This window comes from Argopecten irradians, chromosome 5 (genome assembly GCF_041381155.1).
Source record: "Argopecten irradians isolate NY chromosome 5, Ai_NY, whole genome shotgun sequence".
Lineage (NCBI taxonomy): Eukaryota > Metazoa > Mollusca > Bivalvia > Pectinida > Pectinidae > Argopecten > Argopecten irradians.
Genome location: NC_091138.1, coordinates 10,370,875 through 10,515,053, shown reverse-complemented (window position 1 = coordinate 10,515,053; position 144,179 = coordinate 10,370,875). Strand labels below are relative to the sequence as shown.

The following is a 144,179-nucleotide window of genomic DNA, read 5'->3' as shown; positions in this document are numbered from 1 at the left end:
AAAACCATTCAACTTGGCTACACGAAACTTTCTGTACATGTTAGGCTAGTGCTCTAGTTGTGCCTTTTGCTAATGGGAACCTTTCATTTTCGATACTTTTTCTGTTACTATGGAAACTTATTTAAAAATACCATATTATTAAAGTTTCCTTTCTATTTCAGGCTATAACTCAAAAACCGTTCAACTTGGCTACACGAAACTTTCTGTACATGTTAGGCTAGTGCTCTAGTTGTGCCTTTTGCTAATGGGAATCTTTCATTTTCAATACTTTTTCTGTTACCATGGAAACTTATTCAAAAAAATACCATATTACAGTTTCTATTCTGGGCTATATTATTCAACTCATTTCCAAAAAACTTCTTACGGTAGATAATAATAAGTCACCGTCATGACTGTACTTTGCTTATTGTCAATTTCTTTTTATCCACCGCGTAACATGTTTGCCGCATCCATTTTGACCATACAGTATATTCTGTCTACCAGACACCACATACCTGGATTGATGGTTAGTATTACATTTACTAATATGTATCCATTTCATTCTCATTATTTGTAGTGACATCATTTTTTTTTTAATTCCCTATAATTCCAAATCAAAAACTTATAACAATAATAGTTATTACATTGTATAATAATTACATTGATTTTACCAATCTTCCTTTATCGTCCAGTAGCTTTATAGGTTTGGTGGCAACATTTTTCAGAGTTCTGAGGACAAAAATATGAACAGAGAGGTAATGTTTGGAGAAAAATTTGAAAGAAAAAAATAACAGTATATTTTATTGATTATGAAAAATTTTATTCATTGTACCTCCCATTAAGCTTTAAGCTTTCCTTTAGTAATTTCCATATCAAATCTCTGAAATTTGTTAATCAAGGGCAAATAACTACATCTGTAACACGATGATATCCAAGTTCCATCACCTCTGTAGCCATATCACTAAACAATGTTGTAGTTCTTTGCTTTTGTGCTGGCAGAGCCTCCACGTGGTGCCACTGGTAACAAGGAACACTAGTACAATTTCACATTCAGTCATAAATTCAGCAATTTCCTAACAATTAAGCTGTAAAGAATTCACACATTTTTCATATTTTTCATATATTAAATACTGTCTACATGTAGCAAACAATGCAATTCATCATACCCTAAACAGTCAGTAGTTTTCCATGGCAAAATCTGCCACATTCATTTCATGATAATTATACATGTACATGATTGTGTTCATCTTCTTTTCCACAGGTGAAAGGATGTACCTGGGTAGTGTGTCATCTAAAACACTTGGTAATTCTTTTCAGATACCCTAGATGTGCTGGCTTCTGTATATATATCAGTCTGTAGTTGCATGCTTGTTTCTATACAACTAATAACTGCACCTAGTACTTCAGACCACTTGTGACATATCCTGCATTTACTGGTAGAAAAAGTATGTAGTAGTAGTCCTGGTGTGGCATGTCATGTATGATAATTCCTTTTTTTATTGACAAAGCTCATTGGAAGAGGGAAACTGTTATTGCCTGTTCATTATTCAAATATTGTATGTGTGTACACACCTATAATATAAATGCACTAGATGTATTTAATCCCATGCATACAGTGTATGGTTGTGTTGTTGCATGAGCTTTTTCTATTTCACATCACCATATAGATCTCTCATTGAGTGATTGCACATCCAACATTTATTCTCTTTAGCTTGAAGAAATCACTAAAACAACTTGTTTGCATGTCCTGATTATGTTTTGGAAAAGTTAAAGGAATTGTTTTGGGAGATTATATTATTTGATTTTGAATTTATCAATACTATACATTGATATCTTTGACAGAAAATTAAGTAAGAACTAAGATGTCAAATCCAACTACCCCTACCAAATGTCCTCGCTTAAGTAGAGATGACACAAGTGAGCAGTCCCCTGCAAGGCCAGGAACGCCTGTACCAGGCCAGGAACGCCTGTACCATCTCCTGCAAGGCCAAGAACGCCCGTACCATCTCCTGCAAGGCCAAGAACGCCCGTACCATCTCCTGCAAGGCCAAGAATGCCTTTACCATCTACGAGTGAGACCAGGAACCCTTCACCATCTCCAGCTCAAAGGTTGAGATCTAGAGCTGATGACATCAATTTTTCATATGCTCAGTATGTGGCTGGTGCCAGAACACTGCTAGATCTCCAACAACCACAAACAAAGGTAGCCTCTATGTTGATTGCAAGGGGAGATGCTGTCATAAAACAGCAGATAAGTCAGTTGAAAGACAGCATTAGTAGCATTGAACAAAGTCTCGCTGCCAAAGACCGTACAATTGCCCACCTACGGCAGCAAATCTCCCAGCTGCAAATGGATGTTTTTGATGAGGACATTACATTGTTGGAAGCTTCAGACCAGATAACAGACCAGACAACAGACTAGACAACTGGTGAAGTTCCCCCTACCAGTGACAAGAAGGACAAAAAGTCGGCTTCAACACCTCAGTCATGTGAAAAAAATGGAGACAATTAGACAATTGTTCAGTTTAAAATCAAGTCACAAAATATGTGAAAAAATTTACAGTGCAAATACTTGTACATGTGAAAACAGGAAGACAATTAGACAATTATTCAGTTGACAATCAAGTCACAAAATATGTGAAAAAAAATTCAAATCATTTGGAAAATCATCATAACTGTTTGATTTCTTTGAATTTTCTTCTTCTGAAAGAGTTCTTTGAAATGTTTTGATTATTATAACATGTATTGCCCTATGTATACACACTGATGCGTTTCTGAATACCATTCAAAATATAATTATTTCAGCATCTTGACTGAACAAATATACTTATTCTTCCAAACCTCAAGTAAATAGCAATTTTGATGTAATATGTTAATTTTACTTTTCTGTTCTTAAATTTCAAGAAGAATGTAAATCAGGGAACAGGTTGAAAGATTGGGAGTTCATGTCATGAATGAAAACAATTTTCTGAGGGCATGTTAAGGGTTTGCAGACATTAATGAAAAATCCATGTAAATTTACTGATGGAAACTTAAATGATTTTATTGCTATTTCCTTTCTTTGTAACCATAATCTCAGCATGAATACTGCATACTTATCTTGGTGTATTATCAGTATACTTGTCAGCCATCTATCATCATTTTGGTGCATGCAGCATCCTAGAACTTATCTAAAAACACTAATTTGTTATATTTCATGATAAGAGTTTAGATATGCTCTATTTCATTTTATACTCACTAATGCCAACAAAACATTTCTTCCTGCTTCACAACATTGCAAAACAAACGTGTGAAATGTTGCCGAACCCTTTCAATTTTATAACACACCATGTGTAAATTAGTACAAATATATATGTATATGTAAAATCTAGTTGTTGAATTGATATTGTTATATTTGCCTATGCCTACTACTGTAACTATAATTTTGTGAATCAAAATGTTGTTCATATTGCTATCACACATTTGTCTTCCATCAGTTCCTTGACTTTGTCTAAATGTCTAAAGCCCTTGGTAAAGTAGGTCTTTATTTTGTTGATTATCACCATAAGTTTCAAGCCAATTATTCTGATTGTAATCACCTTTTGTCTACTGTGATCAACTACATCATTCTGTGCAATTCAAAACATTGAACAAATTTCAATTATTATTGTTCATTTCATAAGTTGATGTGTCAGTCAAAGAACTGTTGGAGGGAGTCTGCTTGATATGAATAATGCATTTAAGTTTGTATTTGTCTTCCTTTTGTAATTCTTATTTGAAATAAAGGGTTTTTTTCAGGTTTTCTGAATAGACACTCCGGCATCTGGACCAAAGCATAGTTGGAAAGAAATAGCACCATGCCTTCAAGAGAACGAAAGAACAGGGCAAGGGATCGACAAAGAAAAAGACACAGTGTTCAGTCTTGTACAATGTCTTCTCCTGATACTTTGATGTCATCTTCACATTCTCATCATGTATGTTTTACAACAAGTATTATTTAGTACGATTATATATCATGTTAAATTCTTACTAACTATATATACATGTATATCATTCTGAACTACTTAAGTTAATGTTGATCTAGAGCATATAAAAGTTAATGTTGAGCTGGAGCATATAAAAGTTAATGTTGATCTAGAGCATATCAAAGATAATGTTGAGCTAGAGCAAATGTCATTGAATATATATGTAGTTCATGATCTAAATAAAGACCTTAAGACGTTAAATAATAATAATCCATAATCTACTACATTGCCTTGTGAACGTTGAACATTGCTAATGTGTATTATTTTCATATTCCAGGTTTCTGATAACTATGAAACTAGCAATGTTTCTTCCAGTGCTAACGGGCCACTGAAAAAATCTATTGATGTTCAGCCATATCAAAAGTCTTCTAATCATGCTTTGTCAACATCTTCAAATTTACCAGTGAGTATTAAATATTATGAAGACTCAGAGTGAAATTATTTTTGTCCGTAAAAAAGCAGATAAAGTCTTCAGACCTTTCTAATTGAATATTTTTACTACATGCCTAAAGCTGAATAAGTCTTGTTATTACTTTTCTAGGTTTCTGCCAGTACCTCGACAGTGACAGCCTCGAGTCCTACTTCACTAGATTTGGTGCCATCATCTGCTGTATCTGTTATGGACACACAACCACTTCATGGTCTCCATGTTCAACCAAGTGATGTTCTGGATGAATATGTGGATATAAATATGTTAGATTACATAACTTCTGTTCTTCGTGTTCAATATGACCAGTCTCATGGTCTCCTGGAGCCTTCATACTTACATGCCATGTCCCAGGACAACAGATCTTTACCAAACAGTGACATAATACCTCCTCATCAATTTGCCGTTCAGGTTCATTTCATCAATAGCCATTATGTCGTATCTTCGCAAAGTAATCTTGGTTTTATAACCGTTTTTGACTATCTTCCAAATTCTACTAGACTGGCCCAAATCTTACCTCAGCTCATTATCACCTACAGAACTCTCCAGGAAAACCCGACTCAACAGATTCAATATGTTGTTCCACAACATCAAGGTTCTACTGCAGACTGTGCCTGCTTTGCTGTGTGTAATACCATAATGATATTACAAGGAGTACAGCCATCATCATTTGTGCTAAATCAGCTCGGGCTACGAACCTATCTTCATGAAGGAATATTAGCAGGATTCTTTGCATCATCACTTCCTGTTCTTTCAACTTCAAAGTCTATTTATGGCAATGTCATGAAACAGTCCCAGGAAAAGATGAAAAATTATTTCATATTTCAAAAAAACAAACCAACTTGAGGAGACAAAATACTTTCATTAATAAACAGTCTTGCGCGAACGTATCTGCTGAAAATATGATGAATAAAGATAAAAAAGAACTTACAACAATGAGGTCAAGTCATTTAGCTAAACAGCAACTTGAGAATTGGGACAAAGATAAGAAAAGAAAGCAATCTGCTCGAGCAAACAGATCAGAAAAGGAAGTGTTACATGATAGAGACAAAGATAAAAAAGGCAAAAATCAACTCGTGCAAATAGGTCAGATCAAGATGTGTTACATGAAAGAGACAAAGATAAAAAAAGGAAAAAATCAACTCGTACAAACAGATCAGATCAAGATGTGTTACATGAAAGAGACAAAGATAAAAATAGGAAAAAATCAACTCGTACAAACAGATCAGATCAAGATGTGTTACATGAAAGAGACAAAGATAAAAAAGGAAAAAATCAACTCGTACAAACAGATCAGATCAAGATGTGTTACATGATAGAGACAAAGATAAAAATAGGAAAAAATCAACTCGTACAAACAGATCAGATCAAGATGTGTTACATGAAAGAGACAAAGATAAAATAGGAAAAAATCAACTCGTACAAACAGATCAGATCAAGATGTGTTACATGATAGAGACAAAGATAAAAATAGGAAAACATCAACTCGTACAAACAGATCGGATCAGGATGTATCTACACACAAACAAATTGACAAAACAAGAAAAACGTTGTCAAGGATGGAAAAGAGAACAAATTTCAACAAGTCTATTTCTGATCCACCAGAAGCTGGCAACCCTGTGTATTTAACTCCTGGTATACAGAAAATATTACAAACATTCAATGAAGCTATAAAAAAGGGCCCAACTTTTGCATGTGCATGCTGTTGTCGATGGATGTTTCGTGAAAATGTTGTTCATTTCTGCATTGACACATACAAAAAGATGAAAACCTCCATAAAGAAACAGTTTTCTTCACCTGAAATGAAGTTGACACACTGGATTTGTAAAAAGTGTCATGTAACGTTGCAGAAGGGAAAGGTTCCTCCACAGAGTCAGGTGAATAACCTTACACTCACTGCTATTCCACCTGAACTGAATTCTTTAAACATTCTTGAACACCATCTAGTTTCGCGCATCATACCGTTCATGAAAATTATTGCTAAACCTAGAGGAGCCCAACATGGCATAAATGGTCCTGTAGTACTTGTACCTTCAGACTTGACTAAGGTGACTAGTATGTTACCCAGAGTGGTATCGGAATCACAAATCATAATGCTTGCCTTGAAAAGACGACTTACAGATAAAACGTCAGTGCATCAACAGTACATTCGCCCATCATTTGTAAATAAAGCTCTGGATTTCTTGATTGCCAACAATTCTGCATATAAAGATGTTGCAGTGAGTTCAAATTGGTGTACAGAAAGTGAAGAAAGTGACAAGGAACTATGGCAAGCTGTTACACCATCCGAAAGTTCACCCGAACTACATGAGCCAGTCACTTCATATGAAGAGCTCGCATCCTCAGAAAGGAAAACACTTCATCAGCATCTGCCATGTACAAAAAACTGTGAAAATTCATTATCAGACAGTGAGGATGAAATTGAGAAAGACAATCCTGAAGAGTTCCAACAAGAACTAAAACAAAAACGGTCTGTCAATACACGGACTTGTTTACTTCCGGAGGAGGGCCCTACGGTACAAATGAGTGATGTTGTGAATCTTGCTCCAGGTGAGGGCCAGCGCCCTATATCTATGTACAAGCAACCAAACTGGGAAGAAATGGCATTTCCCCATCTGTACCCAACTGGAGAAAACACATTTAATGCAGCGCATCCAGTTAAGATATCTCCTAAAGCTTTTGTTAATCAGAGATTGTTGAACTCTGACGGCAGGTTCGCAGAAAGCACAGAGTATATATTTCAATCCTTACACTGGCTTGAATCAAACCAGCTTCAAAATTGCATCAGTATTACACAAAGAAAAACACATCAGGTTGATTTAACTGTTCGCCATTTAAAGGACCCCTCTACTGTTAGAGGATTGTTATCAAATAATGAACTATTTGCTACCTTTAAGACTTTGCGAGGAACTCCCCAGTATTGGCAGCAAATGCAAATCGACATGCTTGCAAAACTGAGGCAGTTAGGTCCATACACTTTCTTCATCACTGCATCGGCGGCTGAGTTCCATTAGACAGAAGTGATCTCTGTTATTGCGATACAATATGGACAAAAGCTTACTGATGATGAAATCAATGCAATGGATTGGAATACAAAAAGAGGTTGGCTAGAGAGAAATCCTGTGACAGCAGCACGTCAAATTAATTACATATTTGACAAGTTGTGGAGTCATGTTATATTAAGTGGCGCACACCCTATTGGCCAAGTTCTAAATTATGACCGACGTAAAGAAATGCAGGGGAGAGGAACAGAACATTTCCATGCTGCAGTACATGTGAAGGATGCTCCTAAATTAGATGTACATGATGATAAAGAAGTTATCAAATTCATTGAAAAGCATATCAGTTGTGAAATTCCAGACAAGGAGGTAGATCCAATTCTACATGAACTTGTAAAATCAAGACAAATACATCATCATACAAGGTTTGTATACCATTAATATGAAATATGACAAAAATTATCACACTGTAATGCGGCTGAAAAATTCCATTCTATAAAAAAACAAATGACAAAAATGATAATTTTGAAGGGTTATAAACGCTTTGCTTTAGTTTGGGCTCATCAGAATACAAAAGATATATAAAATTGTTAAAATTAATCGCCCTTTCATAAGGGAACTGTTCTCTAGTGTTTTCTGGTGAGGTATAGTCCCCAAGTCAAAGCCGACAGGACTATACCTCACCAGACAACACTATAGGAGAACAGTTCCCAAAGAAAACGGCCATAATAGATTTAGTACATCACAAGACATGTTACTTGTAACAACTTACATTCTGTTTAGCTTTTGAAAACATATCAAAGTTGTCTTTTGCAAACTGGCTAGGTCTAACCACTTTGATCGGAAGGTGATCCTGACAAGTGAGAGTTTCACAATGAAAAGGATAACGTCAAAAAGGGGCATGTGCACTTTTGTGGCAGACTATGCCTGGTATAGTTCCCTTAGTCAATGAAGACATAGAACTGTCACTAAATAGACCGTGGCTAATATCCAAGTAATTATCATGTGATGTACTAAGAATTGAAAAGGGGTCAGATTATCTGTAAAGCACTGTGTTGGATGGTAATATTTCTATCACCTGCATGAAATTTACATTATTTGTAGTTTGTTAGAATAAATAATATGCTAAGGGACTGGATGTTGTGTATCGATCATAATACTTAAAAGTGCTACACCTTGAAAGAAAGGCCATTACTTGAATGTTCTAAAACACACTACATATTTCATTTATTTGCTAGAATATATAATCAGGTCAAAAGTTAAAAGTCATGTTTTACATTTATTTTCATTCTTTGACAGGACATGTAAGAAGAAGAAAGGTTCCTCATGCCGCTTTTCTTTTCCAAGACCCCCATCTACATCAACACTGATTGCGAGACCACCTGAAGGAGAACTGGCAGGCCAACAGAAAAAGGAAGCTGCTGTAATTCTCCAAAAGGTCTATGGAGCTCTAGCCAACATGAATGCTTCTGAGCCATTATCACTTGAAGCTCTTCTCCAAAATGCCGGTTGCATCTCCCTGGAAGCATACACTGCCGCTCTCGAAATATCACAGCACAGAATAAATATTGCTCTTAAGCGTGATGTTGGTGAAATTAATGTGAATAACTATAATCCAGTTATTTTGCGAGCAATTAAATCAAACATGGACATTCAATATATCACAAACATTTGGGCCTGCATAGCATATTTAACATCATACATGTGCAAACCAGAGCGAACCATGAGTGATTTGATGAAGAAAACTAGTAAGGAAGCATCCAATAAATGTATTAGAGATAAACTCTTTGACATAGGCAATTTGTTTCTTAAAGCTCGAGAAGTATCTGAACATGAAGCGATTTCTAGGCTGTTGTCAATTCCAATGAGGAGATCAAACGTCAATGTCACTTTCATTCCAACAGACCTCAAAGAAAACAGAACCCGAATGCTTAAGCCTCCATCTGTAATTCAGAACATGGATGATGATGATGAGGATATATATATGTCCAATATACTGGACAAGTATGCAGCCCGTCCTAAATCTCTGGAAACACGTTCTCTTGCTTTCTTTGTTGCAAACTACACTTATCACAGAAAAGCAAAAATTGATGAGGATGAAGTGCAGGACGATGAAGTGGAGTCAAATGAGACAAATAGCTATATTACACTTTCGAATGGTTTAGGAAGGATGTGTAAGAGGAAATATCCTTGTGTTATAAGATATCATTATGTTTCAAAGGAGAAGGATTCAGAGATGTATTATCATCGGCTACTGCTGTTGTACTACCACTGGAGATCTGAAGATGAACTGAAGCTTAATAACTCATATCAGCTGAAATTTAAACAGGAAATGTCAGAACTTGTGCCTATTATCAAGCAGTTTGAACCTTTCTATGAAGAAGTTGAAAATGTGCTAGAAACATTTGATCCAAACGATTGTGAACCAGAGATGTGGAATCAAGTCGCTTCAGAAGTTGAGCATGATTTGCACCATGATGAAAACCAAATACCAGATCCAACTTATGAATTCCTCAACCCTCAGCATCTACCTTCAGATATCACTCATGAGCAACAACCTGAACAATCTCGCCCTTCTTACACAGTTGGTTTAGCAATCATGTACATTTCTGATGACTTATTCCTGTCGTTGGTAAGATCGCTAAACTTAGAACAAAGAAGAATTTTCGACTTCATATATGAGTGGTCAACGAAAACAAGACTATCTCAGGCAGATGAATCTCCCGAACCATTCTACATTTTCCTGAGTGGTGGAGCTGGAGTAGGGAAAAGTCATACGATAAACGCAGTATATCAAGGTGCCATACGTGCACTTCGAAAACCTGGTGTAGGAACTGACGCTATTCTAGTACTACTAACTGCTTCCACTGGAAAAGCTGCCAGCAATATTCAAGGTACAACACTTCATTCTGCATTTTCTCTCCCTGTTCGTCAGATGAGCAAGTTATTTGAGCATCGCAAGCCATCTGCCCAGAAACTGAATACCCTGAGGTCACTTTATGTTAATCTAAAAATCATAATCATAGATGAAATATCAATGTTGGGAGCAAGATCCCTCACTCATCTGTCTTGTGCTCTACAAGATATATTTCAATTACCCAATGTTCCATTTGGAGGAATCTCTACTCTCGCAGTCGGAGACCTACTACAACTAAACCCTGTTGGAGATCTCCCAGTGTTTAAACCCACATCAGACAATTATAGTGCACTGTATGGTTCCCTGTGGGGTCGTCATTTCTGTTTGCATGAACTGACTGAAATAGTTCGTCAGAAAGGAGATCCAGAATTTGCAGAAATTCTATCAAGAATTCGCGTAGGACAAATAGAGGATCAGGATGTTACAGACTTGCATCTACTAGAAAATACCGATACTGCAACTTTTCCCAGTGATGTTGTTCATTTGTTTTTTACTAACAAGCAAACTACAGACTACAATGAGGCCAAATTGCACTCATTTGACACACCTTTCATTACAGTGCTTGCACAGGACAGCAAAATGGACCTTTATACTAATTCTTCACAATTGACAATAACAAACAACAACATATATGAAACAGGAAACTTGCCTTCACAGCTTCAGTTAGCAGTCGGTTGCAGATTCATGTTGACCAAGAACATTGATATAGCTGACCATCTTGTGAATGGGGCTACTGGCGTAGTCATATCACTTGATATTAACATCGACAATCCATTGCAGGGAGCAATATATGTGAAATTGATAATGACAACTGTGGTAACCAAGTCAGGCGCAAAAGTCCTCCTCATCTGTCTCACTGTGTTCCTGTCAAAGCCGTGACATCCCAGTTCATGTTATCCAAGAAGACACCGGTTCCTGTTGAACGTAAGCAATATCCTGGTGTACTTGCTTTTGGCCTCACAGTCCACAAATCACAAGGCAGCACCTACAAGTACATGCATGGGGACCTAACTGTACTGCACCCGAATACTCCAACACCACAAGGACTTGTTTACACCATGTTGAGTCGTGCCACTTCCAGAGCGGGGCTAAAAATTACAGCTTTTGCAAAAGAAAAAATCAAAGTAAATAAAAGTGCATTGGAAGAAATGCAGCGGTTGCGAGATGAAAATTCATTTCATTGGAAGAATGGTTTGGTTTCACTTTCGCCAAGTGATATAGTTGTGACTCATCTGAATGTTCGCTCCTTATCCAAACATTGCAAGGACATAGAAGCCGACAAATCTGTGTCTTTTGCCAGTGTTTTCTGTGTATGTGAAACTCATCTACCACAAAACCCATCACAAGATCAGTATACACTGCCAGGATGGTCAACTGTTCTTTCAAACACTCGCCATGGACTTGCCATTTTCATCAAAGAAGACATTGCTCATTGCAATCTTCCCCTACCAACAAGTACACTACAAGCAATGGCTTCAATCATCAACACCCGTATAAAACTCCTTGTAGTTGTCACATACAAACCACCAACTACTGACTATAAAACATTTATTAATCAGTTAGATCATTATCTGCAAACCCTTCCTATCACTGAGTACCTTACAGTTTTGACAGGAGATTTCAACATGCACCAAACAGAACATGCTGCAGCTGAGCTTCAACATATGGTGCAGAAATATGGACTTGTACAGTACATAAAAGAACCAACGCATACTCATGGTGGAATTTTGGATTTATTCTTCTCCCAACCTGGTTCAGCAATAACTGGATCATTCCCTGTACCCTATTCAGATCATCATATTGTGTGGGGAAAGCTGTCAAGGTTATAGGAGGTAATCTTATATTTATAATTACCTCATAAATTAGGTATCCGAATGCTCCATAAAGTGTTATCCATGTACACCACCAGCTGTCATATTGTTTTTCAGTTTTAGAATACCCATATATTGTTACTTGTGAATTTGGACAATTTCTTTGATGCAGTTCCATCAACATAATGAGATGTAAATTATGCAATGTATATATTTAGATATGTTTGTGTCATAAAAAATATCATATTCATATTACTTAAACATGTTACATCAATTCTGTGTTATTTTATTCTTTTAAATGTCATGTTACTGGAGAGCGGATATATTGTTGTATGAATTTATTCAAGGACAATACTAAGCTCTGTTCAAATAGTTAAACCTACATGGATGACAATATCAAGATTTAAACTCTTCGTTACAATGAGCTTCATTTATTTTATGTTTGAGCTTTCATACACAACTGGGCGCGGGGGATAATGCCAAGCTTTGCGGCTCCTTGTTTTATTTCAATTTGATCTGAAACATCCTCTGGTGAAGGGGAGTGTGTATGAATTTTGACTCTAAGCCGCTGGAGCAGAAAGAGCAGGGCCCAACAGGGAATTTAGAGGTAAATTTTTAAATTCCTTCAGAAAAGAAATAGCGATCCTGTATTCAGAGCATTTCTTGGCATTACAAACCAGGTGAGCGATACAGGCTTTCTGGGCCTCTTGTTTTTTCAGTTTCAAAAGTTACTTTAATACTTAACACCATTTCCACCATTTAGAAGTTTGAGATTCTAATTTTACTTCAAGATAAATATATCAAAAATAAATTGCATCTCAAAAACATCCGTGGCACTTATGTCCTATATGGAATGACGTTCTGATTGCGCAGGCACCGAAAGCAAAAGAAATATTTGTTTTATTATTTTTTTTGTTTTAATAAGACATATATGTACATGAATAAACACCAATTATTGTTCAAATTATGAGTATTATTTATGCTCTGTCGCCGGTGGAGCATCTTTTAGATATTTGGCAATACATGTATTTATTTAGAATGAACTTTGAACACGAATTAACTTTTATTTATCAATACTTATAGTTCAGGTACGGCTGGAGGTACGCTATCAAGAAAGGACGAGTTATTCAATGATCGGATCGAGAATTTCTTCCAAAAGACAGATGGACTTTTCCCGCTCAACACAGAACAAAGAAGGCCAATATGTACCTCAGGTACTCTGAATTTTCATGGTCCATGAAAAATACTTACGATTGGTTAATATTTGTAAATTTAGCAAATTATCATATTCATCAAGCAAAAAATTTTTACTTTCCAATCATGTATTATTGATTTGATTTATATCATTTATATATTTAGTTTTTTTCATTTTAGCATCTGAATTTATATATATTATTTATACATTATTTTTTAGGAATATTAAAGGTATTGTATATGAATGGCTTATATATATTATATGAAGCTGGTGTGGTTATTATGGGCCCATATTGATGCACACTTCTGCAATTCACAATTCAAGTACCTACTGTTGAGTGCTCGCCCCTGTGATGTAGGCTTTGGGTTATGTTCCCTGGCCGAGACACACCATAGTCTTTAAAGGTGGTAGTTTCTGCTCCTGCTTAGCACTCAGCATACAGGGAGTAGGACGACTGGTTCGATCGTTTTCCGTATAATATGACCGGGTGGGGTTTGTTGCTTGGTATCTGCGGCAGCATGCGTCAGTGATGTAGCACTATAAAAAGGGCAAAAGTTCCACGATAAAAGGAGACACAACAGGAATATACCACAGTCTCCCAAAATACGCTACACACCACATACATGGGAGGCCGTCCTTACACGACCCTTGTTGTTAAAAGGACGTTTATTAATGAAACAAACAAACAATTTAATGCCGACTAACCATCTATTGTGCTTAAGTTTACTGATGGAGGCACCGATCGAAGGAATATACCAGAAAGTGACAGATGTGCAGGCATTTGTTTGTTTAAAGAGTGAGGTCTTGACTTGCCTATCCATGCTATAGGTGCTCCAGGTATAAGCTACACCAACCCTGTAGAGAGGGTAAAGAGTATCCTGAATCTTGGACTGCACAATGTGTCCAATGAGTGGAAGAAAGTGGATGAAAATGTAGTGGCACTGTTAAAAGAAAAAAAACAGCCCTCCGTGCTGCAAAAACAGAGCTGGACAGAAGTCTCATCAGGAACTAGTTTCTGCGACTAAAGCTTAAAGATGACCCAGTTCAAGCAATCGATCTAGTGTCAGAGGAGGATATCGATATCCTAAATCGTAATTTGCTTGAAATGTTCCTAAATCTTGACACAAACAAGCTACAGAAGCAATACACAGATGGAGCATATGATGATTCAGCTATGGAAGACGATGTAAACAGCTTTGTGGAGATTCCTGTATCTGATCCCAGTTTGTGTACAGTGCAGAATACACGGTCACCATGTACATGTACATGCTGTTTTCTCAAATCACAAGCAAACCATGCGTCAACAGATGGCAGTAGCATTAGGTATGAGTGAATTTGACCATTGTTGTGGCTCACCACTGTTACCACCTTCCCATGCACTTCACAAAACTGTCATGTGTAAAACCAGTTTGACTTGTTATACCGCCATTGAAATTGCATACTACAAAAGTGTTTTTGATTGGCCAATCTCTGTTGCTTTTGCTGCTCTGAGGACGAAGTTCATTGAGATCTGCTTAAGTAATATTAGACTGGTTAACCTATGTGTCAATCATGTGTAAATACTGACCATACACCTATGGTATAGAAGCCATATAGAAAGAAAACGTAAAACCAGACCTATCAACAATGATAGTTATTTGACCAAGGTAATTTATAAGTGGACTTTGTCGTTGATGAACTACTTTTGAAATAATTATACAATGTAGTTTCCAAATTTAAACATTATTTTTCTTTGCCACATGAAACATCTTTCATTAATGAATTTATATAGGCATTTTTCTCTCTATATATGTAATAAAGTGTCAAGGTCTGTAACTTGGCCGACCGCATAACACTACTAAACGCCATCTTGCGCCGGTGTTAGCCGGTGAATCAAAACCGGCTGATTCGGCGTACGCCGGTCGCGCCACCGGCGCACTTTTTCCTTGAATCGAGTGATTTAGCCGCCTCGCTGGGTCGCCGACGGGCGCCCGCTCTTGACGAATCGAGCAGGGGTTTTATGAAAAGTTTTCATCTAATTTCTAATATCTTGACCAAAATTTCAAAAATTAAGTACATTATCAATAAGAGTCCAATTCACTGAATCGAATGCCTTTTCAAAATCAACAGTTAAAACCATGCCTGGAATGTAATGTTCCTCAGCAGAATGCCTAATCTAGAATTTTCCCCATTGAATCTGCTAGAAATAAAACCTGTCTGATCTGATTTTATCAATTTGTATAATACTGATTTTAGTCTGTACCTGATTGAACCTGAAGCAATTTTAAACACAATGTTCAGAAGTCAGATCGGTCTCCAGTTTTTCAAAAACTCTCTTGGCTTATTTTCTTGGGTAAACAGGTTATGATTCCTTTTTTATGTTAAAGATAAATTTCCATGTGCAAAAGCATGATTTACTGATCTATCAGTTTCCAGAAAATAAAAAAAAAAATCTACGGTAAATCCATCTGACCCAGGGCTTTTAATATATTTCTTGTATTTTAAAGTATTAGATGCTTTTGAATATGTGATATTTCCTTCCAATGATATAAAATCTGCATAGTTTATCTTTGGAACTGGACATTCACTCAAAAATTCATCTAGATTAATATCATCGATATTGCAGTCACTACCAGAATATAGCTATTTATAGTACTGGCTTAGTATGTCTTTCTGATTTCGAGTTATCTCAGCATTATCTTTCCCTATTAAAGGAATAATTTTAGAGACAGAGTTCCTATTCTCGAGATTTAAAAACAAATTGATTGTTTTCACCCTTAATGAAACTTTTTAAGTAGACTAACGATTAACATTGGAAAGATCTTGGATGAATTCTACATTCAGCTTGATTTGACTCTAATTTAATAACGGAGTTATTGCCCTTTGCAAAAATAATTATTGAACCTTGTAAACACGATTATGTACTTAAGGAAACTTTGTTTGTAGACCTATTAGACCTATATTCCTATTGTATGAACCAAAGACATCAGTTGGCTAGTAAATTATATAACTAATTTCTACAAAATATCAGGTGACTGCTAAGGCCCATGGGCCTCTTGTATATGTTATACCACGCGTCGATCTCGAGAGAAAGACACTGGATTACATATCTACAGACCTGCAATCCCAAAGGCATTACCAAACCTTAAATTTACTAATTGACATCAATTTGTCACTTGCTTTTCAATTGATTATCCCTAATTCCAGCATTTTCCCGTTCTGTTCTACGCGTTTTTACACCGAGAAGATAGGCGACTAAATTTGCATCCTGTACATACATATATATATGTATGATCGCCTCGAAAATTTGACAATTTTTTTTTCACACGGTTGGAATTACTTCATTGTCCCATATTTACCATTTGAAGTAATTCGTATCCAACAGACTTACGTTTGATTGGATCCCGTGTCATCTGGAATATCCTGTTGATATTACATCTTTGACCCATATATTGATATAACAAACCCAGAGACCTAATACGTTCTATGAGGAGGAAGTAAAAATAATACTTATTCGTATTCAAAACACTAATAATTCTTACCGATGTTTACAATTATTACGCTTTGTGGAAATTCTATGTTTATTACTCACCAGCATTATAAAACTACAATGACCGGACTATTACTAAACCTGTCGATAAAGAGACTTTAGTATCATTTTATTACGACGTTTAATGCTGATCTGAAATACTGTGGGATGGTCATTTCTGAATATATGACTGACTTCTGCAGTGGTTTAGGAGATATCTTAGTATAGTGTCTGTTGATTGGCTCTCTTTGGATTACGGAAGTAGATTCAAGCACGTCGATAAAACAAGATACTTTAGGCTACTGATCTATGAGGCATCAAGAACAAATTTTTGATTTGTGTCCAGGCTATAAAACAGATTTTATATGGAATATAAATAGATACACTAAAGACAAAACTTGCATAAACACATAAAAATTGGAAACAATCCGACATTGTAAATTCGGTCGCAGATCGTAGTGAGATGTCGGTGACACAGGTCTGTATCGTGGCCGAAATAAAGATACTTCTATATCGGGAAGTATGACTAACACAGAATGTATTGTTTTACGCGTTTATATTTGATTTAATTAAGAATATTCAATTACATGTATCATTTCTCGTGACACATTACGACTAGCCAGGGTAAAACTGACCGATACGTATCCAAAGAGTTTATGTATCTATATATGTTGGATTATATTTGCAAGTGTTGAAGGGACTGCAGGTAGTGCGTTAGATTACTCCTATTGTATGCGTAAAGACGACTTAATTTACGATATTATCTGTTCTCCCTAATAAACGTCTCTCTTGACACCGCCTCACTTCTGTTGTCTTCTGTTGAGCACCCGACCCTATTAAACACTTTGTTCTGTTACCTGCCCGAGATACACCTTGGTCTAAACAAGAGGCCCATGGGCCTTAGAGTTCAGTGTCAGAATGAAACATTTTGTTTGTTTGATTATTTAACGTCCTATTAACAGCTATTGTCATGTAATGACGGCCTCCCATGTATGCGGTGTGTTGCGTGTATGTTGTGCGAGGTGCGTGTTTTGGGAGACAGCGGTAAATTCATGTTATGTCTTCTTGTATAGTGGAACTATTGCCCTTTTTATAGTGCTATGTCACTCAAGCATGCCGCCGAAGACACCAAGCAAAACACCCCACCCGGTCACATTATACTGACAACGGGCGAACCAGTCGTCCCACTCCCCGTTTGCTGAGCGCTAAGCAGGAACTCTGGGTTCTGTCAGGTACAATTCTAACGCCCTACCTGCAGGGCTCAGAATGAAAGAATGAAACAAAGACATGTAAACACAATATATTGGCCTATCAGACCCTCAAAATCAGTCAGTGAATTTATAACTTTTTATTCAATGAATAGTATTTGGTTTTAACACATCTATGAGTTCAAAAGAAGATTTTATTTTTGAAATTTTAGTCATTTTGACCGCCTTTGACCTCGCAAAACTGGTCCTTGCGGGGGGGGGGGGGTGTCAGCGAGGACATGAATGGATATGTTAACATGCTATATCTCAGGGTAATAATTCTAACAAAGTTTGACTCATATCCTATGAAAAAATTAGCAAATAATGCTCATAAAGGTGTTTTTACTATACAAAATATAGTAAATTTGATACCCTCCTAAGGGGAAATCTGAAATCTCGGGGCTATGAAGGGCTTGAATACATATTAACCTATGAAGAATCTAAAGAATCTGTGAATTCAGAAAAAAAAATTTAATTGTTAGTCATTTTGACCCCTTTTAGCGTCGCCTCTTTGCCCCTGGAGGTCGGACATTACCAATATGGATATGATTTTAAAATACTATCTTAGGCTAATAATTGTAAAATTCTAATTCTAATGAAAATTAAGCAAATATTACTCATAGATGTGTTTTTTCCTATATAAACTTCCTAACTGACTTGTTCTTTCCTAATGCCTCCCTTGGCACTGCCTCACTTGTGGCCTTGAGTTGAGCGTTCGCCCCTGTGATGAAGCTTCTGTCCAATGGCCGAGACACACCAAAGTTTATAAAAGTGGAAGTTTCTGTTCCTGCTAAGCGATCAGCATACAGGGAGTGGGACGACTGGTTCGTCCGTTGTCAGTATAATGTGACCGGGTGGGGTGTGTTGCTTGGTTCTTCGGCGGCATGCTTCGGTGATATAGCACTATAAAAAGGGCAATAGTTCCACTATACAAGAAGACATAACATGAATTTACCGCAGTCTCCCAAAACACGCACCTCGCACAACATACACGCAACACACCACATACATGAGAGGCCGTCCTTACATGACCATAGCTGTTAATGGGACATTAATTAATCAATCAAACAAACAAACAAACCTTTATAAACCATTGTAAACTTGATCCCCTCCCCAGGGAAAAATGATGAGACCCCAGGGTCATATAATTTACAGTTTTGGTGAAAATTTAAGAAGATTTTTGAAGTTTTAGCTTATTTGACCCCATTTGGCCCCACCTATGGAGCCCCTGGGATTCAATGGCCATTCATACTGATAATTCTGGCAATATCTGTCTTCCAAAACACGCACCTCCCACATCATAAATGCTACAGACCGCATACATGAGATTTTAATCAAACAAATGTTGAAGAGAAAGTGAAAGTATCAACTCTGTAGAAGGAAATTCTTCGCTGGCGGCATTGCATGTACGAGATGATTACAATTCTTGCCGGATGAGGCATTGACTGCGTTTTAACTGACCATTCCTTAGCTAGTGTGGAATATATAAACTACTACGTCATTTCTATAAATGAGTATGAACTACCATCTGAATAGAGGCACTTACAGTGCCTGCGTTCAAAATAAACTAAGTTATACTTATTTTACATATTATACCTGACAAACGGTTAGTGTACAATATTTACAAGATTGACATCCTATGACCAGCCGAAGACATTGAGGGACGGCCTGTCGTTGTGGTATGTGAATGGTTTGATGTTTTGAGAGGCTGCGGTATACTCGTGTTGTGTCTCGTTGAAATAGTGGTACCTTTGCAAAAAAAATAGGAAATCACAGTTTGTATAATTTACTTTTGGAACCCTATTGAATATCTTTAAATAGGTATGTAGTCAATAAAGGTTGGTTTTGATGTATGGATTTCTCCACTACCGTGATTATATACACTTTATCTAATGACCTTTTACGAGAACTGCCTACCGCATCAAAAGGCTATCTCGGTTTATTAAAGTCTAATTATGAGAGCCTATGGCACAACGTATCTCCTGCATGTTTGAGTTTGCATTCACCTATGCCATCTTGTTATCAATCACTTGCAGGAAATAGATAAACTGAAGACAGCGGAGGGAGACAAAATACATGATATAGTATCGCAGGGACTAATTACCATCGGAACTTGTCAAATGAATAATTTTGTACCAACACATCTTTTGATGTATGGCATTAAATTTTAGACATTATGTACCTAATTTGTCTGTATATGTATATCGACCTTCAAATGTCCTCTATGCAAAACTAATAAAATTGACATCCAGGGTCTCTGAGGGAAACAAAATTAAGCCACTAAGCTTCATTGCTTTGGTGATAAATCAAGTTTGAATCTTCAATTTCGATTGATCTAATATTCTATGCATGTAAAATAATATTAAACAGGCTGTGTCATCACAAACCGCCATATCACATGTGAAATAGAGACGAGGATGTGGTAGAAGTAAACCTACTAAAACACGTTACAAGGACACAATATCAAAATCTGAGAGGCACGGTCGTGGATGAAGCATTATAGTAAATTGGAAAAATTATTAGCTTCGAAAAACAGATGTAATATGAACTGTCTGTAAATAACCAGCGTTACTTTTTATGCTTTCTAAAATATCTAACTAAATTATGTTGCCTTTAAATACGGTACCGCTTAATTTATATAATGGTTATAACTGACGTTTCATATCTTTTAATATTCAGATAATGGCGTCTCATTAAGGTAAAAGCTGGACAAAATATTCTTTGTAACATACATATATCTGGTTTCAATGGACAGATCCTTTCAACAGAAACGAACAATCGCCAAGACTCATTATACCAACAAGAAAAAACGTTTGTCCAAATGCTCAAATTTGAAAAGAAGCGAAACTAGAATTGTTCTAATTTATTTTAGGAGTTGATTGTGTTGGTGAAAGAGCTCCAGGTTTTCCTCTGAAGCTAATACTTCACTGACGGTCAGATTATTATTTAATTATGCAATCATCCGCTTCGTAAATGTTTTGAAGTAGATAGGGTTTTTTCTTGCAAAATGAATGTTTATTTCTGATAATCATAACAACAAAGTACAAATATGTCCCCTTACAGTAGGAAACTTATTTGTCGTTCGCATTTTCAATCACATGTGTACTTATCCTCATTTGCACCTAATAAGCAATATTGATCATAAATGGTATTGTGTAACCTTAAAAATAAGGTATGATTTCTAACACGTATTAACAGAACTTGATTGTTTACACATGCTTAGTCTTTTTACACCACTGTGACAGTTTTAGGTAACCTCAGGGACTTTGGAAATACATTTGCATCGCCGCAATTGGTGTAAACCAAGACTTATTTCAGTGTCTATAACGACCCAATACTAACAAATATTATCCTGATAGATACTCTTCAGATACTAAAATTTGTCTGGAAATTATAACACAAGCCAGATGAAGCAGAATTTCAGGTATAGATCACGAATTTTCGCTGATATTTCAACTTTGAATGTAAAGTAAACGAATTTATTAAATATATCTATATACAATATAACCCCTCTAACTTGAACTCGCATTCCTCGAATACCCACTCATCCATATGCAGCAAATCAATGTTATTTTTACTCAATGCGTTCCATATATTGTTTTTTTTTTACGAATTGGGTCATTTAACTTTCCCGATTTCTGTAAGCATCGTTTCCTCTTACATTAGTGCCTTTCAAATAGCAATTTTTACTGTGCTTATTCATTATTTTTAAATCATTTAAAATCATCTGCGAATTGGCGAATTTTAATCAATATACTGCACTGTACCTCTTGACCTTCATGTGAATAGCTAACTAAACATCTGCTCTGCCTAATTTACACTTCAAATTCTCTCCAGCATTTTACAACGTGTATTTTTATAAAATACACATTTTATTAACATTACAATTAAAAATCACCGTTATAAATATATTAGATGCTAGAAAACAATACTTACTACGTTATCGACATGCACGGTTTGTCACAGAATAGCAATATTCATTTTATTAGGGCGTTAGAATTGTACCTGCTGCCCCTATTGCATGATCGTAAAAGGCGACTAAATTTAGGATCTTATCTTTTCTCTTCTTCCTAACTGACTTTATCTTTCCTAATGCCTCCCTTGGCACCGCCTCACTTTTGGCCTCGAGTTGAGCGTTCGCCCCTGTGAGGAAGGCTCTGGGTTCTGTCCCCTGGCCGAGACACACCAAAGTCTATAAAAGTGGTAGTTTCTGCTCCTGCTTAGCGTTCAGCATACAGGGAGTGGGACGACTGGTTCGCCCGTTGTCAGTATAATGTGACCGGGTGGGGTGTGTTGCTTGGTGTCTTCGGCGGCATGCTTCAGTGATATAGCACTATAAAAAGGGCAACAGTTCCACTATACATGAAGACACAACACTAACATACCGCAGTCTCCCAAAACACGCACCTCGCACAACATACACGCAACACACCGCATACATGGGAGGCCGTCCTTACATGACCATAGCTGTTAATAGGACGTTAATAAATCAAACAAACAAACAAAAGCAATATTCAGCAATTCAAAACGTTGAACGATTGAATATCGTCCTTATACATGTATATATAAATGTTTTAAATGCTGGAAAACAATACTTCAAACGTTATTGACATGCAAGGTTCGTCACAGACAGTGGCCAGTACATATGCCTATTTTGACAAACCTCGGATGAGTCGAATACCCTGTATTCCTCGAACTATGAACCTGGTCCCCTGCAATTCGAGTTAAAGGGGTTTTACTGCATTTACTTAATTGTCAAAGAAGTAGTATCAACAGGATTTTCCAGATGACACGGGATCCTATCAAACATGATTCTGTAGGATACAAATTACTTCAAATGGTAAATATGGGACAAAGAAGTAATTCCAACCATGTGGACAACAAAATTGTCAAATTGTCGAGGCAATCTGCCCCTTTATCAAGACAAACAAAACGAACACAATTACATAGTATGATACTGACAGTACTAAGGGACAATGAAAGCAGACAAATATTAAGCATTACTATTATATTACACACACATTATACATTTGCTTAGCAATATATTATTTGATTTCTTGATTTGGCGAATTTATACATTTAAAACCGTTAAAGGAAACACTACGAATGATTACATTACAAATGTACCGACGGGGTAATCCAATGGCATGATAGTAAAAGGCGATTGATTTATTTCCTCCCTTCTTTCTAAGGTCTCTGCCTTACATTTGATTTTGCGTTAAGAGTTGGTCCTTATGCGGAGGATCTGGGTTCTGTCCCTTGGCCCGACACACAAGAGTCTATATCAGTGGTGGTGTTTGATTCGCAATCAGTTAAAATGAAATGGAAGTGGTTATTCTATGGTTCTACGGCATGTTGTTTTTAATGAGACAACAATTTTGCATACATTACAAGACTAAGTAGACATAACACGAAAATACCGCAGTTCCAAAGCATACACATATTCGCACACACAGCACATTGTCTTCATGGGAATCTGTCATGAAATCACTTTAGAAGACAGTATGCCCTTTCCAACAGCTACAACAAACAAACAAAATGTATAATATTACTTTTGATCACATAGCCAGCCCTTAAAACAGGCGAATACAAGATTCGTACCCAATAAAACTAGCGAAAAGAATAATGTTTATGTAATTACCATGATGTAACATGTAAGTTACATGTATTAAAATGATATTTTTTAAGTTCAGATTGCCATTACTACCCAAGACATTATACAGTATAGATAATAGAGGAGTATCATTCGGCCGAGTAAGTTTAGGCCATACGACCGAAGGTGACATTTTTGATTGAGTCTGCCATGTTAAGCCCATGTACTTCACTATCAATATTTATTATCGGAACCATGCTAACAAAAAATTGTCAATATGCCCTTTTATCAAGACACACAAAACGAACACGATCTGCTTGATAAACGGGGCAGATAACCTGGAAAATTTGACATTTTTTGTCAACACGGTTGGAATTACTTGTTTGTCCAATATTTATACCATTTGAAGTAATTTGTATCCTACAGACTTACGTTTGATGGGATCACGTGTCAAATGGAAAATTTCTGTTGATATTACTTCTTTGACCCCTATTTGTTATTGGAGAGAGTTTGATTTGCCTAACAATCATTGATTGTCAACCAGAAAACTTGAGCATATTCCTTAAAATCACACAAAAACTTAAAACGGGCTAACGATGACACACAGTGATGTTCTGATATAGAATTATATTCATGGGTATTAATGAGAATAAAAATATGACAATTTTTAGATTTGCGATCAGTGACATACGTAGAATGTAAATATTTCCCAAAATAGATGAATGATAAGTTTAGACATAGGGGCAATATTAATATAGTCATTGCGATAATTGGCATCATATATATATCTAATATGTGGCATACGAAATGTTCATACAACTAATGGAATCAACTAGTCTATCATGTTCAAGTTGATGTAATCTACGTTCTAATCTAAGAACCTAAGTTCCGTCGCTTCCACATGATCACTTCTATTCACACCCACACAAATGTATAGATACAATGAATTATAAAAAAACACTCTCGATGTAACACGACTCACAAATTTTACGATCGAATTTAAAGCTTCGCAGTGACATGTTTGTTTGGTCCTCTGTATACAAGACTAACTTGTACTGCTGCTTCGATAGTCTTAAGTGTCAAGTCTAGCGTCAAAGCTGAAAACCTGGTAACAGTAAACTCGTAGAACCTTTTTAAAAATGTACAAAATGTACAGCGAAAAAAATATATCACTATTTCCTCATTCATTCCCCTAGAAAGACACAACGCCCCAATGCCTATATATGGCCATATATCTTGTCTGTTAAATATCAGCGGTTTGTTTGACACTTAATTTCTTTGTGTCTTCGGCGGCATTTTTCCGTGATATAGCGCTATAAAAAGGGCAATAGTTCCACTATACAAGAAAACACAACATGAATATACCGCAGTCTCACAAAACACTCACCTCGCACTTCACACACGCGGAACACTGCATACATGGGAGGTCATCCTTGCATGAACCTGGCTGTTAATAGGATGTTAATTAATCAAACAAAAAAATTGTTGCCTTGAAATGATGAAAATTATACCATCAATAGTACTTAGAGTCAACTAGTAAAGCATAGAGAAATGTAGTATGACAGTCACGACGTCGGGACCAATGTCATAACTGATTCCAATTAGCCGATGGTTATTGTGATTTTTATACAATTTTTATCCCGGTTCCACGTTATATTCTGTAAGTATACAGAGTCTGGTTGTATTTAGATAAAACAACAACTCCGCTTATCGTGCACGAGACGACTTGCAATGTATTTGTAGCATGACTGTATCGTTTACTTCGGTACCAGCTCGTTTGTATCGGTATTATCAATCTTCAGACATATGGCGACAAAACAGTAACAGTAAAAGATTTAATCATCCCAATGTGACTCGAAAATAAAAAGATAGTTTTTTGGAGGTGATAAATCCTTACATACTGCAAACATACTACGAAAATGTAGATAAATTATGGGAAAATGCTGTGAAATAATAAAAGGAATAAATCATTCATTCATGTATATAGGTAAATGCCTGCATATGTATATATCCATGTGATCGTTCTATAAGATACAAAAGAGGGAATAGTACTTAAGAAACCATCCATCACATTACAAGGTCGGTAGTATAAACACTAGGAATATAAAAAGCCTTACAGCTTTGATCATATCGGGTTTAGAACTTTAGGGCCATAAAGTTCTGACACTCTTCTTATTGATTTTATATAAGTGAAAACATATGTCATTAAGAAATACGGAGTTGATATATACTATAGACGGCAGAATTGATACCATGGGTAAAATATATTAACCTTGTCTCACATTCAGTTTTAAGCGGATTCAAAAAATGAAAAACAAAACAAGCATACGTATATTCGGTTTACTATATTGAGCAATAAGAAAATAGGATTATACTTGAGATCGCTTTAGTCTTAACAGATTTGTCCCTTCTGTTACTGACATCATTTTTTTATTTAAAAACAATTAGGCATACGCATGGTCTTAATCTTCTGGGTTCTGGCTAAGACGCACCATCGTCTATAAAAGTGGTGGTGCTCCTGCTTAGCGCTCAACATACAGGGAGAAGAACGACTGGTCCGCCTGTTGTATAATGTGACCGGGTGGGGTGTGTTGCTTGGCGTCTTTGGCAGCATGCTTCTGTGATATATCGCTATTAAAAGGGCAATAGTTCCGCTATACATGAAGACACAACACGAATATACTATTTTTGTATAAAAAAAAAATACGCTGAACTCGGTTAAAGGGACAATTTAGTGAGGCTAATTCGTTGCATAACCACGAAGCAAAATATGACATTAATGTATTGCTCTACATTCCTTATGAAACATATGGCAAGAAATAGTGACAAATTCCACAACATTGTGAGGTATTTTGATTAATACCATTGAAATTCCGAATCGTTGATCAATACGATTAAGCAGATACAACATGTACGCTGTACCCTTACCTGAGTCAAGGTCATTCACGTTAAACAAAGGCATTACATTACCACTGAAGAGTTGTTGAAATTAATTTTAGACAAGAAAATGCATCATATAATGTTAACACAACTGTAAGAACGATTTGAGTAGTTCTGGGCAAAAAATTCTTTACTACACAGGCAAGGGTCAGGATTGGGCATACAAGGCTATTCTGTGTAATGGCGATTGAACATTTCACATACATTTGACTACAGTGTGCCTTTCTTACATAACACAATAAAACTAAATAATATAATTTCCATTAAAACTGGTTTGTTTCCGAAATATGTGCAAGTTTTAATTTACTCTTAGATTTAATTGTCCCTTTAAGTCTTTATAAATTTTAAACAAACCTTCCTCATTGAACTAAAGAGAAACCTCCTCCCAGCTGTATAAATGTGAAAAACATGTTTTATTTGGACGAAAATCATATCCATATATATTCATATTCATATACCGCAGTCTCCCAAAACATGTATCTGCATTCCATACACGCAACACATCGCATACATTATATCCCTATATGACCTGGCTGTTAATAGGACGTTCCTTAATCAGACGATCAAATGTTGATATGTTTGAGCTGATACCAACATTTGTCGCTTTTGGAGCAAAATATTGGCAGTTTCTTTTCGTTTAACTGTTAATTATTTCCCACGTTCTAGGTCGTTAGAATTGTACCTGCTGCCCCTGTTGCATGATCGTAAGAGGCGACTAAATTCATCTTTATCTTTCCTAATGCTTCCCTAATGGAACCGCCTCACTTTTTGGCCTTGAGTTGAGCGTTCGCCACTGCGAATAAGGCTCTGGGTTCTGTCCCAGCTGTCAGTTTTGGTATATCGTGATACTGTTTTAAAATAGTTTTGCTAGGATTTTTAAGCCTGAACATAAAATTCAATAAAACTTTCTGTTTCGTCCTGTATTTCTTTTTAACAAGTTATTTTAATACCATTTTCTTTACTTATACAATACTTTTACTGTTAAAGTTTCTTGATTCTAATCCACAAAAGTGGTTATTCGGTTTTTACCCATTCCCTATCCGTTTAGCTCTTGATTACCCAGAAAAAAGTTCTATTACTGTGTGTGAATGGTCTGATCTATACCCGGTTCTATATTTGATGTCAGGATTAAGTTCTCTATATGTGTCAATGAGCCCGTATTTTGTGTTCAATTCTAAAATATTTTCTCTGGCTTTGAGATTATTTATATTTCTATAATTGTAGCAATCTAGAGTAATATCAAAACTCATGTTCCCCAAGTTATGTAGTTATTATTACCAATACAAGTAATAATATTATAAAGTCTTATATTCAATTTCAATATACAATGCCAAATAGTTACCATGATCATCTCTTTTAGTCTGGAATATCTTATATTCAAAGTTGTTATTTAAAAGAATAGCTACATCTCTGGAATAAGAATGAGCATAGAAATAGAATAAACATGGTTTTAAATGATGATGTTTAAATAAAAGCGAGGAAAATATAAAATTTGTAAATGAGACAACATAAAGGGACATCCTTTTCCACAACCCGGCATGTAATGTCAGAATATGTGAGTTTGCTTTATTTTTGTAATATAACACACAAGAAATCCTAGATGAAGCCTCATTTGTTCCTAACAAACCCGGTAACTATTTGAATTAAAAAAATAATACCTAATACAAATTAAACCACTGAAAGGTTTGAATGTTTTTTATTTAAATTGTTTATTCTACATTCCAAGTGTAAATATTGAAACAGGCGATAAAAAATATTTCGCCTCCTGTCATCACTTACAGCGCCATGTTATACCATATTAACTGAAAATACTTTTTTGCTATCTACAGGTAGGGCGTTGGAATTGTACCTACTGTCCCTATGGCAGGATCGTATGAGTTTGTTTTTCATAACGTTTCCCTTGACAACCCCTCATTTGTTGGCGTTTGTTTTATTCAGGAAATATTATTTTTTACACTGGTATGACCAAAAGCCGTTAACGTGCATCGGGAGGCCACTTGGTATTTTTTTTTTTTTAAATAGATCTGAATTTCGGAAAGATGCTTATTCAGACGTTTCGAATAGTTATTGTTTTATTGGTAAGTGGCAATATTTTTGGAACTATTTCAGTTTGCAACATTTTTATAATTTACCGTTATTGTTAATCAGTAGATGATATTTTGGAAAGGTCACGTAAAATGACACTTTTCACCATTCACTTGTTCGTGATGTTGATACTGCAATTGGTGTTAAAATTCTTTGAATAATAAAAATCGGGTTTTTTTTAATCAAAATAATAAAGATTGCATGCATAAACATTGAGTTATAACTGTCTGTAAGAGCAATTTTCGATATGAAAAATGAGCAGTATTTTTGGAAATGTTTGTTTGATATTAATTAAATTGGCAATATCAATTATTGGAAAATCAATTTGTGCTGTAAAATTAAAGGCATTCGTCACTGGTAATGATGCAGAGACTAAAGTTCAGGCTTAATTAGACATTATTTTTAAATTTCCGTAGAAGTAGGGGTGATAATTTGACAGAACAATGCATGACGTATCAAGGCCTTCGAATAAATATCGTCTTTGTGTCTTTGAAGTTCTGTTTCTGTAATAACATCGTATATAACCTGGAGCCTAGTCACTTGTTTTTTCTTGAGTCTATGTAGTTGTTAACTTACTACATCGAACTAATTGTTCTTTGTATAAAGAGATATAATGTCTGTATGCAATGGATTGTAATCATTTATTTACATATTACTAGCCTGAATTACTGTTCTTTAATTGTTCCCACTGGGTGGTCATTCCAAGACTTCCCTCCACACTGATGCATGTCATAATTTATAAAACAAGAGTTGATTCTACATTTGCTTGATGGAAATACAGATGGAGAACTGGTTTACTCGTCATAGGTATCATGTGATCTGATTGGATGTGTTGTGCACTTTAGGCGTAAGTTTCAGTGATATAGCATTATGAGATGGGCAATAATTCAACAATTACCGGAGACACAACAAAATAACCATACCTCCAACAATGCACGTCACATGCGACACGTGCATCACAGGGGAGATCATCCATGTTATCAGTATTTCGAAAAAACGCCGTGGGCTTAATTATTATATACGATCTATTCACTTAAAGAGTGCATTAATATACTTTTCTTTAGGCCTTGCTCCTAGATGTGGCTATTAGTATTATCGATCGAGCTCATGTTGATACATTTTCTTTTTGCATTGATTTTCATTTAATATTACATACACTAAAATAATAACATCGAGCAAAGACAGTGTTTGCTGCGTCATGAATTCATGAAGGTATCATATTCTAATCAAAACGTTTATATGTCACATTAAACTGTATAAATTTGCTTCCATCCCAAACTTTTATTATTATTCTCATCAATGTATTGTGATAGCGTTTCCTTTGAAGTCAAATGGCATTTCCTGTCACGGTCTTACAATCATACGCACAATCTTTGATCATTACCATTGAGTCTAGACTTGAGACGTCAACATTTCCATGGCGGAAACTTTCGCTGGTTTAATGACTACAGATATCGTATCGCTATCATATTGCAGGCTCTAGATTTAACCTTTCATCTAAAATATCTACAACCGCATGGTAGAAGAGAGAGTTACATCAACACCTGCCGTTCGTATGGCGTCTATAACATCTACGTCTTAAAAAGTAACAGATCAAGCTTCATCAATATCGCAGATCAATCAGACATCCACAAGCCACAGTAAGACGTATAGGACGAGTCGGGACAAAAGATCACGACCGGAAACTGGTTTTCCAATGGGATCACGCTTTCGAACGTGACAAAAAATTTACACTCCTTTGACAGCAGTAGGTTTACTTAAATAAGTTAGATTATCAGTTACTGTAATCATTATTTTGGTACTTTGAACGTCTACACCATCATATACAAAACCATGGAGCGGTCATAAGTACTAGGTATAGTAGATCGGATAACGTTCTAATCACTAAAATACTTTTAAATACGGTCCCTTCAGAAAAGAAAATAGTCGATTTAAAACCCTTTAATTGCCCTTACATAGATCGGAGGTTTATGCATTCAGTTTCGTGATATGCGTCTGCCCCCACCTGACATAATTTCTTCATTTCTACCATTTCTGAATTTAATAACAAACAAAGCAAGAACAGACGAAATAGTATTTCCCTTCAATAACTTTAAGTTACTTACTAAAGCTATCATTGAAAATGTTGTTATTTCACTTCAGGTTAAAAGTATTTGAAATACATTAGTTTTTCGGAACAAAACCCATAACGTACTGCCATGTAATGATATAGTGATCGCACATTAAAAGCAGAACAAATTTTGTTTTGTGTCTTTTTGTGTTTATTAGACATGTACGTACACCATTAAGTATCACGTATTGTCTATGTGGTATATATTTTTAGGTAATTTCGGCGGTGGAGCATATTTAATGCTGACTGAGGTTGTTCATTATGTGGAACAAAATGACAACAAACATCCTCAGACAATTGTCACCAACTTACTGAACAGTTACACATCCTCAGACAATTGTCACCAACGTACTGAACAGTTACACATCCTCAGACAATTGTCACCAACTTACTGACTTACTGAACAGTTACACATCCTCGGACAATTGTCACCAACTTACTGAACAGTTACACATCCTCAGACAATTGTCACCAACGTACTGAACAGTTACACATCCTCAGACAATTGTCACCAACTTACTGAACAGTTACACATCCTCAGACAATTGTCACCAACTTACTGAACAGTTACACATCCTCAGACAATTGTCACCAACTTACTGACTTACTGAACAGTTACACATCCTCAGACAATTGTCACCAACGTACTGAACAGTTACATATCCTCAGACAATTGTCACCAACTTACTGAACAGTTACACATCCTCAGACAATTGTCACCAACGTACTGAACAGTTACACATCCTCAGACAATTGTCACCAACTTACTGACTTACTGAACAGTTACACATCCTCGGACAATTGTCACCAACTTACTGAACAGTTACACATCCTCAGACAATTGTCACCAACTTACTGAACAGTTACACATCCTCAGGACAATTGTCACCAACTTACTGAACAGTTACACATCCTCAACAATTGTCACCAACTTACTGAACAGTTACACATCCTCAGACAATTGTCACCAACTTACTGAACAGTTACACATCCTCAGACAATTGTCACCAACTTACTGAACAGTTACACATCCTCAGACAATTGTCACCAACTTACTGAACAGTTACACATCCTCAGACAATTGTCACCAACTTACTGAACAGTTACACATCCTCAGACAATTGTCACCAACGTACTGAACAGTTACACATCCTCAGACAATTGTCACCAACTTACTGAACAGTTACACATCCTCAGACAATTGTCACCAACTTACTGAACAGTTACACATCCTCAGACAATTGTCACCAACGTACTGAACAGTTACACATCCTCAGACAATTGTCACCAACTTACTGAACAGTTACACATCCTCAGACAATTGTCACCAACTTACTGAACAGTTACACATCCTCAGACAATTGTCACCAACTTACTGAACAGTTACACATCCTCAGACAATTGTCACCAACTTACTGAACAGTTACACATCCTCAGACAATTGTCACCAACTTACTGAACAGTTACACATCCTCAGACAATTGTCACCAACTTGTCACATCCAGACAATTGTCACCAACTTACTGAACAGTTACACATCCTCAGACAATTGTCACCAACTTACTGAACAGTTACACATCCTCAGACAATTGTCACCAACGTACTGAACAGTTACACATCCTCAGACAATTGTCACCAACTTACTGACTTACTGAACAGTTACACATCCTCGGACAATTGTCACCAACTTACTGAACAGTTACACATCCTCAGACAATTGTCACCAACTTACTGAACAGTTACACATCCTCAGACAATTGTCACCAACTTACTGAACAGTTACACATCCTCGGACAATTGTCACCAACTTACTGAACAGTTACACATCCTCAGACAATTGTCACCAACTTACTGAACAGTTACACATCTTCAGACAATTGTCACCAACGTACTGAACAGTTACACATCCTCAGACAATTGTCACCAACTTACTGACTTACTGAACAGTTACACATCCTCAGACAATTGTCACCAACTTACTGACTTACTGAACAGTTACACAACTGCAAAATTAATAACCATTCTTATAAATATACAACAAAAAATTGCCTGGCGGCAAACATTTCTCATAGAAGAAAATTATTTCGTCTGCTCAAATGAATGATGGCCGAGACACAACAGAGTCTTTAGAAGTGGTAGTTTCTGCTCCTGTTCAGCATACACGGAGTAGGAGGACTGGTTCGCCCGTTGTCAATATTGTGTGACCGGGTGAGGTATTTTGCTTCTTCTGTTCGGCGGCATCCTTCAGTGTTATAACATATAAACAATAATTAAAAGTCCAACATTTCCACTATGTAAGACGACGTAAAAACAAACATACCACATACCAAAACACTTACTGAACACCGTAATTTTCGGCACTTTCACGCTACACACCACATACATGGGACGCCGTCCTTATATGACTGGTTGTTAAAAGGACGTTAATTAATCTTACAAACCTATGTAAGGATCACACTACGTTTACACTACTGCAGCCACGCAGGAAGGCCGTGAGAATTGTATCTGATGCCACTTAATTAAGAACGTCTACATTTAGTATCTTACAATTTCTCATTTTCCAAATGTCTCCTTTGATAACATCCCTTTCCTGGCCTTCCTTTGAAGCTAGCCCCTTTGAGGAGGACCGTGTGTTCTGTCCCCTGACCGAGACACACCATAGTATTTACATGTCGAAGTTTTACTCCTGCTCTCAGCAGTATTTGAGAAGGACGACTAGTTCGCCTGTTGTCCGTGCAATGTGACCGGGTATGATGGGCTTGTTCGTTGTCCTCGGTGGCATGCTCCATTGAAGACACAACAGGAATATACCATAGTCTCCAAAAACACGCACCTCGCACAACATACACGCAACCCAACGCATATATGGGAGACCATCCTTACATGACCATAGCTGTTAACAGGACGTTAATTATTCAAACAAACAAACAAAATGCTCAATTGAAAAGGGCAAGAATTCCACTATTACACGGAGACACAAACACATATACTTCAGCCTCCTAGAACGTACAAACATCCACACACCACAACACATTACACACAAGGGAGACTAGTACAAACACCCACACACAACAACACATTACACACAAGGGAGCCTCGTACAAACAGCCAAACTCACCACATTACACACAAAGGAGGCTCGTACAAACATCCACACACCACAACACATTATACACAAGGGAGGCTCGTACAAACATCCATACACCACACCACATTACACACAAGGGAGACTCGTACAAACATCCACACACCACACCACATTACACACAAGGGAGGCTCGTACAAACATCCACACTCCACAACACATTACACACAAGGGAGCCTCGTACAAACACCCACACACCACAACACATTACACACAAGGGAGGCTCGTACAAACATCCACACACCACACCACATTACATACAAGGGAGACTCGTACAAACATCCACACACAACAACACATTACACACAAGGGAGGCTCGTACAAACACCCACATACCACAACACATTACACACAAGGGAGCCTCGTACAAACACCCACACACCTCACCACATTACACACAAGGGAGACTCGTATAAACACCCACACACCACAACACATTACACACAAGGGAGACTCGTACAAACACCCACACACCACAACACATTACACACAAGGGAGACTCGTACAAACATCCACACACCACAACACATTACACACAAGGGAGCCTCGTACAAACACCAACACACCACAACACATTACACACAAGGGAGGCTCGTACAAACATCCACACACCTCACCAGATTACACACAAGGGAGACTCGTATAAACACCCACACACCTCACCACATTACACACAAGGGAGACTCGTATAAACACCCACACACCTCACCACATTACACACAAGGGAGCCTCGTACAAACACCCACACATCACAACACATTACACACAAGGGAGGCTCGTACAAACATCCACACACCACAACACATTACACACAAGGGAGGCTCGTACAAACATCCACACACCTCACCAGATTACACACAAGGGAGACTCGTATAAACACCCACACACCTCACCACATTACACACAAGGGAGACTCGTATAAACACCCACACACCTCACCACATTACACACAAGGGAGCCTCGTACAAACACCCACACACCACAACACATTACACACAAGGGAGGCTCGTACAAACACCCACACTCCACAACACATTACACACAAGGGAGGCTCGTACAAACACCCACACACCACAACACATTACACACAAGGGAGGCTCGTACAAACACCCACACACCACAACACATTACACACAAGGGAGGCTCGTACAAACACCCACACACCACATCACATTACACACAAGGGAGGCTCGTACAAACATCCACACACCACACCACATTACACACAAGGGAGACTCCTGACTGAGAATAATAAACCAATTAATGTACTTACCGATCGTAGTTGTACGGTGCAGGCTAATACCTAGTTATTAGATATTTTTATTTTTGTCTATGTACTAATCAAAGAAATTGAATTGCCTGGTATTTCCGAGACGACTATTATCAATAGTGTTATACATAAAGAAAGCTGGAAATGTTCATGTTTTTTTCTAATATAGGAACAAAACTAGAAGATAATGATCAATAACTGATGAGAAGATAACAATAAAATACAACCAAAAACAAAATCTAATTTGGTATTATGAGCAGTAAAACGAAAATACACTCATTTGATGAAAATACGAATTGCAACTAAACAGGATCCAATTTAATTTTGTTATATTAGTTTTGTTAAATGAAATTGTGGGCATGAGGTAGAATGTCAGGACATATTAACCAACAACTACTAAAAATACCTTTGATTACAAGCTAAGTCTTAGAGGGACAAGGGTGAATGCTAGAATGGATTAAGTGTGGTTAAAGACTCCTTGCTCCTTTTTATAGTATGGCAGAAAGAAAATAATGACATTAACTGACCTGCACAAAGAATAATAGTTAGAACAGTTCAACCGCAAAAAACCCCGAAAGATTTGTAAAGTCGTCGACCCTCCGAAAAGACTTTCACATAATCCTTTTGGTATTACATGAAAACTACAAATATTATAGTTTAGTAATCAAAGACAGATTAAGCAATACAGCGATATTATCACAGTATGCAAGCATCATTAGACATGGTATACACGGGAGAGAGGGGTTACATCGCTGGCTAGAGACCAATTACACTACTTAATAGAAAATAAAAAAAACATAGTTAAGGTAATTGCAGAAAGAAGTCTGCATTGTTAACCAAATATCAGGAATAGTCATCATAAGGGCCTCATTATTGGTAGAGACAATTAAAGCGTCTGGTAAGGCTGGTGCCATAAAGACCAAGAGGAAACTGATGAAAGTAATACCTCAAAAATATTATAACAATTTTTATTTTTTTTTATTTTCCAAACAATGTTTTAAACAAAGACTACATTTGCCACATATACATGCACATTATTCCAATTTCCTTCCATTCTAGCATTTTCCTCTCATACACTAGAACTTACATTGTTGTTTATTATTATTTATGAAAAGGGGGCAGAGGCTAAGAAAAAAACCAGATGGGGAGGCGGGAGGAGGTAAAGGGGGATAAGGGTATGAAGAGGGATGGTATATAAACTAATAAACAATTAAAATAAGGGGAGAGATAGAAAAGGGAAAAAAGAACAGAAAATTGAAATCAGTTCACAGATCTGTACAAATGTATACTTAGTGCACGCATGACACACGGAAAACATTTATAAATAGCTATTTCAATTTAAAATATGGACAAACTGTCAGGGGTTTGCAAGTTCCACTAGTTTTAACCATTTTTGCTAATCTTTATTGAATCTATTAATTTCTTTTTCTCCTTTACCAAAAGCTATATACTTTTGAACATAGTAATAATCTTTAATAGAGTTTAAAAAAGTTGTCACATTTAATGAAACATGTAAGCATCTAGTTTTGTGAATATAATGTTTAATATTAAGAACAATTTCATTATCAATCCAAATGTATTTACAATTTTGATCTAGTTTCCCAAGAAGCATAGTTTATTTATTAATAGCAAAAGGAATAAAAAGAACATCCAAAAGGTTTTCACAATTTGCTAAAAAGTTCTGAACTTCAAAGCATTCCCCAAAAAGATGTGTGATTGTCTCCCTTCCTAATGCACATAACATTTAGTGAGGATTATTTGAAAGTCCAATTTTACAAAGATATGTATTAGTTGTTAGAATATGATGGGAAATTCTTAACTGAAGCCATTGAAGTTTAGTATTATTAGTAGACATGAAGGGTATATTGTATATTTGTTTCCACATTTCTTGAGCATAGTCAAAAGAGGTTCTCCATTTATGCTGGCCAGTTATAGCCGTATCATTTTTAATTAGAACTCTGTAAAAATCTTGGACTCCACGGTTATTTTTCAATATTAATTCAAGGCTAAAAGGAATAATTGGGTAAAATAATTTTTCATTTGGTACATTTACATTTTTCAGATACTTTTTAATGCTAGTAATAAGTCCATGATAATGAAGATAATTACTTATTGCACCATAAATATTACAGCATTCATCATATGCAAAGAAAGAATATGGAGAAACATTTTTAGCAAGTCTTGTATGGTTATGATTCCCTTTCTTAACCAAGATATGTAAAAAAACAGTTTTATTTCCAATAATATTGTTTTTGTTTTACCTAATTGGAATTTTGAATACAGAGTATTCTTCTGCTTTTAACTGGTTCTCCTTTGATCTTAATTTGTACCATGCTGTAAAAACATCTTTCCAGAAAGCATTTCTACAATTTGTCAAAATCTTACAAAGGTATTTACTTCCACAATTCGCCAAAGGATGAAAATTAACTTAAGAATTTAGAATCATACGCCATTTACCATTAGATCTAAATATTCTCCTTATCCACCCAAATTTTAATGAATCTATGCTGTGAGATTGATCATGTTTAAGCCTCCATCCATATAATTTTGTATAATTACATCTCTCTTAACTTTATCTGAACCACTATTCCATAGATGATTAAAAAGAATACTATTGAGCTCTTTTACAAAACCTTCATCCGGATTTGGAAGCGAGATAAAAAGATGATTTAATAGAGAGATCAAAAGAGATTTTATAATACAAATTCTACCAGTTGGTGAAACATTCCTTCTGTTTCATGCCTGCAATAGATTTTTGAGTTTAATCAATTTTTTATCATAGTTCAATTTTGGTATTTTGTGAAGATCGACATGAAATTCAATACCTAGAAGTGTAAATTTAGAAACCCCCTATTGCAAGTTAAAGCCTGGCATTAGTGTGTCACTGCTATACTTTTTACTACCAATCCAAATAACCTTATATTTTCCTGTATTTATTTTAAGTCCTGAATTTTTTGCATAATTATTTAATTCCATAACTGCAGCCCTTAATGAATTTTCAGTACCATCAAGTATTAAGGATGTATCATCAGCATATTGGGAATATAAAATATTACAATTTTCTACATTTATACCAACAATATTTCTGTTATTTCTAATACGAATGGCTAAAACTTCTGCACAGATAATAAATACATATTTATATAAGGGGCAATTGGATCGCCTTGGCAACAACCGCGCATAATATTAAAAAAGAAGACAAACTACCTCCCTGATTAATTGCAGAGCTAGTATTACAATGTAAAACTTTTATCCAATTCCTAATACTGTTTCCAAAATTAAAATATTTAAGAGTTTCATCAGTAAATTTCCAGGACACTGAGTCAAAAGCTTTTTCAAAATCAAGAATTAACAATATTCCAGGGAGATCGAATTCCTCTGTGTTTGCATGATGTCATAAACTAATCTAGTGTTTTCCCTAAATATCTACCAGAAATAAAACCGGTCTGATCTGAATTTATAATTTTATCCAAAATATTTTTAAATCTGTTTGCTATTGTTCCAAAGGCAATTTTATAAACAATATTTAATAAAGAAATGGGACGCCGGTTTTTAATGAAATATTTTGGTTTTTTTATAACAATTAATAAAACTTGCAGTAATTGGATAAGACAGAAACCACATAATAAACGATGTCATGTCACACATCAGCTCATAGACACAAAAATGTAAATCACCTTACATACTCTATACATATTTACAACATGGGCAAACATAAACTATGTTTTTCTGTGGAGTTACCAATTAATACAACACGGTGCACGTGTTTGTTACTAAGAGATACAAATTGCGATAAACATGAATGATTCAGATTGAAAGATAGCGATCAACACTGCCGCGATGGCCGAGTGGTTTAGATGTCTCGACATATGTAAACAAGCTCTCCATCTCTGAGTCGCGAGTTTGAATCCCAAGTGGGGCAATTGCGATGACTGACTGCTGGTCGGTGTTTTTTTTCTCTTGGGTACTTTTCTCCACTTACAAACCTGGCAGGAAACGTACATGACCCTGGCTGTTAATAGGACGTTATACTTAGAAAAGCATACTTATTAGGTATAGGGTCAGTAACTGACAATATACCTAATAATAGTTGATTACAATTAATTCCATGTACGTGGTGTGTAGATTTAGCTGCACGAACATATGCGTTTTTTAATTTGATCATCACATTGAGGATACGCTTGAATCGTTACGTTTAACTTTCACTGCATCATCAACTTTCAAACTGGCACAGAGTAAGCAAATTGTAGGGGAAAATAAATTATATGTATTATTTAACGTAGCATAACCTGGTCATCTGCATTTCGACGATATAAAGAAATACATCTTAGCTGAAGTGAATGAATTTATTAATTTCAAAACGAGGACGAGCGCTACCACATTCCACTATATCCCATTAAGTGTTGAGGTGCACTGTAAAACACAGCTCTCGCCAGTTACTTGGTGCGAATTCTGTCGGATGTGTGACAAATATATTTGGTGTGTTTACTTCTCGCATAGTTACAATAGTTCAGCTTATGATAATGTTGATACTTGTATCAACTAAAGTTAAATAACCTAAAGGAATTATACCGAATGATAGATTACAAGTGATTGATGTGAAATGTATGGCGTAGCGTAGACACATTCATCGGGTCAATAACAAGAAAACAAGCTTCATGACTAAAATTGCTTTTTAGAAATAAACAAAATAAATATCGATAATGGTTATGAAATGTTTGTCTCAGCAAATAGTGTACGCCTTCGGTTTTCTTTATATTTATGTTTTTGAAATGTGACCTTTCATAGCACTAATATGGAACTTGTCCAGGAGACGTCTGTATCATCTTATAATTATATTAACCTACGCACACTGAGGTAAATGAGGGTGTGGTGACAGCGCACCGAGTTAATTACAGCGAAAAGGGACACTACAGCATGGCAAACAAAGACATAAATTGTTCTATCCTTACAAATCCTTACCGCCATATAGAACGTGGACCCATTATAACATCATTCTCACTGGTTAGAATGAAATTAACGACGGTAATGACAAAGCATCAGACTACGAAAATACTTACATTCTGTTTATAGGTAGTGTATTGTTATATCAAGGCTATGAATTGCTACTTAAGTTTAATTCAGAGAATAAGAGGTTGAGGAAAATGTAAGTGGTTTGTTTTGAAGTATGTTTTATCTGTGGCTATTATACTTCAGCACCATGATCGGAATGTAGATAATCATGCTATCGCTAGGGAACCATTTGTACCTGATAGAGTACTATAGGAGAAGGTAGGAAAATGAGAAATATTTGTTATAAAGTTTTATAGGGATGATGAAATATAATGGATGTATAAAATTGTTGCGTTAGTTAACGAATTATCCTCGTTTATTTTATTTTTGCAAATATGGACAGAGGGCTCCTCGTTTCACTAACCATGTCGTATCCTTCAAGACCAGGGGTTGGATAAGCAATGGTATCGTGTTAAAGGAATTTGCAGCATGCTTAGGTAATTCATCGCTGTACCTTCATTTCTTACGTTTGCATATCAAATTGGCAGTAACATATGTATTATCATTCTTGAAGGCAAAATACAATACACGGTTTACCACAGGAAAATTTTTGAAAACAACATTTATCAATAAAAACCCGTACGTACAGTTGTTGGTGTCAATTTCATCTTTCAAGTCACTCATATTATACCAGATAGCGATTGGTTCCCGTTACTATTGATCTGCCATCAGTCACAGCTATATTACATCTTCAGCGAACACTCGCTACCTCTCATCATATCACACAGCTACAGGAGCGGGCACCGTTCTAATGATCAGAAATGTGTTTTGTTGTAAACAGACAATGATCGGAAGCTAATACACGAGGCGGCCAATATTGCGTCGATCATCAACTTTTGTTTGGGAACAAAATATTAACTAAATTATCAGGTGCTTGCTTGTCTATTTACTCCAGTTTTCTAAAGAGTTTCATGGTTGACTTGGCACCGTTGATTATTCGGTTTGTAACGAAGAAAGAGCCTTTAATGAAGCATTGATGGGAAAAGGAAACGTTTTATCAGAGACAGCTTACGCATAAAATATTGGGGAAAGTACAATAAAGAAAGACAACACACTTTTTAAAGTCAATTTATAAACGTTGCTTGATGGGTGGCGTTAATTAGTTTGCGCGTGTGTTTTAATGTATTCAATGTTTCACAAGCAGTGAAAAACGATAGAATACGTGTCGACGGTATTCAAGGTCGGCATATTCCTTTTTAGATTTGTTAATTACCTGTTTGACTTTCAACAGTACCTAACTTCAAACCCAGTATTCTCCCTGGAGGGATTTTGTGTGCAAAGCCGCTTGAAACAAAGTAACTATAATCACCACGCGACGACTCTAACGGCTGTGAAATGATGTGTAGAGTTCTGTTGGTCGATGAAAGAACTTACTCATTTTACTGATGTTGTAGGTTTTCCTTGACTTAGAACGACAAACCTCTTGAATGATCATTTGGAACTGATCTATGTACAAATCGATGTTTCACTCCTTTCACGAACTAGCACTTGACTGGACACTTGATGCCTCTTTTGTCGTACATCTGCGGAAAGTCTTGAACGTTTTTAAAAGCCTGATTGGAAAATATATATACGGTAGGTTTTAGAACACTTATTGAATTATAGAATATTAAGTTAAATGTTGTTTTTATTTAGTAGACTGCATGCAGCATTTAACTTTTAAATTTCATTTGAAATTAAAACCTTGATACTGATTGTGCTAAAGTGATTTTGTTTACATAACGTTTAACTCAGTAATCAAACATGAAATCACGTGTATGTTCTTATGGCTATTTCATATGGTAATATGACATATTGGCGAGTGCTTGATAATGATTTCGCTGAGTAAGCTACTGTGAAGTGAGTTATTTTGTATTGTTAAGTAGGCATCATATCACGCCTATGATAAATTCCTAACTCTTGGATGATCACAGTTGATTTATTCTCATGAATATTCATACACACTTTTACGTCATAATCGATGCAGTTGTGTTTTAATATTTCTGTTTAATATTTAAAAACAGTTTTTCCTTTTATTGGTCATTAAAAATATATTACTTGATTCTTACCTGCCAAAAAATTGTAAAAATTGTATTGATCAGAAAGTATTCATTACTTTGTCCCAAAAAGCCGACCATATATCGAGTATTCAACTATAGGGTTAAAGATGCTCCTCCGTCGACAGAGCATAAACGATTTTGACAATAATTGGTGTTTAATCGTGTTTATATGTGTCTAATTTACACACAAAACATAAAAAATAGTTTCTTTTCCTTTTGGTGTATGCGCAATCAGTGTTTTATTCCATATAGAACATAGTACCGCGGTATTTTTTCGGGATGCAAGAAATTGTTTTTAATATTTTTATCTAAAATAGTAAAATTAGAAGCTCGAATTTTGCAATATTGGTAACGGTACAAAGTAAGTAACTTTTGTGACTTAAGAAAAATACTATTCGTTTGCTAAAATGGTAGAGAAAATATACCATTTGTCTGCGGTGGAACATCTATAAGGTATCATTATTTAGGGTATATCGTATCTCGTATATGTACCTAAAACTTGTTTGTTTTATAGCAGGTGCTATAAATGTAATAGTTCATACAGAAACGTATTAACAATCAATTAATTTGTTGTGTTCATAACCAAATTCGGCAATTTATATTCATATCAAATAGTTACTAGTAAAGCTACAATTTTTATTATATTTTCTTTACTTCTTAGTTTCAATGTTTCAAAACCCTTTATCTTGTCATCCTGGGCTAATCCCAAAATGTTTGCTTTTCTTCTCAGATGAAATCACAAAAACAACTAACGTTCATCCTTATGATAACTCTTTTTAAGAAACCTATGGTATAAAACTATAGACTATATAGGTAATTACACATATGACAGTCTGTTACTGGCCTCTGTATATCCGACAGCTGTAGCATCTATCATTTAAGTCATCCCCGCCATCGCATCTTAAACCCCTTATTACACGTCATTTAAACAGGAGTACCGTCTAATTGCTTAGCCTCGGCACTTGTATCCGATGTCAGTGATGTTCCCAGATTGTGCTACGTATCTGATGAACACGGAATTCCCTTCTCTGCCGATGTTTATTGTCAGTTTCCACTTTACAGACGTTCTCTCCCTCTTGTACTTGCCACTACGTATTTATCAGATCATTGTTGATGTGTGCACTGTTGAAGTTATCAAAGTTTTCGGCTATTGTTACAGATATAAGACGGCTGGATAAAGGCGTTTTAAATCAATTCAGAGATGTAAAGCTATTTACTAACTTTAGATTTGAGATAAATAATACCAAATTGAGATCATGGTTTAGTGATTAATTTACTACCATAATAAAGTAATGTAAATTAATGGATTGAAAATAAAAACAAATTGGGAACTTAGAAGTAAAATTAATTTCTGAATAACGTATAATGACATATATTCCAATACGATTCGCTTATGATCTAATGTGGTTACACTTTAAATGATAAGATCATACGCTGAAATAACGAAACTGCGTTTGTCGTTTTGATATTTTCATAATATGACATTATCCCTAACAATGTTCCCTCCAATATTCGGACCAGACAAATGTTTATTTCCTCTAACAAAAAGCATAACTCATAAATAGCTCAGAAAACTACAGAACCTCATAAATATTTTGGGTATATGCTAACAAATTTCCCAGACAGCATTTGTTTTCCTATATTATAAGGGCTCCAAAAAATAAAATCCAATTGGCAAAACCCCAAAATCATTAAGTATAATTATCAAATTCTATTCCGTAATGCCGAACATTAGGGGTAAACAATAAAGCGAAGTCAAAACATTATACGTCAACTAAATATCATTAAAATAATTGTATTTGAATACTGTTCACATGATAATCATATGTATACAGTACAGGTGAACATTGTTTTTCAATTATGACAACAGAAGGGAGTGCTTTATTTGAAATGAAAATTTGACCTTGATAATTTGAAGTGAAACTTGTTCCTTTGTATTTTTATTCCTTTACCGTTGTTTAACTTATTGCATCATAACACAATAAAACTCCATACGGGCGCGCGTCTTTGTAATTCTCCATATTAACTTAAATCCAGTATCTCATAAGTCGCATATGCATAACACGGAAATATCGATTCGGTTGATATTAATTTTTGTTTTGTTTAAATGTATGTACGAACAAGCCGCGAAAGTCAAGATCAAGCAATTCTGGTTTGTGTCTACGTTTGATGAAGTTGAATTTACATTTGAAAAAAAAAATATTAAGATGGAATAACTTATTTTAAATGGCACTTGACATTCACGATTGTGTAGCTAGTTAGGTGATCATAGCTGCAATATTGTAACTCAAAAGACTTTAAGAAGATAGTGATATCGACTTTAGACGGTATAGTAGGCCGAGTACGTATATTCGTTCTAAGATGATCATGAATAAATCAGATTTACTGTGTGAAACATATTGCAGATTAACAGAAATTATCAAAAAAGAAAACAAAAATGCTAAAATATTACAATATATGTGTGCTGTCTTGATTGGATTCCGTTAACAACAAGTTTGGAATATAATTATCTAATAAATGTTAATAATCACAATGAAGACTAGTGCCATCCCATAGCGGTTGGTTGCTTTGTCTGTTTGAGTATAATGAAACTTGTAGACTTTAATTACATCAAGTATAAAGCGCCTTGTAAATAACCATGTAGACTTTATTTATATCAAGTATAAAGCGCCTTGAAGACGACCTTGTATAATTAAACTACATCAAGTATAAAGCGCCTTATAGACGACCTTGTTGACTTCAAGTGTAAAGCGCAATATAGAGCATTTAGAACACTTTAATTACATTAGATACAACACGTATAGCAGGCAAGCTCCTATATGTGTCATATTTCATATGATTTCTTGAACAAAAGTCTCAGCAGTCATTTGTTAGTCTGAAAAAAATTGGAAATGAAACACTGAAATCTTTAAAAACATTGATATTGATCATTTGAAAAATCCAACAATAACGTGACAAACATAATTTGTGTCGTTATATCACGGCATTTCACTTGTGACATACATACAAATATCATCGACAACTGGCGAATATATCTTGAATACAGTTAATATCAGAACTACTTAATAAAAACATCTTCCAACATTTTTAACCAACACTTAATTTCCGGTGTAAAATTGTATTAATGAATGTGTGCACTACATGCTATCTGAAAACGGTAATCTGGTGATTGAAAACGTGTTAGACAGAAACATTGCGATGTTATTGATTTATAGCATAAATTATGACACCAGACACTAACAGGTCAGTCTTGTAGTCAAACATACTTCATTACGTTCGATACATTTTATCAAGAAGTCAATTGCAAATTTGAAACAGTGGCGTTGACTAAATCAATCCGAAATGGAATTCTCATCAAATGTTGCGTAAGTCGGAAGCCATAGGAATAGGTGTATTTCTAACGCTGCTCTGCGGGTGAGAGTGGATCACGAAGATTATAAAATTGTTTAATGTATCCAAAGCTGTCTGGTACACTTCATTACTGTGCTAGAGATAATCTGTATGTTAAATTTGTCCATGCCCTGTCAATAATGACATATCGCGGATTACAAATCGGACACCGTAGTTACCAATATTATAATTGTGAAATACAGACAGCAGGGGGGGATGATAGGGAAAGTGATTAGGTAGAAATTTTGATTTGATTTGTTTCAAATTAAGGTAGTTTTAATGATATAAAAGCGTGTACATGGACGTGTATATATAGGTAATACAGTACAGCTACCATAAATACTAAATGTTACGGAACACAAGTTAAGAGATGCGATATCGAAAAGATAATCGTATGTTTTGCGATCATTATATAACTAGAAGTTTAATTCATTTAACGGCGGTGCCTCTTGTATACCATGTATTTTGTATGATAAGTTGTATGTTTTGGGAGACTGAGTTCATATTCTAAGCTTCCTTTAATAAATTTCTAAATCGCTTATCCTACCTCATTAAACCGTACTGGTTTGAACGACCATGTCCAATACAGTTACATTCAGGCAATAGGGGGATGCTTAGCCAATCTCAGGATCAGAAACTGCTGTTTCTGTAGCGTAAGATGTTCCTCGACCAGAAAGGTGCGAACCTTTTATCTGGTATTGTCGCAGAGAGAATACAAGTGTGAATGATGAATTTTACTCATTTAGAAGTTGAAGTTATCAACTGTAAGATAGGCAGTTTTACAACATGCTGATGAAGATGAATATAGGCCTAATTATGCAATCACTTATATTTATTAATATCTTTTGATTTTATTACCTATTACCAAAAATAGTCAAAACTTCCAACAAAATTATATAATAAAAACTGTCAGCGAAACAAATCATACTAAATGAGAAATAGAGGTTACACAACGAGTGGTTGTTGGATATGGAATTTATTCCACACGAGTGAGTTATTCTTTAAAAATTACAAAAAATACGAGCTTCAGCGAGTGTCTTTTGTAATTTTTAAAAAATAACTTACGAGTGTGGAATAAATTCCATATCCAACAATCACGAGTCGTGTGACCTGTTTCTACCACAATTATCCGCTTTTAGCCGATAAAAATACGACGAGGATAAGTACGCTATCCAACAGCAGTTTTGGCGCCAAGCAGCGATCACAGCATAGCATGACGTCACTCGATTATTGATGACGTTGACAAATGATGACACGACACTGAGAAAGACGTAATTCAGTCAAAGTTCATCGTGTCAGCCATTCAGAATGCGTACAGAGTTTATACCACGTGTGGTATTTTATACCACGTGTGGTATTTTATACCACGTGTGGTATAAACAAATTGTTAATCAACAGCTTCATCGTTTATTTGATACCCTGAGAGTTGAATAACACCACCCAATGTGGAAGAAATTGAAATAATGATATTTTAACTATTTATATCATTACATACACGTTCTTTTAATATGATTCGTATCATCCGAAAGCATCGGAATGTCGCCGAATTAGACAAACTTGGGTATATAAACGTGTCATCAGTAGAGTGTAGGATCCATATTCGAAATGAATAAAGAATAAAGACATATAATTCGAAAACCCTCGATCGCATGTCGATCAATATGACAACACTGTCGGTTCACTCGATAACAGACCACCAAGCCAGAGTTTTCAGAGTAATGTATGCAATGAACTAGATCGGTGTAAATTCGGCCAAGCAGTGCCACGGTACTATTAAATTAGTAGTCGGACGTGTTGTTGTTAGCAACCCTTGACTGTCTGACCTAGCAACAAGTCGCGTTTGTGGTTGCAATCGAATCAAGCTAAAAATCAATCATTCCAGAATATATCTCACTTATTGAATTAGCTATATTAATCTCCGGAACTATATCAAAGGCCTTGTGGCAGGTAGTTGAATACAGATTCTACACTTTATTACGTGGTTTATAACATTTCAAAGGTTGTCGAGGTAGTAGTTTACTCTATAAATTTACGGTTGCACGAACAAAAATCTAAAGTAGATGTTTGCATGATAATTCCAGATTGCGTTTAGATTATGAAATACTCTTGGAAAAACCAAATGAGCTAGTATTAGAGAATGCTTCAAAAACAATTGGAGCATGGTATTCAAACAGTTTTATTACCATACGAATGTTAATTTTAACTCCACCAGAAATAGTTCAACTATAATAAATATATATTTCCCTTAATGTTTCCTAACAGATAATTACAAGAAACAATTTCACCTGCATGTCATATATAATGGAATCGGATGACGATCGGCATTTATTCGCAGCTGGAGGTATCTTGGTGCCTGAAATTATACAACGGCTACAGGCGTATTTGATAACTACATTTATCTTTTTATTCGACATTTGATAAGCATACATGTTTTAGAAAAGCAATTTTTATAGAAGCATTAAAGAGATCTATGGGGCTCTTCATCAAATCTTTCTTATCAGCCATAATGAAAAACAGATGACAAAAAATAATGAAATGTTTTTTTGCATCTGGTATATATTATATTCAGTGCTAGCTGCGGCAGATTGCACATTTTGTTCAGATTTTTACATCAGAAAGATAAGTTATAAATTGTTGCAGTATTTTACATCGGGCTTAATCGTTTTTACGATATTGATAAAAGACTATAAATCACAATACGATATATCTATGTTAGAGAAGCCGTGATATGGTATTCATATAGATATTTGCATATTATAAAGCAGCTGTTCCGAAGAACATTATCACGAAAAAATTGGTAAAAATGAAAATAAGATAATTCACAGGAAAAACAAATGTATGGATCGAGTCTACCTTTATCACCCTGAAATGTTAACATAAAACATATCACCATTTGATGTTTGCTTTAAAAAAAACGCGTTAAGCGTTGGTATTTTTAAAATAAAAACTAAAAACTCGAAGATAGTATATCAAGATCACCAATAGCAATTCTTCATTAAAACGTTTTACACGTTAAACTACCACCTATATCATTTTTTTCAGAAATGGAGATAAATTATCCTATCAGTTGCGTTTGAAATTGAAACTGTAATATAATTGTTTAATATGAAATATTACGCTATTCCAAGTAAATGAAAAATACATGCACATAGCATTGATAGTTTAAGGTGGAAAAGTACGTGTATATATATACACATATGTATATACAGTAACACTTTATAGCTATGTGCGTTATACTGAAACTGAATAATAATCGGCACAATCAAAGTAAGGATATCTACGGTAGTTTAGAATAGCCCTATGTGCAGTTTAAGAGCATCAAATATTTCTATTAGGACCTCACTAAAAGTGCAATATTTTGATGAATGTTACATTTTACACATATATGCCTGGTTACACAAGGTATCAACGGATTGGATGTATTCTTGGTCATATTACCAAGACTTAGGTTACATGTTACTTAACTTTTTTCATTTTATCATGTTATTCCATGTCTAGCATGTCATTGTCTGAACAATTTCTTACAGTATTTACAATATCTATTTAAAGACCGCGAATAGATTAGTTATACGACGGTGGTAATTGGTTTGTAAGCCCGTCGACACATTTGTCTGGAGTCTATGGACGGTTCTTAATATGCAACTGTCGATAATAAATTATGTGTTTATTGACCCTGTCGCTTAAGATACTTCAGAGATGTTGGCCTCCTCGTCAAATTACATAAGGGCAATGAGCTGACCGATACGGGTTCCTGTAGAACAAATGCCTCCGGTGTAAGATTACACAGGGACATTGACAAGCCTGTTATTGATTCCGATGTCCACGTTCTGATGCTCTGGTTATGTGTAGCCAAAGTCCCCTTTCCCTCCCCCAGCTCTGTCATGTATTGTATCATTAGACACCTCTTGTTAGCGAGTTGTTAAATGAGACATGTTAAGGTGCCTGACTTCTGTACGGTGATTATATAGCTGACATGTTTATGATATTAAAAAGCTTTCAAATGGCCGGAATAAATGACCTCAAACTGTACAATAAACATCAGCATAACAATACGTATAGGCTACACCTGTTAAATGCATGGTAACTACTTGATATTGAAGACAAATAAAGATTCTGCAACAAAGTGTATGGTACGCAAGTTCAGTTGTCTTCCGGTCTGACAGACAACGGGATTGAGGTTTTCATGAGTAACAAAACATTTGCTCTTGGCTATCAATTAGTACAACTAATTGGAGTACAAATCAATTGTTTAGAAACTGTCATTAGTTGATTCTTCAATTATTTCTAAAAACAGGCTTGATAATAACTAATGTATTTTTTCCATCATGATCGGCGCCACGTCTTCTATGTATTGTATATGATATATATATGAAAAGTATCTGCATTCTCTTTATGAATTTAAAAATGTTATGCACATTTCCTTGATTATTGCCACCGCAATATGTATATGTAGTACATGAATAATGGTATTGCGTTAGACATCATATGGCGGCGAATTATTATAATGTAGAATTGTCATATTGCAGATTTAATAAGATATATGCAAATGTTTCTCGTAATTATGCTATTCTTATATGTTATACGATATTTTACTTTCGTCATGTGATGTCTGAACGAATTTAACGTTTACTCCATCTGTGATATCACAGATACTTCTAATTCAGTATTGCTATTGTATGTATATTATTATATCCGTATTCGTATTCCTTCATTCACGACAGTTTAGGGAGAAAAAACAAAGTCACCTCCCGGTTACTGTGAGATCCCGATAATGCTGATAAAATCAACTACAGTGTTGCACGAGCCATCTATAATACCGGAAGTTTCTGTATAACGCGCGAATCGCGTGTAGACTGATGGTTACTTGAGAATCACTGATTGGTCACTTATCATCACATAACGCAACACCTGAATAAATAACCAAGTATATCTGACCTAAAACACGTACTATAGGATTCGTCAACTGGAGACAAGCATGTTGGGTTGAACTAACTACTGAGATTGTCTACTTAAGGCCTTGTAGATAATGTTTATATAGTCAAATTATTCAAAATAAAATGTCGCCAAAATAGTTTCGCTTGAAAACTGGTGTTAGCAACACACGAAATATACATCTCCGAAAAGATTGGATTATCATGTAAGCATAATTATGTTTGTGAAAGATTGCAGTTCGATTCTTACTTTAAATTACTAAATTAGGGCTTAAAAATCTATTGCTAGTTAAAGTTAATCAAATGTACTGAAAAGTCACTTTGCGATAGATCAGAATAATCTCTCTGTCATTCCAGTGGCATGGCGATTATACATAGTAACGAAATCATTGGACTTTTGTAATATCATTTCACCATCATTTTACTTTAACACATGAATAACTCTTGTTAAGTTTCTACAACAAAGATTCGTTAGGTACCGCTACCATTCATTAGAAAGCATTCTCAGTCGTCACTCTATACCAAACTCTGCACATTGTCTGAATGCTCGGCTGGAGGTCCGACCTACCTGTCGGATACATCACCTGGTTGAACATGATCCACAATTCCACGATAGCATTCACGCGTAAAGTACGTGCGTAATTGGCATATAGGTGCTAAGGTTACGAAGGTAATGGTCACGGACGATTATCAATTGTCTAAGCTCCATTTAAACTGACAAACTATAATTGTTAACACAAGAGATGTCAGGTGAATCGTCCCGTAATTTCAGTCCCGGGCTGAATGTTTAACAAGGGATATCAAAATGCATCTTTTCATTAAAATTACTGAGGGTTATAGGCAGTGTTCAGAACGTTTTACGATCCAAATGATTCTACCGTGTGTTTTTTTCTTGCGTTTCCGCTGTAGATAAACGTGATGATCAATTATACCAAACCATGTTGCAAACACCCGTATGTATAACATGTTATTCAGTACACTTTATTCATGAAGTTACAATGGTATATATCTAAATTGGAGATATTGTCCGACAATATATTTTGTTGTGGCTTAATGTCGTACAAGATAAACCAGTACATTCGGTCATTTGACAGCAAAATCAAAATGACAAATATTAATTTTGCGCATTATAATGTATTATCAAATTGTATAAAAATGTATTATGGCGATTGAGTTTTTTATTGGTACAAGAGGATAAGAGTTACCTGCATTGTATGCATCCAGTATTACTAATATTTGTGCATCCAGTTTTATCAAAAGATCCATGCTCTGCAAAGATGTACTGCATATGAGTCAAAAGTGTGGCTTATAATGCAAAGATATACCATTTTTTGTAATATTTTTTTAATTATGTACCATAACAGTAATTTAATGACTACATAACGATCAAATAAAACAATGAAATGAAATGACGTGACGTCAGGAATTCGAGGACGGCGCTACAAAATGGTGGCCCACGATGGATTTCCGCACTGCGTTTTAACTTGAGATTCTTTAAAATGTTGGTTGTTATGGTTACGAATAAAAAATTATGTTCATTTCACTTGAAATGTTATGGAACTCGTCTCAAAGCTTTTAATGTTTGTTCGTCCAGGTTCGCAAAAATAAATACATCATAGACTCTATAATCTTATACGTAATAAATAGTAATTAAATATCCAAGATCCTGTATTCAAATGTTAAGTAAAGGATCGTGGGCGTGTTTATGCCAGCGTCAAAAACAAAAATGTATATAAACGTTAAAAACATCGGTAAATTGTTATGTGATGTATACCAATCTGCTTAGTATAACAATCAAAACACGCATCCATTAACAACAATAGTTGTAATTTGTATAGCAATACAAATATGTTTGAGCTTCTTAATATATCATATTATAATGCATTGTCTACATTGTTTACGTGATTTATCATCCTTCTAATAGCATTGGTAATATGGCATAACATCTTTCATGTTAAACTACCCCGCATCTATTCATAAACAATATCATGTAACCCAACGGTTATTCAGTGTTACAGTACAGCCAATGGCGTTTCAGTGTATCATTTATATCTTATTTAACTTAGAATAATGCACGTTTCAAATAACACGGCAAGGCTGAAAATGATATCACAAATTAAATAAGGACAGCACAGTCGAAAGGGAATACTTTGCCATCAATAATCAGAGATATCCTTGTATATGAATAGTCTCTGGAATCAGCCAGCTATAACACCAACTCCCGAGGGAGACAATACAGTGCTCAGATGGAGATCCTATTTATACAATCATGTGTATATTACTGCTTTAAGCCAATGAATGCCACATGTAATCAAAATACTCACGGGCTTTCATGTCTGATTAATTGCACAAACTTGGCTTTGAATGTAGGGTTAATCGATTCACAAATCTTGTGTATAAATCACACGATTACTCGCAAGTATTTTCATGCCGCAGTGTGACATTTTTGTGCATTATTTATTACTATTGATTAGAGCTCTTTATATGGCTGTTTGCTCTTTAGTGAAGTAATAAAGTTTGTAAAGTAGACTCTGACTTAGTGGTGTGCCCTTGCACTTTTGGTTTTCAGAGTTTAAACTTTAACTACAGTATTATTAACAGTGTATTAACGATTGGCTTTCTCTCATACTGTGCAGCTAGAGACTGAAGGAACATAAAGGATGACTACCAGTGCCTAAACCTGTATACGTACGTTTGTCTTATTCATATTTCCTCCTTTTAAATCTAACGAAAACACTTACTACACACCTATATTTAGGCGTCTTATTTTCGCCTGCTTTTAAATTACGCCGGTGATTATAAAACCTTGAAATTAGTCGTAACGAAAAGCCATCAAACATTGATTTGGCAGAACCACATGAGTCTACATCGTAAAATTAAATCGTCGCGAAAAAGTCGTTAGAAAAAAAACGAAATTTACTCGCCGCAAAAAATAAGTTTGTTTACAGTATTCAGTATATAACACAATATATCTTACATGGACTTGATTAAAACGAAACAAAAACATAAAAAACGACGTAATAAAATGCTTTTATCAATAAGTAACAGACATGGATGTCCACAGTTAGAGCCGTGGCTAACTCATACGCAGTAGTTGATTTTCCACTGTACATTGAATTGCCATCCATTTCCAAGTCTAAGGAACCTGAAGTTAACTATAATCTAGGATTAATCACCCACGCTATTGTCTGTATGTTTACTTTTAGAGTAAGTGATCCTTGTAGTGTCTGTTGTTAGCTATTACTTAAAAAATGTTTTTGAAAAGGTCATAATCTACTTGGTGGTTGCAGTCATGTCTAATTACAACAAAGTCTATAAAAATGGTAGTTTCTGCTCCTTCTTAGCGCTCAGCATTCAGGGAGTGGGACGACTGGTTCGCCCGTTGTAAGTATAATGTAACGTGGGGTGTGTTAATGGTAGTCTTCGGCGGCATGCTTCACTGTTATAGCACTATAAAAGGACAAGAATTCCACTATACAAGAAGACATTACATGTATATACCACAGTCTCCCCAAAAAACCATCGCAGACTTCATACACGCTACACACCGCATACATGGTAGGCTGTCCTTACATGGCCCTTGTTGTTAATAGGACATTAATCAATTAAACAAACAATAAAAATGTCTAGTTAATAAGACCACTCTCATAACTGGGACAGGCGAAAACTATAGCGTCACCATCCCTATTGGACCACGGAAGGGCAATTTTAACCCGCGGTGTAGGATTCTTTATGTTGTCAAACACAAGGCATGACAGCTGAATTGTTATTCCTGAGGGTTGGGTTCCTTCATGTCGCACTCTCAAGGGGATATATGGTTATTTTGGTCTTGAATATTTCTTTCAATAGTATGATATGATAATACGTTTTCTTGAAACGTTCTCTCATTTGTCACCAGTTTTTGCTATGAAAGATTTCTCTGTCAACCCGTAGGGTGTCACAAATTAAACGCGGATACGAGTTAGAAATAAAATGACGTTTTGCAGTGTACCTGTGGAGTACACTGTTGGTTACTTCATTAATCGAACGTTTTGTCGACGGATCAGATTGCGGTGACGGTGAACAAAGAAGAGATATTTCAACCGTAGGTCAGTACTCATCAAGCCGTTTACTTACAATTGAAATATTATTTTACTCGGGTAAAAGACATCCGTATCCATTAGACAAAGCAATGTTAGAAGTCTATAATAATCTACTCTTAGCTTTATTACCGTAAATGTATTCTATGATGACTAGTCTAAGTAAAGACAGGCTCTACGCTTATTCCAACCGTTCTGTGTAAAAGTGTCAAGTCACCTTTCAATCGATTTACGTGTGATATCCACCGAATTTGTCGCATTTAAATAGCCGTATGGCCTTCTTGTCACCGTCGCATGACATTTGTATCGGAAACATTATCTCTGAAATTCTGTAAATAACTAAATAACGAACTTCATTTAACCATCTGCTTATATCGAAACCCACTACTGAGGAATATCGCTGCCCTTCTGTAAGCGTTGACTAGCATGCTCTGGTATCGTTACATTGCCTTTAACTTATTCGTACTCTTACAGTATGAAGGATTCAAATGAGAGCCTAACAGAACATCCAGGCTTAAATCGGTGGTAATCAGTTCCCATCGTTTGAAAGACCTTCAGACCCTTATTACGTTTGTAACAACGTTGGTCAAGTGGGTCAAGTGAACATTGGTGTAAATGATTACGTTAGAAAAACAAACTCTCCCTTGGATGACGAGATCTGGCAGGATATTGTATATTGAGAAATGAAGCTTGAGGTCAGATGTATTTGTGGCGTTGACACACGATCGATAGTTTTGATAGAGTTGAAACAAAGTTCAAAGTCTTTATTGTCAGAACAAATATTGTATAGTTATGTATCCTATTAGATTTCAGTTGAATTGCATTAAGCTTAGTCATTGAGAATGATTACACATATATATCATAAAGTATTGTGTTACGTTTGGCATTGGAAGGAAGGCAATGGCATAACATTTTGGTCCGTTCTGAGAATAGTTAGGTCATCAAAGGTCATGTTCTGAGATTTCGGTCGTCTGCTCTGTAGTTATAAGTTAGAAAAGTACTATTTACCAGGTCTACTATGATACAATCACACATGACGAATACAAAGTTGTTGTCTTCAAAATACCTGTGTATAGTGGAATACAGTCTTCAAATAGCGATTTCGTTTTTATTTTTTAATGAAGACATAACAAATTAGGCAAATGAAAAATAACAGTTACAAACAGCTTATAAAATAATCAGGTATATACATTTAAACTTATCCAGGAACAGAAGTGAATTCCAAAGATAGTGGGAAACAAAATGGCCTTTAGATTCATAACGTCCTTTGTCAGCATGAAGTTTGACCTTCTTTACAATTAAGAAGTTTGGGGCCGCCTGAAATGCGCGTTACAAAGCACTATTTATCAACCGCGCGAAAAAGAAATAAGGTTCACAGCTTAGCGAGCATCTGCAAATTTTCACAGCCAGTACTAATTATCTTCAAAGGAACACCTGTCTTCTTCATTGCTTGTTTAAACCTGAAAAGAGAGATTCCTTGTGAGCTTTGATGCCTTTTTCAATGCACACCATATCACCAGCTAAGATGATTTATTGACTGGCTCCTTGTGAACGCAGCGCATGTAGACTGCGAAAAGTACGTGGGTATTTTGAGTCTCCTTGTGAGACTTGAAACTTTTACCTCTCAGGTAGTGTTACAATGTATTTACATTTCAGGGGTGAACATTGCGTATCAATTGGCGAACTACTCGGCTCTCTCCCTTTTGGCTGAACGCTGTGCAAATATAATAGCTAGCTTTGCTAGAAGAGGATATGATATGGTAATTGACCGTATTCGGGACCTTAAACATATACCTACGAGTAAAAAGGATAGGTCTTAAATGGCATAACGTCCTATCAATAGCTAAGGTCGTTTAAGAAAAACACCTTTCCTCTATAGAATCATATGTTGTAGCATGGTTCGAACGACACCCTGATGTCTCTTTACCGACACAAGTTGATCAGAACTTAACAGTAAATAACAGGAGGCAATCCTTTTCTTCAGCGGATCCCTAACGACACACTATCTCTGGTACAGTTACCCCGATAGTGATTCTTTGAAACAGCCAATTTAACTTCAATCAAGATTAATGGTCAATTACAATCTGGCATGTATGTAAAAAATAGGAAGCAATCAATCCGCATGGGAAAATGTCTTAGCCATTCAAAAGTCTTTAAATACGCAATTAAATGTAATTGGAGGTAATCATTATCAATATCATCAATTTTATTCCAAACATCTTTATTCTCCAATGAAAGCAAAAACGGGCTTACAAGGAATATAATACAGATTTATTGCGACCACAATATCAACTTTTAATAAGTTAATCTATAGCTACATCTTGAATAAATGAATTGCCTATAAAATTAAGTGTTTTTGGATAACCTCGAATGTTATAAGACTCCAAGAATCTTTTATGATTCAAGGATAGGGATATTCTACCTGAGGGTTGTCATATGAAACATTATGTCTTTTATATCTCGACGTTTTGTTACAATTTTACAATTATAATAGCTATAGCCCGCCATTTATACAAATGAGAAATAAATTCGACGGAGATCGTAAATTTGATCGCAAATTCGGTTGCTTGTAATATTTATAGCAAAACCAGTATAGTGAGTGACGTCACAGAGTTGTATAATAGGGGTATTAGCCATGCAATACAGCCTCAGGCGACATGGGTATATTGCATGTGATAAACCAGTATTACACTCATAGGGGTGAGAGGAAATTCCTTTCTTTCAGGTACCGAAGTGCTAGTTAATTTGTAAAACTTTGGTCGTGAACTTTAAACACGCAGTTCGTCATTTACCTAGTGATCTGCTCGGTTATTATGTCGTGTTGAGGGCGTTACTTACGTTGTTTTATGTGGCAGACATACACAAATCACGTCACAATCGATACCTACCCGTAAGGGCAGATAACTCTGAGACATGAAAATATATTACAAATATGGATCTTGAATGTAGTTTTAGATATTTTAAAGATCCTCCACCGCCGACAGAGAATAAACAATACTCATCAATTAAAAAATTTGGTATATAATCATGTGTATTATAAGACTCTTTCATATGTGGATATGAAGGATCGGGATATTCTACCCGAGGGCCACAAAATGTTGTAAAACCCGAGGCTTGCCGAGGGTTTAGCAACATTTTGTGATCCCGAGGGTAGAATCCTATAATTCATATCCACGTATGAAAGAGTATTTTTCTCTCATGCCTCGACGTTTTATTGGATTTTTACTACTATGATAATCCGCTAATTTTAAATAAATTCGAGAAAAACGCACCTGCAAGTTGATATTCCATACATGGAATTTACGTGATAGTTTCAACGAAATCTCGTTGTATGTATCTTTTAAAGTAAATCCATCCTAGTTTCTGAAAGAAATTGTCAAAATTTTACCTAGAAAATAGTAATTTAGTTGACGCTGTAACGTCACGAGGCTTTATTGCATGGGTAGCCATGCAATACAGCCTCAGGCGACATGAGTGTATTGCCCTAGACCATCCAGTATTACACGTGTAGGTATAAGAGAAATTTATATATATGTATATCTTGGACGACTTTACATTGTCTACATATTTTATGGTTACTTCCGTGAAATCATATCGTACAACGCTTCGCAATATAAAATTTATTTTGCTTTTGGTGCTTGCGTAATCAGTATTTATTTCATATATGGTATAGTATCAGTGACTTTAATCTGGACGGAATTAATTATTTTTAATATTTTTTTCTTGAAGTAAAATTAGAAGCTTAAACTTTTCAATGACGGTACACAGGCAATATTTCTTCACGTGAAAAAAATTACGTGAAATCCACGTGAAGAGATATTGCCTGTTTAATGGTAAGAAAGTTTTGTAACTGAAGAAATACACTTATAAATAAACTGAGATTAAAAACCAAGGCAATTAATTCCTAGTGTGGTAAAATTCCCATGCATGCATCTTCCAATGAACGTCAAAATAACTATTACTTAAAAAAATTGCGCCTCTTTCAGAAAAAAACTTCAAATCAGATGATGTTCAAAACTCTTATAACTAAAGACGGAATTACATTACCATTGGTCATTTATTAGCTTACTAGGACTGCATGATGGATTTCTATGACGTAAATAATATCGATTTTGTTCCATTGCCTAATGAAAACGGAGTACTTTGAAGTAACAGGATTCCGAACTATATTTACGTAATAGCGGTGTCATGCAGCTTCAAGGCTAAATATAACGGCGTTATTATATAGTTATGCATATCACATTTACATAGACATAAACTTACATATACAGGCCGTATACTGAGGACGTTACCCAAAATACGGAAACAACATAACCAAAACTACAGCCGCTTGGAAACCAATAAGATATCTTTATTACCTCGATTTGCTATTTAAGCAATGTTCTATTTTATGAATGATAGGTTCTGCAAACATTGCGTAGCAGTTGGTGATGAGTATATAATATCGTTTTGCTGTTATATATATATATACATCAATGATCTAAAAAAAAGTTCAAGTAATTTCTGATACGTATTGTATTACAGTATATTTGACCAAACCCTGTGATATTTTTAATTTCTTAAAGGAATCATCCTTTTCCGTTGTTCCGGCTAATCATAAGTTATCGTGTTTTGCGGTATGAAATACAATGGCTTTATTTGTCGATAAACATAGCGTTAGAAACAAGATAGAATGCAGAATAAAGACAATTTTAGATAGTGTCAGTAGCATTAACATAACATCACAGAAAATATGAGAAATTTGAACAAACAGAACCACAAATATGTGTATATTGACACCAAACAATCGTATTAGTTGAAATGAAACTCAAAATCTAGACGAAATGTTAGCTGAAGGATGATTGGCGCAATTACAGTGCTTACTAATACCGTGTATCAAGTTATCGTTACAACATACGAAGCGTTTTGATAATACAGTAAAAGTACAGAGATGTACTTATTTTCGACGTTACGTTTGGTCTGAATTGTTTGGGGTCAAACGAGTTTGAAATGATAACGAGGTTCTATCATATACTATTTCTTTCATTTTTGTTTTATCATCATAAATAACTTATTTTATAGCTTTACAGTTTCCTCGGCAAGATTAAACATACATTATATAAAGTCCAAATCACCAATAAAATTCTGGTACAGATCCAACTAATACAGGTTCTATTTCAGTACACATATACACGGAGCGCACAACATGTTTTAATCGAAAGACATATTCTGTTTATCCAAAACGGATTCGGAAAGGTCAGCCACATCTATATTTAATATTCATTAATAACCCCTGTGTAAGCTGGCACACTTACCGGTTACCAATTTCGCAGTACGTGGGGATGTCAGAGAGTTTGGGGATTTTGTTCCTATGGTCAGAGCGTGGAGGTAATTAGTATTGCCAAGACATCATCTAATACTACATCCAGACAGGGATACTACCATGTCTAAGACTCTACCTGCTACTCCGCGTGTTAGCAATATGGACAATAAAATCGTAGATACATCTGGAGTAAGGTTAGTACCTAATGGAATGTCCATTGCTGAACTTTTCTGGCAAGTTTATGTATAAAGACATTTAATGTTTTAAAGAGGTATATATGTATTTCTGATAAACTTACAATTTTATTACAATGTACTTCGTTATAATCTTACGAGAATACATCCTAAAACTTCAACTTTCGTAACTTACTTCCGTCAAACCTATTATCGTCCGTTCAGGTTAATGCAGTGTAAAGGAGTTCTCCTTACAATGCCAGAATACAGCTTCTAGCATCTATTAAGCAGAAGTGGCAATCATTATTTTCTTGTAATAGCATCATTAGAAACGAATTAACATTTAATGAGAAAATAAGATTTGTTAATAGAAAAGTACATCTTCTTAAAGATAGGCAAAATTATAAATTAGGTCATAATACTCATTAAATTGGTGTCGATTACTTCATTTTGTGTTCAAGAATACAGCGCAACCAAAATTCTATAAAATATCATTTTTTTATCAAAACTCATAAAAAGAAAAAAATGTTTTGTATGGAAAGTTTCTAAAGTTTTGAAATATTCCGAAATTAAATTTGCTTCTCAATGTTTTATTACACTCCTACTAGTGCGATTGCAGAATATATATATCAGATAAGGTATTTATATTCACTTCTACCTGATTGTATGCTCTTTCACCATTAACTGATTCGTGACCGGTTTTAGAATACGCGGTTTTTCTCTGGTAACTCAGATTATGACGTATTGCGCGCGCTAACATTTCGAACCAAAAGTACGGATGGACCAATTACTGGACGTTGACTATTGTACCGTAACTTTGGCATACATCGTTGACATTTTCACCAATGTTTAGATGCAGACGATGGAACTATGACCATGTCATGATACAAATGTTCTTTTGTATGTTGGAGAATAATCCCTACCTTTGTGATATAACAAGGGAAAACAAAGTAATATCTAAACTATTTGATATACATGAAGTACCCCTAGGGTTGTGATTTCATTTTCTAATCCCAAAAGCGGAGAAGCATTCTGCTTATCCGACGCCACTGCTTGACTGCATGTCTTGATGTCAATCTGACTGCATCCTCCGATGTTACCGTCCTACGATATCATCTTATATGTGTTTCTGACTGTATCCTTTGAAGTCACTGCCTGATTTTTATTTACGAATTCGCTGTTCGGCTGTGATTTCTGAATTCTTTATCACGGAACAGAAGTACACGACTCACATCAAGATAAAGAGCATTCCCAAAATAGCACCGACTTATTCATTAGCAACTTTGACAAAATCTTCTTTCAGACGAGCGCCAAAATAGATTAGAGGAGATGGGATTCGCCGTGCTGGAATCGGAAAGAAAGCAAGACACTAACAAGAATATCGACCCCAGTAACGGTGTAAATCACGATGGATTATTCTTTAATTAATTGTTCGTAGAACAAATAGCTTGGGGAAGCGACTGTTTCGCGACAGTCTCTAACTGTATTTTATCGGCAATTCGTTACTTTTTGCTTCATATTGTAATAGGTTCACAAACGATATAGCATTTTATACATATTTCTCTAGTTTTACATTGTATTTGTGACCAAGGTCTTTTTATAGGTCAATTAATAACAAGCAACCTGTATACGTTTTGTATCTGTATCAAACGTAGTATTAAGTTTTATATAATTAAACCGCGTCTCTCATTATTTTAACCCATAGCTATTTTGGAATAAAAAGGTTTATCGTTCATGTAACAGTCACTATCATTATTACCCTTGCAATGTATTGGTGTACGTATCGTATATATAAAATAACACGCTTATAGCAAAACTGACTTCTATTGCACGGCTTCGTTAGCGAGGCTATAACTTGTAAATCTGACTGGTAAATCACGACCACAAATATAAAACAAATATGTAGTTTGTTTGTTGTATGACACATTAGCTTATCCAGTACAAATTAAATTATTAAGGAATAAAGGTACATAAAGCTGTTCAAGTGAGATGGAAAACAAAGATCAGTACAAGGGCTTTCTCAATAAATCAGAACGATCTAGTATAGGATATCAGTACTTCTATTGGGAAGTCATAACAAAATAAATACAGAGTATTAGTTGTAAATTGTGAATGTCTCACACGTAAACAAATTCACCAAGTAATCCGCAGACTCGTGCACCACGTGTTTGGCTAGTAAATCTAGAAGGGGACGTGTGTTTATATACGAAGTATGTCTTAGTGTATTAGCTAGATGATTTGGACAAATAATATCATTTCTATATAGATGTATAACGATATACGCGAGGAATAAAAAACGATTTATAAGCTGTGTTTCCTTTTACCTAATGTTATAGATTTATATGTCTGGCAAATTCGTTTTCCTTTCGTCTATGCAATCATGAGCCTCAAATGACTATTACCGGGCATAATCCTCAATTACTAACAATCCACTACACAAATCGGAAACCCGAGTGAACAAATAATTGCGTAAATAGTTTTGTACATTTTACGAATGCCACATTATATATGGTATCATGTCCATAAGGCAGACAAAAGGCTTGCTTGATTTGCTCTGACGGATGAATCAGCTCATCGAATCCAATATACAAAATGTATCAAGAAAAGCAGCAGCGTTCTCTCACATTACAGTCAATAGTAGCGTAGTAATAGCAATCACCATTACTCATAGTTGTGTCCCTAAGTTCAGTTTGATATTGAAATGATAATTTGCCAACATTAAAGTTTTGATGATGGATACCAGTAGAGGACGAACTAGCCTTGTCAAAAACATCGCAGTATTGAAGAGGACATACTAATACTGCATTTAACCCCCGTTTTTATTGCGCAATTTCGATGACTTCTACTGACTGTTTGAATCTAACTATTTTCCAAAATCATGTAATTAAAAATCAACAGCATATCTGTAGAGGATTATAATTGTTAATTTGTATGTTTGGAAGTGTCGATATTGCCTGAATAAATTGGTATGCATACTATGAAAAAAAAGTTCAACATGATGCCTGTTTATGCTAGGTTTACACTATGTTCCCGGCGGCCACGGCAGCCCCGTTTCGGGCCACCGTGGAAAAAACGTGGTGACCGCGAGACAACTTGAGACAACGCAGAAGGACGTGATAGACAAACGTGAGCGGTCGTGATTACCGTGGATGCCGTGCCAGATTTTTAAACTGTCAAAAATTTGCCACGGCAGTCACGGTACAGATGGTAAACGCCACAGGACGTCATAAAACGGGATTGACGTAACAAAACGTAACAATGCGTGCGAGGCCGTAACAAAACTTCCAGACGGTCCGTGATGGAACGGGCAGCAAGCACGTTTCCCGAAATCTAACGGTGATTTCAAGTTTTGTGACGTTCTGTTGCGTTTTTTCCACGTTTTATCACGGTTGATGCAGATTGGCTGCACGTTTTGTGAAGGTTTGTCAAGGTTTTGACGGCAAGCCAAGGTAGATGATAACCGTTTCGATACGTTCTGTCAAGGCACATCACGGCTTGTAGCGATTGAAAGCCCGACGTGATACGGCGTGTTACGTCTTATTACGGTCTTACGTTGCAACCAATATCTGATGAAGTATCATTGCCTGGCCTGGTACGTATTTGCTACTTCATGGATTATTTGTATTATCAAATAGAAATAGTCATTATCAAACACATTAAAACCATCAAATTATACAAAAGCTATTATTGCAAAAGACAGATTAAGTGATTAACCATTACAGAAAAAAATGGCGTAAAAATACTTGGCTATAATAATTATATATTTTTACCAAATATAATTTGTAATTAAAATGTGTTTGAAATGACATTTTCGGCAATAAATATTGTTTCATTTGCTTCAAAAAAATCCCGGTATCAGACTTTCATCCCTAGTAAGCCTTGGCGGACCGTGAAAAACGTATCGGAGCTTGATCAAAACGTGTAAAACGTAGCAGACCTCATCAGATCGTAACAGGCCTAGTGAGAACGTAGTGGTATCCTTGATAGACCGTGCCTATGCCGTAGTGTACCTTTAACCTCCCGGAACAGCACTTTCCCGTATATCCACGGTCCATGACGTAATCCGTAAAAGACCGTGGCAAAACTTCACAAGACCTAGCTCAACTTGAATACAGAGACAAAAATAGCCAAAATTCCACGGCGCACCACGTTTCGGGCAAACGGGGCTACCGTGATCGCCGGGAACATAGTGTAAACCTAGCATTATCCACTAAAAATGCTCGTAGTTTATTATTACATACACCTTATTGTACCATGAATACACTCTGAAAATTCAGCGTTTAAAGCTGAAACTTTTGAAGTCTAAATATACATTTATCTCATATTAATATGCACATTCACGCACGCGCGGTGTTCGCGCAGGTCACTTTTACAATTGCACTTTCACTACTCCCAGTGCAATGCTTCCCATCAACACTGTTTATAAATCGGCTTGCCTTATAACTTGAACCCTATTACCTCGGTATCAATATCACGTGCCTTGTCACTAGAGATAAACAAAGCCTTTAATCTTCGCCTGGTGAGCTTGATTGTTTATATCTATAGCTTAGACTGGAATTATGGGATTAATCATCATAGACAGTTAACATCATTTCTCCTTATCGAGGTAGATATTGTGTTTACCTGTCTTCTCGTATAAATCAACACCCCGCAGTGAAGCTGTCTACAATATGCAGACATGTTTTCGTATTAACCTGAATTGTTGTGATCATGTAGTGCATGTTTGTTTACTGATTTCAGGAAGTATTGCATACGAATGGCCGAGTGCTTTACCATCTTCCAGATAAATTATGTGGTGTATATATTTACTGCAATTTATTTTGGTGGGTATTATCGTATAGGTAATATGTGAGGTATGGTCACCCTACAAGTGTCACGGCATTTGAGCACAGCTCTTATTCAAGTTTCTGGTGAACACATAAAATGGCGCGTGATGTGTCATGGATCTTCTACATGCAGGTTCAAATGGAATGTCGTGATTTATTTTATTAGTCTCATACAAAAGGCGTCTACATTCTACATGTATAATTCTAATATGTAATATTTCGATATACATCTCTGATTAATTTATAAGCAGTCAAGCTGATATTGAATTGAAATCTATCATCAATTACGAGTGATTATCTAATTTTCATGTACGAGCAAATCCGAGGACAACTTTTGATGAAAATGGTTAAATTTGTACTTTGCTACACTAGCTAAAATGCGCCGTATTAGAAATTGGTCATCTGCTGCATTCTACGAAAAACTGGATTTCAATTCGATTCATCCCTACCAGAATTCGCAAATCGCACGGCAAAACAAATTTTGTGGTCATTTGAAGAATCATATGCGACAATAAACAAGTAAAGCTTTCGCAAAAAAGGGTGATTGATACGTTAGAGTTAAAGCCTATGAATTCTGAAATCTCATCTTGTTTATATTTTGCATTTTGAAAACGGTCAGCTTTATGTCGAAGCGGGCCGGTATTATCCATATATCATTGTAGTTCATGTTATGTTAGATATCAAAATGTAACAATTTTTCCTACAAACATGTGTTTATAGACATCCATCATAATAAGGAAACACATATTAGATAAAAAGTAAAGCTGATGTGATACAATCACGAGTAATATTCGGATGGGAATGTGAATACTGCGTATCTTCCGCTCTCCACACGACTTGAGGAACAGAAAGCAATCTCTAGGTCCTTGTGTTTCAAGCACCCAAACAATGGCGCCCACTTCATCATGTCCTTGAAATGCTTGTCGAGTCGATTTTACGCAATCTAACGGTACTTAAATTTGCCGTTGAAGGATCCATTATCAGCTCGCGTGTCCTGTCACGACTTACTTGTCGTCAACGACAACACACAGCGCTATACTATAGTCAAACAGGTTAGGTAACACGGACAAAGTCAACTTTTCAAAACAGCTCTATTTGGCTACGTGTTGGTTGTATCTGTACAAGTTTTGTTACACTATATATATTCATGCACCTTTGCTAATGAACCGTAAGGTTCAAAGAAATAAATAATTGAATTGAAATGGCTAATACATGTGAGTTTAACAAATGTGTCATAAGCGATTAGGTGATTATTGTTTTTAATTACTTGAGTGGAAGTTTGACGTATAAGAGAGAGTGGAATTATGTGAAGCTTTTTTTTCAAATAGATAATGTGACTATGTTTTGTCTTGTAAACAAACTGCGTTATATAAATTGATTAAGGTTTTTTATTTGGCTTTCATAACTATTGTTTATATTTCATTCCTAAAAAACCAACATATTTTTTTCATAAAATAAGATGTATTTAATTGATAATTCTAAATTGCGGTTAATAGTTCGAGAAATACAGGGCTGGTCATCGAAAGTAAAAACAACCCACTATGATTTCTAATTATCATGACAATGACATTTCAACTGACGTGAAATGAATAAAAATACACATGAAAAATATTGTAGATAATACTAAACAAAGCACATGAATACTACGTATTGAAGCAAATTGGATATACTTGCGTTCAAGGAATAATAGATATTTGACGAATAGCGCTTCGAGCTATGCGGGGTTTTGTAATAAAAAAATATACAGAAAACGGTCGGGACCATATTCGGGGAATGCCAGTTCGAATCAGAGGGGTTACTTTGGCTGTATATTGTAACTTATTAATTTGATATATTGCTAACAATTTGTTGTTTGGACCTTTAAAACACAAACCTAGAAACAGATATATATTCTATTGTTTGTGGTTCCAGAATACAAAACTGAAAAATGAAGAGAAGAAAATAAAAAAAAAATTAAGAAAAATATCGACCAAAAGAAGACACTGCTTCAATAGCAGAAAAGATATGTATCGATCACATACTGTTCTATGCAAATGTGGCTGTTGTCGTTCCGTCGTTGAACATAATGCTGTTGCCCTCCTATCAAAAGCATGATATGTAGACTGTCTGACATAGTTGCCCAGGGCACATGTTAATGCTTTATATACCAATACTCATCGTCCTGGAATTCGGACGGCATCCTTCTTCTGCTTCCTTTGTCATGTTTTAGAATAAATTATGCCTAAGCAATGACCTTCAGATATTTTTGAGTAGGTTTATGCGACGTTGACAGTTTTAGTGATTCTTTCATGCGTACATGTGTTCTTATAATTGTTATAGAAACAGTAGTGTCAAATTATGGAAATATAACTGAAGCAACTATGGTAAGTATAACAAAAATACGTTTTTTTCTGGTACTGTTCATTTATCTGTAATCTATCATCACGTCTTTTTATTTTATTCTGAATTGTTTGTTCGTTACGAGTACAGCCGTTTAATCACGCGGACGGTTACACTCTATATGTCTACCCTACAGTTGGCCGTGTTGTTAGTTTTACCAGTAGGAGAGTCCCGAACACATTTTAGTTGATTTCGACAACAGTGTGTAGGGTGTTCCGATCAGAAATCGAGCTCGGGTTTCCAGCGCACTAACCAACGACTCTGCTTAATGATCCCAAAATGTTCCTTCATAGTGCCGAGCGACTTTATTCACAAGTCACAACGACCCAATCAGTTTACACTTTAACGTTGCCAAAATCATTGGTTACACAATCCCTGTGTCTTATGCGGCTTTTTTCTACCGAAATACATTTGAACGTCGTTGTAATGTTGATTACAAGAACACAACTGTAACGCTAATATAGCGTTTCTGGTGTCGAATATGGTATGACAACTTGGATCAGTTACACCCACACAGTTGTCGGGAAAGATGATCACAAAAAGTGCTGTATTAGCATTAACATCAGGCGAATATAGATTGTGTATAGATTGATGATGAGGACTGGTGTATCTGTTACGAGACGTTACCGTGTATGACTACAAGGAACATCGATGTTTTTTATGTGTTTTACAGATGTAAGTGTGGTGTTTATAGTTGGCAGATAACATGAGCTATGTCTTACCTTTAATGAGACGTAGGTGCGAGAAGTTACCTCACATCACTTCGAACATCATTTCCAGAGAAAACACGTTCTACAGAAAACGCATGTTTGTAATCCGAAAAAAACTCCATGCGATGGAAGGATGTACGTGTTTTGTTGAAATATCGTAATTAGTTATTTCTTAACCACCATCATGCAGTTGAAGAACAGATGTCAAAATTGTTTGTATATTTTGGCTACGTCCTATGGACAGCCTAGGCCATTGGAGGACATGTTATATCCTGGAGATTGAGGAAAGTCGGAGTACCTGAAGAACAAACACCGATCCTCCGTTAATTACACGGCAACTGGTTCACGTAGGATTGGAATTCGTAGTCAAGATGTGTATAGCTAGCGATATCATATCTGAACTTCTTCGCTTCTTCGCCACTGCGGCCCCGAATCACATTTAAAGTCATAATACAAAATTGAATGATATATGCATTGTGTATGTAGACTCGATAATGAAACAAATTAAACGCATCAAACAAATGGATTCAGCAAAGTAACGAAATAAAAACAACCAGCTGGTGCGTTGGGTTCATATTGCATAATTTCTACAGCAGCGTTATACTTCAATATTTACAGTCAGTGGTGAATTGATAGTATAAACCCCCGTTCAACCAAAGGCTACTCAACTTTATTTCTTGATAGATTGAGTATGTCACGCGCAATTTTGAGCCGCGCGGATGAATTTATGATGGTCCAAATCAGAAACTTTTGGTGTTTCGCGGTCCATTCCAAATATCGATACCCTACTCAACTTTCATAATGAGGAAAAACGGTATAAAGCTAGTATATTAATAATCCGAAATAAAAGGCCAAAATAAATAAATTCAAAGTAAAATCAAAATCATTTCTACTCAACTTTATCCTTCGATAGAACCACCAGAAAGAGACTTTAATCCTTAAATATTTCAAGAGGCCAAAAAAAGTAACAAGCAGAATTGTGCCCCGTTTAATCCAAGGAAATTAAATTTCAAGAACAAAATAACTACAGAGAAGTCATCCATGCGTATATTTCTTCTCACAGAATTTTGCTTCTAATTGATGAAAAAAACCATGTTTTAATCCTTTCATTGCGTTTAAGGAAACACTGAACAACTTTTAAACGTGTTAAATTATTGCTAGGATGGACACAAATTGATTTGGTAGAATACGGCGTTTTGTTATGTTTTAAAAGAAACTATACTAATTATCTTAATTAGTGTTTTGTTAATTGTTTTTGCTGTGTGTTTCATTAACTGTTAGAGTGTTATATTGATTGCAATCACGCCATGATGCCTTCGTGTGTTAGCTAATCAACCGAGAACAACATCGGTAATCCGTTTATGAACATTCCAGATCTTTTCTTGTCTTGAATGTTGAAAGGAAACCATATCAATATTCACACATATACTAATAGGCTACGGCTGATGAGAGTACGAGCTTGTGGAGGTGTACTTGGTGTTTGAATATCCCAATTTGTTCACAAACTTTTATCCTACAAACTAATACAAGCTATGATCCATTGTTTATTTTATATTCTAAATCACGGAGCTTATCCTAGCTGTATATCTTCGATGTTCCTTGTTTACCAGCGCGGCTTCCGCATGCATACTTGTCATCAAAGAAGCCAACAATTGCGTGTAACACTAGCATCGGCGTGTACAATGGGCTCCATGAGTCTGTTAAACGTAAAACCAAATGCACAGCGTTACGTGTAAAACTTGTTTTGAAACGTGTCTAAGGATCAAATTAAGTTTTTATTTATGATTGATGACAAAAATGAGTCAAAGACTCGTCTAACTTTTGGTCAAGTATACATAAAAATGCATAGTATTTACTAATCAAAACATATCACCGAGCATAAATCACAGTGAAACTATAATGAAGATAAAATAATTTAATAGTACATTAGAATGAGTTCAGAAAAACGTCTTTGTACTTTGTTTAAAAGATAAAAATGATGTGGCATTCCTGACATGTTTAGGTAACAAATTCCATGTAGAAGGACCCTGGTATGTAAAAGATCTCTGAAACGTTTTAGTTTTAAATGATGGAATGTAAAATACATTATTTGTGACTGATCTAGTAGATCTGGATTAGGATGAATTAGAAAATCAAAATAAGCATATAGATATAGAACTTAAAACATTTTTTTCAAAGTAAATTATTTGCGATCCGAATTTTAGTCCTATTCTTGCTCTATTTTGGGGGGAATATCTATTTATTATGTATAGTGAGAAGATATTCAGTACAATTTGCAGTAAAAATAGGACCCAAATACACGTCGAAAATTCACACAGCAATTTTACTTTGACAGGATAATTCTTTTTGAAAAAAAAAATTTTTACTTGAAATGTACAATGTAGAGTACAGCCGGACAAACATCGATCGCTGTATTGTAACTTACACAGAATAAAGATCGCTGTAAATCTGTTAGATCGGATTTTCGATAGTAAAAGTTTGGATGTACTTGTGTAGGAAGTATATGGCCACATACGTTAACCGCTGTGGCAGATACGTTAAAGGCCTGCTAAGGATGAACTCAGCTCGGCTGTAATAGTCCTTTTGTAATGTAACAACATGCACTATTTTGATCGTAACTTCCTTGTTTAATTGTTACGTCATTCACTTCTGAGAAAACGACGTCAGTGCCCAGCTAGGGACGACTTCCGGTATCCATCTTTTGCATGACAGTCACACATAAATCGAATTTTGCTGAATTCATTGTGGTGTTATTGAAGTTTTAATGAACACCGTATTCTTATAATAAGTAGAATCACACTATCTTAGTGTTAATGGGATACTGTGGAATTAATATGGGATTAAAATACTACTACATAGTGAGATTAAGCGCGAAATCGTTAATTGATTTATTCGAGTCTGAGATACATGCAGAGATGATAAGAAGTAGTTATTCCTTTTATATGAAATGGCGAATAAGAGGAACGTAAATCACACAAAAAAAGGTTTTGTAACCATATACAATAAAAAAGCAAAATTGAACAAATAAACTTGCACCTGTTACATTTTACACCAGAGGGAACAACACCACACAGAATTATACGTTGCGCTGCATATTATGAACTTTTTTTCCCCTGCAGACTATTACTTGAGATTCCAGGCAATGTCAATCCAACTTATCCGCGACGTCAGAAGTGTTTTAGTGTCCATTTTCATGTCACTATTGGGATGCATCCTAATGGTACAGCTTCAGTCTATACCAAGACGTCATGTCAGCCTCCCGTAAGATAAACTTACACATAACAGCAGCCCGTGTAGAATGCCAATGCAATTTCCGCAAAGGGCATGCAATGACGAGCAATATGATAATGCGATCGACAGAAAAGACTCAGCATTTCCAGGATCACAACTCTATACAGTGGAGTTAATATCGGACACAACATGCGATTCGGAGTACAAATTGTACGACAACCTTTTTCCGTTAATGGAATATGATGACAAACATTAAATACATTTATGCTAATATATTCTGTGTTGATGAACTCTGAGCACAAGACGTCCTGCAGAGATATGGAATATTCCCTTTTGTATAATTAACAATATGAATGTTAATAGTGTTCAGAACGGAAAATAGTGCTCCTTCCTTAACTTCCGAGGGTCTGTTTACAACATAACTATACAAAGACTGCACGAAGAGATATGACTTATTCATTATCATTAATGACAAAACGTTCCTTGACACGAAGTCTTTTGATAGCTGGGATTAGTCTTTCTTATTACATCTCACCATACAGCCTCGCGTACCAATGCTAATACTGAATGTGTTTGATATTGGGATCGTGTTCAGTTTCGTTTTGCGTGATTTGGTGTGAGTGTATGTTATTTAATTTTTCTGATGCTTTTTGGTAGTTATCGAGTTGACAATTTTACTGCAGTACAGAATGATCATGCAACGACACAACCTCCGTAAAACTCCACGATTACCAACGCAGTGATCGACACAACCTCCGTAAAACACCGCGATTACCACAACAGTGATCGACACAACCTCCGTAAAACACCGCGATTACCACAGCAGTGATCGACACAACCTCCGTAAAACACCGCGATTGATCGACACAACCTCCGTAAAACACCGCGATCACCACAGCAGTGATCGACACAACCTCCGTAAAACACCGACCGCGATTACCACAGCAGTGATCGACACAACCTCCGTAAAACACCGCGATTACCACAGCAGTGATCGACACAACCTCCGTAAAACACCGCGATTACAACAGCAGTGATCGACACAACCTCCGTAAAACACCGCGATTACCACAGCAGTGATCGACACAACCTCCGTAAAACACCGCGATTACCACAGCAGTGATCGACACAACCTCCGTAAAACACCGCGATTACCACAGCAGTGATCGACACAACCTCCGTAAAACACCGCGATTACCACAGCAGTGATCGACACAACCTCCGTAAAACACCGCGATTACCACAGCAGTGATCGACACAACCTCCGTAAAACAACGCGATTACCACAGCAGTGATCGACACAACCTCCGTAAAACACCGCGATTACCACAGCAGTGATCGACACAACCTCCATAAAACAGCGCGATTACCACAACAGTGATCGACACAACCTCCGTAACACACCGCGATTGATCGACACAACCTCCGTAAAACACCGCGATTACCACAGCAGTGATCGACACAACCTCCGTAAAACACCGCGATTACCACAGCAGTGATCGACACAACTCCCGTAAAACACCGCGATTACCAAAGCAATGATCGACACAACCTCCGTAAAACACCGCGATTACCACAGCAGTGATCGACACAACCTCCGTAAATCACCGCGATTACCACAGCAATGATCGACACAACCTCCGTAAAACACCGCGATTACCACAGCAGTGATCGACACAACCTCCGTTAAACACCGCGATTACCACAGCAGTGATCGACATAACCTCCGTATACACCGCGATTACCACAGCAGTGATCGACACAACCTCAGTAAAACACCGCGATTACCACAGCAGCGATCGACACAACCTCCGTAAAACACCGCGATTACCAGAGCAGTGATCGACACAACCTCCATAAAACATCGCAATTACCACAGCAGTGATCGGCACAACCTCCGTAAAACACCGCGATTACCACAGTAGTGATCGACACAACCTCTGTAAAACATCGCGATTGATCGACACAACATCCGTAAAACAGCGCGATTACCATAGCAGTGATCGACACAACCTCCGTAAAACACCGCGTTACCACAGCAGTGATCGACACAACCTCCGTAAAACACCGCGATCACCACAGCAGTGATCGATACAACCTCCGTAAAACACCGCGATTACCACAGCAGTGATTGACACAACCTCCGTAAAACACCGCGATTACCACAGCAGTGATCAACACAACCGCCGTTAAACACTACGATCACTACAGCAACATCCGTAAAACTCCTCGATTGCCACAGCAGTGATCGACACAACCTCCGTAAAACACCGCGATTACCACAGCAGTGATCGACACAACCTCCGTAAAACATCGCGATTGCCACAGCAACCTCCGTAAAACACCGCGATTACCACAGTAGTGATCGACACAACCTCTGTAAAACATCGCGATTGATCGACACAACCTCCGTAAAACAGCGCGATTACCATAGCAGTGATCGACACAACCTCCGTAAAACACCGCGTTACCACAGCAGTGATCGACACAACCTCCGTAAAACACCGCGATCACCACAGCAGTGATCGATACAACCTCCGTAAAACACCGCGATCACTACAGCAGTGATCGATACAACCTCCGTAAAACACCTCGATTACCACAGCAGTGATTGACACAACCTCCGTAAAACACCGCGATTACCACAGCAGTGATCAACACAACCTCCGTAAAACACCGCGATTACCACAGCAGTGATCGACACAACCTCCGTAAAACAACGCGATTACCACAGCAGTGATCGACACAACCTCCGTAAAACACCGCGATTACCACAGCAGTGATCGACACAACCTCCATAAAACAGCGCGATTACCACAACAGTGATCGACACAACCTCCGTAACACACCGCGATTGATCGACACAACCTCCGTAAAACACCGCGATTACCACAGCAGTGATCGACACAACCTCCGTAAAACACCGCGATTACCACAGCAGTGATCGACACAACCTCCGTAAAACACCGCGATTACCAAAGCAATGATCGACACAACCTCCGTAAAACACCGCGATTACCACAGCAGTGATCGACACAACCTCCGTAAAACACCGCGATTACCACAGCAATGATCGACACAACCTCCGTAAAACACCGCGATTACCACAGCAGTGATCGACACAACCTCCGTTAAACACCGCGATTACCACAGCAGTGATCGACACAACCTCCGTATACACCGCGATTACCACAGCAGTGATCGACACAACCTCAGTAAAACACCGCGATTACCACAGCAGCGATCGACACAACCTCCGTAAAACACCGCGATTACCAGAGCAGTGATCGACACAACCTCCATAAAACATCGCAATTACCACAGCAGTGATCGGCACAACCTCCGTAAAACACCGCGATTACCACAGTAGTGATCGACACAACCTCTGTAAAACATCGCGATTGATCGACACAACATCCGTAAAACAGCGCGATTACCATAGCAGTGATCGACACAACCTCCGTAAAACACCGCGTTACCACAGCAGTGATCGACACAACCTCCGTAAAACACCGCGATCACCACAGCAGTGATCGATACAACCTCCGTAAAACACCGCGATTACCACAGCAGTGATTGACACAACCTCCGTAAAACACCGCGATTACCACAGCAGTGATCAACACAACCTCCGTAAAACACCGTACGATTACCACAGCAGTGATCATCCGTAAAACTCCGAATCGATTGCCACAGCAGTGATCGACACAACCTCCGTAAAACACCGCATACCACAGCAGTGATCGACACAACCTCCGTAAAACACGCGATGACACAGAAACACCTCCGACAACTCCGTAAAACACCGCGATTACCACAGTAGTGATCGACACAACCTCCGTAAAACATCGCGATTGATCGACACAACCTCCGTAAAACACGCGATTACCACAGCAGTGATCGACACAACCTCCGTAAAACACCGCGATTACCACAGCAGTGATCGACCAACCTCCGTAAAACACCGCGATTACCACAGCAGTGATCGACACAACCTCCGTAAAACACCGCGATTACCACAGCAGTGATCGACACAACCTCCGTAAAACACCGCGATTACCACAGCAGTGATCGACACAACCTCCGTAAAACATCCGCGATTACCACAGCAGTGATCGATCGACACAACCTCCGTAAAACACCGCGATTACCACAGCAGTCGAATCGACACAAACCTCCGTAAAACACCGCGATTACCACAGCAGTGATCGACACAACCTCCGTAAAACACCGCGATTACCACAGCAGGATGACACGCACAACCTCCGTAAAACACCGCGATTACCACAGAGTGATCGACACACAACCTCCGTAAAACACGCGATTGATCGACACAACCTCCGAAACACCGATCAGCATCAATCGACACAACCTCCGTAAAACACAGCCGCGATTACCACAGCAGTGATCGACACAACCTCCGTAAAACACCGCGATTACCACAGCAGTGATCGACACAACCCTCCGTAAAACACACGCGATTACCACAGCAGTGATCGACACAACCTCCGTAAAACACCGCGATTACCACAGCAGTGATCGACACAACCTCCGTAAACACCCGCATTACCACAGCAGTGATCAACACCGTTAAACACACACACTCCGTAAAAAACACCCGATCCCACAGCAGTGATCGACACACTCCGTAAAACACGCATTACCACAGCAGTGATCGACACAACTCCGTAAACACGATCCGCGGATGCGACACAACCTCCGTAAAACACCGCGATTACCACAGTAGTGATCGACACAACCTCTGTAAAACAGCGATTGATCGACACACCTCCGTAAAACACGCGATTACCATAGCAGTGATCGACACAACCTCCGTAAAACACCGCGTTACCAAGCAGTGATCGACGATGACGACACAACCTCCGTAAAACACCGCGATCACCACAGCAGTGATCGATACAACCTCCGTAAAACATCGCGATCATCACAGCAGTGATCGATACAACCTCCGTAAAACACCTCGATTACCACAGCAGTGATCGACACAACCTCCGTAAAACACCGCGATTACCACAGCAGTGATCAACACAACCTCCGTAAAACACCGCGATTACCACAGCAGTGATCGACACAACCTCCGTAAAACAACGCGATTACCACAGCAGTGATCGACACAACCTCCGTAAAACACCGCGATTACCACAGCAGTGATCGACACAACCTCCATAAAACAGCGCGATTACCACAACAGTGATCGACACAACCTCCGTAACACACCGCGATTGATCGACACAACCTCCGTAAAACACCGCGATTACCACAGCAGTGATCGACACAACCTCCGTAAAACACCGCGATTACCACAGCAGTGATCGACATAACCTCCGTATACACCGCGATTACCACAGCAGTGATCGACACAACCTCAGTAAAACACCGCGATTACCACAGCAGCGATCGACACAACCTCCGTAAAACACCGCGATTACCAGAGCAGTGATCGACACAACCTCCATAAAACATCGCAATTACCACAGCAGTGATCGGCACAACCTCCGTAAAACACCGCGATTACCACAGTAGTGATCGACACAACCTCTGTAAAACATCGCGATTGATCGACACAACATCCGTAAAACAGCGCGATTACCATAGCAGTGATCGACACAACCTCCGTAAAACACCGCGTTACCACAGCAGTGATCGACACAACCTCCGTAAAACACCGCGATCACCACAGCAGTGATCGATACAACCTCCGTAAAACACCGCGATTACCACAGCAGTGATTGACACAACCTCCGTAAAACACCGCGATTACCACAGCAGTGATCAACACAACCGCCGTTAAACACTACGATCACTACAGCAACATCCGTAAAACTCCTCGATTGCCACAGCAGTGATCGACACAACCTCCGTAAAACACCGCAATTACCACAGCAGTGATCGACACAACCTCCGTAAAACATCGCGATTGCCACAGCAACCTCCGTAAAACACCGCGATTACCACAGTAGTGATCGACACAACCTCTGTAAAACATCGCGATTGATCGACACAACCTCCGTAAAACAGCGCGATTACCATAGCAGTGATCGACACAACCTCCGTAAAACACCGCGTTACCACAGCAGTGATCGACACAACCTCCGTAAAACACCGCGATCACCACAGCAGTGATCGATACAACCTCCGTAAAACACCGCGATCACTACAGCAGTGATCGATACAACCTCCGTAAAACACCTCGATTACCACAGCAGTGATTGACACAACCTCCGTAAAACACCGCGATTACCACAGCAGTGATCAACACAACCGCCGATAAAAACTACGATCACTACAGCAACATCCGTAAAACTCCGCGATTGCCACAGGAGTGATCGACACAACCTCCGTAAAACATCGCGATTGCCACAGCAACCTCCGTAAAACTCCGCGATTGCCACAGCAGTGATCGTCACAACCTCCATAAAACACCGCGATTACCACAGCAGTGATCGACACAACCTCCGTAAAACACCGCAATTACCACAGCAGTGATCGACACAACCTCCGTAAAACATCGCGATTGCCACAGCAACCTCCGTTAAACACCGCGATTGCCACAGCAGTGATCGACACAACCTCCGTAAAACGCAGAAGGATCTGAGAATAAGTTATAATTGCAGTTGGTATATATCTGAATTCATCCTATAGTTCATATAAGGTTTCCAGGTCCCTGTGCCATAACAGAGAACTTACGACAGCTTTAACAGAAAGACAGAGTTGTTACAAAAGAGTGCATTGACCGTCATAACAGAGGGTGACTTAAACGCCAAAGCAGAGAATAAATTGACAATTATACAAAATAGAACGGTTGAACAAAGAAAGCAGGAACCGAATGATCTCCAAATCTGTGATAATGGTACGACTGCCACGGTAGAAAACTTCGGTATAGGGAACGGTTTGACCGTCATAACAGAACGTCATGGCCGTCCCAACGGAGAGCAGCATGACCGACACAACAGGGAACGATGTGACGGCCACAAGAGCTCAAGTCTAATATTCCACGACAGGGAAAGTTAAGACCGCTACACCAAGGAAAGACATTGTCTGGTTATCAATGCAGACCTTTGCTCTTAAATCTTTAAAATACTCACCAGGCGTTCATTAGTAAGGGAGGAAATCAAATATGCTGGGGTACCATAAATTATATATCTATAAACGAAAAAGTACTCTCATTATAAAATGATGTATTGCCCGTCGACCACAGCTTTACTTAGTTGCTTAATGACCAAGTGATTCGGATAGGGAGCTTACAAGTACACAAGGTTAAATCGACGGTCGGAATTGTAACATGACTGATGCATGTCCGAATATACAGGAAATGACGGATAGGCTCCGAGTTGTACATGGGCATTCTACCTGTAAACACGTCCTTTCGCGCGTGCCTGTAAGCTGAAACTATCGCGTTGTGACCCCACTGTAGCCTGCTGTGACCATGACGATAATTGTTCCCATTAGCATGATGACTGGGTAGGTGTTAACACGTTCGACAATTCAGTTTCTTCGTATACCACGGATAGACACCACAGGATGCCTAACAACCGGCAAGTTATGACTGTATGACAGGGTGCACTGGTAATGCATACATAATTAGAGTGTAACGGTTTTTGCCTATTTGCTGATCTGTGCGCTTTGTGTGAATATGTTTGCACCATCAGCAATTAAAGGCGTTCCATTTCAAACAGTTTTATATGCATACGAATTATCATTCGAGCTGATGAAAACCTGTGCCTCAAGCCATTAGAAAAATAGTATAAAACCTCATGCATCGGACAAAATGATAAGAGACAAACTTTTATGTCTACATATTACAAATATATACAGTATTGTTATTAATAACAAAGGCGTTTAATATCCGTTTGGGAATTGTGTGGATATTAATATTCAAGGAGACGACAGCGTTTCTACAACCATTGATTATCACCCCCAAACTCCAGTTATATTCAAAGAAGCAGATTGAGCGAAGGTATATAACAAATCAATGCTGGCATGCTTTGCAAAGTCCTGCATACATCTGATCCATCTTACTAAAAAATAAATATGTTTTTGCTGTAAAGCGGAAATTGAAGCTTATTTGTAAGTCATATGATTCGAATACACCGTAATCGTCTTGCTTATGTTTAATTGATAGATAGAGGAGATTAAAGAAGCTGTTTTGCAGATCTTTGATTGGTCATCACACTGTCTCTATCACGACAGTAAGTCGACAGGGGGTTGTTAGTGCCTGTCCGTAGTATACGCTCCCTTCCGAAGTGCCGGGAAGCCAGGATTTACTTGTGATGAATAGTTTAAGAGTCGTTAAATGTTTTGATACGTGTTCTAGATTAAGACAGATTTTCCGGAATTATTTGTAGACCTGCGCGTAACACTGGTAATGCTACAATGTTGTCCCTACTGTAGAAGAACAATTACGCACGGCAAAGTGAGAATGGATGCCGTTCGGAAGGACTCCCGATGATGTATCTAGTTACGAAGATCAATTAGGTCTTGGCGTTTTGCTCACCCTTGTGGCATTCAAACGGACTAAAACTCATTTGATTTCATTTGCCTAGTGTTCGTTCATGCCCGTGAGTATAGAATGTCTACTTCAAATGTCCAAACACGATATCGCGTGTTTACGTGACCACGTGATTTCAAAGACGTGTTTAAAAAAAATCATTTTTATGAATTTCAACAGGTCCGATAGAGTCGGTCAATCTATCTTGGAGATTGACCTCATTCAGGCGTCCAGAATAACTCCATATGTCAGCAGCCATGTCAGCACAGCTCTTATGTGGGATAACCCCTCTTACAATTTGAATGCCTGTCATTTTGTGCTAAAAATGAAGTTTCTGTCATTTTAAGTTTGGTTCCCTCATGTGAAATTGAAAGTTATGGAAATACTAGTTTTTATTAACGAATTGCGAGATGTGTTGACTTTGCATGGTTGATTGTTAATTAGGTTCATCGTTAACCGATTTGTTGATAATGAGATATTTCAAATAGTACTGCTAGTTCAACCACACATCATTTTGACTCATAAAACATGTGTGTATCGGTCAAAAACACAAAAGAAAAAAATACCAGAACAAAAGTGTTTATTTTTATATGTCTTTATTAAAGCGTTACTGTACCATGATATACATGTACGTGTTATAAACATACATAATGCTATGTCATATTCAAAATGCTTTCGAGAAAAAAAATAGGTCGCATTGTGCTGAAGACATCTTTAATTTTGAAAGATATTAAAGAACTCGAGTTTAAGCAACTTTCTTGGATCAGAATCAGAACATACAATTTTTTGAACTCATTATTACTAGGGAATAATTTAGCGATGCACCAAGCATTCCGTATTATCCGTACTAGTCTTTATGAAATGAGGCGGAAATATGGAGTTGCGTGGGGTGAAATTCTAGACATATCTAATAAAATATATATTGATGCAATTAAAAAATCGTCAACTGTCATCACAACTGGACAATGATTCCGATCCAGCCGAACGGCAGAGATATTTCCTCCAAAAACGACGCTTTATTGTGACCGGAAATTGTCCCGCTGCCTGAACGGAAGTCAACTAGTGCTTCCATTTCCGGCGAAAGGCGATGATGACGTGACGTTGATCCCATGGTAAATATTGCGATCGCGTCATAATTGGACGTCCTTGAACCACTAAAGCGATTGTACGTTTCCGATTGAACAAGAGATGGTGGCCTATTTTACTGGTCAATCTCTAGGAGCGATGTTGTGATGTCTAGATCGTTAATATCACCGATATATACCCTACAATTCGCTTATGGGCCATTGGAAATATCAGTAATAATAAGGATATTAGCCGGATTATGTGATAAAAAGGTTTTAGTCTCTTTTGGGTTATCACCATATGGTATAAATCACTTTTCGTAATATTGATTTGTGTTAACAGTCAAGCATGGGCACTTTTGGAATATAAGTACAAAAATGATGTGATTCCTAAAAGTAATATATCTCTGAAATAAACCGTAACTCGACAAGCACGACAGGGGCCCTCTGTACGACGTGAAAACAGACATGAAGCCCGACATGTGTTTTTTTATTACCATTGGACGTCTGGGTGTATCTGGGTATACATTAGCCACGCACTAGATATTAAACTTACATGTCTCGAGCTCACGTGTTAGACCCGTTTGTGATACTGTGGCAATGATTTCCATGATGGTAGTGTACAAAACTCCTGATTGTTACCCTATATGCCGTAATTCTACTTTATGCGTGTGAAATATAAGTAACCTAGCATTGATATTTACGTGTATGTTTTTCCACATGACGTTCATGGTTCCTTCCTCTTAACCCACCGACTTTGTATCCCTATTTTTAGACAAACAGACACATCGATCACTCAGGTCCCGTCTTCGACATGGTATCATGAGAATAAGTGTAGATTTGGAGCGGGGACATGCTTATGATCTTAATAACCATTTCACTCTCGCTATAGCACATATAACTCAGAACATAACAATGGTATCTTTACAAACGATACCAATTCAAAACAATGCTTGATTATACAATAATATCACCTTTACATAGCCTCGGATACGTCAAAAGCACAACGATATCAAACAGAAAACATGTTCTTTTTTCATATACGCAATTAATATTTTAAGACATTTTATTTTTACACTTTTCCGTGACAAGTAGTCGAATGCGCTGTTCAATACGTCTGCAGTTCTGTTCCGTGTTGTGATATAAGAACGTGGACCACACCGATGTTTCACGTTCAAATAAATATATAATAAGCAAACCATAGGTTTCAGTTATATGTCAAAAACACGTCTGAGTAAGAGCATAATAAAGTTTTAAAAACCATCGGAAAAAATAACATCCACGTTGAACGAAAAAGTATATCCCATTTTATATTTAACTCAAACCGAGTCACAATTTTTACGCTGTTGTCACAACAACCCGTCGCTTATATGTATAATTAATATTTTTTTCAGGTTTGGTTTATCCGAACATCCATCAGCAAGATTTCACTTTTTTTCCAATATATAACTTTACACTAATGCCAAACAATGCTCTCCTAAAGAGCTCCGTAACCTGGCTTGAAAGTGGCTTCCAATTTGATTGAGGATCTACCATTTGGAAGTCCAATACCAATATTACGTTTCGTCCACAATCCACTAATTCAATGTCTTGGTTCACCGCTTTAGGGTTCTATTCAAGGCCGCCTCGTGTTGCAATATTGGCATCATTTGGTCGTTCAGTGTAAATAAAGTCTGCCACCCAGTTTTACACACTAAGCAATAACGTAAAACATTGTCCTTGCTGTAAAATTAAGAATTTTATATAATTAATCTACGATATTTCGGTAAAGGATCAACGTCCTAAAATAAATTGATTCTTTTTTTATTTAATTCTACTTCTATCATCAGAACATACCGAATGACCTACACCTCCTTTGAAGGTCATTAGTTAACTATCATTGTATTTTATTGGTTGTGGCATGTGCCTAGGAGGTAATATACAGAGACCAAGCCGGTTTGATGTGTTTGCTGAGAAACAGACGATATTCCTCAGGGGTGTGCCTTTGACCACTTGGCCAGTCACCACTAGTTAAACAAGTTGTCTGTTTTGCACGAGTTTATATCCACTTCCTGAACTATCCTTTCCTTATTTGGTTCTTCATGTCGCTATTCCCTGAGATATGTTTACGTCATAAGACTAAACCAAATTTCAAATAAAGACGAATACGGAAATATTAATAAGAAATTCTGTGCGCTGTTATCTTTATCTCTGGTATAAACAGTATAATGGTATCAATATTTTAATTTAAACACATTCATTATAAAGAGTCTCGATATGGCCCGTACAACTATGGAAATCAAGATAGTGAAATCGTGAAGATGTCAAAAAAATGAAACTAAAGAAGCACAACGTTGAATATACATAGCACGTAGGTAAATAAAAATCCCGATGGAATTTCAACAGACGTGGGTTTTCTTCATATTTGATAAAATAACACTCACATAGGATTACATGTACTTAAATGTCTATTAGTTAATAAAATATAAGATAAACTTGTTTGGTTTTCATCATCCTCATGTGTTAACACTTTTACTAGCTGGATCAGTACTGATATCTCAGCTCTTTTGGTCTAATTAAAGATGCATGTGCTTGAACTAATGTGCAGAACCAAATTTACATTCAACATCAAACCATTCATTTGTTTATTCACCAGGGAAAACTACCAGGAATAAGGTTCATGTTGACTTTATTGAATTTATGTTTCCAGAGTCTCCAAACACCGAACTGAATGAATCCCAAATGACTTACTTTACAATTTTATCCGCTCAGTATAAATAATTAATGTAGAAGCTTAAAGGTTTCGTGGTATTTCCGTGAAGTACACAACATGAGCTCTTACTTCACGTACAGCACATATGTAACAAATGAACGAACAACATTGATTATAGATCGACTAAATTTTGTCTGCTAGTCGAAACACAATATCAACATTCACACACATATACGTTATCATCGCCGTCGTCGTAATCATCATCATTATAATCATAGTCATTGTTATCATCATCACCATTATTAAACCTGCCTTGCAGGTAAAGCGTTAGAACTATACATGTTGCCCCTAATGCATTATCGTAAAAAGGCGACTAAATTAAGGATATTATCTTTTCTCTTCTTGCTAACTAACTTTGTTCTTCCTAACGTCTCCCTTAACACAATTCACTTTTTGCCTTTGGTTGAGCGCTCATCCTTGTGAGGTAGGCTCTGGGTCCTGTTCCCTGTCCGAGACACACCAACGTCTATGAAAGTGTCTACTCCTGTTTAGCGTTCAGCAGGAAGTATGACGACTGGACCGTTGACAGTATAATGTGACCAGATCGAGGGAGTGTTCCTCTGCTTGATGTCTTCGGCAGCATGCTTTAGTGATATAGCACTATAATTCCATTCTACTTTCAGTTTTCCGTTTAACCTTATTTCCAACAAGATGGGAAATAGAAGGCTATGACTCCCACCTGGTCAAGCGTATGAATATTGAGCGTTTCCGTTGCGTCACTGACAATGTATAGGATGCATACTGACGCCTATACATAACGTTCAAAAATGAAAAGGTACGGTCTTTAAATTCCAATAGTGTTATCGTGTTGACAAAAATATCATCGCATAGTTTTCGTTTGTTCGCTTGCTTTAAACCGTTTTCAGGTGGAACTATATTCAGAAGCTGATACTTTGACTGTTCCGTTTATTGAACTTGCTGACGTCAACACTAGCGTAAGCGCCAAATTCAAAAGATATGCACGTTTTGTTTTGAATTTTAATGATCGTAATTGAAATATAAGTAATAAACTGTTACCAGATTGGACTTTCATTTGATATGAAGCCGATCCGTCTGAAATATATGTTCTAGTATTTATCTTTCTTCTTGATGGGCTTCATATCAACTGTATGTCCAATATGCTTGAATAAAAAGGGCAAGAGTTCCACTATACCTGTAGACACAACACGAATATACCACAGTCTCACACAACCGCACATCACATACACACGACACACCGCATGAGATCGTCCATTCATGACCCTAGCTGTTAATAGGACGTTCATATGATAACCTGACAAACAAAACCAATCATCATCAAACATTGAGAAAATGGGTATACTATCATATTGATTGTCCACGCCTATATTTTAGTGTGGACACATACATACAAAGTACCATAATGTTTATCAATACTTACTTAAAAAGATGTGGAAAGCACAATGAAGTCACCCCAATGACAATTACGATCATGCCGTTATTGATTTTAATAAGCTTCCATCGCTGGAATCTGGGCTTCTGTTGCGTTACTGCGGACGCCTTTTGCTCTATCGTTATAGCTATTTCGTTGTCAAGCGTTGGTGGTATCGTACGGAACTAGGATTCCCATTGGACAAACGTAACACTGCTATCTGCTAGGCGTGCAATTTGTGCTGGGGATAATTTTCTCTGATAAACAACTCTACATATAATGTAGCGGTATTCATTGGCACTATATCTTGCGGTGATCAATGCCATTGTAATTATCTATAGAGGATTTTTCCTTGAAGAGACCTAGCTACTGAACTGTTGAAATAGTAGCACCCGTCGATATATCGTCTAGTTCGCGCAAGGTGTGTTTCTCTGAAAATGACTCCGTATGTATTTCCAGTGCTCTCTATTGACATTTTATACATTTGGTGAGTTTTTACCATGTCTTTGTGTTGTCAATGTCTTGTGTGTTTGTAATGTTGATTTTCTATTCTAAATTAGTTTGGAATAAGTAGCTTGTATTCAGAATAAGTGCTGAGTGATGGAAGATCTTATTGTTTGAATATATATTTAAAACCGACCGCTCAAAGTGAAATACATATTTTAATTAAAACTGTATTTTTGGTTAAACTAAAGGGTGTTAATTATTTCAAAATGACAACATTTATATATCAAAATCTCAAGAGAAAAGCTGTGAGAATTAAGTGATACACTCTTTTTTTTCATCGGCTCACGCGTTTATACATGTGATTTGTATAAAACATTATATTATTTTATCTTGTGTGAATCTTTCTGCTGTTGGTGTCTCATACAAATTATTATCGTCAACCATTGATACAAAATCGTCAAAATCATTAACGGCATGAATGCCAATGAGCCGAATTATGAGTATAATTGGTACTGACAATGTCGCTTTGAATTTTGTTATATTTTCATCTTCATGCTAATCCAGTTAATTCTGTAATGACGAGAGCACCAGTTAACGCAGAATAATTTCTTGATTGGAGTTAGAAGAAGTGTTTGATAAAATCGCTTAATAGCCGTAATTTCCTTCCAAATCTTTGGAGATAATTCAAACGTGTTTTTGTTTATTTTGTAAATCACCATATGATAGAGAAGAAGTTGATACTTCTTTACAGAAAGTGATCCCGATGTGAAGTTTATTTATAAAAATACAAACATTACAATTCTATAACGTCGTGCAAACTACTGATACGACGCTTCGAATTTCAAGGAAACGACTGATTCAAACGTATTCTGGTCATGATTTTCACATTTCACACTGCAAGTGTTTCATTGAAACGAAAACGAATTCAAGGGCATACAAGTCAGTACTGTTACGTTCCCATGTATAATATTATCATATGTAAATAAATTCATTAGAAGAAAACATACCATCTTTAACGTTCGATAGCCAGGCGCATATTTATCAATGCAATAAATTTATAAATATGTCAATATCCCGCACACGACGTGTGACGGTCACGTACACAAAGGGTTATCGTTTTGTTGAACAAAACGAATTTTTGTGAAATAAAAATAGGAGGCTTAACTTGTCTTTTGCGTAAGCTGTATTTAATATTGAGTTTATTGAAAGCGAAATTTGCATACTATTTAAAATGCATGTCAACTTTGACCGCAGAAGTTTGTTTTTGTATGTTTGCTGGTCATATCATTGAAAGACCATACCTTATAATGTTTGATAAGTTACACTATCTATGTTAAGTAAGATATTTCAATAACAAAAGTGTGATAAGCCGAATTAGATTATGAGTGGCCTTTCTATGAAAAGATGCGTCGTTTGCATTTCTTTTCAAAACCAAATTACCCGTGGTGATATTTACGAAATATATTCGTGGGAATTGGAAAACTGTGTATTTTACGCGAGATTAGCATTTTTAAGGTCATGGTACATATGCGAATCAAGACTATTTCAAAGTTTGGAAACAATGTCACACTTATCTGGTCCTAAATATATTTACCTTCAATTCATATACTTCTCTCATAGCTATAGGTGCAATACTGGCTAGTCCCATGCAATACACTCACGTCGCCTGGACTGTATTACATAGCTACCCATGCAATACAGCCTCGTGACGTCACGGCGACAACAAAATTACTATTTTCACGGCGAAGTGTTTAATTCTTTATTTTAAAAGATTTGAGCCATGGGATTTGCGTTGAAGATATCGCACGGATAATTGACTTGCAGTCGCGATTTTCTTCGAACCTATTTCGAAATGGCGGGATTTCATAGTTGAAAAAATACTCTTTCATATGTGGATATGAAGAATAGGGATATTCTACCCTCGGGATCACGAAATGTAAAACTTTCGGAGATCTCGGGTTTTACAATATTCTATGACCCTCGGGTAGAATATCCCTATCCTTCATATTCACAGAGTATTTCATTATTTTGATTGAATTAAGATAACCGACGTCAAATATAGTTTCGAAACGTTGGTTTGCGTTATCTTAATCGGAAAATTAAACGAATGATATGTTGTCAAAATGTAATAGCCCCAGGAACATAATCCATGTTCTAAGAAGGATTACAATCATTTTCGTAATGATTTTGAGAGAAGAAAATAATAATACCACAAAAATTGCAATAATTATATTGAACATTGTATAAAACACCCAGTTGTTTAAAAGACAAAAAATATTTTATTTCATAATTGCTGCGACGGATAACAGCCATGTTTGCTACTTTCGATGGATATTGATATAGAAACCGCATACATTACAGCTGATTGCAAACTGAACATTGTACATTATTTTAAATAAGATAGACTATTAAAGCTCTCGCACGTAGCTGTGTAAAGCATAGAAACATCATTTATGACATTTCATAGGTATTATATAAGTACGCTAATGTTAAAATATAATTCCACATCTTAAGGCGGAGTTGTACGAGCTCAATATCGGGACTACAGTAGCTGTTCACTCGTAACGGTACAGCTCCTCGCCACGCAGCTTTCATCATAAAATCTGTGTGCACACAAATTACGTATCACCTAACTGTGATGTACATTAGATCTTATCGAGATGTAATCTTACATAATTTTGTTATTCTAACTAACTTGTTTATGTTTCCTATATTTGGATAGTTCATCCATTTAATGTTTTCATCATTTTCCCAAACACTGCGACATTGGTGCGTGTTTTGTAAAAATACATTCGCTCGTATATCGGATATATCTGTGTTATCTATTCTCCAATCAGACAATCAGAATGCAGATGTAATTGAAAATAAAAATGCCATCTTTACGACCGCAAATGCGGTCAGAGTATATGTCTGGGAGTCGTTAATGGAATCGTGGTGTACTTCTACTGGACCATTGGACATTAACAGTAAAGATTGGCGTCACTTGGAAATGTATAATTACATAGATTGCTATCTATCAGCGCCAAACACACATTGAATATTCTTTATAACTTCAATCTTGTTCTCCCCCTTTTTTTGTCGTACACTATATAGCAATAATGATTACGACGAGGGTTTCTGATAATAAAATATGTATCTCTAACTTTTTGCTAGATATAGAAAAACATGTTTTCAATTAACTTTCTTACACAGAATATGGAATATTCTTGTTTTAGGCAGACATTTATTACCAGAACAAGGAAAGCAATCTTGATAGCATAGTTATCTTTTTTTACATAATATCACATTTCCAATCGCTTAAATCGTATCTCTGCGTTGGCACATCAGAATGAACACGGACATATTCCATAGCAATGATTGGATAGACATTTCATCACACAAACAACCTTTACGAACATAAATATTGATCGCACTTGAAACCTTTTTGACACAAATCAATATTTGTTTGATTACACTATTTCAATATTTACCTATTTGCATAGTTCTCGGTTTTATCTATGAACAAGCGATGACTGTGCACTCTAGCTGTAGTAAGCCAATGTTGGACAATAGAGGGAGCGCTAGTTAGGATGTAAAACCATTAACATGGCGTACATTAGTGCTCTAACACACAGTCACTACTCTTCAATTTGTGTTTTTACTTTTCCGTCGTAATGGCGACGTCGAGTTGTCTATTGTATTGATTTCTGGGGTTCACACCTATAATATTGGAATAACCACATCAATAGTTATCATGTTTCATTGTGTCACTTACTGGCAATTTTAACACTAAAGATAATATTTATTGTTGGAATCGGTATTACTTTTTCCATAGAATATATGATTGTCAACGAGCATAAACCTGTTCCTGTTCGTGGTAGCTGAAGCGGGTCTAAAGATTGCGTTATATAATTAAACTGATATTGCTACACTTTAATTAAACTTGCAGCTGGCGAAAGGCGTGTATAAAGTACAAAAAACTATGTTTTCATCAAATAATAATAATGATAATTTATAATATTATATACATTTCAGAGAAAATAATATAGCAAACTACATTTTCCCAAAATATTTATTTGTAACCTAACGTCAAAAACAAGTTCTGTTATACCTACCAACATTAAGACACCTGTGTACATGTAAGTTAAAGAGTAACGCGCCCCCAATTTGGTTACAAAGTGGCGCTGTATAAAACAACAGCTGAAAATGATGTATCGAATATGTTCATCTTTGATAACAAACTCCAAAATCGTAATATTGCGTGAAATGGTTCCTTAATCTTAAAATGACCATAAACACTCGTTTACGATCAAAGAATGTTATTCTCGATAAACATCTAATCAAACGGCATAATGGCAGGAAACGAGGAAAACACCATCATTCGCATACAGATTATTACAATCAACTTCCTGTTTATTTGAAATGCAGACGTTACAGCTAATTTTCCGCTTGATGTTTTATCATAAGGCGAGTCCCCTGTGTGTGCTATCGTTTTTGATGTTCGGGATTGTATGTCTGTTGGTAAACATGGATGTATGTCGTACGTCAGCGATGTTTAAAAAGTAAGCTTTGTGATGGATGCGATTTGCAGACTCCCCATAGTGTTAGTCAATACTGAGATTACCGGGGCGATGCTCCTAATGTAATAACTAAGATTTCCCGTGGAATCTTAAGACGCATAACACAAAACCACATAGCGGTACTGCGAGCCCATGTAAACAGATAAACCGGGGGTTACCTAATCGAGCGTACAGTTATAGAGTAATTGTAATACACCCGCACCAAGGAATCGTTCGGGAGGCCTGGGAGGGAAAAGATATTAGGGGTGAGGATATTCGATCTTCGAGACGGGAATTGCCTCTATGCGTTATTGCAACGTCAATTGAAACTTTATAGAGCCATTTAGTATAGAAATCTTATCGTCTATCGCGGTACCGGCGAGATCTGATCTCAGTTAAATGGTGAATCTAAAGAAAATGTTCGATATTCACATATCATCTTTACATCGTAAATGTTGTCTATTTGAGAAATTAAATTATTTGTTTTCAATCACATACCTTTAGCTACAATGTTATTATATGCTACTACCAATGCTACATACACAATACAGAAATCACTTACGGATATTTTTCAAGTGTTCGCACAAGCTAGAATGATATGATCACTGATGGACACGTTTATAATGTCACCAATACGAAATGTATATATACAATGGTATGATTATTGAATGACGCAAGAGGAATAATATTCAAATACTTTTAAGTCATTGTCCCTTGAATGGACTTTATGGAGAGGCTTGTTTTTAAGTCGTGCTTATTTGTCGCTTTCGGAAACGCTTTACGACAAAATGTAAGCGGCATTTATCCAGAAATACAAGAGAATTGGGCAATGGAGGATCAGAAGTAATATATTTTATCGTGCACTCGCTGTATCAATCACATAATGCAACCATTATCGTAATAATACCATATGTATTCTCAGTATTATAGTTAGCCCATGTTCATAATTGACAAGACAGACATACATTCTTGTATAAAAATAAATTAATTTATCTATTCAAAACAATTATTTAAAAATATTTTATTTTGTTTGATTCATAACACCTGTTTCCTTTTGAGGATTAGATTTTGTTTCGTTTCAATAATTGACTTTGTCTGGAAAAGCATGATATGAATCTATGCTGTCAAAGTACACCAGCCTTAGTCACAATCTGTGTTCAGTATAATAGTATGTTTCTTACATTGTTATTTCGTTGTAGTATTGATTAAAGGATATAGCTCTGATGAAATTTCTTAAAATAAATCTGATAAATGAAACAGATCATTAACTACGCCTTATGGAAGGCGCTTACAAAATCACTGGTAATTGGACATATTTACAACAGTACAAACGCCCTTTGAGTACGAATATGATTACGGGGTTACATGGAACTGTTATCAGTAATGATATATTGAATATTTTACTGTTAAAATTCAGAAGTAACAATGAACAAGGGCATATCTATAGGGATTTTAGCAGGCATAATATCTCTGACTTCCAATAGCCAGTTTGTAGTACAAAAGTTATTGAAACCAGATATAACGATGCATACATGTAGATCGAGTGATAACTTAAAATTGGTTATATACTGTAGAGTAAGTAATGGCTTATGTGTTAAAAATATGTCTACCTGTTCCATGTTTCAGTTATGCTTATCGTCATATGTACGATTACAATTATGAAAGTACGATGTATATATGTATATTTAGGGAGAGGACGGCTTCTCAATGCTATGTCTCCGTGTTTGTGTGGGTTATCATTGTATTTTGATCAACTAAATCAAACAATACCTGGACAGTATTATATTTTCGTGTAAAAGCATTGAATATTTCTTTTCCGGTGGTTTCTTTTTTTATTCCTGGTAGCTTAAAATTGATTTGATTTAACAGTTGGTTCCAGTATCAATGATTCAATATTAGCGATAACTTATGTTGATGAAGACACGCATTGCTATCAATCGATTTCTATTTAAATGTCACGTGATCGATATCTTATATGGCTTTGTTATTCTAAGTGATGGGGACGTAGCAGAAACGCTGTCATAAAACATCATTTTCAAGATATTTACTCCAGGATCCCTGCTTGAAGAGGTTTCTGTTTATGACTGGGTTTGTATTCATATCTTTTTTGTAAGAATCCGATGCATTTTTCTCCTTTTTTCTTGAGCAATAAGCAATTACGCAAATCTCTAAGCTTGAAAGCATTAGGAAACCAAATCACGAACCTGTAGGGTGTCGTTACCGTACATGAATAATCTTACTGAATCTGAAATCCATTGCAAAGTTACATGTGACCTTGGTCTGAATCCTCTTGACGCTTAACTTTCTCAAGAAGTCAGGGAATTTGTTGGATTATTTTTCAAATAAAAAAGGAAATACTTTTAATTCAACGATAACAAGCAAACAAATATTATCTTAAAATCTGACATGCATTTTTAGCTCACCTGGTCTGAAGGTCCGAGGTGAGCGTATGGGATACCGCATCGTCCGTCATCCGTCGTCCGTCGTCCGTCAACAATTGACTTCTTCTCCATAACCGCTGGTCGAATTTCAACAAAATTTGACTGGTAGCATCCTTATGGGCTGCTAACTGAAAATTGTACAAATGATGGGCTGATCCCCCAGGGGGCAGAGGGACGGGGCCAAAAGGGTTCAATTTGGCTATTTCCATATAAACGACTCCTTCTCTGAAACCAAGCATGGGAAAGCACCCATAATGCAATGGTAGCATCCTTATATGGTGGGGATTCCAAATTGTGCAAATGATAGGACTGACCCCCCAGGGGACCGAGGGGCGGGACCAAAAAGGGTCAATTTGGCTATTTCCATATAAACGACTTCTCTGAAACCAAGCATGGGATAGCACCCATAATGCAATGGTTGCATCCTTATAGGGTGGGGATTCAAAAATGTACAAATGATGGGGCTGACCCCCGGGGGCCTGAGGGGCGGGGTCAATTTGGCTATTTCCATATAAACGACTTCTTCTCTGAAACCAAGCATAAGACAGCACTCATAATGCAATGTTAGCATCGTTATAGGGTGGGGATTCAAAATTGTACAAATAAAAGGGCTGCTAAAAAAAACCAGGTGAGCGATACAGGCCCTCTGGGCCTCTTGTTTCCATAAGGTTTTTTTCATGCTTGTTCGGATTGTTTTTTAAACAATGAATTATTCAAGAGTACAAATCAATGATTAAAAACAAATTCAGTATAATGAGCTTGATCTTGTTTATAGTAAACGATATTTTCTATTTGAGAACAAAATCATTGGAGATATTTAGATTTAACTATTAATCAAATAATAACAACTTTTATGTACAGCTTGCTAAAGCCGTAAATGTCAAGGTTGCCCAAACTTTTCGATTTGCAATTTCTGACATGTGAATAATTCTGACTTTGTCGTCACAAAAACGAAAACAATTTCACAAATCGACTCGAATGCACTCTTCATTATAATGGGCTTTCATCGTTTCTACATGTATCCGTATTCTGTTAGCCAACGTTGATAAAAATACCGGCACATTCTCATAAATGACATAATTGTATTACATGTTGCTTGTTGTGTCGTTGCTTCTCAACTGATGTGTATAATCCTGAGGCGACTGTAATTGGCCGGGATTGCTATTCTTTTTAACCCTCAGGATTTTGTACGTTGACGATCTTCTACCATAATTCCAATCTTGGTGCCGATCTACTTTCGGAATTTTTCACATGCAATAATATTGGCACCATGTCATATCTAAATGCCATTGAGTAACTTCTTTGTAGGGTACAATGTTACCAAAATGTAGGAATTGTACTAAAATACGCAATGAGGGGAAATCCAAGAGAGTGTGAAATCTTGTCATTGATTGATAGGTTGATATCAATTCAAAATAAAAATAAAAAAGTTTTATTTCGCTCCCTTTGATTTCATTAAGGTTTTTGCGTGGAGCTGCAGAAATTATGTTGCCAATGCAAAATGTTTAAGTCCATCATAAGTTTGGATAACACAAACATCAATTGAATAGATGATTTCTTCTTTCATCATTATCTATAACGTTTCAGCGAATTGGGGGAGGTCATATATGATGTCTCATATAATTTGGCGAGCGAGTTCAGCGTAAACCATATGTCACACCAGCCACCAAAATTCACTACCAACTCAGATAATATCCATGAATGGCTTGTTGATTAGGAAATTTATCAAAATAACCCCGACAGTTATTGATGTGGATATACATTGGTTGTATGCTAATAATATACAGTCCAATCAGCATGTTGACAATTACAGCTGTGATTTGTCATGATATAGTGTGGCTCAATATCCATCACCTAACCGAATAATGCTACTCCCCCCTGAGATTCTGTAAATAATGGTAGCCTCACATAACACTAAGTTTGTAGGAATATAACAATGGGCACTTCGTCCCTTAAAGTCGATATCTCCATGCGACACCATAATGTGAATACTTAACTGTGTTTAGGGAGTCTCCATAGGATGGCTGGCTGTTCTGTTCAGATTTGTACTCATACAAAACCATACATTGAATGTTAAAATTTATATGAGAATATGTAAATACAAAAGGGTTGTATATATACATATATAAATAAAATTCAGATAAAAATGTCATTGAGTTTGCCTCTGAATACCTTTCAATAGTTATTTGTTGATAGACATCTTCCTGTGGTTGTATTGATGGACCATATTCTGAGTTTAGATATAGGGGTGTTTTTACAAATCGATGTTTTTAAAAACACTTTAATGCATACGTTGAACTGGTTAAGCAGTAGAAACTAATCGCATTCCTGCTAGCTGCAACACATGAACTAATTCCGTCAACATTAGTAGTGTTATATTCAATTTCCAAACTTCATCAAATGAAAACGAAGCAAACATTGCAGTGCTGTTTTAACCAACGTAAAGGTCTGTTGTATTTTGCTCGCAGAATGGCGGATTACTTTCTTCCTGTAATGGACATACTTCAGCGTTGTTGTTTTTTAATTTGAGTGTAATAAATGTGTTACGGTGTTTCGAAGTGGGATTGGAACCTCCGCAGTCCATTACCGTTAAGGGATCTGCTTATACGATTCAGCCACCGTATACTGCGGTCTGTCATCATACAATTGTGGTTCATTCTGAAGTGGAACGGAATAAAAACAAGACACCAATTGATGCAGATCATATACATTTTTCTATGTCCTCCAGTCCATTTAATAATCTTCAATGTTGGGCACATTAATAGAGGTTTCTACATTACTCAAGATGTTGGGTATATGCAAATAAGTTTTTAAGTTCGTGTATAGACATGTGTACAGTTCTATTCTATTTAGTTTTGATAACATTTGGAATCGTGTGGCCGTGGTATACACACAATCACTTTTACATGATGATAGGTAATCTAATTAGTCAACAATCTTTCCCCGAATAACTATTATATAGCTAAAAGTCAGATTTTTCAAAAACTGATTTGTAAGAAAATGATGCAGAACTTGCGTTTTATTGTTTCAAGGACCCTGGCATGTAAAATTATTGAGATCCAAAGGAAACAAAAATGACTTTTACCAATCCATTTTGTTGTTCAAATGCTTCCAGTAAGTACAGAAGTCATACATATCCTTATTAAGTGATGATGGCAAAGACTCTGCTATTCATTAAATAAAACGACGATTGTCAGATTATGATACGTATCTACCCGTATAAACCCGTATATCTATCTTCCTTTTGCGCAACGTTATTGGTCACATCCTCCGATCCAATTTGTCAAGTTATACAAGAAGATTTTTTTACTATCTATTATATGGCTATATTGTGTACATACCATCGACTTAAAACAGACCCAAGTATTAAAGGCTATTAGAGGCGATGGCGTCCCCAAAAGTCTATGGCTATAATCGATTAGTCTAGTATCAAAGAACCGGTGACATAAATGAGACATTATTCATCATTTTCTTCCTGCATTGATTCAGACGACGTGTCGACATTTTCTAAATGATGGTTACTGAGCTATAAACAGTAGTAAAAACTACTTTATATATCCTAAAGGTTTTTATAAACCAACATATCATTACATTTCTTGAAAATGTGTGTAGCTTCTATTGGGGCTAGTACATGTATTTAAATGTTGTAGACATTACCTATATTTCTTTGAATAAAAAAAACATTATTTAACACTTTTTTGACGAGTCCGAGATCGGCCAAAATCGTTCACCAATCATGTTTCTTTTTTTTTCAAAATAGAGTAACGCCGACATATCCTTTAAGTCACTGACGCTTTGTTTTTTTGTTTGTTGATTGTTTTGTTTTTGCATATATTATTTTGTTATTTTAACAAATAACCAGACAGGCTGTATATGTATTTTAAAGTAAAGATAGGAATTGGATAACATTAGCAGCAAAGACAGTATCTTTTTATTTTAAATTGGTGTTCAAAACCAGACGGACAACTTTACAGTTATCTTACAGATAAGAAATTACATGTCTGCAAAATGGTTCTACCGAGTTTGTTTTGAACTGGCCCTGTTTACACATGTCATTTATGTATCATTAAAATAAAAATGCAAATAAGATAACGATGAGCATGCAAAAAACACTTATTGATTTTGTTTGAGTTTTGTCTATCGTAAATCAATAGTCTATTAGCTTATGTTCCCCTCTCTTTGGGCCAGATAAGCCATGTTTGAGTGTCTCCCGGTGCAAGGTCCAGACTGGCCAAGTGCTACCGGGATGTAGCCATCAATTGTTTCTCACATAAGACCATATACGTAAAGCCTTTTATACCACGAAATAATGGAAAGATTTTTCAATAATCGCCGTTTCCATCTCAAGTACCAGTGGTTAATTATTGGCCTATTTAGAGGCTTTCTCTGGTATTTTAACTGGGTTATTGAACTATATAAATAACAACTTATACACATCGACATAAATTGTTCCAGAATAAACAAAGTCCTTTGCTGCCTAAAATAGACAACTGTCTTTACAATGCACTTTGCTGAACGATGTATGCCACTTCGCAATTTTAATAAATCCAAAAGCGAATGATACCATATAAATGGTTAGGAATTAGGATTCATCTGTGTAGTTTTCTTGTGGATTTTAATGAATTTAGGCATTGAGGCTACAAACCAAACGGAGCGGAATAATTTAATGGTATAGTATTTACCACAACAACGGGATGGTGTTGTCGTCGACAGGACAATATGTCTATTAACATTGCCGTGATATCATCACCTTGATTAGTTCATACTTCTACAAGGGTTTGCCCACTGATCCATTCAATCACCACGGGTTACAATTAACCTTCGTCCATCAATTAATCATATACATTAAATATTAATATTTTTAGTCCTTAATCTGATACTCAGGGATTCACAATGTATTTACAAATAGCAATCCATATCATATTAATCATTTATAACGAGATTAAGGAAATTGCCTGCGTGATTAAACTCTGTACGAATTTTCTGTATCAAGACATTCATTAATAACCTAAAAGGTACTTAATCTTTGTGTGATTAATCACGAGGAATCCAATCAATGCAGATTCGGAAAAACAATTAGTTAAAATCGTAAACACAATTATGACCTTTAATCAACCTGATGCTATCATCAATCATCACCATTATGATATATAGTTTGAACGTACTTGTTTCAATTCAATCGTGATAATTATACACTTGAGTTTGAAATTGAATGAAGGAGATCAGGGATGTTTCGGTTTATGCTATTGTATATACTAGTAGTGTATATTTTATATTGATCTTGACCATGTGTAAGACAAACTGCTCAGCTCAATATGTCTTCAAGGTGAAATAAAGTCTATTATTTTTATTGTTATTCTCGTTTTCGTAATATTTTTTTCAACTTCATTTCATGCGTCGTATGGTTAGTAGTGATAAAAATTATAACGGTTGCATATTTGTTTTCAAACACATTAAGGTTTATATATAAAAGCAGAATCAATGGTATGGTACCATGCCATTCATAACATTGAACTGGCCTTAAAGGTCAAAAATCTTCTAGAAAATTTAATACTGATGCGTATGATTGATATACAATCAATAAGCAAAGAAGTAATGTCATTTGGTATACCAGAACTACAAACACACAAACTTAATTTTGTTTGCCCGAAGAACGATTCTGTACTTTCAACATTTTGGTCACATGTACTTGTCCTTAGCGTCGGGCGGTATTCCATACGTACGTAGGAAAGCTCGAGGGAATAACCATCCAGTAAGGTCCTATATTAAACCTAATTGGACAATTAGTCTGATTCACTCGTTTCCAACACCTGTTCCTTGCTAATTCAAACCGGCAAGTAGAACTCATTTCTTCCTTTCACATATTCTCTGAGGGTAAGGAAGCAAATAGCTCAATCGAAAAAAATCCGAAATTTTGCAATTAAATATTCGACTCCAAAACCATATATTTTTGAAGATATAAAATGCATTAAAACAGTTTCTTAACATCTAATGTCTAAAGTAAAATTATGATATGCTGAATTTGCTTCGATGAATTCATAAAAGTCATAAATTAATGTTTTATTGAATATTTTAATCAGGACTCCTTAGATAGAGAGGATTTTCTGGTTGTCTTGCTTTAAATAATCGATTTTACTAACATCATGTCCAAACACTAATACTGAATCCATAAAAATACTCATCTTTGTCTTCACTTTTACAAAATACGTCTTCAGACCAAAAATCTCTTTCCAACATCGTTGACTCAAACACGTCTAACTGAAACGTCTTGCTTAATCTGACTTTATCTGGCAACTAATAGTCAATGACATATAGGTCGGGTAAAATTATAATCAATTAAACATAACTCCGGTAAAATTACAGTCAAAAAAATATACCTCCGGTAAAATTATTTTCCATTACATATAAGTCAAGTAAAGTTATAATCAATTACACATAACTCCTGTAAAATTATAGTCAATTACACATAACTCAGGTAAGATTAAAGTCAAATACATATAACTCCGGTACGTATAAATCAGGTAAAATTATAGTCATTTACACATAACTCCGGTAAAACTATAGTCAATTACACATAACTAGGGTAAAATTATGGTCAATTACACATAACTCAGGTAAGATTAAAGTCAAATACATATAACTCCGGTACGTATAAGTCAGGTAAAATTATAGTCATTTACACATAACTCCGGTAAAACTATAGTCAATTACACATAACTCGGGTAAAATTATGGTCAATTACACATAACTCAGGTAAAATTATAGTCAATTACACATAACTCAGGTAAAATTATAGTCAATTACACATAACTCAGGTAAAATTATAGTCAATTACACATAACTCAGGTAAAATTATAGTCAATTACACATAACTCAGGGAAAATTATAGTCAATTACACATAAGTCAGTTAAAGTTATGGTCAATTTCCCAATTCACAGTTAAAATGTCTTATTTTTATCATTTCGTTAGATGAGTTAGGCGAGGTTCAGCGTGATGCTAATGCCAGCGAGGACACTTTCTTTAGTATCGTCTAGAGGAAAACAGTCGGTTCAAAAGGAATCGAAAACTTAATCCACCAAGAGAGACATAAAATGAACTAGCAGATGACATTTTAATAGTAATTTATATAACCACATGGATCCTATTGCATTATTAAGAGAATTTAGATGTTTTATTAATAAGGTATAATGTACTGTTGGTTTAGCTTGTGATACCAGAAAGAAATATTGCTGAAGTCATAATACCTGCTGCGCATTGATGAAATGCACTTAGGAAATAATCGTGATTTCATAAAACTACCAAATTCCTCTGCAGGACTTAATTAGCTGTAGCCATCCAAAACACTATAACATGTAACAGGCTATAAATAAGATCAAAAATGAATTGCAGATCGTACAAAGTCTCGTTTCTATGTAAAACAAATAAGCTACAAGCTTTGCATGTCAAGAGCAGGCGGTTAATATCTACCGACACTCCACCACAGTTTGTTTGGTCGCATCAATGCAGAAGTATTCGTAAAGGTTCCAGCTGGTTGAAAACTAATAAAGAAAGTATGAAATTTTGGTTGATATTTGGCACGGAGCGATTAGATAAAACATATTGTGGTGTGTATAGCGTGACTCAGGTCATAATTAATCAAGGAGAAGAAATACATTTGAAGAAAATTATTATTCAAAATTCACATGCTTAGATAACTTCTTTCTGTTTTAAAGGAGGAAAAAAATTGCTCACCGAAATATTACTACAATGTTTTAGGTCTCATACAAGCAAATTATCTATTATTCTGAGCAATTAATCTGAAGTTTCACTAATGCCAAATGCGATTGGAGTCATATATAAATCTTGATTAACAATATATAACTCAATATTTGTCAGGTCGATATCCCTCTTAGAACTAACAGGTGTGCGAACCGATATCTACATGTACATCCGGTGCTATTTCTAGCAAATACATTGTTGGTATGGACCTGTATGTATCCTCCGGGAGATACATCTAAGTACACTAATTACTGGCAGTGTTGAATTTCTACTTTCAATAAATAGCAATTTACATACACATTTCAATCAAAACTCCATTTAACATCACACCAAATAAAATCGTGGAGTTATAATGCTTACTTGTGGTCAGATTAGCATGTAATATAAAGTCATCTCTCCTTGCTCCATCTGTGATCTGACCAATTCCATATAACTGGTTTGCAGGAAAATGCAAACAAATCCTTCACTGATGGATAATTTCCTTAAAAAATCCTTTTTTCGAAAATTTATCAATTTGACAGTGCAATGGTATAAATTGCAAATCAGCCTTCCTATAATTTTATTGATCAAGGTATCAATTTGGGAAATCCAAAGTTTCGAAAATTGTTAAATCATTTTCTTATTTTGCTAAAACAGCATATATACTATTGTCGTATGAACGATTACATTCCAAATTTCGGAGTATGTTTGATTGTTTTGCCAACTCTATAAAAATAGAAAAACAAATCGGGGAAAAAGGAATCTTTACAACTTTTCAAAAACAAATTGAGAGAATTTGAGCAATCTCTTCACATAAGCTTTTGAATTTCACAATATTGGAAAGTTATATATGTATATTAACTCATTATTAGGTTCTTCCCCTTTTCATAGGCATGCTAATTAGTTTCGTTGGATGTGGGGAATGAATGTATACTTAAGTAGATTTCATAAGCATACATATTTGAGGTCTGAGAGTAGATAGAAAAGAAGAATAAAATAGAACTGATTTAGTAAATTTAAGCCTAAGGATGTTTAGATAGGAATGAAAGATATGTGTGACGTGTGAGAGCTCCCCTGTGAGAGGACATAGTTTTTATATGATGGCTGACCCCAAGGCCCAAACCTTGGCAACCTTCAACTTATATACATATATGAAAAATGTAGACTTGTCTGGGAAATAAAGATTTTTTTCTGTTAAAATATAAATTTCTATGTTGTCATTGTATAATCAATTGCAATTTTGAATACCAAACGTACATTGCTTTAACACAAAAAGCAAGCATGCTTTATAAGCAAGTGCACACAAGCTAAATCTGGGTGTTGACACAAAGATACTAATAAACACTTGCTGATTGGCTGTTGCAAACTTGCTAGAGACCTTTAGTCAAGACTTTCAAGTTATTTTAACTGACATTTAATGATCTTAGACTAATAGACTATCGCGTTCTTTTCGAATTATGGAAAACATTTTGTTGATTAAACAATCAGGCGAATTGAGTAATCATAATACATATAATAATTATTTCATAGTCGTTATCAAATCCTGATTCGGAATGATTTTTAAAACATTTTTGCTATAACATCACCTTTCAGAAAGAAATGCAGGGATATCGATCAATGAAAGGACGAAATTAGAATTGATGAAAGCTACCATTTGATCCGATTAATGTCATTTAAGTTTTGATAATATGTGTGTGCTATCCATCACGACGGAGGCTGATATAATGACTTAGCCTTGTACATATACTATTGTTGGAGCGTTGAACACGAGTAACCAACAATCCCAGCCCGTATATGTCTTATAGAGACCAATGTCTCGTCCAGGCCATGTCCATAGTAACCAGGGATTTATGAATAGGTCCTAATGATTAGAATCGGGGGCTTTCTCGATTCTCGGATGTCATATTGGACATTCTGACTACCACATTACGTTTTCAAAGCGCTGATGCTAAGCCGTAATTTGCATTAAATTACCATTTTCTTAGAAAACTTTGACAAACACTGGTAATTTTATACTGCCTTACCTACAAAACCCCTGACGCACTGAGGAAACGCCATTGTTCTTTTCATAATCTTCGGTCTGAGAGATAATCGTCTAAAGGTACACCTGTCATTTTTCTCTATCTGCCAGCGTTTACGTTCTTTGAAGACGAACTTGTTGACTCTTGAAAAAGTGTTAGTGTTTTTCTACACCTGTATAGCTATGGAAGACAGATACGCGTTCGATAGTAATCAGGTAATGACACTCGAATAAGCTAGGTTAAAAGCTGTATTGCCGACTGCTAATTCTTCTGTTCTCTCTTGGGAAACTATCCTTATTGCAAACGCAATACAGTGATTATAACGCGAAACACAGGATAATTACCAACATCGATTTATACCAGCCGGCCTGCACTAAAATGAATTTATCAACAACCAGATAGGTATTAGGGTGTTCTTTAATATGCAATACTGAGAGTTTATTTAACTACACTGTCTTATCCATATCATCAACCTTTGAAATGTATTATTTTGTGTCCTGTCTTATGAAATCAATTGCTTGTGTACGTCTTTCATGGGTTCGTTGATTGGTTCGACTTACTCACTTTAATTTTACAAATCTTTCAGAATAATATGATAAAATGTTGCAAACTGTTAGCGCATAAAGACCTCTTTTCTACCTACATAATTAATATCTAGACAACAAGAAATAAGGAAAAGCTGAAATGTTCGCTAATTACAATTAAAGGCCAACGTGAGACATTGTCGATGAATGCATTAGGGAATAGATTGCCTATTCGGCGAACAGAAAAGCTGATATTCAAAATCCGTTTGACTTTTATATAACCATGGTGGCAACAGGGCTAAATAGTAAATTGTGATTGAATCTTCTTGATTAAAAACAAATATTGAATACACCTTACATTCTGTTATTTCAGGAAGAGCCTAACGGTATATACAGCATTAATACGAGTTCTAACTTTATTTCAGATTTTACAGACAGACGCTTTACCCGCTTAACACAGCAATACTGACAAACACAAGGGAGGTAAGTGTAATATTTTGCTGAAAATAGAACGAAATATACCGGTATTGTGTGAAAGATCATCAGCAATAGAATAGCAAATCACTTATGCTGGTTCGAATTCCAGAGAGTATACATTAATTTATATTATGATACAAAACTGAAGGTTTTAATTAAAGAAATGGCAGCTCCGACTGCTTAAAGCAATCGAACAATTTTGTAATCTTGCATTTAAGATTTTTGGGTTGCACTGAATACCTTTGAAAAGTTAATGTACCAGATTGATTGAGAGACAGAAGTAATGTATCTGCACTTTGATTCATACAGAATGAAATAATTTTGTCTCTTGACATGCAATCAACATTCTTAAATAATCACAACGTCCACCAAACTTCCATCCTTGTTTCGAGTTGTGATTAGATCGATTTTAGCTGAATGATTGTTTTCATATGTAATCAAAATCAACCAAAGGCTTTCAACCGTAATTTTGATTTTAATCGAGGATTCAACTGAAACCATGACAAATATCTCCACAAGCATATAACGTGATCACTCACAAGTAGATTATCATCACATAGGTTCAGTCAGTGTATACTGCACTGTAGAAAAGTGAACTCTCGGAGACGAAATGTCGTTCCTTACGATACAATGCGATCTAAACTCAAAATAGGTCTTTGATGAAGTATATAACATATCGCTTTTAATAAAACACTTTCGATGATACGGCTTTCAGACTGGTCTTTTTAAGTGAGATCATTTCTTAACTATTTTTTTTGTATCTTTTTTTTATTTTTAGAAATAACACATTGTACATTTCTTAACTAATTTTGCTTATTCCGATTTCTGAAGACGAAAACAAGAGCAAATGAAAGGACTTGATTTTTGTACAGCTAATATTGCAGATCTTCTTCATTATATCGAGCTATTAAATACCGTTGTTTGTATCTTATTGATATCACAGTGACTTTTGTTACTTCGGGGTGCACTGGATAGACGTACAGAATCTATATAGTCAGCTAGATGGTCAGCAAACATTTTCATCCCTTTAGTATAGATAGATGGAGTCTTAAGAAAATAAAATATATACTTTAAATATTAATAATATTCTGTTTCAAATGACATCCGTCTTATCATACATTCAGTCGACAAAAGAATCCTGGTAAAATTTAAGACGAGTTTAGGGACGTTGAGGCTTAGTATGTTCCTTGCTACTTTTGTAACGTGCTGAACCCAGAGTACGAACCAACGAAGAGGTCACCCATCCAAGAGCAGGCCTCGCTCGCCGCTGGCGGCCATATAATATTATAACCGTTTAGTTTTAGTTTGAATTAATGCATGTATTACTTTAAACGGATTATGTACACATGAAGACCAACGAAAAGACAAGAAATGACGTCATAGCAGTGATACTGAGGCGCCACATTTTTCTGCGAGGCGAGCCTAAACGATTCCGCTTTTGTGCAAAAATCAAGATAAAGTGCCGATTCGTTCGGGCTTGCCACGTAGAGAGGTGTCACTAAGATCAAGCGTCAACGAGATCGATATCACTTTCAGATGAGGTGTCGAAAGGAAGATATATCGAGAAGGACGATTCAGACTGAGATAAAAACAACTGCTGAAGTCATGGTCAAAGTCTGTCCAACAATGACGTCACCACAACATCAATATCACAGAGGTGACGTAACTGTGATAACGATACTAGAATAGATCGCGTTTTATTCACATTTTTATCATTGCGTTTTTCTGCGAACTTTCTTTTTGCTCTTGTCAGATTTGTTCAAGATAATTAGGTGTATAAGTAAATCATCAACAAATTATATATTACACACAAAAAATTACAAAGTTGCAAATCACGTAACGGAAATTCAGGCTTTTTTAAGTCTAAAATGAAACTGTGTGATCCAAATTATGGTATGATGGTTTTTTTGCCAATATTTTTAACTAAAATGTTAATAAAGATTTGTCATTATTTTGTACTTGTTTTCAATATATATAAATGCTGACTTGGTATAATCTCTGCTATTTCATAAACCCCTCGTTGATACAGATATGTCTGTTATGAAAACAAGGTAATAGCAGCTGCTTACATGAAATAATACTGATCTTTTTTTCATTCACATAATGTTGTTTGACATGATGCTTCCATACTCATAATGTTGAAATAGAAGGGAATATTTATTTTACATTTCCTGCCCTACTACAATACCACGTGACAATATGCTCACCTTAATGTCTACAAAATCATTTAATAACGCCATAAATGTTTCATCTGCATCGACAATTCACCATAAATATTTCTCATTAAAGATATCAATTAGATATATTTCCACACCACACCTGCACGATGTATAGTTCTCTTGATCTTAATACTTAATCATGACTTTAAACTCTTCGACTCATGAGTTTGTTTCAACAAAATAATGTATTTCCGATAAACTATCTACTATAAAATGGTTACTGTAGCATTTATTATCTTTAATTTGCCATTTGATATCATATCATTAAATCCTGAACGACATGATAATTCGGTATCCCCTCCTCATAAACAAGTCATTGGGGCAGCATTAAATCATACAGTACTACATACATACTTTTGGCAGTTTGTGTCATCATCTGAAGGAAGCTAATCATTTAAGGTATAACATTAAAGACTAATATGCAGTTATGTAATACTTGTAATACTTTGGGGCGGGGTGGAGGTGGGGTTATCAAAAGATACAACCTCAAAATTTGCCATAAAAACATGGTTTTGTTTGGCAAATAAAAAATCGATTATTACTATGCACACTAATAAGTCACAACAGACTACCACATTATTCGGTTAACTGCTGTTAAGCGATTAATTACTGTACCAAATACAAATAAGTTTGTTGTAAGGAACTACTGTGTTTAACAGAAATTGGCATCTGTCGGTTGGCTGGTTTTTCCTGCTTGATCGCGATGTGTTGTGTGTGTTGAGAGGGTTGTTTTGAGAAACTGGGGTATAGTTACAACGTGAAATCCGCCGAGCTACTGCCATTTTCTGAGCGCTAAGTAGAAGCAGAAGACATCGTGTTTCGGATCACGATTTGTCCCAATAATGGACTGATTTGGTTGGTTGGTTGGCCTACTCTGTGTGTGGTTCTCACCTGTGTGTTAGAAGACAGCAATATGTTCCTGTTATGTTTCCATGTAATAACGAAAACGATTGCATATTTTAGAGTAGGTTGTTCTAAATTTTCAGTGTCAGTAAATGGATGAGTTCGGGCTTGCCACGTAGAGAGATGTCACTAAGATCAAGCGTCAACGATATCGATATCACTTTCAGATGAGGTGTCGAAAGGAAAATATAGCGAGGAGGACGATTCAGACTGAGATAAAAAAAAAATGAAAGCCTAATGAAGTCATGGTCAAAGTCAGCCGAACAATGACGTCACCACGATGTCAATATCACGGAAGTGACGTAACTGTGATAACGATACTAGAATAGATCACATTTTTTAAAATTGCTTTTTTTGTGCGAAATTTCTTTTGCTCTTGTCAGATATGTTCAAGATGATTAGGTGAATAAGTATGTCATCCACAAAATCTATATGACACACAAACAATTACAAAGTTGCAAATCACTGAACGATGAAAATTCAAGCTGTTGATAAGTCTGGAGTGTAACTGTTCGATTCAAATTATAGTATGATGATTTTGCCAAAATTTTAACTGAAGTGTTTTTTTATAATGATTTGTCATTATTTTGTACTTGTTTTCAATTTATAAAAGCACACTGTCTCTGTTATAATCGCCCTCGTCGATACAGATACGTCTGTTATGAAAGCAAGGTAATAGCAGCTGCTTACATGAAATAATACTGATCTTTTTTCATTCACATAATGTTTTATGACATAAAGCTTCCATACTCATAATTTTGAAACAAAAGGGAATATTTATGTTACATTTCCTGCCCTACTACAATACCACGTGACAATATGCTCACCTTAATGTCTACAAAATCATTTAATAACGCCATAAATGTTTCATCTGCATCGACAATTCACCATAAATATTTCTCATTAAAGATATCAATTAGATATATTTCCACACCACACCTGCCCGATGTATAGTTCTCTTGATCTTAATACTTAATCATGACTATAAACTCTGGGACGCATGTGTTTGTTTCAACAAAATATTTTATTTCTGATAAACTATCTACTATAAAATGGTTACTGTAGCATTTATCATCTTTAATTTGCCATTTGATATCATATCATTAAAATCTGGAAAGACATGATAATTCGGTATCCACTCCTCATAAACAAGACATTGAAGCAGCATTAAATCATACAGTACTATATACATACCTTTGGCAGTTTGTGTCATCATCTGAAGGAAGCTAATCATTTAAGGTATAACATTAAAGACTAATATGTAGTTATGTAATACTCGTAATACTTTGGGGCGGGATGGAGGTGGGGTTTATCAAAAGATACAACCTCAACATATGTCATTGTTGTACAGGAATTACTGTGTTTAACGGAAATGTGCATCTGTCCTTTGGCTGGTTTTTCCTGCTTGATTGCGATGTAATGTGTTTGTTGAGAGGGTAGTTTTGAGAAACTGGGGTATAAAATGTAGTTACAATGAGAAATCCGTTCAGCAACTTCCAATTTCTGAGTGCTGAGTAGAAGCAGAAAACATCGTGTTTCGGATCACGATTTGTCCCAATAATGGACTGATTTGGTTGGTTGGTTGGCCTACTCTGTGTGTGGTTCTCACCTGTGTGTTAGGAGACAGCAATATGTTCCTGTTGTGTTTCCATGTAATAACGAAAACGATTGCATATTTTAGAGTAGGTTGTTCTAAACTTTTAGTGTCAGTAAATGGATGAGTTCTGTTCTTCGTCTATTCTGGTGGTTCTTCACATTCTTTGTCATAAAAGAACGGTCCAAATCGTTGCTTTAATGTTTAAGATACAAATTATCATTCAAACTATTATATAATCATAACAATACTTCAATTTTGCCACAGGAGATGGTATGTTAAATGTATCCATTTATTACTAGAGAGCACAACGCGGTACTGCGGCTCAAATAGTTACTGATGCTTAAAGGTTATTGGGTTTTTTCAATCGATATAACCCGACAGTACAATTGCACTAGCGCGCTCTGTGCCAAATACTTTATTCACAAAGGTACAGGGCGTATAAGCAGTACAAGAAATAAAACTTCAATGGTCCGGACACTAAGTAAGTAATATTTCAGAGTGATAGGAATTCTTAAGACAACACTTTCAGTTCCATTGACATTGGAGTCATACGAGAAAATATAAATGAAAAGTTAAACTTAAAAGTTAAAATTTCACAAAGAAAATCTCGTATAATGTACACAAATACAGGTATAAAATGGCATAGGATGTTATTTCACAATTAAACATAACATGAACCCAGTAATAAATCGTCACTACATCGAACAAGTAATACATGTGTAACACATCACCACATAACACAGGTAATACAGATATAACTCGTCACCACATGACACAGATAATACAGGTATAACTCGTCACCAAATGACACAGGTAATACAGGTATAACTCGTCACCCCATAACACAGGTAATACAGGTATAACTCGTGACCAAATGACACAGGTAATACAGATATAACACGTCACCACATGACACAGATAATACAGGTATAACTCGTCACCACATAACACAGGTAATACAGGGATAACTCGTTACCACACAACACAGGTAATAATACAAGCATAACTCGTCACCACATAACACAGGTAATACAGGTATAACTCATCACCACATAACATATGTAATATAGGTGTAACCCGTCACCACATAACACAGGTAATACAGGTGTAACCCGTCACCACATAACACAGGTAAAACAGGTATAACTCATCACCACATGACACAGGTAATACAGGTATAACTCATCACCACATAACCCAGGTAATACAGATATAACTCATCACCACATAACACAGGTAATACAGGTATAACTCATCACCACATAACACGGGTAATACAGGTGTAACTCATCACCACATAACACAGGTAAAACAGATATAACTCATCACCACATGACACAGGTATAACTCGTCACCACATAACACAGGTAATACAAGCATAACTCGTCACCACATAACACAGGTAATACAGGAATACCTCGTTACCACTTAACACAGGTAAAACAGGGATAACTCTTTAACCACTTAACAAAGGTAATACAGGTATATCTCGTCACCACATAACACATGTAAAACAGGGATAACTCTTTAACCACTTAACACAGGTAATGCAAGTCCAAAGTGTTCACTTAACGTTTCCTATCTCGATTTCTACAGAAACAATGTGTAGTGCAGTAATGTCTACTGGTGATTCAGGAGTTCTTATTTTAACAGCCCTGTTCATCAAATATCTACCGATGGTTTAGAAGGAATGTTCAATGCTATCATTAAATGTCTTTTGATATATGGATTATATTTACTTGTTACATCACGCAAGATACGTTTATCTAAACTTCAATAGCTATGCCAATGTCTATTTAGTATTTGTTGTTTTGTCTAAACTAGTCAAACTAGACTGACTACGTTGAGTACGTTGTCTATCAAACTTTTACTGATAAACACGTTATTTAGAGAGTAAAATTTCATGCTCCTATAATGTCTGCTGTTTCGTACTGTTGGATAGGACAGGTGGTTAACTATTGTGATCCCCTCCGTTTTTCGAGCGACTGGTACAATATATATTTCGAAGTTCACCATGAAGTCAACAAAGCTGTATACAAACCAACAACCTTTTAGACATCGGATGCATAGCTTTCACGTATCTCGACAACCAAACTTTTACTATACTCTACAAATCTCTTACCAGACCTCATTTAGAATATTGTTCTGTGATTTGGTCTTTATGGTTAAAGAAATATATCAAAGCAACAGAAATGGCACAGAGAAACGGAACGAAAAGACTAACATACACGCAAAAACCTTTCATATCTACATGTAGATAGGATCAGAGTCTTGGGGATTCAAACACTGGGATACAGGTGATTAAGAGCAGACATGATGGAGACTTAGAAGGTCATCAGAAAAATAGATATTGTCAACGGTGAGAAAATGTTCACACCAATGAGACATACCGGAACTAGAGTACATGACAAGAAACCCTTTCGTCTTAACGCCTCAAAAAATATTTTCTGAAAAAGAATAATTGGGTTATGGATGCCCTGCCAAGTGATGTGATCAACGTAAAAGATGGTTAATATTAGTGCAACTATATATTTATAACTAGGAGATGTAGATGTCTAATATTTTTTTTATATATGCAAACGCAATCACACGTGTAACCTGATGTGAATACCGACATAATCTAGCCTGTATTCAAGGCCCTACAAAAGACTTCTTTAAGCGAAGTCTGTGTCTTCCTGCAATCATACACCGTTAACCCTCACTGCTGTACGTTTGTACACGTAAAACAACAGGGAATTGTATCATATACATTAACTTGTTTAAATTATATTGAAGAAGTTTGCGTTTAGTGTTTGGTAGGCAAGGTAAAGGACACTGTTGTTTCAGTACTGTAATCTTCTTAACAATAATATGTTTGTCAATGTACCACGTTTGTTAAAGCTAAAATCACTTTCACTAGTAAAACGAAAATGGTTATAACTATCTTCAGCCTTTAGCTTCAGGTCAAGGTCATCGTTAATCGATCATAAAACACGTTCTATCAATTGCTCATGGACCTAATAAGTAATGACCAGTATGTTTCTTTTCTTGAGTTCATAAATCAAGTCAATCAGATGTCTTCTCTCAGTTTCATTGACATCTAAGGCAATACTCATTGCTAGTAAATGCACATTAATGATTTCCTGATCTGGAATTCAAACGCTATTGGTTTCGCATACCTAAAGACGACGCATTGTATCACAGTTGACTTTTGTGGAATTTAACATCTTTTATCAAAACCAAAGAACAGCAATAATTTAAAAGTTAATTTACTATGTATTAACATACACGCAACACACTGCACACATGGGAGGCCGTCCTTACATGACTATACCTGTTAATAGGACGTTAATTAATCAAACAAACAAACAAACAAAAGTTTGGTAAAAAGGCATCATATAAAAGCCAATTTTAGCCCCATGGTAATTTTTATTTATTTTTCCCCATGATAATCAATATCATTCATGTTCCTGCTGCATTTGTAACTATGAGTATGTCATTCAACTTTATAATCACGTAGTGATCGACAGAAGGGTATATATCATTTATTTTGCCTGTGATTGATATTTCATTTCATTAATACATGCCAATACATTGAGTAAGTTCCTTGACAGGTTCTAATATCCTCTTTCCGATAGGATGCCATGCTGGTTTTCTTAATTCCATCTTACTGTAAATGGAAATATTTGAAATAAAGATATATTGAAAATGTAGAGCGATAGAAATCGGCTGGGAAGTGATAACACGGATTCATAACACTTAGATTTATGTATTTCTGTCATCTACAGACACGTTCGAAGATATACATTATATCTAGTTTTGCAGACTTGACAGTGCAATAAGATTATTTGGCACTTTCATGATTGATTTCGACGGCCTCTACCAAATTGACGTATTCGCGTTTTGTAGGAATCCTCAGCAAACATAGCTGTGTAGCATACCTTTTAACAGAGTTTGTCCTACCCCATACCTATTTACAGTTTTCAATTATAACTTGTCTACATGTTGATGTATTAGCTGTCAATAGGTCAAGTTCTGACGACTGACCCTATGGGCGTACATAGCTATGTTTCACGTCGATAGCTTCCACACCAACATTAAATCAACAGAATGACAGGATGCTTTCAGTCCGGATTAAAACTTTCCATCTCTGATGTCGAGAAATATATCCCTCAAACTGGTCCTGTTATTCAGTTTTTCAGTTATATTCATATTTATTGGAAAACACGATTTCATTGACATTTTGTTAATCGAAATTACCACTGCTTTCAAGAAATATAATTAGAATGGTACAATTCTGACTCGATGCATGGTGTTAAAAATAACTAAATTGATCTCACACTACCTGAATATTGCTCTTGATTTGAACGCATCCACATTTGACACAATCTCTTCTTTTAGATTGGTTTCGTTTTTTTAGGTTTGACTTTCTCTAAACAGCTTTGGCCAATGACGGTGACTTCCAATGTTTAAATATCAGTATGTTTGTGGCTCGAGTATATTCATGCTGTGTTTTCAGGCTAACGTGGAGGTCTTGTCCATTGTAGAGTGATATCTCACTGAAGCATGCCGTCAGATAACCTAACAACACACATTACTAAGTCAAATACTGACAACTGACAAACAAGTCGTCCCATGCTCTTAATGCTGAGCCTCAAACAGGAGCGATACAGGGTATTTACCACTTTAAATACTTTGATGTGACTCTAAGAGACAAATCCCAGAGATTACCTCACTGGAGCGAACGCTCAACTTGAAACCAAAAATGAAGCGATGTGGGGGGGGGGGGGGGGGGGGGGGGGGGAGGAGATTTAAATTTGGTAAGAACAAAAGACAATATCCCATCTCATTGACGATCAATGGAAGCAGCAGACAATTATAAATCACTACCTGCAAGACAATATCTTCTAAAGTGACTGCGGCGTACTTAATTTTGAAACATAGTTCTTTTTACTCATGCTTGACTTTCAAGCTTTCAAGGAAAGAGACTAGACATTGGTTTGTCCCATGGACGTACAATGATGACAATGGAATGTGCTGATTGGTGACTTTGGCAGTAAGCTTCGGCAAAATATATAAATATTAAAACTATGCAGTCGTATACAGCAGTGACCAAAAAGGGCAACTTTGAATGTGACGTTATGCTATATCGAATGAAACAATGTTTCGTTTTAATTTTCAAACAAATCCAAGTACAGATGAAAAGAAACGACTATTTGGATTTTCACAATATGCAATTAATTCAACGTATATAAACACATGGCGTTTAGAAAAAATAATCAAAAATTATAATGATAGATTTTAAATTCACAACAATCAATTTACATGATATTATGTTTTATTTAATTGGTAAACTAACCATACAGGAGTGAGGACGGTTACCATTCATAACATCTGTAAATGATGCGCTAGTTTCTGATATGATAAAAAGTAAGAAACCGTTCCTGTAAAATTAAATAGTACGTGTATTTTTGATTATCATGCATAGTTCGATCCAATTTAGATATGAAAAAAAATACATGGAAGGAGTGCGTTTTAGTTTTAATTCAACAATCTATTTCTTGATTGCTTCTTCCTAACGTTTCTCATTTCCACTTAAACACAAATGTGTGTCGGGTTTTATCAAATTTATGACAGACCAGAACCGTTAGAAGAAATGTTCACGTAGTTATACGTGATGAAATGGATAAGAGGTATTGGATTGTGAGCACTTAGACTAGATCAACTGATAGTTGTGTTTTTATCACGTTACAGAATATTAATTTGATGTCTTCCATGTGCATGTAATCAATTTTGGGTAACGTCAATGGTTCGATAAAAGAGAGCATGTATTAAAGAACATTGTGCGCATGACCTTACCTGAGATGACGTTATAACCTATTTAAATTAATACAGAATTTCAATATCAATACTTAGGAGCCCTTACAAGAATGGTCCGCTGTTATCAATTTCGTCGTTTGTTTCTTGTTTGAAATATATCACACGGATGACAACATTGGTTTCATTCAAAATTTTGTTATTACATCCAAATATTCCGTGTAGTCATAGAGACTTAAAGGAAACCTGACCCACGCTAATTACACATACGGGTAAAATAACAAACAATTATCTATTTAATTGTCTACTAATGAAGTGGAGATCTGTAACAATTACCAATTGAGAAGAAGAATTCAGTGTATTCAGTGTAATTTCCTTTTGTCGTCGGCGTATCAATGGCCGGGCTCTTTTATCAATATCAAATAATAATTGCAACTTGGGTTCATCATTTAGGCTTTGATATTTTCAATATTATTTCCTCCTCATCTCACACACCAGATCATTTACTGAATAAGCTGAATACGAGAGCTTTAGACACAGAGGTAGCCACATGGGAACCAAATCTCTGTACACTAAGATGCAGCAAATAGATTATGGAATGAATATGATACAGGCATTAGTTCAGAACAATAGATAAGAAATTGGTGGAAAATTGTTTTGAAATCTCGTGCATAACCTTTCATACGCTTATTACCATGGTCTATTGCATGTCATACGCTTATTATCATGGGTGATATCCCGTCATACGCTTATTATCATTGGTGATATACTGTCTTACGTTTATTATCTTGGACGATATCCTGTCATACACTTTTTATCATGGGCGATTTTGAGAGGATCGCGGCCTTGTTTTACAGTTTTTCGGGTTTAACAATATTAACAGTTACAGTAACATGAGTAATATAACATAACCTGAAATATAGACAACACTTCAGTATTATATATATAATACATGTAACATTATACCTGAATTTTCAATATCAAATGTTGCAGCTTTTATTTGATATTATAACTCCTTTTTTTCTGTCATCATTTAGAATGGAACTCAAATAATACAATATCTTAATTAGGTAACTAGAGTACATCAAAGGGACGGAATATTCCTAACTGCTCTCTGAGAAATGCCAAAATATAATTCATCGTATCAGTAACATGACCTACACTTCTTCGAATTTCAATGTCAAAATATGTTGCAAGAATCTAGCTGCGATATTCTAGCTCGAAAGACTTTTAGACAGAAAATGTTGTCGACTTTAGAGCTACAATTGGTGCCTATTACTGCTAATGGAGCAAAGTAATGGTTATGCAAACCATTATTTAAACGTTTGCATGCATTTTATCGTACTTGTTTTATATCGCTTACCTACTAGGCAATAAAACTGAACCATATAAAATATCAAATTCTCAGCGAGACATTTGGTTTTACACATGTACATATGAAGACCTTTCTGAAGAGAATTTATACAGCAAGTATACAAAGTACAAATTTGACGTTTTGTGAGCGGTACGGTAGATATTAAGAATAGTAGGTATATTTGTTTTCGATAATAATGATATATAAATGCTTGTATACGCACATATTAATTGGAAACCGACAAAAAAGTATAGAAAATTGTGCCCGAGTGATTTTCGGAGGCACTGCTCCACTAGGACACATAGGGACCAATTCGTACCCGGCCGAAAGGTATAGTAGGCTGGGTACGTATATTCGTTCTAGCAAGAATCCAGCTAAGGCCGTCATTTTGTCACGACGTCTTTAATTTTAGGCCTAACGTACCTTATTGCTTACAAACGTCAAGTCGTGACGCCACTTAAAGAGCACTATAGAATATATTACACTGGTGACATGTACAAAAATATTACACTAGAGTCACGGGATATTACGTGGATTTTGTGATACAGAGCGTTATGTTGAAAACACTTTGTGTGTATTTGGTCAAGGTGAAATATCAATTTTGTTAAGGTGAAATCTAAACCGTGCAGAGTATTGTCTCCATCAATTAGCTAATGGGACATAAATTTTCAGTTTAGTTCATTGCACTACTTGTTACGTTAAAAACGAGCGATTGAAAAATAACACAAATACACAGCAGCCGGAACTCGATAAATGGAATCGTTTTCAAATGAAAATATCATGAAACCAAGTAAGATAACATTATCACGTTTGATTCCTCGTGATTCTGGGTTGATACCCTTCTGTAGGCGCTTATGTTGGTGAAGTACAGTTTCTGCATATTGCCTCAACCAGGATTGTATTTGTTAACTGAACTGAATAAGGATTTTCTAGAATACGACATGTCTTACACATAATTTTTCACCTTAGACAACCGGTTATGTTTCACTATCAGTTTCAGATGACATTGTTAACTTTAAGATGTCTATGGATATTAATAAATTTACGAAGTAAAAGGTAAAATCAAAATAGCATTATTTTGATAAGGTTCAGGTGCAATTCCGATGTGATTTTTTTGTCGGTTAACCACAATTAATTGCTATATTGATATGTTATATTAGATCTATTTTATATTAGATCACGCACTTGTAATTGAATATGTTAACAACTGTTGCATTTTCTATCCTATAGGTCACGGACAGGCAATACTCCTGAAGGGTTAGATCGCATATACAGGTTGGTGAGATTTTATCATATATAAATATATATATATTCAACATTTTGGTCCAAGGGAATCATATCACAAACAATATAGCAATCTATTAATTTATACACTACCGAGTGTTTTCTCTCTCCTTATGTTCTATTGTAATAAGAAGTCTGTAGCGGAGTGTATCAATAATTTTCATTTCGATAACATTCTAGAAAAAAATGTGTATATGTTTCATCCTGTAGTGGAATAGTTAGTGTGTAGTTAAACTGGAGAAATATGTTGAAATGGTTGTAAGGAAGTTCCCATGTATTCAGTAGGGAACATATTCAAATGTGATACACGAAATAACTCAGGAATCAATCAAATATTGTGTATTACCAAACATGTCCTTTATATTATTTGATATGCCATTTACGTTAGTGCTTTCTTTTGGTGCTTGTTTTAAAAACGGCATCAGATAAACAGATGTGTATTTAATCGACACGTACATTTCTATGAAAAGCTAACACCCAATGTTGGTGTAATAGTGACGACAACATATTATTACTTAGTGATTTAAACAACCATCAGTACGCCTATTCAATTTCAGTCTAAAATGATACAGACTATTCTGATAAATAACAATATACACTGCAAGCCACAAGGGAGATACATAATTCCGTTGTATCGCCTTCGATTAGCCTTCCCCTTTATCACAAGGTTGTGTCACCACCACGCGACAGTTGGTAATACTACACAGAAAGTATGTGGATGCATGATAATCCATGTTGTATGAGAAGCCGTAGGCATGCTTTTTTGACAAAAAAGTTATGAGTCGCGTTCTGGTAAACAGGAAGTTTTCTGCATTAGGTCTGTCGAAAGGGTAACTGAACATTAATGGTGCGAACGTCCCCGCCGATCTTTGAAACATCGCCTTCACTGACATTTTTCGATATCCAATGTTTGTTTGAACATGCATTACTAACAATTTCATAACATAAAATGTCAATTCCAATGTAGTCCCACCATTTAGCATTACGACGCGCAGTTGGCATCCATCAGTCTATGAATTGCCATCCGCTTATTTTGATGCCAATATCATTGTGACAATTGTCATGCCAGTGATTACTGAAAATGGTTGTTCCATCGACAGCGAAGTGTTTATTCATCATAGACGGGATTTCTTTTTTTGATATTTCATAATAAAATTGTTATCAAATATAAATACGGCAGCAAATTCAACATGAAGCGCTAACGAGCTTCTTTAAATTTGCCGCAGTCGAGTTGGTATCCATACTCCTATAACTACCAACTGAATGCAATTAAATATTTAAATACACTGCACCATATAGTCTAATCTAATATTTTCATGACTGTTACATCCAAAACCATCTAATATTTAGCTCACCAGTCCAAAAACTGGCCGGTGAGTTAATGCCATCTCCCTTACACTGTAAAGGAAAAGCATTACTACAATGTTTGTCAAGTAGAAAAAGGAAAATATTCTGTGATCAGTAAGAAGCTTAACGGGTGATGATCAGTTATACATTTACTCAGAAAAGGCGATCTCTATCGTAATTTAACGGGAAAGTAAATCCTTCTCAAATTATTTGCATATAACAAGCTATTTGCCCTTCTGGATAGGCATTGATTGTGACGTCATCTGTTTCCAAGCCTTGCTTCGTACATTGAACTTTACATGGAAAACGACGTGGATTTCACACAGAAAATAATGGCTTTACAATAGGATACCTATCCGCAAGAAATATGTAATTTAATGTTCAAAAATATGTCACTATTCTATGTTGTATTATTTACTATATACAGTGTGTACTTATCATTGCAGCTCAACAACTTTACAAAGATGAATGAATCCGGTTCAACAGCGATCCCCGACAATTTTTCGGACGCGTATTATAACGATTCACTGGAATACTACTATGAATTGTCATCAGAGGAAGAAAGCTTTTTGAACCTGATACGAATTGTGGTTTCAATTGTTTTCAGCCTTATCGTTATTATTGGTTTTGTCGGAAACCTCTTAGTTATCATCGTTGTTGTCTCAAATAAGAAAATGCAAAATACAACAAATATCTTGATAGTAAGTTTGGCTGTAGCCGACTTGTCGTTTATCATTTTCTGTGTGCCTTTCACAGCCACTACATACACCATGTCACGCTGGCCGTTTGGGGACGTTTGGTGTAGAATTGTACAATATCTAACTTACGTTTGTGCGTATGCAAGCGTGTACACACTCGTACTGATGTCATTGGACCGGTATCTAGCTGTCGTGCATCCTATCACCTCAATGCGCATTCGTAACAGTCGTAATACCTACATCATGGTTTACCTTACATGGATCATTATGCTCGGAGGAAATATACCAGTCATCTTTGAATTTTCTCTCAAAGAATTTCAAGATATTAGGAACAGATCTGGTTGTGTTGACATTGATTTCTTCAACAATGCATACCCCGCTTCGCAACCATTTTATGGCTGTTTCTTCGCTTTTGGTTACGTGATACCCCTGACCCTGACCTGTATTCTGTATGGCTTCATGATCAAGAGACTATTATATGGAGTTGTACCAGGTGGCAGCCAACGCCCCGACAGCATGCGGACGAAAAAACGTGTTACCCGAATGGTAGTGATTGTTGTTGTTATTTTCGCAATTTGCTGGCTGCCAATTCAGATCGTATTTGTACTGATAAGCTTTGGGCACGTCGGGATGCACTCTAGATTTTTTGTTGGAAGTCTAATAGCATCAAATTGTCTGGCGTACATGAACAGTTGTGTTAACCCAGTGCTGTATGCTTTCCTGTCCGAAAACTTTCGACGAAGTTTTAGAAGACTGTTGTGTTGTGCAAGCGACCCTCTCAGTAAGTTTGAGTATGAAAAGACCAATGTTCGTGGAATCGAAAAGGAATCAAAAGAGACACTTCTCACTAACACAAATAAGTCAAATGTCCCTGATGGCTCAAAGGACAAGAATAGTAATTCTGAAAATGCCCTTCCTCTGCAAACATTAAATAATATATAATTGTATGGAAATCATTTATGTATAGTAGTCAAAGGTATCATAGAATAAATATATAATTATAAAGTGTATCATGTAAACTAGACACAAAGTTATATATTTTGCCTTTGATATCCACAACACAACTCTAAAGGCAACGGTATACTGGCATATAGAGATGAAAAACAACTAAATGTTAAAACGATTGTTTTAAATAGATGTAGTATTGTCATCATTAAGGGAAACCTCTTCTGTGTGTTTACTTATTTGGGTGTAATCCTATACATTATATTGGTGCCCTACAATTAGGCGAATATCGCGGAATATCCAAACGTAATTATGCCCCTATATACTACTGCTAATTTAAAACTAACAATGTTAGGCTAGCTGTTTTATATAAATGGTTTGAACTGTATCCGAAAAGTCATTGCAAAGCTTCTACTTTGCAAAATTTAAATTATTTTGTAAATCTGAAATTCATATTAGAGTATGAAGAGAATTATATTCATAACCATCACATTTTAATCAATCAGCATTTTTTTTCGTTGTGGATTTAAATTCATTTGGAAATATACCTAGCTATGATAAGAACTTCTTAATATGGTGTACTAAGTTTGATCATAATCTTCATATCCATTTTTTGTGTGTTATTGTTTTCATTTTAATACAAATAATCGACTATTTACTTTCTGTGATGACACAACACATACTCGACATGAAATAGAAAGGCCATTTGGGAAAAGATATTTGCTTTTTAGAAAAATTTCGTGATATTTACTTACTGATATGTGGTATCTGCTTCTGTCGATCCATGCTGATTTGGTGATCCTTGCTTGCTTTATGACTTGATACGTGCTGTTCATGGTACGCATCATGTGTTTTTCTCTAACGTAGGATCTAGGAAGTATCAGGGGGTCCAGAGCACTGGAGTGGAACGGACGGAAATGACGTCAGAAATTTGAAGACTTGAAAAGATCAACCATCTTCTAAATTGAAAGCTAAGGTTTCCGTGTTTCCTCATTGATATTGTAATATCCTCTGCTTTTAGATTTAGAAAACAAAGATATGTCTTTCGGTAATTAATATCTAGTAGTAAATTTGTGGGGTTGAGTACATCATCACTTTCCGATATTACTTTTTTTCTTATCTATTAGTTATACTTCATGATCTAAATAGAAAATTATCATTCTGTAAAAATCTTTTAATGTAAGCAAATAACTTTGATTTCGGATGAAATTTGCTGAAATGAAAAAACAGTTTTTTTCTATTCACTGACAGTAATTTTATAGTTAAAAAAACATACGATTGAAATATTTTAGTTCCGAAAGTCATTGATTATAGTTTCACTTGACGGTATCCACGCATGCACCTTTCTTCAGTAGATTGACAGAAGCCTCTTAGTAGCCGCATACTGTTGTTAGTTCCGCCCCTATGAGACGTTATTGGTGTTGCTATTGTTTAGTTAGGTATTTCTTCAAATAAGGTATTGAACCCTTCTATTAACACATTTACTTTATTGATATTGTTTTCTATACACATGCTGGAGCTAATAACAGTTTATCCATGTAAAAATTTAATGTAGATTTCAGAATCAAACGGCAGGAAGAAACAACGTTTATTTGCATTTAAACCATTCATATTTAATTTCAAAACTATAGGTTGGTCTTCACACAACAATCAATAGTCGTTTCACCGAGAACGGGTTGTTGATATTGTACCTTCTGATTTACAGTAATAAATGATGATTATTTTCAAAAATGTTCATTATTGGTTGGCAATACCATTCAGGGAGACTTGTACGGTTTGTGTTAAATTTACATTGCGGCCTTTATTCTTTAAAATCAATTTCGCGATGAAGAACTGAGAATATTTCAAACATCATAACAGAAAATGCTTTTTATTTTTCGTTTGTTCGGTTTGTTGTTGTCATGATAACACGCACATACATATATATATTTATCAATTATGAAATTTTGTTGAAGTCCATATGGTGATATACCACCCCGGTAGAATTAAAAGAAAAACGAAGGCTACAGGAGACCACCCTAAAGAAATCAACATGTTGGCAGTTTAATCACAAAAGAAATATTAAGTCGGTGTTTCTAAAATGGAACCAATGAGCCGATATGATATTGAACCTCATGCGACCATGTGTTGGCCAATGATTATAGTGGACAATCAGGACATATCTAATATACATCTCATTTCGTCATATTTTCAATTCATTTTCACTTCATTTTAACTTTGGTTTGTGATTATATATCTGTATAAGAAATGATTTATAAGAATACCTTTTGTGTTTGAGGTGTAAGCATATTGTTTAAAGATGGTGTGATAATACAATGTTATGTAAATATAACGGAGAAATCAGAGTATAGCATAGAGTGGTAACATAACATGTATATATATATATATGTCATTCGCTTTATTTTGCAGGAAGGTATTTCATTCACCATTATTCATCAAAACTGTTTAGCCATTTACAATTTATGTTTTGGAATATGCAGTAGGTAGTTGAGTCTAAAATACAATTGTTTTGTTTATTTGATCTTAATGATCTATCAAATCTCTTCACTATTCTTAAATCGAGATTATGATTAGAAGTGTCCAATATTTGGCAAAATGGAGAAGCAAATTCCATTAATCTTAATGATTGATTTTTATATAGAAATAATAGGTCATATCTATCGGTTATATAACTTTTGACATCATAGATGAATTATAATATCTGAATATTCAAAGTATTTTTATGTTATGCAGTGCATGACGAAATAACATTTACAATGAAATCACTATGACAAATTGTTCGCTTAACAAGCTGTTAGTGGTCAGTGGCTGTAAATAATTACATAGATATATATATACATCATATTTTATTCTTTAATTATGATTCAGTGTTGGTGTTAAAATTGTTTATTGTGAAATAAAAATAATATCGTGAACTAGGTCGTATTGGTGTTGTTATTCATTAAGTACCCTGCCTAAAGACGCTATTGTTTTACTACTATGGAACAATAACGTAAATTCTCGTAGAGTTTAAACGTAGAGTTATAATCCCTCTGACCTCTTTGAGAGTTCAGTGCAGTTTTCTCAGTCACCTGTGTAATCGGCTTAAGTTTCCCGTAATATGACCAATTTATAAATTATTAAGTCACTATTGCTTTTTACATTGTGACCACATACAGACATAACGTCTGTGTGATTGTATCTCTGGTTAACGCGCGACTGCGTATTTGTGTAATTAAAACCGGATTTGTTTTATATTTGTTCCAATCATTTGTCGCTGCTGTAACTGAATAATTAAGTGTATTAATGATGCAAGTCGAATTTCAAAACAATGACGTAAATAAGTATGCCTTATTTAACATTAAGTATTATTAGATTGCAAGTATCCGATATATAAATATATTTATTTTGCAACACCTTTTCAGTTTTCAATAAAAAATCCAGACATTTGAAATGGTTCATTTAACGACTACGCCAATTTCTAACAGCGGACTAATTTGGTGTCAGTAAACTGGATTCTCATTCATAAATATAGGTATTACAACATCAAGTCTAGGCGGTCCTGATGGTCTGTTTTGTATTGTGAAATGTAAATACAAGCATACATATCTTTTCCAAACAATCATTGAAGTTTCAGTGAGTCGTAAATATGAATCCCTTCAGTGTTCGTTTACAGAGGTCATAGGTCAGCAGTATTTCAAAATTGAGTATATCTTGTAGTACTATCGTCTAAGATTAAGGGTTTAAATTATCAATAAACTGGATTGTGCTTGATTTGCTTTTATATACATTTCTCTAGATTTTCTTTTCAAAATAATCTCAGTTTAAATTACAATTGTGTTTCAAATTATTTCACTCTTTCCTATGAATCTCATATTGTTCATGATTTATTTTACTGCCATTATTCATTTTTTATCTACTTAAGTTCTATTATTAGAGTTAAAAAAACATCTGATAGGGATAAGACAGTAATCAAAGAAGGACACAGACTGAATACGAAATTGAGATTCCATCTAATCTTTATGTTAATATCAGGATTTCTGAATCAATAGATTTCGTCTCCAAATGCTCGAGCAATTCCAGCTCTTATATTGCATTCAGTATATAAAAAAAACATGCTTCAAAATTCTGAAACTTCTGCCCATGGTAATTTTGACCTTGAAAGATTAGGCAATTGAAACCAAAAAGAGAAAAATGAACAATGCAAATATGTATTGGTATCAGAGGCGACAAAAGCTGAAACTTCGAACCCATCTAAAAAGGGTCACTGAAAAAGGATCATTGATATACTTGTGTAAATCCATCATTTAAGGATATACGTACAACGTCAATAATTGGAATGAGGAAATAGCCAGCGAACAGGTTACGAGACATTACTATGTATCAGTACCCTAACACTTGCAATCTAAACTATACACTAGCTATAGATAACATAGCATAAGCATATAAAACATACAAACTACCCCATACACTTGTTTTGTCTAACTAAGACTGGTCATGCATTGTTTGTGTTTCACTTTTGCGCGATTCTAATGATATTTAGTTACCTTTCGTGTTAGAAATCTGCCGTGGGGAGAAAATGATGTCATGTAAATTTGGTAAATACTATCACACAAAGACACAACACGAATATGACACATTGATTGGCAGCAAACATTGAAAAATAAGCATTCCTCTAAACATGTCGGCAAACAAATGACACTGTAATTAATACGACATTACGCAAAATTACCACTAACGTGCAGTGAATTATTAATTAATTCATTCCTTATATTAATAATATTTAAGGACACGTGTTGTGATATTTCGGTTACCTTTTAAACAGGCGGCCTAAAAGAAATCGTAATAAATATTGACTGGAATAAGATGTTAAAATAACCTACATTCTAAAACAAAAATTGTCATAAATTTAATAAATACATTTTTTCCCCACACAGTAAGCTTTCTAATCGTTTTGATAGTAAAGAAATTGCTGTTTTATCCATAAGTTACAAAGAACATCCTAGCTTATTCTGAAAACATCACATTTAAAGAAGAACATTGATGACGTAACAGAAGGTAATTTATTCAAACTATGATACACATTTCCATAAAACAAAACAAAAATTAAAATGGAAATTTATATTTATATAGAATCATGGTGTCCGCGCTCACGAAATCCGAGCAAAGTCAATACATCACTAAGCATGATAACATTAAAACTAATTTCAAATCAACCAGAATAAAACTAAAATTCGATATGGAACTGATTATTTAGAGAAGGAAAACTGTATCGACATGTAGATGGGTCATGGAGGTTGTTTATAATAGGGCTGTTGTTTGAGAGCAATATCATTCTTTCAAGATTTACCACTGACATTTAGCGGAAATGTCAAGTCCTGCGCTCAGAGCCATCTTCTCCTTTTGTGGATAATTATAGTGCTACTTGACTGGTTCAGTAATGACTCTCTCTGTGTCCCTGGCCAGTGTTAAACATCAACTAGATCCATCAAATAACCATTTGAAAGTATGGAATTGCCTCAACCCTAACTCGCATCTTTCCTTGCAAGGGGTACTGCAAGGCCACGAGAACCAAACCGTGACGGGAATATTCAGTTTCCTGAACTGTGGTAAATGTAGTCGATGGTGTATTTTCTGTACTTACTAAATTACAAATACAATTTATGTAGGTATGAATATGTTGATGAAGAAAACAACACTTGATGTATTATAAAATGCACAATCTATATTTGTACAAAATAATACAACCTCTAATATAGGTTTTTCATTCTAGTGTTAATACGTTTTCCTGAGATGAAGATACAAACATTAATCAATAGGATTCCTTGCTGGCTGTGTGACATGATAAAGCATATAAAACATCTTTGTAAGAGTAAGGTCGTAATTAAAGGGTGTGTGTATTTAAATGTGTCTGAAACGTTCTTCATTAAACGTGTATCCGCTCATTGGATACCCTTAATGCAGTTAGAGCATTATCCCAATACTGTTACGTATCTAACTGGAGACACGCTTAACTCTATAATTCTTCTCTCTTCATGATGAACGTTGAACATTATTCATTATAATCATTAAAGAAAAAAGCCTACATCACATTTAAATATTTTAATGTTTGCCATTCTTATTATTTCATTTTATAAAACTATTTTAGAAATGTTTTTCTTTACTTAGGTGTCGTTTGATATGAAAGCGTATTTAAGATTCCGTTACAGTTTATCTCTTACCCAGAATGTATTTATATCTCAAATTACTGCAATGTAACAACCCTTAAATTGACATAATTATTTTCTTTTCTATTTCACAATAAACCATATTTTGGACGCAAGTATTGCTGATTAATCGATGAATTATGCTGCGTAATATTCTATTTCATGAGAAGTAAAACATGCGAGTGAGCATTTGTATTTCCGTGAAGTACATATAAATTATTTGAAAAGACATTTTACAGTTTTCTATTACAAATCATGATATTTAAAAGATTTTTTTTTATAATTTCTGAAGTGGTTTATGAAATTGTCAATTTTGCTCATTTAAGCATGTTGTCAATTTCTCGCGGGATTAACTTGTTGTCAGTAACCATGCCTCAACTCATATATAAAGGATCTTACATGAGTGTTCATTTCATATGAGATTTTATGAAACGAAAAATATAGCTCGCAATAGTTAAAACACCTAGATGAGTTTCATAAAATTTCATATAAAATGAACACAAATTTAAGATACTTTTTATCAAATAACTACAAATACCTACATAACAAAGCATTTCACGTCAAAATATATTCCGAAAATTTAGCAAAGGCCGCCATTTTGTCCCGCCGTCCTCGTAATGCTGACATCGTGTTATTTTCTTTACGCCATTTTATTGTTTCGCTCTTTCTTTCGTCACAATGAATTTTAAGCCAATGAAAATCGCTCAAGGTCATATTACACTAGTGACATATGCAAAAATATTTCACGGGCGATATCACTGGATATCTGGCGGACTATGTGATAATATAAGACTCTTTCATATGTGGATATGAAGGATAGAGATATTCTACCCGAGGGTCGCAAAATGTGGTAAAACCCGAGGTTTGCCGAGGGTTTTGCAACATTTTGTAATCCTGAGGGTGGAATATCCCTATCCTTCATATTCACTTATAAAAGAGTATTTTTCTTCCATACCTCGACGCTTTATTGCAATTTTACAACTATAATATCCCGCCATTTTGAAATAAATTCGAAGAAATCCACGACTGGAAGTCAATTTTTCATCATGAAAATTACGTGATATTTTCAACGCAAATTCCGTAGCTTGCATCTTTTATAGTAAAACCAGTCAATTTTGAGAAAAAAATGTTAAAATTTTTCCAAGGAAATATAAATTTTGTTGACGCCGTGACGTCACGAGGCTTTATTGCATTAGTAGCCATGCAATACAGCCTCAGGTGACATGAGTGTATTGCCCTTGACCAGACAGTATTACACGTGTAGGTATGAAAGAAATACAGGTATTACTACACATACTATGCTGCATTTCTTATAAAGCAGATCATGATTATCGGGAGGCTGAGTAATGGAAGTCTATGTGGCAAAATGTAAATATACCGAAATGTAAGACACTGATGATCTGAGGATGTACAGTGAGTGATACGAATAATAGTATTCATTTCTTGCTACGCCTGAACATCCTTTGGAGATCAGGGTCACATTTTGTGAACTTTGGCAATAGCCAATTGAAACATCGTGTTTGATTTTTGTCGGTGAAATATAATTTCTAGGAACCTATGTCACTGTCGATGTATTACAATTCCGAGTTATGGTAGTGACTATTTACAATGTCACATATGTTTGTCATTAAGAACGTCCCAAAATAAAAAAAATAAAAACATGTACTGCGAAATAAATTTATGGTGAAGAAAATTACAATATATGCACATAACATTTTTATATTCGCAGCTGGTGATCAATGGAAGCTGTCATATGATTGGTGATTAAGGCTTCGTTAGTATAGGTCTTACTGGAAGTAAACCATGAGCATCATCTGTCTGACATCTCATGTTCTGATCGTTTCCAAAGTTATTCATTAAAACATCCTCTATTAAATACATCATCCGTTATATAATACTAGTTTTTTAATACTCCTTAAGTAATTCATGTATTTAATCCTGTTTTCAATATTAGCAAAATAAAGTCTATCTGGTAAGATGGTGTTATTTTGCCGAGAAAAAAATATCTATAGGATGAACACAAGCTTTGTATGCATCCCAAAGCACAATGTAGAAGAAATTTCATTCGTTTGACTGCGATTTGCCCTCCACCATCCCTTCTGTATAGTATATATAACATATCTCTTACAGCGGTAAATACAACTGGAAGTACACCTAAGACTTGGCTTTTAGTGTTAAATTTTCTAATGAGTCCTATATAAAGGTGATGCAGGTAAAACAATGCCATATAACATATATAATTGACTTGATGTAATCAATATAATGCATATCTACAGATGGATCTGCGTAACCATTAAACGATTAACGTCATTTGTCTAGAATCTTTTATCCGCTTCTTTCATTCTCTTGTTTTAAACACATGAGTGTAAAAGAGTTACAAATTGCAAATAAAAGACCGCATTTCGACCCTCATCAACCCGAATCAATTTTAATCAAATTTTAAGAAGTAAGTAGAACGGGAAACTCATCACACAGCAACAATTTAGGCAGGCCCATCTAGTACTTATTTCCTGGAAAATTAGGCCATGGGCTAGGAGGGTCCCACATGCACCCCCTCCCCCCCCAAACCTCCGAACCAATATTTTTCTGAACCCTTATGACCCACTGATCACAAATCCAAATGTTAACATTGCATAAGTTGGGATGAACTTCCGGTTATGACGTCATCAAGATGGCCGCCATCTCGAATTTCACTAAAAATTGAAAAAATAGTCATAACATTAACATTTTTCAACCGAAGTAGACAAATGAGGTATCAAAATGACCACATTAGAACAACAAATACATATCAGGACCAAAAAATCCAATATGTGTAGTGATTTCTACGCAGGAAATGAAAAAATCGGATTTAAAGCTCAAAAATGGTGATTTTTCATATTTTGTTTGACGCATCAAAAATGTTTCCCAACAACAATCTATTATTTCTAATAAGTTTTTTGACCACTTATCAATCAGTTTAAACAACAACAACAACAAAAACCAATGTTAACATTGTATAGGTTCCGGTTATGACGTCATCAAGATGGCCACCATCTCGAATTTCACTAAAAAACGAAGAATAGTCCTAACACTGATATTTTTCAACTAAAGTAGACAAATGTGGTATCAAAATGACCACAATAGAACGACAAATACATATCAGGACCAAATAATCCAATATGTGTAGTGATTTGTACGGAAGAAATAAAAAAAATAATCTTTTAAGCTCAAAAATGGTGATTTTTCAGCAAATTTTTCATACTTGGCTTGACGCAGCAGAAATGTTTCCCAACAACAAATTATTACTCGTAATCAGTTATTTAAACTCCTATCAATCAGTAAATTAAAAAACAACATCAAAAATATATAGAAATGCAAAAAAAGAATTATTGTTATATCCTCAATTTTGTAGATTAGCATCGTCTCAAAAATAACACAACACCTACTGATAGCGTAACAAATGTAACCTAAGCTAAGCCTGTGTTTCCGTTAATATCATTAACAGTTCCCAAAGCGTTTGTGTCTTTGAAAATGAGCACATTCATTGTTTATTTCCTATGCATAGCATAAGCAAAATGTCAGATGGTTACTACAATGTCACTAAATAATATGTCTTTCACTGGTTCTCAATGATAACCATTATCATTGTGCGTGCTTTCTCGCCTCACTGACCTATCCACTGAAGAGACTCGGCATATCTGGTAGCTGGTACATGCAGTCCGAATCAGAGTACTCGAGATATCAGTATCCAATTCGTCGAAAGCCAGATCGACGTTTTCGATGTCGATGAGCTCATGTGACACTGCATTACCAGTGTTGTTCTAGCCTTTTATGACCCATCCATGACCAGAGTTCATATCAGAAACAACAGGTTCAGGGATGTGGGATCTCTTTCAGATTCTAACATATCGTATGTATATGCTGTTTCAGACTTCTCCGGCATAATGGAAATTACACCAAATGTTCTCCTTAGCACATAACTCCATAATTTGTATGAAGTACTATTCATCAATCTTGTGGACCCTCGTGCAACCATAAATGGCACAGGTGATATCATTGAGGTCATTAATGAGGGCATAAATGTTAAATGTTTTTCATTGGTCTGACTTTCCCCGCTCCGTGTAAGGTGCTGGTTGTGTCACATCTGGTATATGCGCAAAGAGACCATTGAAGACTCTCCAGTAAAAAGTTCTCTAAAGTGCTTTCCAGACTTGGCAAAGAGTGAAACTTCACTGCAGACCTCATTTATGACCTCAAAGAATCCGCCTGTGCCACCTATGGTCACTGAGGTTCACAAGAATGAGGAATTGTGCTTCATACGAATTAAGGAGAACCAACTCAACCCTCCGCAGAATGTTGATCTGGTGTCTTTTCCATCATGCCGGGGAAGTCTGGAACATAATATAAGATATGTGAATCTAGGTGAAACTAGGTTGGAAACAGGAAGAGCTCCCACATCCCTGAAACCGATGTTTCTGATCTTAACTCTGACCATGGACAGTTGACAAGTTAGAACCACGATGGTAACCCGGTAATGTAATGTCACATCAGGTCACCGAGGTCGAAGACGACACTCTGGCGAGAAAGCACGCACAACGAAAATGATTAGCATTAAGAACTAGTGAAAGAATATGTGACACTGTAGTAACCATCTTATATTTCCTTGCGTTATACACAGGAAATAAACAATGAATGTGCTCATTCTAAAAGACATCATATGTTTCGAAAAGTGTCATGGTATTTACGGAACTTTAATTTGATACCCTATAGCTATTAGTTAGCGTTTTGCTGTAATAATTCAGTTTGAGAGGCTACTAGTCTACACAATTTCGAACATGAAAATGGATTATTTTGAAGTCCCACTTAGATATTCAGCCAACTTTAAATTCAAATTTGTTAAGATATAAATCGTCAATAGCCAATGTTATATTCAGGAAATTCCAAGACACTAGGAAACTGTAGTGTTAGCGGTTTGGAAAAAATAACAATCATATGCCGCATCCGGTGATGTTTTGTAAACCAAATGATGGTATTACAATTCTCTTTTGCATTTCTATATATTTTTGTTGTTGTTGTTTTAACAGATTGATAAGAGGTAAAATAACTGATTGTGAATAATAATTTGTTGTTGGGAAACAATTTTGCTGCGTCAAGCCAAATATGAAATAAATGCTGAAAAATTACCATTTTTGAGCTTAAAATATTATTTTTTTTCATTTCCTGCGTTCAAATCACTACATATATTGGATTATTTGGTCCTGACATGTATTTGTTGTTCTATTGTGGTCATTTTGATACCTCATTTGTCTACTCCAGTTGAAAAATGTCAATGTTATGACTATTTTTTATTTTTCAGTGAAATTCGAGATGGTGGCCATCTTGATGACGTCATAACCGGAACTTATATGATGTTAACATTGGTTTTGGTTGTTTTTATTGCTTAAACTGATTGACAAGTGGTCAAAAAACTTATAAGAAATAATAGATTGCTGTTGGGAAACATTTTTGCTGCGTCAAACAAAATATGAAAAATTTGCTGAAAAATCACCATTTTTGAGCTTTAAATCCGATTTTTTCATTTCCTGCATAAAAATCACCACATATATTGGATTTTTTGGTCCTGATATGTATTTGTTGTTCTATTGTGGTCATTTTGATACCTCATTTGTCTACTTCGGTTGAAAAATGTTAATGTTATGACTATTTTTCAATTTTTAGTGAAATTCGAGATGGCGGCCATCTTGGTGACGTCATAACCGGAAGTTCATCCCAACTTATGCAATGTTAACATTTGGATTTGTGATCAGTGGGTCATAAGGGTTCAGAAAAATATTGGTTCGGAGGTTTGGGGGGGGGTGCATGTGGGACCCTCCTAGCCCATGGCCTAAATGTTATCCCATTTGAATTGTGACGACTAGACTGCCAATTGTTAGTATACTGTGACCGAGTGTGGTCGTTCCGTGTATTTGCGCCATGCTTCAATATCACTGTATGGTAACGGGATCCGGCCCCGGTTGTTTGATATCTACTTCCGTAAATATCGTACCCAAAGAGGGGTACGTGCAAAATCGCTTTAAAAACTCGATATTATTTCATTTGTTTATTGAAACCTATCAAGAATTAGAACAGTGAGAGCTCAACATTTTAATATGTCCAACCATGGTATGTGAAAATGAGAATAAAGTCTTTCAGTTTGTATTCAAACATGTAACCTGGATGGGATTTCCGTGCAAATCTGAGAAAAATGCGTGAGAATATGAACATATCTCAAGATATCGGATGCATTTTTTAAGGTAAGATGTTGAATGAAGAATTAGGATAGAAACAAAAACTATCTATCACTTCAAATTTATCGTAAATACATCCTGTGTGCCATAATCGACGATGTTTAGTGAGCATATTTAGACTATAGTGTACGTGTTTGGTACGTACAAAAGTCCGGTTGGTATTCATAAGTATACGGTTTGGTATAACAACCTGGTTAAAAATTTGAATCACAAATAAAACATAGGATAACTTAAGGACAGTATTATCATTTCGGGCAAATTAACATATTACACAGCAAGAGCCGATACATAATTACCATCATAGAAAAAAGTTAAATTTATATATACTTATATATCTTCATATATACATGTAAGTTTGTAATCCTAGTGTTTGGTAGCTGTTATATATATATAAAGTATGTAGCTTCGTCATATCAAAGTATATATCGGGGAAAGCCGGAAAACCACCACACGCTATAAAAAGTATGCAACAATTAATTGTTAAAGATGCTCCATCGCCGACAAATGGTATTTTTTCACTATCAAAAACAGGAGAAGACGATTTAGTATTTTTCTTCAGTTACAAAAGTTACTTACTTTACACCATTACCAACATTGAAAAGTTTGAGCTTCTAATTTTACTTCAAGTTAAAAATATGAAAAATAATTAATTGCATCCCGAAAAAAAATCCGTTGCACTATATCCTATATGGAATGAAGTACTGATTGGGCATGCACTAATGGCAAAATAAATTATTTTACATTATTTTTTGTGTTAATTAGACAAATATATACACGATTATACACCAATTATTGTTCAAATAATGAATATCATTTATGCTTTGTCGACGGTGGAGCATCTTTAAGCATTGTAAATACAAATCAAGTCTTAGACACTTTTATACTTCCATACTCATGCGCAATGTTTACTCATATTTTTTGGTTACTATGTTATTTTATTCACCCCCAGGGGAGGAGACACATTATATTTGTGTTCTATTTACAGATACGCATTTAATTACATATAAAATTAATATTGATGTCCTTATATTTCTAAACCAATTCATTAACATTATTATCCCTCCCGTGATGTTATCTACATTGTACAGGGAGAAACGAACGATGCTTATTCAAGTGTTCATTTTTATGAAACAGCTTATATCCAATTCTCCATAATTTACTGGCTGTGGTGTCATTTCAGTTGTTCGACGGCCCTACATCTATTTAAACAGCATCCATATTGAAAAGAACAAGGACGTATATGAAATCCTTGGAAAGACGTATCATCAGGAATCCCTCAAGGATCCGTGCTGGGCCCACTAATGTCCGTTATATTTATGAACGATCTACCAGAAATGTATATTTAACTGCTGATAATGCTAAAATATTCAAAATTATAAAATCTTAAAGTGTTTCGCACGAAAGTAGTCTGGTCAAAAAAAAAAATCTTTCGTGCGTCCTTTTTGCTTATTCGTTACTTTGAACGTTTGTTCGTTCCTTCAGTAACGCGTTTTCTGGGTATATATCAGACAAGTGCCCTAGTTGTGTATTTTGCTATTTCAAACATTCCATTTTTGGTGGGTTTTTTTGTAGTCTTGGAAACTAGTCAAAATACCAAATTACTGTTTATTTTTGTCAGCAGCTGTTTTTTCAGTTTTACAATAGACGCATTAAAAACTCTTACTTTGAGCTTGATATCTGGGTTTTCATACCAACTGTGAAGCACGGGGATTATGCCACGCTTTATTTGCGGCTCCCTGTTTGTGATTCAAATTTAACTAGGTTGTTATACCAAACCGTATACAAATGGATATACCAAACCGGAATTTTGTGCGTACCAAACAAGTGCACTATAGTCATAACATGCTCACTAAACATCATCGATTATGGCAAAAAGGACGTATTTACGATAAATTTGAAGTGGTAGATAGATTTTGTTCTATCCTAATTCTTCATTCAACATCTTATCTTAAAGAAATGCATCCGATATCTTGAGATATGTTCATATTTTCACGCATTTTTCTCAGTTTTGCACGGAAATACCATCCAGGTTACATGTTTGAATATTCTCATTTTCACATACAATGGTTGGACATATTAAGATTTTAAGCTTTCACTGTTCTTATTGTTGATAGGTTTCAATAAACAAATGAAATACTATCGAGTTTTTAAAGCGATTTAGCACGCACCCCTCTCATTTGTTTAGGTACGAGGCCGGATCCCGTTACACAGTGATATAGTATAGCACAAATCGTATAGGGAGGCCGTCCTTAAATGATCTGTAAATAGGACGTTTTTCAACCAATCATTTTAATATTATAATTCCGCTTCCCTTTGTGAGCTTGCAGAGTTACAATTCCTTTACCATGACTATCGTGAAAACATAAGATGATTTCAAAAGCACGCTGACAAAGAAAGGACTATTAGAAACATTCGAGTGTGCTGTATCTGCCGAAGACAATGTTCTTTGTCTAGACACACAAAATTCTGACCTGTGTCTGACAAACGACTGAATGGAAACCTACTTCGGATCCCTAAGCATGTTGGGAATACCAATAGCCTTCGTCTAGTGCCAATCAAGCCATATCAAGCACATTCTGTTCTAATTTATCTTACTCCCACACACGGATCTATTATGGGCCGAAATAACTATAAAGTATTTTCATTTGAAGTCTCAGCACTGCCGTGATAATAAGGCCTTAATATATTAAAATTGTTCGCTATACTATTTGCAATTTCACAGTTTTTTAAGCAAATACCAAGACTATCATTATCACTATCACTATTTAGGTTTGCAAAGGGGAGGTGTTTTTTCTCTCTAGGCCATGGGTATTGAACCCACATCATAAGATTGTTTAATTCAAAAAACTTAACGTACCATGTCACGGGTTGTAAATCGTTATATCTTGAAATGATGGTCGAGTTGGAAATTTAGAGCGTGATAGGATGATTGAAATGGCTAAAAAATAGCGATTTATAAACCGAGAGTTAGTCGAGTGTATTTGAAAATTTATTAATGAAATAAATCCCAAATGGTGGCGATACATGAAATACAAACGTGAAAACCAACCGCGACCAGGATGCCTTCATTTCTACCACATTTATAAAGAAGTCCGTTCTGTCTCTAAAATGAGCGTATCAATAAACTACAACAAAAAGAAAAGGAGCTCATATTAAGAGACAAATGATTCGATCTAGACTCGTGGACGAAAGGCGAATATGCAGTTGATGGTAAGGTAATTAAACGGCGGGACTTGTGGACGGGCGGGGAAAAGACAGTGGATGATAAGGGAAGGGCTACCTTGTCGACAATGACTCACGAGTCCACAGCTCTAGTGTGTTGTGTGGAGTGTTAGTGAAGAAGTCGGTTCATGAGGGAAACATAAACTGGATAATAGTATCCGTGTTTATCAGCCGGAAACAGGAGCGCAACGGACCAGGGAACTTTATTTATAGCCGTAATTTATTACTGCCAGTTTGTAATTTAATCTCTAATGTTGAAAAAGTTCAGGAGGTGCACGTTATTTCTGCGTCGAAACCCAGAACGAGCTGTTTAGGATCCTGTAGTTTCCTCTGACTTAGGTGACGACCATTAGTTTGTATAAACTGGGGTTGGGGGCGATGTCAGGATTGCATGGCAGAGGAACACCGGAGTTTACCTGGTGCGGTCTCTTCAGAGGGTCAGGGATCGGCATCTCTTAATGCATGATTAGGGAGACCAGAAATTAGGCATGCAACTGTTCCAAAGAGAACCAAAGAGAGAGTTGTCAACCCACATGCCAGACCGCGGAGGATTTCGTCAGTCTCCGGTAGTATTGGATTGGATAGCGCAGACTAAATATATCTAGGATTTGACATGTGGAGGTAAACTGGACATGATGTCATCTGGGATGTTGTGTGTGTAACAGGGCTGCATTTTGTACTTGTTTTCATTATGTAACCAAATCAACCCTTGTAACAAATGTATTAACTTATCAATTTTTCTATTTAATCAGTTTATTTTGCCGTTATATATTGTTATACGTCGACTGCAGGCTTCATCCTGATGCAGTAAGTTTTAAATGTTGAATTAGTGTGGTACACACACCTACACACACTGTTTGAATACCATCGAGTATGTCTTTAAACGCTTTGTTGTTTCTTCTACAGCATTGTATTGCTTCCTTGTCAGTAGTGCTTTCCAATTTTACAGCATCCTGGAATTATGACATTAATTGAAGTGTCATAAGAGGCGTGGTGAATATTCATCTGATATGAAGTTTTAACAGCATGATGGTGAAACCGTTATTTCGTATTCTTACATATGCGTTAATATTGAATTCGGCTTGTAGAAAGGGTCATGTAACCCGCGTCACTCCTAAGAATCCAAGCTACTATCTTTTCAACACCAAGCGTAATTTAAAGTCGTTCAACAAATATAGTTATCATGGAATCTACTTATGTAGTAGTTCTTATTTTAAGGATGTGAGTTGAGAATACGCTTTTAAATATATATGTGAACACAAAATAGGATTTATGAAAATAATTTAAATTTATAAAGAATAGAATAATACAATCCCCAAATATGTCACCATATCTTGCCAAATTATATATATATATATATGTATTTGGCATATGCAATAACATTAGTTGAAATATGTTATCTTGTAACATATATTTGATACAATCATTATCCCTAACATCAGGTGTTTTTTATTTTCCAGTTGATCCTGAACACATTATTGGTACTTAAATATACCCACTTTTATATAAATATGTTTGACATCTTGTTGTCTGCGTATAATTTTCATTTGTTAGGATTTTTTTAAGTTTTTGAAAGCTTGGATTGATTGTCCATGTCAAAATAGCGTTTCCTTTCTTTTGAGGATATATGTCAATCTTATAATCAACCTGTCCACGTTAACGCTAGTCTACATGAATTTGCTTTTAAGTAATGGATTCTAGTGAACGTCAAGAGGTGCAGCATTAAACCATACGATAATAATGGCCTATTTGTCTCGCCCTTGACACTAATAAATCAGGAAAGAGACACTTATGTGTTTTCCCAGAGGCCCTATCCTGGTAGATAATGTATTGGAATTACACGATCCTTAATAGTAGGCCCAACACCGTTTTCCGTCTAACACTCGACTCTTCAAGGCATTGCAATACAGCTTTCCTTCTTTCTGCGAAAACAATTGGTGGCGTCATCTCAAAAATGTTTGTTGCTTTCTCATTTGCTACATGTTTTTATATTCTCAGACGTAATATCAATCAAAATGAGTCAGTTCAATCGAGAGGAAAAAAAAGATCCATATGTTCTGAAAAGAACTTGTCCATCATTCGTTAAATAATTTATATTCAAAATTATACTTTGTTTGTTTGATTATTTTAACGTCCTATTAATAGCCAGGGTCACGTAAGGACGGCCTCCAATGTATGTAGTGTGTAGCGTGTGTAAAGGGCGAGGTGTGTGTTTTGAGAGAATATGGTATGTTCATGTTGTGGCCTCTTGAATAGTAGAATTATTGTCCTTTTTGAAGTGCTATATCACTGGAGCATGCCGCTGAAGACACTAAGCAACACACCCCATCCGGCCACATTATACTAACAACGGGCGAACCAGTCGTCCCACTCCCTGTTTTATGAGCGCTAAGCAGGAGCAGAAACTACCACTTTTATAAGCTTTGGTGTTTCTCGGCCAGGGGACAGAATCCAAAGCCTTTCTCACAGAGGCGAACGCTCAACTCAAGGCCAAAAGTGAGGCGGTGCCAAGGGAGGCATTTGGAAAGATAAAGTCACTAAGGAAAAAGGGAAAATATAAGATCCTAAATTTAGTCGCCTTTCACGATCATGCCATATAGTCAGCAGGTACAATTTTAAAGCCTTACCTGCAGGGCCGACGCTTTTGAATCTAACGTCCTATTACTGTAAACAAATCTCAATTCACGTGTGATTAATCGTCTGATAATAGGTGACGTAGAACCTAATAGATAATAGGTGACATAGAATCAAATAGATAATAGGTCATGTAGAACCAAATAAATAATAGGCCACGTTGAACCAAATAGATTATGAGTCACGTAGAACCAAAAAGATAATTAATAGGTCACTTAGGACCGAATAGATTATAGGTGACGTAGAACCAAATAGATAATAGGTCACGTAGATCCAAATAGATAATAGGTCACTTAGAACCAAATAGATAATTAATAGGTCACGTAGAACCAAATAGATAATTAATAGGTCACGTAGAACCAAATAGATAATAGGTCACGTAGAACCAAATAGATAATTAATAGGTCATGTAGAACCAAATAGATTATAGGTGACGTAGAACCAAATAGATTATAGGTCACGTAGAACCAAATAGATAATTAATAGGTAACGTAGAACCAAATATATCATAGGTGACGTAGAACCAATTAGAAAATACGTGACGTAGAACCAAATAGATAATAGGTCACATAGAACCAAATAGATATTAGGTCACGTAGAACCAAATAGATAATAGGTCATGTAGAACCAAACAGATAAAAGGTCACATAGAACCAAATAGATATTAGGTCACGTAGAACCAAATAGATAATAGGTCACTTACAACCAAATAGATAATAGGTCACATAGAACCAAATAGATATTAGGTCACTTAGAACCAAGTAGATAATAGGTCATGTAGAACCAAACAGATAATAGGTCACGTAGATCCAAATAGATAATAGGTCACTTAGAACCAAATAGATAATTAATAGGTCACGTAGAACCAAATAGATAATTAATAGGTCACGTAGAACCAAATAGATAATAGGTCACGTAGAACCAAATAGATAATTAATAGGTCATGTAGAACCAAATAGATTATAGGTGACGTAGAACCAAATAGATTATAGGTCACGTAGAACCAAATAGATAATTAATAGGTAACGTAGAACCAAATATATCATAGGTGACGTAGAACCAATTAGAAAATACGTGACGTAGAACCAAATAGATAATAGGTCACATAGAACCAAATAGAAATTAGGTCACGTAGAACCAAATAGATAATAGGTCATGTAGAACCAAACAGATAAAAGGTCACATAGAACCAAATAGATATTAGGTCACGTAGAACCAAATAGATAATAGGTCACTTACAACCAAATAGATAATAGGTCACATAGAACCAAATAGATATTAGGTCACTTAGAACCAAGTAGATAATAGGTCATGTAGAACCAAACAGATAATAAGTCACGTACAACCAATTAAATGATAGGTCACATATAACCAAATAGATACTAGGTTACGTAGAACCAAAATAGATAATAGGTCACATAGAACCAAATAGGTATTAGGTCACGTAGAATCAAATAGTTAATAGGTCACGTAGAACCAAATAGATAATATGTCACGTAGAACCAAATAGATAATAGGTCACGTACAACCAGATACACAATAGGTCACGTACAACCAATTTAATGATAGGTCACGTACAACCAAATATAATATGTTACATAGAACCAATAGGTATGAGGTCACGTAGAACCAAATAGTTAATAGGTCACGTAGAACCAAATAGTTAATAGGTCACGTAGAACCAAATAGATAATAGGTCACATATAACCAAATAGATAATAGGTCACATAAAACCAAATAGATAATAGGTCACGTAAAACCAAATAGATAATAGGTCACGTAACACCAAATAGATAATAGGTCACGTAAAACCAAATCGGTAATAGGTAACATAGAACCAAATAGATAATAGGTAACATAGAACCAAATAGATAATAGGTCACATAGAACCAAACAAGTAATAGGCCACGTAGAACCAAATAGATAATGTATAGGTCACGTAGAACTAAATAGATAATAGGTCACATAAAACCATATAGACAATACGTCACGTAAAACCAAACAGATAATTTACAGGTGACGTAGAGCAAAATAGATAATAGGTCATGTAGAACCAATTAGAAAATACGTGACGTAGAACTAAATAGATGTTAGGTCACATATAACCAAATAGATAATAGGTCACATAAAACCAAATAGATAAAAAGTCACGTAAAACCAAATAGGTAATAGGTAACATAGAACCAAATATATAATAGGTAACATAGAACCAAATATATAATAGGTCAAATATAACCAAACAGATAATAGGCCACGTAGAACCAAACAGGTAATAAGCCACGTAGAACTAAATAGATAATTTACAGGTGACGTAAAACCAAATAGATAATAGGTCACGTACAACCAGATACACAATAGGTCACCTACAACCAATTTAATGATAGGTCACGTAGAACCAAATATAATATGTTACATAGAACCAATAGGTATTAGGTCACCTAGAAAATATTAGTTAATAGGTCACGTAGAACCAAATAGATAATAGGTCACATAGAACCAAATAGATGTTAGGTCACATATAACCAAATAGATAATAGGTCACATAAAACCAAATAGATAATTGGTCACATAGAACCAAACAGGTAATAGGCCACGTAGAACCAAATAGATAATGTATAGGTCACGTAGAACTAAATTGATAATAGGTCACATAAAACCATATAGATATTACGTCACGTAAAACCAAACAGATAATTTACAGGCGACGTAGAACAAAATAGATAATAGGTCATGTAGAACCAATTAAAAAATACGTGACGTAGAACCATATATAACATCTATACATGACGTAGAACCAAATAGATAATAGGTCACGAATAACCAAATAGATCACCTAGAACCAAATAGATGATAGGTCACGTAGATCCAAATAGATAATAGGTCACATAGAACCAAATAAACAATATGTCACGTAGAACCAAATAGATAATAGGTCACGTAGAACCAAATAAACAATAGGTCACGTAGAACCAATTAAATAATAGGTCACGTAAAACCAAATAGATAATAGATCACGTAGAACCAATTAGATAATACATGACGTAGAACCAATTAAATAATAGGCCACGTAAAACCAAATAGATAATAGGTCACGTAGAACCAAATAGATAATAGGTCACTTAGAACCAAATAAATAATAGGTCACGTAGAACCAAACAGATAATAGGTCACGTAGAACCAAATATATAATAGGTCACGTAGAACCAGATACACAATAGGTCACGTACAACCAATTAAATGATAGGTCACGTAGAACCAAATAGATAATAGGTTACATAGAACCAAATAGTTAATAGGTCACGTAGAACCAAATAGATAATAGGTCACTTAGAACCTAATTGATAATACGTGACGTAGAACCAAATATATAATAGGTCACGTAGAACCAAATAGTTAATAATAGGTCACGTAGAACCAGATACACAATAGGTCACGTACAACCAATTAAATGATAGGTCACGTAGAACCAAATAGATAATAGGTTACGTAAAACCAAAATAGATAATAACTCACATAGAACCAATAGGTATTAGGTCACGTAGAACAAAATAGTTAATAGGTCACATAGAACCAAATAGATGTGAGGTCACACAGATAATAGGTCACGTACAACCAATTAAAGGATAGGTCACATATAACCAAATAGATACTAGGTTACGTAGAACCAAAATAAATAATAGGTCACGTAGAACCAAATATAAAATCTATAGGTGATGTAGAACCAAATATATAATGGGTCACGTAGAACCAAATAGATGATAGGTCACGTAGATCCAAATAGATAATAGGTCACATAGAACCAAATAAACAATAGGTCACGTAGATCCAAATAGATAATAGGTCACATAGAACCAAATAAATAATAGGTCACGTAGAACCAAATAGATAATAGGTCACGAATAACCAAATAGATAATAGGTCACATAGAACCAAATAAACAATAGGTCACGTAGAACCAATTAAATAATAGGTCACGTAGAACCAAATAAACAATAGGTTACATAGAACCAATTAAATAACAGGTCACGTAGAACCAAAAAGATAATAGGTCACGTAGAACCAATTAGACAATACATAACGTAGATCCAATGAAATAATAGGTCACGTAAAATCAAATAGATAATAGGTCACGTAGAACCAAATATATAATAGGTCACTTAGAACCGAATAGATAATAGGTCACGTAGAACCAATTAAATAATGGGTCACGTAGAACCAAATAAACAATAGGTCACCTAGACCCAATTAAATAATAGGTCACGTAGAACCAAATTGATAATAAGTGACGTAGAACCAAATATGTAATGGGTCACGTAGAACCAAATATATAATTAAAATGTCTCGTAGAACCAAATATATAATAGGTCACGTAGAACCAAATAGATAATAGGTCTCGTAGAACCAAATAGATAATATGTCACGTAGAACTAAATAGGTAATAGGTCACGTAGAACCAAATACATATAATAGGTCACGTTGAACTAAATAGCTTTAAATTGAAACATCAACTCGGTAGACATGAACACGATATTATGTCGACTTGAAAACCAGTAGTTTTTTCAGTATTTCATGCGTATACCTTTTTTTATCGTGTTATTCAGTGTTCTTTATTTTTTCCAAGTTTCTTCAAGTACTATCTGCATGCCAAATGACGATCATCATCAATTTGATCAAAATACAGATTCTTAATGTCACCACGTTGATAAGAGGATCTGACAAGATCCTGTTTGGGGTCACCTTTTGGTGACCTTTGGAAATGGCCAATCAAATTGCAGCTGCCAGAATCTTGACTGGGGACGAAATAGTTTGAAAAAGCTGTCAGAAATATTTTCGTGTATAAAGTCATCTCGCCCAAAGAGCACAACAAAGCTAAATGTATATATATATTGGGACGAAATGGAGTTATCAATGTATAGAAAATGCATTTGATCTGAGATACACGTGTAAAAAGGTCATCCGAAGATGACCCTTTATGGCATGTTGACAGATCCTCTATTGAACGTAGTGGCAATAAGGATCTGTATTTTAATCAGATTGCGGTCAACATCTGTTCTTTTGAGATATTGGTTTAAAGATTTTGTTAACCATCATCGTACATTGACAACCGCATGTATTCTCTCCATCCCAAACATGATCAAAGTTGCTTTCTATGTTTATGAACTTACAGACAGAGATAGTGGGTGATTATCTGTACAGGGTTTTATTTTTTAAAGCAGGCATTATACTACAGTCGAAACTCGTTATCTCAAAATCGCTTGAGTCGAATTTATTTTGAAGACCCGTTATTTGTCCTTCTTTGTGCATGCATGTTAAGATCGGATGACTCGAAACTCCGGTTGAGTCAAAGTCCATTCCTGGTTCCTAGAACGGATATTCAGCGAAAAAAGTAGTCGTTATCTCGAATCTAATTTCAGTCAAAATTTTAAATTTAAAAAAAAAATCAATTACGTAAATTTAATATCGATACAAAGAATTGAAATTAACCTGTGGTTTCTCGTAACACGTGATTGGTTTACCTGCACATATCGCGATCGGTATATGGAGGCCTTTGGGAACATACTACAACAATGACTGCTAATTATGAATTGTTTAATAATCCTCTCAAGTCTGGCTTCCTAATCAGTGTCACTTTATAGTTGTGTCTAACCTGTACATAGACACGCGTGTTTACGCAGTCACATTCAGCTTGGCCCGATCAGCGTGGCTGATCATGACCGGAAGCGTGTTTGTTTAGGAATCATTAGAAACGAAAGCGTTTCCTAAGGCTTTTATGGAATGTTGATAGTGCAAAATAATTTTAGAAACCCACAGTGTTTATTAAATGATAACTAGTCGTTGCATATGTACTAGTACCTTAGTCATACAATGTAATTCTTCGTTGGTATAGAAATCTACTTTCGTTTCATTTACCGGAAATTATATTAACCAGTACATTGTATATGATATCACAATGCTACATATATCGCATATACACGATTTGGCCTTGAGCTACGCACATCCATGCACACTGTAAAACAATCATATCAATATACAACAAACTGCACATTATGACACTAATTGTCATCTCCGATATCTTCCTACACACAATGATAAACACAAACTAAAGAACAGAAAGTAATAAAGCAGATCACATGAAAGCAGGATCGGTTCAATGTTTACAAAATACATAAAGAGCTTTAAGTAAGAAAGTATAGTCATTGGGTCGGGTGCTTCTTCACATCCTTTTCAGATATTTTTTTTATTTAGGATTAAAAAACAAAAATGTTTAAAACCTCTTTAATGCCCTATCTCTTCTTAAGACGTAAAACATAAACAACAAACCCGTCACCCATTTGACAAAATGTTTTCAACATGATTTATTCTTGTCTGACATTAATTTGACGCATTGACGTAATAATATACCGTTCTCGTTTCACAGACCGGGAAACTAATCGGAAACGCAGCTGGCCTAGGAAATGCAATGATATAATAACAACCATCAAACGT

At 35.8% G+C, this 144,179-nt stretch overlaps 2 protein-coding genes across 3 annotated transcripts; both read left to right on the top strand.

The window, feature by feature from the left end:
* The first annotated feature begins 4,905 nt into the window (after positions 1–4,905).
* LOC138324260 (uncharacterized) lies at positions 4,906–11,205 on the top strand. The gene is made up of 2 exons (XM_069269339.1): positions 4,906–7,834; positions 8,709–11,205. Exons 1-2 carry the CDS (start codon positions 7,491–7,493, stop codon positions 11,203–11,205), a joined length of 2,841 nt encoding a protein of 946 aa, XP_069125440.1. The 5' UTR covers positions 4,906–7,490.
* A 29,816-nt stretch (positions 11,206–41,021) lies between these two features.
* On the top strand, positions 41,022–122,301 carry LOC138322823 (allatostatin-A receptor-like). Of its 2 annotated transcripts, none has more exons than XM_069266949.1 (4): positions 41,022–41,857; positions 103,192–103,249; positions 116,343–116,387; positions 118,190–122,301. In XM_069266949.1, exon 4 carries the CDS (start codon positions 118,208–118,210, stop codon positions 119,381–119,383), a length of 1,176 nt encoding a protein of 391 aa, XP_069123050.1. In that variant the 5' UTR covers positions 41,022–41,857; positions 103,192–103,249; positions 116,343–116,387; positions 118,190–118,207; the 3' UTR covers positions 119,384–122,301. The 2 variants fall into 2 exon arrangements, with proteins under 2 accessions (XP_069123050.1, XP_069123051.1); XM_069266950.1 differs by lacking the exon at positions 41,022–41,857 and adding an exon at positions 85,208–85,544.
* The last annotated feature ends 21,878 nt before the right edge of the window (positions 122,302–144,179 follow it).

Bases quoted from the DNA above. Each gene is read 5' to 3' on its own strand.
- LOC138324260 (XM_069269339.1), top strand. From the start codon at position 7,491: ATGGATTGGAATACAAAAAGAGGTTGGCTAGAGAGAAATCCTGTGACA. The intron at 7,835-8,708 runs GTTTGTATACCA...ATTCTTTGACAG, and splicing joins CAAATACATCATCATACAAG to GACATGTAAGAAGAAGAAAG.
- LOC138322823 (XM_069266949.1), top strand. From the start codon at position 118,208: ATGAATGAATCCGGTTCAACAGCGATCCCCGACAATTTTTCGGACGCG.